This window comes from Entelurus aequoreus, linkage group LG05 (genome assembly GCF_033978785.1).
Source record: "Entelurus aequoreus isolate RoL-2023_Sb linkage group LG05, RoL_Eaeq_v1.1, whole genome shotgun sequence".
NCBI lineage: Eukaryota > Metazoa > Chordata > Actinopteri > Syngnathiformes > Syngnathidae > Entelurus > Entelurus aequoreus.
Genome location: NC_084735.1, coordinates 85,121,373 through 85,243,048, shown reverse-complemented (window position 1 = coordinate 85,243,048; position 121,676 = coordinate 85,121,373). Strand labels below are relative to the sequence as shown.

The window sequence follows — 121,676 nt, the reverse complement described above, 5'->3', positions numbered from 1 at the left end:
TGTTTATATCATATACACCAGTGGTCCCCAAAAATTTTTTTTATTTTTTATTATTTTTTTAACATAAATAAATACAATCATGTGTGCTTACAGACTGTATCCCTGCAGGCTGTATTGATCTATATTGATATAGAATGTATATGTTGTGTTTTTTATGTTGATTTCATTTAAAAAAAAAAAAAAAAAAAATTTTTTTTTTTTTTTTTTAATTTTGGTTGGGGACCACTGATATACACAATATATAACATCCCAATTACCATGTACAATATTACTAGAGATGTTTGATAATATCGGACTGCCGATTTTATCGGCCGATAAATGCTTTAAAATGTAATATCGGGAATTATCAGTATCGGTTTCAAAATTATCGGTACCGGTTATGACTTTTTAAAACGCCGCTGTGTACACGGACGTGGGTAGAAGTACAGAGCGCCAATAAACCTTAAAGGCACTGCCTTTGCGTGCCGGCCCAGTCACAAAATATCTACGGCTTATCACACACACAAGTGAATGCAAGGCATACTTGGTCAACAGCCATACAGGTCACACTGAGGGTGGAGGTATAAACTACTTTAACACTGTTACAAATATGCGATACACTGTGAACCCACACCAAACAAGAATGACAAACACATTTTGGGAGAACATCCGCACCGTCACACAACAGAACAAATACCCAGAACCCCTTGCAGCACTAACTCTTCCGGGATGCTACAATATACACCCCCCGCTACCCTACCGAGTCATGTTTTGAGTATTGATAGTTTTATTGAGATGAATAATGACGAGTCATGCTGGGAATATTGATAGTTTTATTAAAATAAATAATGATGAGTCATGTTTTGAGTATTGATAGTTTTATTGAGATGAATAATGACGAGTCATGCTGGGAATATTGATAGTTTTATTAAAATAAATAATGATGAGTCATGTTTTGAGTATTTATAGTTTTATTAAAAGAAATAATGATGAGTCATGCTGGGAATATTGATAGTTTTATTAAAATAAATAATGATGAGTCATGTTTTGAGTATTGATAGTTTTATTAAAAGAAATAATGACGAGTCATGCTGGGAATATTGATAGTTTTATTAAAATAAATAATGACGAGTCATGTTTTGAGTATTGATAGTTTTATTGAGATGAATAATGACGAGTCATGCTAGGAATATTGATAGTTTTATTGAGATAAATAATGATGAGTCATGCTGGGAATATTGATAGTTTTATTGAGATAAATAATGACGAGTCATGTTTTGAGTATATATAGTTTTATTAAAATAAATAATGACGAGTCATGCTGGGAATATTGATAGTTTTATTCAAATAAATAATGGCGAGTCATGCTGGGAATATTGATAGTTTTATTGAGATAAATAATGATGAGTCATGCTGGGAATATTGATAGTTTTATTGAGATAAATAATGACGAGTCATGTTTTGAGTATTGATAGTTTTATTGAGATGAATAATGACGAGTCATGCTGGGAATATTGATAGTTTTATTAAAATAAATAATGATGAGTCATGCTGGGAATATTGATAGTTTTATTGAGATAAATAATGACGAGTCATGTTTTGAGTATTGATAGTTGTATTAAAATAAATAATGACGAGTCATGTTTTGAGTATTGATAGTTTTATTGAGATGAATAATGACGAGTCATGCTGGGAATATTGATAGTTTTATTGAGATAAATAATGACGAGTCATGTTTTGAGTATTGATAGTTTTATTAAAATAAATAATGACGAGTCATGTTTTGAGTATTGATAGTTTTATTGAGATGAATAATGACGAGTCATGCTGGGAATATTGATAGTTTTATCAAAATAAATAATGACGAGTCATGTTTTGAGTATTGATAGTTTTATTGAGATGAATAATGACGAGTCATGCTGGGAATATTGATAGTTTTATTGAGATAAATAATGACTAGTCATGTTTTGAGTATTGATAGTTTTATTAAAATAAATAATGACAAGTCATGCTGGGAATATTGATAGTTTCATGTTTTGAGTATTGATAGTTTTATTAAAATAAATAATGACGAGTCATGTTTTGAGTATTGATAGTTTTATTGAGATGAATAATGACGAGTCATGCTGGGAATATTGATGATTTTATTCAAATAAATAATGCCACACATTGTACAAATAATTTTCCTGTCACTAGTCTCAGAGTTCCATCACTGTGTTACCCTTTGACCTTTGCACTTTGGGTGAGGGTTGGCAGCCGAACCCGCTCCAGTCTGGACTCTCTCTCATAGTACGGACACACCTTCAGATGTTCCGACATGGACGGAACGTCCCGGAAGCACCAAGTGTCCACAGGAGAAAAAGTTGAGCTGAAGATCCACACCTGCAGAGACGGACATGCGTGTGTGGGTGTGTGTGGGTGTGCGGTGCACTCGCCCCCCACTTTGCCACCCGTCTCACCTTCTGTCCCGCCGTCCACCTGACCCGCCCCTGAGGGCCGCACGCCCTGTCCCAGCGCAGCGTGACCATGCCTCGCACCGGCAGCAGGGAGCAGCACACCTGCCTCATGAGGCGGGACACCAGAGCCAGCTGGGACAGGGACAGGCTGTCCAGGAAGCTGGCCAGGTGGCACAGAACCTCGTAGGGCAGCGAGCTCAGGGCGGACGCGTCCGAGGGAGGCGTGGCCTGCGGGACGCCGCTGGGACGGAGCTGAAAGCAGCCCAGATCCTCCCTGAGGAAGGAGAAGACTGAAATGATTCCGCCGTTGCTCAGGTTGGAGGAAGAACATCTCACATGAAGACCACGCGGGCCTCCGGGCCGGATGGTCGGAACCTTCCCTGGCTGAAGGTGCAGCCCAAGTACGCCAGAGGACATCTCTGCTGGAACCAGCCGTTCACGCACATCTGGATGTCACTGTGCACGTTCCTGCGTCAACATCACAACATCAGCGGGCAAATGGAAGTCCGACCATGAAGTGACGAGTAAAAGACCAACTTGTAATGTGCGGCGTAGTCCCTCCTCTGGACGGCGTGTCCGCACAGCGAGGTGAAGGCGGAGCTGGCTTTGTGGTGGCGGTTGCTCACACTCTCCACCTGCAGCTGGAGGTGAAGCTCCGGCGTCTTCTCGGCCGTCAGGTCCGCCAGCGACGCGTTCCTCCCGAAGGGGGCCGACAGGAAGCTGTACGTCTGCGTGCCCTCGTCCTGCAGGAGACCGTCCGTGCACACCTTCTCCGCGATCAGGTGACCTCGCTGCTCCTTCTCCAGCGAGCACAGCAGCGACGCCTGAGGAGAGCACAGCCGATGATGACGATGTCAATGTGAAAGCTACATCACAGCATATCATAGCAAATCCCCAGATACTGTGCAAAGGTGACATAACGGCCACTCGGCAAAGACAATACAGTGTAGTGGATTTTGCTTTTACAATGTTAGCAATGTGGTTTTTAAATGTAAGAAGTTTTGTGATTTCTGATCTTTTTTGAGGGCACCAAAGGGACTTTTTTGTGCATGCGCATGTTGGCGGAGCAGCACGTTGGTCGTTTATGGTACCAAAATTATTTGCAAACGTGTGTCTCAATCTCATACTTGCCAACCCTCCCGATTTTCCCGGGAGACTCCCGAATTTCAGTGCCCCTCCCGAAAATCTCCCGGGGCAACCATTCTCCCGAATTTCTCCCGATTTCCACCGGGCAACAATATTGGGGGCGTGCCTTAAAGGCACTGCCTTCATCGTCCTCTACAACCCGTCGTCACGTCCGCTTTTCCTCCATACAAACAGCGTGCCGGCCCAGTCACGTAATATATGCGGCTTTTACACACACTAAAGCGAATGCAACTCATACTTGATCAACAGCCATACAGGTCACACTGAGGGTGACCGTATAAACAACTTTAACACTGTTACAAATATGCGCCACACTGTGAACCCACACCAAACAAGAATGACAAACACATTTCGGGAGAACATCCAACAGAAGAAATACCCAGAACCCCTTGCAGCACTAACTCTTCCAGGACGCTACAATATACACCCTCCCCCCCCGCTACCACCAAACCCCGCCCACCTCAACCCCGCACCCCATCTCCCGAATTCGTAGGTCTCAAGGTTGGCAAGTATGCTCAATCTGTGTGCGTGTAAGACCTGCTCAGTGGCCTTGTGGTTAGGGTGTCCGCCCTGAGACTGGAAGGTCGTGAGTTCAAACCCCAGCCGAGTCATACCAAAGACTATAAAAATGGGACCCATTGCCTCCCTGCTTGGCACTCAGCGTCAAGAGTTGGAATTGGGGGTTAAATCACCAAAATGATTCCCGAGTGTGGCCACCGCTGCTGCTCACTGCTCCCCTCACCTCCCAGGGGGTGAACATGGGGATGCGTCAAATGCGGAGGATAATTTCACCACACCTAGTGTGTGTGTGTGACTATCGTTGGGGCTTTAACTTTTAACTTTAACCCAATTTGCGTGCATGTGTATTAATTTGTGTGTCTGTATATCAATCCGAGTGTGTGTATTCAGATCGTTTTTTGTGTGTATTTATATATACTTGTGAGAACATTAGCATGCTAACGTTTTACGCTAGCTTTTATTTTTGGCTAATTTTGTATGTATAAACCTAAAAATCATGGTTTGTGGTACTCGGTGCTGTCATGCAAGTATGGTAAAGGTAATAGTTAACGTGCATTAGCATTGTGAGAATGTTAGCATGCTAACGTTTTACGCTAGCTTTTTTTTTTAGCTAATTTTTTTATGTTTAAACCTGAAAATCATGGTTTGTGGTACTCGGTGCTGTCATGCAATTATGGCAATAGTTAATGTGCGTTAGCATTGTGAGAACGTTTGCATGCTAACGTTTTACGCTAGCTTATTTTTTGGCTAATTTTATATGGTTAAACCTGAAAATCATGGTTTGTGGTACTCGGTGCTGTCATGCAAGTATGGTAATAGTTAACGTTCATTAGCATTGTGAGAATGTTAGCATGCTAACATTTTACGCTAGCTTTTTTTTTTAGCTAATTTTGTGTGTTTAAACCTAAAAATCATGGTTTGTGGTATTCGGTGCTGTCATGCAAGTAAGGTAATAGTTAACATGCGTTAGCATTGTGAGAATGTTAGCATGCTAACGTTTTACGCTATCTTTTTTTTGTGCTAATTTTGTATTTTTAAACCTAAAAATCATGGTTTGTGGTAGTCGGTGCTGTCATGCAAGAAAGGTAATAGTTAACGTGCATTTGCATTGCGAGAATGTTAGCATGCTAACAATTTATGCTAGCTTATTTTTTGGCAAATTTTGTATGGTTAAACCTGAAAATCATTGTTTGTGGTTGTCGGTGCTGTCATGCAAGTATGGTAATAGTTAACGTGCTTTAGCATTGTGAGAATGTTAGCATGCTAACATTTTACGCTAGCTTTTTTTTTAGCTAATTTTGTATATTTAAACCTGAAAATCATGGTTTGTGGTACTTGGTGCTGTCATGCAAGTAAGTTAATAGTTAGCATGCGTTAGCATTGTGAAAACGTTTGCATGCTAACATTTTACACTAGCTTTTTTTTAAGCTAATTTTGTATGTTTAAACCTGAAAATCATGGTTTGTGGTACTCGGTGCTGTCATGCAATTATGGTAATAGTTAACGTGCCTTAGCATTGTGAAAACGTTAGCATGCTAACGTTTTATGCTAGCTTATTTTTTGGCAAATTTTGCATGGTTAAACCTGAAAATCATGGTTTGTGGTAGTCGGTGCTGTCATGCAAGTATGGTAATAGTTAACGTGCTTTAGCATTGTGAGAATGTTAGCATGCTAACATTTTACGCTAGCTTTTTTTTTAGCTAATTTTGTATGTTTAAACCTGAAAATCATGGTTTGTGGTACTCTGTGCTGTCATGCAAGTAAGGTAATAGTTAATAGTTAGCATGCGTTAGCATTGTGAAAACGTTTGCATGCTAACATTTTACACTAGCTTTTTTTTAAGCTAATTTTGTATGTTTAAACCTGAAAATCATGGTTTGTGGTACTCGGTGCTGTCATGCAATTATGGTAATAGTTAACGTGCATTAGCATTGTGAGAATATAAGCATGCTAACGTTTTACGCTAACTTATTTTTTGGCTAATTTTGTATGGTTAAACCTGAAAATCATGGTTTGTGGTGCTGTCATGCAAGTATGGTGGTGTCATGCAAGTATGGTAATAGTTAACGTGCTTTAGCATTGTGAGAACGTTAGCATGCTAATGTTTTACGTTAACTGTTATTTTTTGCAAATTTTGTATTTATAAACCTAAAAATCATGGTTTGTGGTACTCGGTGCTGTCATGCAAGTATGGTAATTGTTAACGTGCATTAGCATTGCGGGGAATGTTAACATGCTAACATTTTACGCTAGCTTTTTTTTTTTTTTGCTAATTTTGTTTGTGTTTAAGCCTGATTTAAATTTAAACCAATCAGAAGCAACGTGTCGTGCCACTCTCCCAGGACTGTGTGATGAGTGATGAGCCAAGAAGACGCCAACGAGGAATCGTCGAACAAAAAGCTTTATTTGTTTCAGCGAGCCTCAGACTGGAACTGCAGCTCCAGGAGAAACCTTGTTTCCGATTGCTTTTAAATTTTGTGGCGTCTTCCGTGGTTGGTTGAAAGTAGGCACACCTGAGATACGCACACGCAGATTGTGTTACACGCACAAGTTGTATTACACGCTCACAAACCTGGGTGCGCGCGCTCAAATCGCACACGGCAGAAGCGTCGCAAAAGTCACGTGTAAGTAGACAATCGAGGGTTCTTTTCTGATTAGGGACTTAAAAAACACGTACGCGGATCTAAAACACACTCGGATTGATAGACAGACACACACACGGTTGCAAGTAATTTTGCTACAATATTCCATAGTCGTTGTTTAGGTTTGTTCATGACGGGAAAGTTTCTTATGGAGAAATTTGCTTCACTATACAAAGTTTTCAATTTACGAACCGATTAAGTTCGTATTCGAGGTTCCTCAGTATATTAGTGGGATGAATCTGATGTAGACTGTTGATCTGAAGGCTCACCTGAACCTCCTCCCAGATGGGCGTGTCCTCTGGCGCCACCCCCAGGTCGCAGGTGTCCACGGTTTTGCTCTCCCGCTTGTAGAACCCCGGGTTGCGGATGCGACCCTGCTTGGCGGAAAAGCTGCTGGGGACCTTGAAGGTTCTCGCGGCGGTGATCTTCATTGGCTCCACGCGTCCGTAGTCATAGTCCTTCCTCCCGGCGGGGCGGGATGAGGGAGCGTCAGCGTGGGTGTAGGTGTCAGCTGGCGCCGCCACCGTGGAGGCGCCCGGTCTCTTGGCCCCGCCTCCAGCCTGGCGGTGGCCCCCGCCCGCTGCCCCTGCCTCTTGGGCCTCCCTGCATCCCCCCATGGCCATGCTGAACATGCTCTCCCAGGCACTGTAGCTCTCCAGCAGGGCCTCGCTCAGACCCCCGCTGGCCAGAGCCTCCCTCTCCTCCTGAGTCAGCTCCTCCTCATCCTTGTCTTCCTCCTCCGGTGGAGCACTCCTGTGGAAGGTAGCAAAAGACTCCCAAGTCTTACCTGCCGCTTCCTTCTCCTTGGCGGCCTTCCTCTTTCTCTCCTTCTTCCTCCTCTCCTCCCGCCTCTCCTCTTCCTCCTCGCCGGCGCTGCGTGTCAGTTCGGGGAAAAGCGTTCTCATCTTCAGTGAGTGGAACAAGCGGTCCTGGTCCTTTAGAGCCAAGGCCAGGTCCAGGTGCTGGCCCACCCCCCGCTGGCGCTCGCTCAGCAGGTTGCGGTGCAGTTCCGGGTTGGGGTGCGAGTGTGCGTCGTTGGCGGGCCAGCGGTTCCACTCCACGCTGCAGACCACCACGCTGGCGGGACACGCCTGCAGGTGGGACGCCTGCTGGGAGCGTCGCAGCTGGGCGGGGCAGCCGTAGGCGGCGTTGAGGCAGGGTATGCTGACGTTGGGGCACAGCAGCAGGTGCCCCTCCTCTTTGCACAGGTGGAAGAGCGCCCCGCAGTGCAGGCGGCACGGGACCAAGGCGCAGCACACGCCGGCCTCCACCGGCGCCCCGCAGCGTCTGCTGTAGCAGGAGGTGCAGTGGGTGTGCTGGCGCCCGCCCTGAGAGGAGGAGGAGACGCTGTTAGTAATGAACTGTACAGGAAGTTGGACTTTGGTCTGCACAAAGCGTGACTTACCATCTTCAGAGGCGCTCAAACTGCTTCAATGTCCTCACATAGATCAAGTCCAACTTGATCCGCACGCACCTAGAAGTGTGCAAACAGGAAGTCCGAGGACCTTCTGGCTGCACTGTGAAAAATGTTCCAAGACACGTGTGCCGAGTCTTGTTCATCTTAAAATTAGCTCGGCAGCTCCCTCCTCTTTGTCAGCTGCCAGACGTTCATAAACATGCGGGAGGCCTCACCCTGTCACCAAATGTTAAGCAAATATTGTGACAGGGTTCATGTTATTGTGTTCATGCATTCACATGTTCATTTTTTTTTTACATTTTAATGTGTTCACATGTTGTAAATTCACATGTTGTACATTTATGTCTATGCGTTCATGTTTTCACACGTTCACATGTTCATTCTTTTACATGTTAATGTGTTCATATGTTGTACATTCATGGGGACGGGAGAGAGTGGCCGTGCCAGCAACCTGAGGGTTCCTGGTTCGATCCCCACCTACTACCAACCTCGTCACATCCGTTGTGTCCTTGAGCAAGACACTTCACCCTTGCTCCTGATGGGTCGTGGTTAGGGCCTTTATGCATTCACATGTTCATTTTTTTTTACATTTTAACGTCTTCACATGTTGTAAATTCACATGTACATTTATGTCTATGCGTTCATGTTTTCACACGTTCACATGTAATACATTCATGTTCACTTATTCATACATTCACATGTAATACATTCATATTCATACGTTCATGTGTTCACACAATCACATGTTATACATTCATGTTCATACATTCACAATGTTATACATTTATGTTCATACGCTCATGTTTATGTGGTCACATGCTCATTCGTTCACTTGTTATACATTCATGTTCATCCTTAATGTTAACACGTTCACACGCCGTCCATTTATGTTATGTGGTGACAGGGTTCATGTTCATGTATTCATACATTCACATGTTCATTCTTTTACATGTTAATGTGTTCATATGTTGTACATTCATGGGGACGGCATGGCGCGGTTGGGAGAGTGGCCGTGCCAGCAAACTGAGGGTTCCTGGTTCGATCCCCACCTACTACCAACCTCGTCACATCCGTTGTGTCCTTGAGCAAGACACTTCACCCTTGCTCCTGATGGGTCGTGGTTAGGGCCTTCATGCATTCACATGTTCATTTTTTTTTTACATTTTAATGTGTTCACATGTTGTAAATTGACGTTATACATTTATGTCTATGCGTTCATGTTTTCACACGTTCACATGTAATACATTCATGTTCACTTATTCATACATTCACATGTAATACATTCATACGTTCATGTGTTCACACAATCACATGTTATACATTCATGTTCATACATTCACAATGTTATACATTTATGTTCATACGCTCATGTTTATGGGGTCACATGCTCATTCGTTCACTTGTTATACATTCATGTTCAGATGTTATACATTCATGAACACATGTTTTTACATTCACTTGTTATACATTCATGTTCATCCTTAATGTTAACACGTTCACACGCCGTCCATTCATGTTATGTGGTGACAGGGTTCATGTTCATGTATTCATACATTCACATGTTCATTCTTTTACATGTTAATGTGTTCATATGTTGTACATTCTTGGGGACGGGAGAGAGTGGCCGTGCCAGCAACCTGAGGGTTCCTGGTTCGATCCCCACCTACTACCAACCTCGTCACTTCCGTTGTGTCCTTGAGCAAGACACTTCACCCTTGCTCCTGATGGGTCGTGGTTAGGGCCTTGCATGGCAGCTCCCGCCATCAATGTGTGAATGGGTGAATGTGGAAATAGTGTCAAAGCGCTTTGAGTACCTTGAAGGTAGATAAGTGCTATTCAAGTATAACCCATTTATTCATGTTCATGTTTATACATTCACATCTTATACATTCATGTTCATGTGTTCACACGTTCACATGTTATATACATTCATGTTTACATGTTCATACATTCACATGTTATACATTAATAGTCATACTTTCATGTGATCACACGATCATGTTATACAATAATGTTTATACATCCATGTCTGTGTTCACATGTTCATACGTTCACTTGTTATGCATTTATGTTCACACAATCACATACATTCATACATTCATTTTTATGTGTTAATGTTCATATGTTATACATTCACACATACACATACATTCATGTTCATCCTTCATGTTATTACGTTCACATGCTGTACTTTTGTTATGTGGTGACAGGGTTCAAGTTCATGTGTTCATATGTTTACATGTTAATGTATTTACATGTGGTACATTCATGTTCATCCTTCATGTTATTACGTTCACTTGTTATACATTCATGTTCATACGTTCATGTGTTCACATGGTCACATGTTATACATTCATGGTCACATGTTCATACATTCACATAGTATATACATTCATGTTCATACATTCATGTTTATGTGTTCATATGTTCACATGGTATTCGTTCATGTTCACATGTTCATACATTCGCATGTTATATACATTTAAAGTCACATGTTCATACTTTCACATATTATATGCATTAATGTTCATACGTTCATGTTCATGTGTTCACATGTTCATACGTTCACATGTTATACATTCATGTTCACATGTTCATACATTTGCATGTTATATACATTCATGCTCACATGTTCATACTTTCACATATTATATACATTCATGTTCATACATTCATGTTCATGTGTTCACATGTTATACATTCATGTTCATATGTCCATACATTTGCATGTTATATACATTCAAGGTCACATGTTCATACGTTCACATATATACATTCATGTTCATACATTCATGTTCATGTGTTCACATGTTCATACGTTCACATGTTATGCACTCAAATGTTATATACATTCATGTTCACAAGTTCATACATTCACATGTTATATACATTTATGTGCATGTTCACATGTTCATTCATGTTCAAACATTCACATGTCATACATTCATGTACAAACTTCATGTAAATATGTTCCCATGTTCCACATTTATTTTCACATGTTCATACATTCATGTTCATATGTTTATGTTCATGTGTTCATATGTATACATGTTATAATTCATGTTCAGGTGTTCATATGTTTACATGTTATAATTCATGTTCAGGTGTTCATATGTTTCCATGTTATACATTCATGTTCAGATGTTTATATGGTCACATGTTGACATGTTGTACGTTCATGCTCACATGTTCATACTTTCACATATTATATACATTCATGTTCATACATTCATGTTCATGTGTTCACATGTTATACATTCATGTTCATATGTCCATACATTTGCATGTTATATACATTCAAGGTCACATGTTCATACGTTCACATATATACATTCATGTTCATACATTCATGTTCATGTGTTCACATGTTCATATGTTCACATGTTATGCACTCAAATGTTATATACATTCATGTTCACAAGTTCATACATTCACATGTTATATACATTCATGTGCATGTTCACATGTTGTTCATTCATGTTCAAACATTCACATGTCCTACATTCATGTATAAACTTCATGTAATATGTTCCCATGTTCTACATCTATTTTCACATGTTCATACATTCATGTTCATATGTTTATGTTCATGTGTTCATATGTATACATGTTATAATTCATGTTCAGGTGCTCATATGTTTACATGTTATAATTCATGTTCAGGTGTTCATATGTTTACATGTTATACATTCATGTTCAGGTGTTTATATGGTCACATGTTGACATGTTGTACGTTCATGCTCACATGTTCATACTTTCACATAGTATATACTATATACATTCATGTTCATACATTCATGTTCATGTGTTCACATGTTATACATTCATGTTCATATGTCCATACATTTGCATGTTATATACATTCAAGGTCACATGTTCATACTTTCACATATATACATTCATGTTCATACATTCATGTTCATGGGTTCACATGTTCATACGTTCACATGTTATACACTCAAATGTTATATACATTCATGTTCACAAGTTCATACTTTCACATGTTATATACATTCATGTGCATGTTCACATGTTGTTCATTCATGTTCAAACATTCACATGTCATACATTCATGTACAAACTTCATGTAAATATGTTCCCATGTTCCACATTTATTTTCACATGTTCATACATTCATGTTCATATGTTTATGTTCATGTGTTCATATGTATACATGTTATAATTCATGTTCAGGTGTTCATATGTTTCCATGTTATACATTCATGTTCAGGTGTTCATATGGTCACATGTTGACATGTTGTACGTTCACGCTCACATGTTCATACTTTCACATATTATATACATCCATGTTCATACATTCATGTTCATGTATTCACATGTTATACATTCATGTTCATATGTCCATACATTTGCATGTTATATACATTCAAGGTCACATGTTCATACGTTCACATATATACATTCATGTTCATACATTCATGTTCATATGTTTATGTTCATATGTATACATGTTATAATTCATGTTCAGGTGTTCATATGTTTACATGTTATACATTCATGTTCAGGTGTTCATATGTTTCCATGTTATACATTCATGTTCAGGTGTTTATATGGTCACATGTTGACATGTTGTACGTTCATGCTCACATGTTCATACTTTCACATATTATATACATCCATGTTCATACATTCATGTTCATATGTCCATACATTTGCATGTTATATGCATTCAAGGTCACATGTTCATACTTTCACATATATACATTCATGTTCATGGGTTCACATGTTCATACGTTCACATGTTATACACTCAAATGTTATATACATTCATGTTCACAAGTTCATACTTTCACATGTTATATACATTCATGTGCATGTTCACATGTTGTTCATTCATGTTCAAACATTCACATGTCATACATTCATGTATAAACTTCATGTAATATGTTCACATGTTCTACATCTATTTTGACATGTTCATACATTCATGTTCATATGTTTATGTTCATGTGTTCATATGTATACATGTTATAATTCATGTTCAGGTGTTCATATGTTTACATGTTATAATTCATGTTCAGGTGTTCATATGGTCACATGTTGACATGTTGTACGTTCATGTTCACATGTTTATACATTCACATGTTATTCATGTTAATGTTCACATGTTCATGTGTTCACAAGTACATGTTAGTCCCCAAGTGTAGTCGAGTTCAGCAAGTTAGTGAGGACATGAGCTTTGTTTTGAACGAGGCTGGTAACACAAACCTTCTTCTGCTGCTTTCTGACCTCCGCATTTTATGCACTGCACGCGGCTCTATTTTTAACACACACACACACCACCACACACAAACCCACACACACACACAAACACACACACACACACAAACACACACACACACGGTGTTCAGAGGTCAGAGAATACGGAACCTTTCTCTCAGTCTCTTTGTTCTCAGCACAAGCCAGCAGGATTATGTGATGGTAAGACAGCATGTCGTCTTTTATTGTGTTACTCTTAATGTTGTCTCATTGTGTCATGTGTTGTTTTATTGTGACAGTGTCAATATGTCATACATGATCTCGACCCCGCTCAAATATTCTGTCTTCTCCTCTCAGAGCGGGCGCCATGCAGCCAGCAGAGGGCGCCAGCACGCCCACTGCACCTCCTGCTACAGCCGACGCTGCAGGGCGCCGGTGGAGGCGGGCGTGTGCTGCGCCTTGGTCCCGTGCCGCCTGCAATGCGGGGCGCTCTTCCACCTGTGCAAAGAAGAGGGCCACCTGCTGCTGTGCCCCAACATCAGCGTGCCCTGCCTCAACGCCGCCTACGGCTGCCCCGCCCGGCTCAGGCGCTCCCAGCAGGCGTCCCACCTGCAGGGGTGTCCCGCCAGCGTGGTGGTCTGCAGCGCAGAGTGGAACCGCTGGCCCGCCGACCACACCGACCCGCACTGTTCCCAACCCCTGCAGGAGAACGTCCTGAAGGGGAACGAGAGCCAGGAGGAGGCCCTGGATGTCGCCATGGCGCTGGTGGATCAGGAAGACCTCTTTGCCCGACTGATGATGAAACCTTTGTTCCCTGAACTGGTGGACCCCAAAGAACAGGAGGAGGAGACCCAGGTGGACACACTAGACGCCCTTGTACCAGTGATTGACAGGTCAAACACAGATGAAGGTGAATGTTCTCTAACCTGACTTTCTTCAAATTCATCTCTGACCTAACGTTCTCTAACTTGATGTTCTCACACTTGACATTCTCCAATTTGACATTCTCTTGATGTTCTCTAAAGTGATGTTCTCCTGCTTGATGAACTCTTACTTGGCGTTCTGTAACTTAATATCTAACTTGTTGTTCTCTAAATTGACATACTCTAACTTGACATTCTCTAACTTAATCTCTAACTTGATGTTCCCTAACCTAATCCCTAAATTGATGTTCTCTAACTTGATGTTCCCTAACCTAATCCCTAAATTGATGTTCTCTAACTTGATGTTCTCAAACTTGACATTCTCCAAATTGACATTCTCTTGACGTTCTCTGTGATTTTCTCCAACTTGACGTTCACTAATTTGATGTTTACTAATTTGATGTTCTCTAACTTAATCCAAAACTTGACGTTCTCAAACTTGATGTTCACTAACTTGATGTTCACCAATCTGATGTTCTCTAACTTAATCCCTAATTTGACGTTCTCATGACGTTCTCTACCTTGATGTTCTCGAACTTAATCTCTAACTTGATGTTCTCGAACTTGATGTTCCCTAACTTGATATTGTCGAATTTGATGTTCCCTAACCTAATCTTTAACTGGATGTTCTTTCAATTTGACGTTCTCTAATTTAATCTCTAACTCTACGTACTCTAACTTGACGTTCTCTAATTTACTATCTAACTTGATTTTCTCTAAATTGACATTCTCTAACTAATTCTCTAAATTGACATCCTCTAACTAATTCTTTAACTGGATGTTTTTTCAATTTGACATTCTCTAACTTAATCTCTAACTCGACGTACTCTAACTTGACGTTCTCTAATTTACTATCTAACTTGATTTTCTCTAAATTTACATCCTCTAACTAATTCTATAATTTGAAGTCCTCTAATTTGAAATTCCCTAACTTAATCTCTAACTTGATGTTCTCTAACTTAATGTTCCCTAACCTAATCCCTAAATTGATGTTCTCTAACTTGATGTTCTCAAACTTGACATTCTCCAATTTTACGTTCTCTTGACGTTCTCTAATGTGATGTTCTCCAATTTGACATTCACTAATTTGATGTTTACTAATTTGATGTTTTCTAACTTAATCCATAACTTGACGTTCTCAAACTTGACGTTCTCTAACTTGATGTTCACCAATTTGATGTTCTCTAACTTAATTCCTAATTTGATGTTCTCATGACGTTCCCTAACTTGATGTTCTCTAATTTAATCTCTAACTTGATGTTCCCTAACTTGATATTGTCGAACTTGATGTTCCCTAACCTAATCTTAAACTGGATGTTCTTTCAATTTGACGTTCTCTAACTTGATCTTCTCAAATTTAATGTTCTCGAACTTGATGTTCCCTAACCTCATCTTTAACTTGATGTTTTCCACCTTGACATTACTTAATCTCTATATTGACGTTCTCTAATTTGATGTTCACTAATTTGATGTTCTCTAACTTAATCCCTAATTTGACGTTCTCTTGGCGTTCTCGAACTTCACGTTCTCGAACTTCACGTTCTCGAACTTCATGTTCTCTAACTTGATATTGTCGAGCTTGATGTTCACTAACCTAATCTTTAACTTGATGTTCTCTAACTTGACGTTCTTTAACTAAATCTTAAACTTGATGTTCTCTAACCTAACATTCTTTAACTTCGTCTCTAACTTGACGTACTCTAATTTGATGTTCTCCTACTTGATGAACTCTAACTTGACGTTGTCTAACTTGACATTCTCTAACTTAATCTCTAACTTGATGTTCTCTAATTTGATGTTCCCTAACCTAACTCTAACTTGATGTTCTCTAATTTGGCATTCTCTGGCTTATTGTGTAATTTGACATTCTCTGACTTGATGTTTTTTTTATGTTCTCTAACTTGACGTTCTCTTGATGTTCACTAATTTGACGTTCTCTAACTGGATTTCCCTAATTTGGTGGTCTCTAATTTGACGTTCTATAATTTAATCTCTATTTTGATGTTCACTTACTTGATGTTCTTTAAAGGTAATCCCTAAATTGATGCTTTTAATTTGACGTTCTCTGGATGTTCACTAACTTGATGTTCTCTAATTTGAGGTTCTTTAACTAAATCTCTAACTTGATGTTCTCTAACTTAATCTCTAACTTGATATACTCTAATTTGATGTTCTCCGACTTGATGAACTCTAACTTGACGTTCTCTAATTTAATATCTAACTCGATGTTCTCTAAATTGACTTTCTCTAACTTGACATTCTCTAATTTAATCTCTAACTTGATGCTCGCTAACTTGATGTTCCCTAACCTAACTCTAACTTGATGTTCTCTAATTTAATCTCTAATTTGATGTTCTCTAATTTGGCTTTCTCTGATTTATTCTATAATTTGACATTCTCTAATTTAATCTGTAACTTGATGTTCTCTAACTTGATGTTCCCTAACCTAATCTCTTAATTGATGTTCTCTAATTTAATCTCAAATGTATTATCTAATTTGATGTTCTTTAACTTGACGTTCTCTAATTTAATATCTAATTTGATGTTCTCCTACTTGATGAACTCTAACTTGACGTTGTCTAACTTGACATTCTCTAACTTAATCTCTAATTTGATGTTCTCTAATTTGATGTTCCCTAACCTAACTCTAACTTGATGTTCTCTAACTTGATGTTCTCTAATTTGATGTTCCCTAACCTAACTCTAACTTGATGTTCTCTAATTTGGCATTCTCTGATTTATTGTATAATTTGACATTCTCTGAGTTGATGCTTTTTTGATGTTCTCTATCTTGACGTTCTCTTGATGTTCACTAATTTGACGTTCTCTAACTGGATTTCCCTAATTTGGTAGTCTCTAATTTGACGTTCTATAATTTAATCTCTATTTTGATGTTCACTTACTTGATGTTCTTTAAAGGTAATCCCTAAATTGATGCTTTTAATTTGACATTCTCTTGATGTTCACTAACTTGATGTTCTCTAATTTGAGGTTCTTTAACTAAATCTCTAACTTGACGTTCTCTAATTTGATGTTCTCCGACTTGATGAACTCTAACTTGACGTTCTCTAATATAATATCTAACTCGATGTTCTCTAAATTGACATTCTCTAACTAATTCGCTAACTTGACGTTCTCTAACTAGACATTCTCTAACTTAATCTCTAATTTGATATTCTCTAACTTGATGTTCCCTAACCTAACTCTAACTTGATGTTCTCGAATTTAATCTCTAATTTGATGTTCTTTAATTTGGCGTTCCCTGATTTATTCTCTGAGTTATTCTATAATTTGACATTCTCTAATTTAATCTGTAACTTGATGTTCTCTAACTTGATGTTCCCTAACCTAATATCTAATTTGATGTTCTTTAATTTGACGTTCTCTAATTTAATCTCTAATTAAACATACTGTAATTTGATGTTCTCCTACTTGATGTACTCTAATTTGACGTTCTCTAATTTAATATCTAACTTGATATTCTCTAAATTGACATTCTCTATTTAATTCTCTTACTTGACGTTCTCTAATTTGACGTTCTCTACCTTGACGTTCTCTAACTTTAACTCTAATTTGGTGTTCTCTAATTTGACATTCTCTATCTTAATCTCTAACTTGATGTTCTCTAATTTGATGTTCTTTAATTTGGCGTTGTCTGATTTATTCTGTAACTTGACTTTCTCTAACGTGATGTTCTTTTGATGTTGTCTAATTTGACATCCTCTAATTTGATGTTCACTAACTAGATTTCTCTAATTTGATGTTCTCTATTTTTACGTTCTATAATTTAATTTCTAACTTGATGTTCACTAAATTGATGTTCTTTCAACTTAATCCCTAAATCGATGCTTTTAACTTTACATTCCCTTGATGTTCGTTCTCTAATTTAATCCCTAATTTGACGTTCCCTAACTTGAAGTCCTTGACGTTCTCTCACAGGGTCCCTCACTGAAGAAGACGGTGCTTGCGAGGACGTGGTGACCACGGAGACAGATGGGGGCGGAGCCAGGGGGTCTCTGGTGGTCAACCAGGAGAAACTGAAGCTGAGTGAGATGATGTTCGGGATGGAGAGAGGCGGCTGTGCTCTGGCTGAGGCCAAGCAGAACCAATCAGAACCAAAATCGGACTCGGTTCATAGAGCGGGCGATGGTTCAAAGAGTGGCGGGAAGAAAACGAGTGTGGACGTGAAAGAAGACGGTGCTGGAGTGCTCCCAGACACCAGTAAGATGGGCCATGCGCCGTGGCAGGAGGGGGTTCTAGAGCGTCTGAGCGAGGATCTGAGCCCACAGGAGTACAACATGTACATCGTCCATCATGGCCGCATGCTGATGACGTTCGGACATATACAACCGTGTACGCCCCGAGACAAGGACTTTGTCTACGGGAACCTGGAGCCCATTCCCGTCCAGACCCTGCGCTCCTTCAAGGTGACCGCCGCGACAAGCCGCCATGTTTCCTGCTGGCATGTCACGCTCACGTGCGCTCTCCTGCAGGTTCCAGACAGCTACCACCACAAGCGGCGGCTCCATCTGTACGACCAGGCCCCGGCCCCCACTGAAACCCGCAGCGTGGACACGTCTGAGCTCCAGGTCGGCGAGGAAGACTTCTTCGGCGACGAAGCGGCCGACACCCTGCTGGTGTACGCGGAGAGGGAGGTCCGAGGGCACAAGGTCAGGTGACTTCTGATTTACATCCCTTGGAATGTTTTCCGAACGCCGTGAACTTTTTGATGACGTCTTCAAGATCAGCGAGTCCAAAGCAGCGGACGGGCTCTACGTGGACGTGGGAACGCAGACGCACTCGTTCCGCTCGGCGCCGTTTAAGCGCGACACCACCTTGGCGGATGTAACGTCCGGCAAGCCGCAGAAGCTCCACCTGCGGTTGCAGGACGAGAGCGTGAGCGGCCGACACAACCGAGCCTGCTGCGTCTTCAACTTCCTGTGCGGCCACTGCTTCCTGCGTAACCAGTTCTCCTCACATGTCAGGTACCAGGAACATGGCCGCCTTCCTGGTGGACCGAGACGTCCCCTTTGCGTCATGTGTCATTTTTAATATGACCCAAATAAGTTGATTGATGGTGTCCCTCAGGAACGTCCACGCTGACATTCAGTCATGTCTGAGCGGTTGGTTTGTGCAGAGGTGTCCCCTGGCCTACCTGGGCTGCACCTACACCTGGAGGAGGTTCCGACCCGCCAGCCATGACGCCTCAGTCACCTACAAGTCAGATCTTTTTATATTTCATACACAACGCTTTTAAAAACCGGGACGTTCTCTGACATGATGTTCTCTAATGTGACAGTCCCTAAAGCAGGGTTTAGCAACCCAAATGTTCAAAGAGCCATATTGGACGTTCTCTAACATGACGTTATCTAATGTGACATTCTCTTAACGTAATGTTATCTAAAGTGACGTTATCTAACCTGACGTTCTCTTACGTGACATTCTCTTAAAGTGACGTTCTCTTAAAGTGACGTTCTCTTAACTAATGTTACCGAACGTAATGTTATCTATCGTGATGTTATCTAACGTGATGTTCTCTAATGTGACATTCTCTTAACGTAATGTTATCTAAAGTGACGTTATCTAACCTGACATTGTCTTAAAGTGACGTTCTCTTAAAGTGACGTTCTCTTAACTAATGTTACCGAACGTAATGTTATCTATCGTGATGTTATCTAACGTGATGTTCTCTAATGTGACATTCTCTTAACGTAATGTTATCTAAAGTGACGTTATCTAACCTGACATTGTCTTAAAGTGACGTTCTCTTAAAGTGACGTTCTCTTAACTAATGTTACCGAACGTAATGTTATCTATCGTGATGTTATCTAACGTGATGTTCTCTAATGTGACATTCTCTTACCGAATGTTATCTAAAGTGACGTTATCTAACCTGACGTTCTCTTGCGTGACGTTCTCTTAAAGTGACGTTCTCTTAAAGTGACGTTCTCTTAACTAATGTTACCGAATGTAATGTTATCTATCGTGATGTTATCTAACGTGATGTTCTCTAATGTGACATTCTCTTAACGTAATGTTATCTAAAGTGACGTTATCTAACCTGACATTGTCTTAAAGTGACGTTCTCTTAAAGTGACGTTCTCTTAACTAATGTTACCGAACGTAATGTTATCTATCGTGATGTTATCTAACGTGACGTTCTCTAATGTGACATTCTCTTACCGAATGTTATCCAAAGTGACGTTATCTAACCTGACGTTCTCTAAGTCAGATCTTTTTATATTTCATACACAACGCTTGGACAAACCGGGACGTTCTCTGACATGATGTTCTCTAATGTGACAGTCCCTAAAGCAGGGGTCAGCAACCCAAATGTTCAAAGAGCCATATTGGACGTCCTCTAACGTGACGTTATCTAATGTGACATTCTCTTAACGTAATGTTATCTAAAGTGACGTTATCTAACCTGACGTTCTCTTGCGTGACGTTCTCTTAAAGTGACGTTCTCTTAAAGTGACGTTCTCTTAACTAATGTTACCGAACGTAATGTTATCTATCGTGATGTTATCTAACGTGACGTTCTCTTAAAGTGACGTTCTCTTAACTAATGTTACCGAACGTAATGTTATCTATCGTGATGTTATCTAACGTGACGTTCTCTAATGTGACATTCTCTTAACGTAATGTTATCTAAAGTGACGTTATCTAACCTGACGTTCTCTTACGTGACATTCTCTTAAAGTGACGTTCTCTTAAAGTGACGTTCTCTTAACTAATGTTACCGAACGTAATGTTATCTATCGTGATGTTATCTAACGTGATGTTCTCTAATGTGACATTCTCTTAACGTAATGTTATCTAAAGTGACGTTATCTAACCTGACGTTCTCTTACGTGACATTCTCTTAAAGTGACGTTCTCTTAAAGTGACGTTCTCTTAACTAATTTTACCGAACGTAATGTTATCTATCGTGATGTTATCTAACGTGATGTTCTCTAATGTGACATTCTCTTAACGTAATGTTATCTAAAGTGACGTTATCTAACCTGACGTTCTCTTGCGTGACGTTCTCTTAAAGTGACGTTCTCTTAAAGTGACGTTCTCTTAACTAATGTTACCGAACGTAATGTTATCTATCGTGATGTTATCTAACGTGATGTTCTCTAATGTGACATTCTCTTAACGTAATGTTATCTAAAGTGACGTTATCTAACCTGACGTTCTCTTGCGTGACGTTCTCTTAAAGTGACGTTCTCTTAACTAATGTTACCGAAAGTAATGTTATCTATTGTAATGTTATCTAACGTGATGTTCTCTAATGTGACATTCTCTTAACGTAATGTTATCTAAAGTGACGTTATCTAACCTGACGTTCTCTTGCGTGACGTTCTCTTAAAGTGACGTTCTCTTAACTAATGTTACCGAACGTAATGTTATCTATCGTGATGTTATCTAACGTGACGTTCTCTAATGTGACATTCTCTTAACGTAATGTTATCTAAAGTGACGTTATCTAACCTGGCGTTCTCTTACGTGACATTCTCTTAAAGTGACGTTCTCTTAAAGTGACGTTCTCTTAACTAATGTTACCGAACGTAATGTTATCTATCGTGATGTTATCTAACGTGACGTTCTCTAATGTGACATTCTCTTACCGAATGTTATCCAAAGTGACGTTATCTAACCTGATGTTCTCTAAGTCAGATCTTTTTATATTTCATACACAACGCTTGGACAAACCGGGACGTTCTCTGACATGATGTTCTCTAATGTGACAGTCCCTAAAGCAGGGGTCAGCAACCCAAATGTTCAAAGAGCCATATTGGACGTCCTCTAACGTGACGTTATCTAATGTGACATTCTCTTAACGTAATGTTATCTAACGTCACGTTATCTAAAGTGACGTTATCTAACCTGACATTCTCTTACGTGACATTCTCTTAAAGTGGCGTTCTCTTAACGTGACGTTCTTTTAACGTAATGTTATCTAACGTGTTGTTATCTAACGTGAGGTTATCTAACGTGACCTTCTCTAACGTGACGTTCTCTTAACGTACTGTTATCTAAAATGACGTTCTCTAAAGTGATGTTCTCTTAACGTAATGTTATCTAACGTGAGTTTCTCTAAGGTGACGTTCTCTAAAGTGACGTTCTCTAAGGTGACGTTCTCTTAACAACACGTTCTCTTAACGTAATGTTATCTAATGTGACATTCTCTTAACGTGACGTTCTCTAAACGTAATGTTACCTAACCTGACGTTATGTAAAGTGACATTCTCTAACGTGATGTTATCTAACGTGACGTCCTCTGACGTGACGTTCACTTAACTAATGTTATCTAACGTCACGTTATCTAACGTGACGTTCACTAATGTGACATTCTCTTAATGTGACATTCTCTTAACGTGACGTTCTCTTAACGTAATGTTATCTAACGTGACGTTATCTAATGTGACGTTCTCTAACAAGACTATCTCTTAGTGTGACGTCATCTAACGTAATGTTATCTGACGTAATGTTATCTAACGTGACGTTCTCTTACATGACATTCTCTTAACGTGATGTTCTCTTAACATAATGTTACCTCACGTGTTGTTATCTAACGCAACGTTATCTAACCTGACGTTCTCTAACGTGACGCTATCTTAACGTAATGTTATCTAACGTGACTTTCTCTAAGGTGACGTTCTCTAAGGTGACTTTCTCTAAGGTGACGTTCTCTAATGTGACATTCTCTTAACGTAATGTTATCTAACGTGACGTTATCTAATGTGACGTTCTCTAACGTGACGTTCTCTTAGTGTGATGTCATCTAACGTAATGTTATTTAACGTAATGTTATCTAACGTGACGTTCTCTAACATGACATTCTCTTAACGTGACGTTCTCTTAACGTAATGTTACCTCACGTGTTGTTATCTAACGTAACGTTATCTAACCTGACGTTCGCTAACGATACGTTCTCTTAACGTAATGTTATCTAACGTGACTTTCTCTAAGGTTACGTTCTCTAAAGTGACATTCTCTAAGGTGACTTTCTCTAAGGTGACGTTCTCTTAACATGACGTTCTCTTAATGTGACATTCTCAAACGTGACGTTCTCAAACGTGACGTTCTCTTGGCGTGACGTCATCTAACGTAATGTTATCTAACATGACATTCTCTTAACGTGACGTTCTCTTAACGTAATGTTACCTTACGTGTCATTATCTATCGTAACGTTATGTAAACTGACGTTCTTTAATGTGACATTCTCTAACATGACATTGTCTTAACGCGACGTTCTCTAACGCGACGTTCTCTAACGCGACGTTCTCTAACGCGACGTTCTCTAACGTGACGTTCTCTAACGTGACTTTCTCTAAGGTTACGTTCTCTAAAGTGACGTTCTCTAAAGTGACGTTCTCTAAGGTGACTTTCTCTAAGGTGACTTTCTCTAAGGTGACGTTCTCTTAACATGACATTCTCTTAATGTGACATTATCTAATGTGACGTTCTCAAACGTGACGTTCTCTTGGCGTGACGTCATCTAACGTAATGTTATCTAACATGACATTCTCTTAACGTGACGTTCTCTTAACGTAATGTTACATAACGTGTCATTATCTATCGTAACGTTATGTAAACTGACGTTCTTTAATGTGACATTCTCTAACATGACATTGTCTTAACGCGACGTTCTCTAATGCAACGTTCTCTAACGCGACGTTCTCTAACGTGACGTTATCTAACGTGACTTTGTCTAAGGTTACGTTCTCTAAAGTGACGTTCTCTAAGGTGACGTTCTCTAAGGTGACGTTCTCTTAACATGACGTTCTCTTAATGTGACATTATCTAATGTGACGTTCTCAAACGTGACGTTCTCTTGGCGTGACGTCATCTAACGTAATGTTATCTAACATGACATTCTCTTAACATGACGTTCTCTTAACGTAATGTTACATAACGTGTCATTATCTATCGTAACGTTATGTAAACTGACGTTCTTTAATGTGACATTCTCTAACATGACATTGTCTTAACGCGACGTTCTCTAACGCGACGTTCTCTAACGCGACGTTCTCTAACGTGACGTTCTCTAACGTGACGTTATCTAACGTGACTTTCTCTAAGGTTACGTTCTCTAAAGTGACGTTCTCTAAGGTGACTTTCTCTAAGGTGACTTTCTCTAAGGTGACGTTCTCTTAACATGACGTTCTCTTAATGTGACATTATCTAATGTGACGTTCTCAAACGTGACGTTCTCTTGGCGTGACGTCATCTAACGTAATGTTATCTAACATGACATTCTCTTAACGTGACGTTCTCTTAACGTAATGTTACCTTACGTGTCATTATCTATCGTAACGTTATGTAAACTGACGTTCTTTAATGTGACATTCTCTAACATGACATTGTCTTAACGCGACAGTCTCTAACGCGACGTTCTCTAACGCGACGTTCTCTAACGCGACGTTCTCTAACGCGACGTTCTCTAACGTGACATTATCTAACGTGACTTTCTCTAAGGTTACGTTCTCTAAAGTGACGTTCTCTAAGGTGACTTTCTCTAAGGTGACTTTCTCTAAGGTGACGTTCTCTTAACATGACGTTCTCTTAATGTGACATTATCTAATGTGACATTATCTAATGTGACGTTCTCAAACGTGACGTTCTCTTGGCGTGACGTCATCTAACGTAATGTTATCTAACATGACATTCTCTTAACGTGACGTTCTCTAACGTAATGTTACCTTACGTGTCATTATCTATCGTAACGTTATGTAAACTGACGTTCTTTAATGTGACATTCTCTAACATGACAATTGTCTTAACGCGACGTTCTCTAACGCGACGTTCTCTAACGTGACATTATCTAACGTGATGTTCTCGTAACGTGACGTCCTCTAACATAATGTTATTTAACGTTATGTTATCTAACGTGATGTTCTCTAACATGACAATCTCTTAACGTGACATTCTCTTAACGTAATGTTTCCTCACGTGTCGTTATCGAACGTAACGTTATCTAACCTGGCGTTCTCTAACGTGAAGTTCTTTAATGTGACGCTCTCTAACGTGACATTCTCTTAACGCTACGTTCTCTTAACGTAATGTTCTCTCACGTGACGTTCTCTAATGTGACGTTCTCTAATGTGACGTTATCTAACGTGACGTTATCTAACGTGACGTTATCTAACGTGACGTTCTCGTAACGTGACGTTCTCGTAACGTGACGTTCTCTATCATAATGTTATCTAACATAATGTTATCTAACGTAATGTTATCTAACGTGACGTCGTCTGACGGGACGTTCTCTAACGGGACATTCTCTAAAATGACGTTCTCTAACATGTTCTTTCCATGAAATGTTCTCAATACTCTCACCAACCACTGGAGTTAGAGTACAAAGGTGAAACCTGGACCCTTCTATTCTTCTACAGCCGACACCTGCGTACTTTCAACTTGCGTCCCAGCGGTGACGATCTATCTGCAGTCGCCGGTTCCGCTCTGAGCTCGCTGCCCTTCGAGGTTCTGCGTCACGTGGCCAGCTTCCTGGACAGCCTGTCATTGTCCCAGCTGGCTCTGGTGTCCCGCCTCATGAGGCAGGTGTGCTGCTCCCTGCTGCCGGCCCGAGGCATGGTCACGCTGCGCTGGGAGAGGACGTCCCGCCCTCAAGGGGGGGTCAGGTGGACGGCTCAGCCAGTAAGAACGACCCGTGCTCGTCCTTCGTGATGACCATGACGACTCTCACGTTCCCTTCATGCTCCTCGTCTGTTAGGTGTGGGAGTTCAGTCGTCTCTTCTCCTCGGTGGACTCGTGGCGGATGACGGACGCCCCCCCGATGTCTGCCCACCTTAAAGTCTGTCCTTTCTATGAGACCGCCTTGCCCAGTCAGCCTGTGGCCCTCCTCAGCGTGACCGAGGAACATGGCGGTCTTAAGACGCCTAGTCTGGTCACACATTTCACATCTGGACGTCTCTGAGAGACACGTACTGTCCCTTTAAACGCCCCTCATGCTTCTTAGTGTCTAAAACTATTAAAGAAAGTTCCTTTCCTGTAATTGTCCCTCTTTGGGGTTCATTTTACTTTTTACTTTCATATTCTCCATGTTGTTGACAGAACCTCAGAACCCTGGGAAATGATGATCAGCATGCAAGTCAGGCCTTTGTCATCACTGCTGGATCGTCTTGGGAACATGAAGCACGGCTAAGGTTTTATCCACGATGTTTCATCTTTAACTTATTACCAACTTAAAAGTTTTAACAAATTTAAAAGAACCTTAAGTTCCCCAAAACTTGTAAAAAAAATTGATCGGAAAATGTTTAAAAAATGTTAAAAAAAAGTTGCATCAAAGTAATATTTTTTTACTTATATATATTTTAAGTTGTAATTTTTGTCCGACTTATTTTTTGGAAAATTTTGGGAAAATTTTACTTAATTTTTTTGCATCTTCAGCTTATCACCAACTTAATTATATCACGTTTTACCAACCTATAAAATACATTTAATTAGGTCCAGTGTGATTAATTTGCTGCCTTTTTTCATGTTTATTAAACCTAATTTTTGTTATATCTTGAAGTTATCACCAACTTAATTATACAAAGTTTTAACAAACTGAAAAACAGAAAGTTCCCAAAAAGTGATTGCAAAATGTTGCGACAATTTATTTTAAAGTTGCATCAAAGCAATATTTTTTTAACTTACATATATTTTAATTAGGTGTGGTGTAATTAATTTGCTGTCTTCTTCCATTTTTGTCCGACTTAATTTTTGGAAAATATAACTTAATTTTGTTGCATCTTCAGCTTATCACCAACTTAATCTTATCAAGATTTACCAACCTATAAAATACATTTAATTAGGTCCGCTGTGATTAATTTGCTTCCTTTTTTCATGTTTATTAAACCAAATTTTTGTTATATCTTGGATTTATCACCAACTTTATTATACAAAGTTTTAACAAATTGAAAAACAGAAAGTTCTCAACTTGCAAAAATGTATTAGAAAATATTGCAATATTTTAAAAAAAAAAAATTGCATTAAGGTAACATTTTTTAGTTATATATATTTTAATTAGGTGTGATGTAATTAATTTGCTGTCTTCCTTCATTTTTGTCCGACTTATTTTTTGGACAATTTTTGGAAAGATTTTACTTAATTTTGTTGCATCTTCAGCTTATCACCAACCTAATTTTATCAAGTTTTACCAACCTATAAAATACATTTAATTAGGTTGGGTGTAATTAATTTGCTGCCTTTTTTCATGTTTATTAAACATAATTTTTTGTTGCATTTTGAATTTATCACCAACTTAATTATACAAAAGTTTTAACTAACTAAAAAACAGAAAGTTCCCAAAAATTGATTGCAAAATGTTGCAACAATTTATTTTAAGGTTGCATCAAAGCAATATTTTTTTAACTTACATATATTTTAATTAGGTGTGGTGTAATTAATTTGCTGTCTTCTTTCATTTTTGTCTGACTTAATCTTTGGACAATTTTTTGAAAATGTTACATAATTTTGTTGCATCTTCAGCTTATCACCAACTTAATTTTATCAAGTTTTATCAACCTATAAAATACATTTAATTAGGTCAGGTGTGATTAATTTGCTACTTTTTTTCATGTTTATTAAACCTAATTTTTGTTGCATCTTGAATTTATCACCAACTTAATTATACAAAGTTTTAACAAACTAAAAACCAGAAAGTTCCCAAAACTTGCAAAAATTGATCGGAAAATGTTGCGACAATTTAAGGTAACATTTGGCATTAAGGTAACATTTTTTTTAACCTACATATATTTTAGTTAGGTGTGGTGTAATTAATTTGCTGTCTTCTTTCATTTTTGTCCGACTTAATTTTTGGAAATGTTTACTTAATTTTGTTGCATATTCAGCTTATCACCAACTTAATTTGATCAAGTTTTACCAACCTATAAAATACATTTAATTAGGTCAGGTGTGATTAATTTGCTACTTTTTTTCATGTTTATTAAACCTAATTTTTGTTGCATCTTGAATTTATCACCAACTTAATTATACAAAGTTTTAACAAACTAAAAACCAGAAAGTTCCCAAAACTTGCAAAAATTGATCGGAAAATGTTGCGACAATTTAAGGTAACATTTGGCATTAAGGTAAAAAAAAATTTAACCTACATATATTTTAGTTAGGTGTGGTGTAATTAATTTGCTGTCTTCTTTCATTTTTGTCCGACTTAATTTTTGGAAATGTTTACTTAATTTTGTTGCATCTTCAGCTGATCACCAACTTAATTTAATCAAGCTTTACCAACCTATAAAATACATTTAATTAGGTACGGTGTAATTAATTTGCTGCCTTTTTTCAAGTTTATTAAACCTAATTTTTGTTATATCTTGAATTTATCACCAACTTAATTATACAACGTTTTAACAAATTAAAAAACAGAAAGTTCCCAAAACTTGCAAAAATGTATTGGAAAATTTTGTCACTATTTTTTTTAAAGTTGCATCAGGGTAACATTTTTTTTACTTACATAGATTTTAATTAAGTGTGGTGTGATTAATTTGCTGTTTTCTTTCATTTTTGGGACAATTTTTGGAAAATGTTACTTAATTTTGTTGCATCTTCAACTTATCACCAACTTAATTTCATCAAGTTTTACCTACATATAAAATACATTTAATTAGGTCCGCTGTAATTAATTTGCTGTAATTTTTCATGTTTATTAAACCAATTTTTTGTTATATCTTGAATTTTTAACCAACTTAATTGTACAAAGTTTTAACAACTAAAAAACAGAAAGTTCCCAAAACTTGCAAAAATGTATTGGAAAATGTTGCGACAATTTTTTTTAAAGTTGCATCAAAGTAAAAAAATTTTAACTTACAAATATTTTAATTAGGTGTGGTTTAATCAATTTGTTGTCTTCTTTCATTTTTGTCCGACTTAATTTTTGGAAAATGTAACTTAATTTTGTTGCATCTTCAGCTTATCACCAACTTAATTTGATCAAGTTTTACCAACTTATAAAATACATTTAATTAGGTCTAGTGTGATTAATTTGCTGCCTTTGTTTATGTTTATTACACCTAATGTTTGTTATATCTTGTATTTATCACCAACTTAATTATACAAAGTTTTAACAAATTAAAAAACAAAGTTCTCAAAACTTGCAAAAATTGATTGTAAAATGTTGCAATATTTTAAAAAAAGTTGCATTAAGGTAACATTTTTTAGTTATATATATTTTGATTAGGTGTGGTGTAATTAATTTGCTGTCTTCTTTCATGTTTATTAAACCAAATTTTGGTAATATCTTCAATTTATAACCAACTTAAATATACAAAGTTTTAACAAACTAAAAAACAGACAGTTCCCAAAACTTGCAAAAATGTATTGGAAAATGTTGCGACAATTTTTTTTAAAGTTGCATCAAAGTAACATTTTTGAACTGACAAATGTTTTAATTACAGTAGGTGTGGTGTAATTAATTTGCTGTCTTCTTTCATTTTTGTCCGACTTAATTTTTGGAAAATGTAACTTATTTTTGTTGCATCTTCAGCTTATCACCAACTTAATTTTATCAAGTTTTACCAACCTATAAAATACATTTAATTGCCTGCCTTTTTTCATGTTTATTAAACCAAATTTTTGTTATATCTTGAATTTATCACCAACCTAATTATACAAAGTTTTAACAAATTAAAAAACAGAAAGTTCTCAAAACTTGCCAACATTTATTGGAAAATGTTGCAATATAAAAAAAAAAAAGTTTCATTAAGGTAACATTTTTTAGTTATATGTATTTTAATTAGGTGTGGTGTAATTAATTTGCTGTCTTCTTTCATTTTTGTCCGACTTATTTTTTGGACAATTTTTGGAAAGATTTGAGTTAATTTTGTTGCATCTTCAACTTATCACTAACCTAATTTTATAAAGTTTTACCAATCTATAAACTACATTTAATTAGGTCCAGTGTGATTAATTTGCTGCCTTTTTTCATGTTTATTAAACCTAATGTTTGTTATATCTTGTATTTATCACCAACTTAATTTATACAAAGTTTTAACAAACTAAAAAACAGAAAGTTCCCAAAACTTGCAAAAATTGATTGGAAAATGTTGACTTTTTTTTTTAAGTTGCATCAGGGTAACATTTTTTAACTTACATAAATTTTAATTAAGTGTGGTGTGATTAATTTGCTGTCTTCTTTCATTTTTGTCCGACTTATTTTTTGGACAATTTTTGGAACATTTTACTTAATTTTGCAACAATTTTTTAAAAAGTTGCATCAAAGTAAAAATGTTTAACTTACAAATATTTGAATTAGGTGTGGTGTAATTAATTTGCTGTCTTCTCTCATTTTTGTCCGACTTAATTTTTGGAAAATATAACTTAATTTTGTTGCATCTTCAGCTTATCACCAACGTAATTTTTTATCAAGTTTTACCAACCTATAAAATACATTTAATTAGGTCCGCTGTGATTAATTTGCTGCCTTTTTGCATGTTTAATAAACCTAATTTTTGTTATATCTTGAATTTATCACCAACTTAATTATACAAACTTTTAACAAATTAAAAAATAGAAAGTTGTCAAAGCTTGGAAAATGTTGCAATTTTTTTTTTTTTTAAAGTTCCATTAAGGTAACATTTTTTAGCTATATATATTTTAATTAGGTGTGGTGTAATTAATTTGCTGTCTTCTTTCATTTTTGTCCGACTTAATTTTTGGACAACTTTTGGAAAGATTTGACTTAATTTTGTTGCATCTTCAGCTTATCACCAACCTAATTTTATCACGTTTTACCAACCTATATACTACATTTAATTAGGTCCTCTGTAATTGATTTGCAGCCTTTTTTCCTCGTTTTTGTTGTATCTTTAACTTATCACCAACTTAATTATACCAAATTTTAACAATTTAAAAAACATAAAGTTAACAAAAATTAATAGGATTTTTTTTTTTTTAAGTCGCATCAAAGTAACATTTTTTGAGCGTGCATGTGAGGTTCCTCCTCCTGCCGCAGGGGGGCACTAGTCTCCTGACACACAAAGCTTGCTGCTTTGTCGTGCACGCAGCTGGCCGTGTCACCTAGGCGCGTGCGCGCGGTAGGTGAAGACGAGGTTATTTGTCCTCATCTTCCTCATCTTCCTCAGCAGCTTCACCGCGAAGGCAGCCCGCCGCTGCACGCTCCCGGTTGGCTCGGTAGCGCGCGCGGGCGCGTGCGTGCCGCCACGTCTCGCCTGGACCTTTTGTGTGCCAAGGACACGCGCGCGGAACTGCGCAGCCGACGTCACTTTTGGGTAGGCCTCCGCGCACCGCGTGCACTCAAAACAAAAGAAGTGTGAGCGCGTGTTGATGTTTCTTGGACGCGCGTGCACGCACCTCCCCTTTCTCCCGCACAGCAGCCTCGCGCGTGCACGTCGTTCCGCGGCGGTGGCCATGGACGCGGGCAGGCTGGAGCAGCACGTGGCCAGCGTGCGCAGAGGAATAGTCTTCCTCGAGCAGGAGCACGTGACCCTGCTGGCTGGCTTGCACGTGGAGATCGCACACCTGAAGAGACGTTGCCATGGTACCTGCACGCACACACACACACACACACACACGTGCACGCGCGCACACACACACACACTGCAGTCAGTCATCGCTTGGTGTGTGTGTGTGTGTGTGTGTGCAGAGCTGAGTTGTGAGCTGGACTCCAGGTTCCCTGACAGAACCACCACAGGTGAGACAACGGGGGTCAGAGGTCATGTGATCACATGGTGTCATAATTAGGGATGATGTTCGAAACCGGTTCTCCCGGTTGTTCGATAAGAAAAGAACCGATTCCATGGACTCAAATCCTTTTTTGAGAACCGGTTCCCGTTATCGAGGCCACTATAGTAAAGAAAAATAGTTGGTTCTTTATTCGAATCCCTGGGAACGAATCCCGTACCACAGGAAATGCCCTGTGGGACATCACAAGAAATGACGTAGCTCAGTCATTAGACTGAGCTACGTCATTTCCTGTGATGTCACACAAGCAGCAAAAATAATGGACTGGAAAAAACGCCTCAAGGCATGGCTATTCACCTTTAGCAGGGGTGTCCAAAGTGCGGCCCGGGGGCCATTTGCGGCCCGCAACTAATTGTTTACCGGCCCGCCACACATTCTGGAAATGCTATTGCAAAAATAAAAGAAAACATTAAAAAAAGTGGAATGAGGTGAATTCTGACTAGAAAAAGTTGCAATGTTGACACAAAGTTTTTTTTCTTTTGTCTATATTTTTCTTTTTTTTTGCCATTGCTCAAAACAAAAAAAAAAGTCAATGTTATAATGAATTATTGAACTATTCAAGGCTTTAATTATTTCAAAAATGTCATTTTAAAATGTTTTATGTGGAAAATATTGCATATATTGTGTGGTTGCCATACAGAAACATTGTTTTCTTTGACAAAAGAACAAATCCCTGGGAACAAATCCCGTCCCACAGGAAATGCCCTGTGGGACATCACAGGAAATGACGTAGCTCAGTCTAATGACTGAGCTACGTCATTTCCTGTGATGTCACACAAGCAGCAAAAATAATGGACCGGAAAAAACGCCTCAAGGCATGGCTATTCACCTATAGAAGGGGTGTCCAAAGTGCGGCCCGGGGGCCATTTGCGGCCCGGAGCTAATTGTTTAGCGGCCCGCCACACATTCCGGAAATGCTATTGCAAAAATAAAAGAAAACATTAAAAAAGTGGAATGAGGTGAAATCTGACTAGAAAAAGTTGCAATGTTGACACAAAGCTGCCATGCAGGCTGTTTTTTTTCTTTTGTCTATCTTTATTTTTATTTTTTTTTGCCATTGCTCAAAAAAAAAAAAAAGTCAATGTTATAATGAATTATTGAACTATTCAAGGCTTTAATTATTTGAAAAATGTCATTTTAAAATGTTTTATGTGGAAAATATTGCATATATTGTGTGGTTGCCATACAAAAACATTGTTTTCTTTGACAAAAGAGCAAATCCCTGGGAGCGAATCCCGTCCCACAGGAAATGCCCTGTGGGACATCACAGGAAATGACGTAGCTCAGTCATTAGACTGAGCTACGTCATTTCCTGTGATGTCACACAAGCAGCAAAAATAATGGACCGGAAAAAACGCCTCAAGGCATGGCTATTCACCTATAGCAGGGGTGTCCAAAGTGCGGCCCGGGGGCCATTTGCTGCCCGCAGCTAATTGTTTAGCGGCCCGCCACGCATTCCGGAAATGCTATTGCAAAAATAAAAGAAAAAATTTTAAAAAGTGGAATGAGGTGAATTCTGACTAGAAAAAGTTGCAATGTTGACACAAAGCTGCCATGCAGGCTGTTTTTTTTCTTTTGTCTATCTTTATTTTACTTTTCTTTTTTGCCATTGCTCAAAAACAAAAAAAAAGTCAATGTTATAATGAATTATTGAACTATTCAAGGCTTTAATTATTTGAAAAATGTCATTTTAAAATGTTTTATGTGGAAAATATCGCATATATTGTGTGGTTGCCATACAAAAACATTGTTTTCTTTGACAAAAGAGCATAAAACAAACAAAATAATAGTTCAAACGTAAAATTGGCAGATATATCTGAAGTTGATCTCGTAACTTAAGTGTTGAAAGTAAGAAAAAACAATACAAATGTATCACTTTATGAGCGGGCCACCTTTTGGATCCTAAACATATTTAATGGGATTTTATTTATCTTTTCACTGTGATTACTCAAAAATAACAATGAATTAATATCAATGTTGTCTTGCATTATTGATGTTTTTAAGGCTCTAATTACTTCACATCAAACATTGCTTTCTGAAGGTTTTGGGCAGTGGGGGAAATACTGCATATTTCACTTTTATTATAAAAAACAAAGTTGTCTTGACAGAAAAGGCATAAAATCTTTTTGGGTTTTTTTCAATTTTATATCAACCTGAAGTTGATATACTGTAGAGATTTACTGTAGGCGTTAATAAAAAAAAATGATTTGACTTGTTTTTAACATTTTAATGACTTAGACCCTTTATGGTCCACGGAAGCCCTAAAGGTAAAAAAAAATTTTTAAAAATCCATATATTTTGTTATGATTTGAAAATGAAAACTATCAAAATGGCCCCCGCAGGCTTTAATTTTTCCATGTGCGGCCCTCAGTGGAAAAAGTTTGGACACCCCTGACCTATAGTGATCACAGAGACAGGTTGTTTTTGTGTTACTGTATATATTTGTTTTTCTAAAAAATCACACTTAATATACTTTGGGTAACAACAGTCAATATTTAATTTTTTTTTTTTTTAATTTTAGTGGGGTAACAGTCAATATTTATTTATTTATTTAATTTAATTTTTTTCTTATAAAATAAAAGTGAGCTTTTGTTAAACCAAATATTGTGTTTTTTTTCCATACACAACAACCTATCTGGATTCGATAAGAGAATCGATAAGGAATCTGTTCGATAAGAGGATTCGATAATGGGCTCGAACTCGATAATTCCTTATCAAACATCATCCCTAGTCATAATGTCATAATGGTGATTCAATGTCATCACTTTACACCTCATAGCCACTAGGGGGCATGTTTGCATATGCAGTAATGTATTTTTTGTTTCTATGGTGACATTAATCGATTAATTGTCATCAAGTTGTTATTAACGTGTCTGCATGTGTCTCAGAGAAGGAGGCGGAGCTGGCGGCGCGCTGCCAAGCGGCACAGCGCCTCCTAGAGGAGCGGCAGTGCATGATGGTCGCCGCCCGCGGGGAGGTGCGCCTGGGACGGGCGAGGGCGTCCGAACTGGGGCGGAGCCTGCGCGAGGAGGAGCGCCACTTCCTGGAGGAGCTGAAGCGGCGCAGCCACAAGATCACGCTGCTGAATCGGGAGCTGCAGCGCCAGAACGCCGCCACGTCCGCGCTGTGCCGTCAGCTGCACGCCGCCCGCGCCAAACTCGAGCAGCAGCGAGGGTACGCGGCGGGCGCCGCTCAGGAGGAGGAAGGACGAGAGGAGGAAGGCGAGGCCGCGGAGTGGCTGCTGACCCCACCGCCTCCCGCCTCCCCCGGCCACCCCGCGGCGAGACGCGGCGTGAGGGAGGCGCGGGTCCGAGCCTGCGTCCCCCAGGAGAGAGTGACATCGCCACAGAGGCCACACCCCATGCCTGACCCCGCCCTCTTCCTGGTGCCCTTCAGATTCCGCCTCCTCCGCTGGAGCCGGCCAATCAGACTGCAGGATGCCGAGGACGACTGGGAGGACGTGGACGAGGACGGGCTGCACGGGAGGGTGGACATGGGCACCGCCGAGGGAGAGACGGCGCTGTGATGACGGCGGAGGGGCGGAGTCAGCCTTCAGCCACGCCCAATAGGATAAGAGGAACGTCGTCTACTACTTCATTCAGGAAGTGTCTTTTGGAGCGATTGGCGTGTAGGAGGAGGACACTGATTGGCTGTTGATGTAGCAGAAGCCCCGCCTCCCAGCCTGCTATGAATGTGAGCGCTTTCTAGCAGGAAGTTTATTAAATTGATGCATTGTTGTGACAGCAATTAATCTGTTGTCTTTTGTCACATTTTCATCTTTGAAAAAGTTTAAATTATGAATTTCTATGAGACTCGGAAAAAAATGCATCAAATCATTTGTATGGCTGCTTTTATTTTGAAATCCGACTCGAGAAGCAACAGCTGATGTTGCCATGACAGCGTTCACCCCCCCCTCTCCTCTAGTTCCATTTCCAGAACCTTCCCACACTGAGCGTGCTCAGAATCCTAATGCGTCGCTGCAGCGTTGCCACGGTAACTGTGTCGGCCTTCCAGTGCGTGGAGGGCCGGAAGGGGGGATGTGCCGCGTCCCTCGTGTGACCGGGACGCTGAGCCGCCGGCAGGTGACAGACTTCCTATTTATACACCGGCCGTGCGTGCGCGTGCTCAATGTGCACGCATTTGCCACTCAAGGTTGACGGAGACAAACACAGGAAGTGACATCGTGCCTGGCTGAGAGGTCGCCCCCTCCTGGACGAGCATGAGACAAGGACAAGGACACACTTGTTGGGGAGGAACGTTGAAGATGATTCGGTAAGTTGTAAGTCGCATTTTCTTCACTTTTTCACAAAGTCTACTTATCAAAATAGAATAGTGTGTGCGTACGTGTGTTGCAGGGTTTTGTTCCAACTCTGAGGACTTGATCTTTAGCGATAATCCACAAGCTAGCACAGATCAATCAAACTGACATTAATAAACATGACCTTACTCAGCAGCCAGTAGGCGTGACCCAGTCTTGTAGCCACGCCCACAACCCACCAAACACGCCCCTTTATTAGTCAAGCTAGAGAAGAGCTCAGCTGCTGCAAAGCATCATGGGTAACATGGTCCAATGCTGCCACACGCTGTCGGGGTTCTGCAAGTGCAACGACGAGCCATCGGGGGGCGCCGCCGAGAGGTCTCCCCTTCTGTCCAGCCAGGACAGCGAGTGCAGCTCCACCGCCACGACCACGCCCTCCGACTGGGAGGACGAGGTCCCCACCATTTCCACCGACGTCCCGGACGCCTCCCTGCACTCCCTGTTCCCGGACATCGTCCTGAGCAGCCACTTTGGGGGCGACGCCCAGCCCATGGTGTGTCTGCTGGTGTCCGACGAGGAGGAGAGGCGGATGGAGTTGGAGACGCAAACGGAGCAGGAGACACAGGCCGGTACGGCGGTCCAGACGCAGGCTGTGGTTGAAAAGATGACACCGGTGTTCCCGCAGAACGTAGAGCAGGAGGAAGTGTCCACCTGTCCCACGCAGCGTCCTGTCCAGGATGACCACGGGGTCTTCGTGATGCAAGAAAATCATACGTTTGTTAACAGGAAGTTAGCATGCAGGTCAACAGATGGTAAAGTGTGGTCCAAAGACAAGCCAGGTGGGATTGCAGGGAACATCAACGAAGGAGAAAAAGACGAGCAGAGAAGTTCTCTTCTTCTACAATCAAAGACGAAGACGTCACAAAGAGATGTGGGCGCAGATGACCTGAGGTTGCAAGCAGGTATGTCACTGATCTTTGCTGACGTCCTCATTGTCCTCGCTCTGTCCTTATCTGTCATGTCATGCGTCCTCAGAAGACGTCTCGTGTGAAGATGTGGACGACCGCAAGCACCAACTCTGTGACATTATCAACCTCCTGGAGATGACCTTTGCTGTCAGGATCAAACCTCCTGAAGCGGACATCTTAGAACTGCAGGTGCTGGTGATGATACAAGATGAAAGATCTTCTCCCAGGAAGCTGAGGGTCCTTGTGGACTTTTAGGTGTCAAGTTCCATGTCTGTGGCAGAGCTTCAGCAGATGTTGATGGGTCACGAGCTGACCTGCCATCGCACGTGCTTCTCTCTCCGTCTGGACAACACCGTGATGGATGCTGCCAGAAAGCTAAACTCCATGGAGGGTCTCCATGGAGGCGTAGTCCAGGTGGTAGAAGGTAGCTGCTATTGTCTTCATTGTAGCTTGTGAGTGTAAAGCAAGGAGTCATCTTCATCATCCACTCAGAGTGTTACTCCATACGGGACGCTACCTTCCATCTGAGACACGTCCAGGAGCTTCTAAGAAGTCTTGACCCCACAGAGGCCTTCAATGGAGACAATGGACGCTCTGTGTCTCACCTCGCTTTCTTCACCCAAGGTAACAGGAAGGCTAACAACACTGTCCTCCAGCTCCTCCTCTTCTATCTGCATGTTCTGACCTCCATATTCACTTTACAGTGGGTGAGAGTGAGGGATCCAGGCGAGCTCCTCCAGACTTCCTTCTCCCTGGAAGCCTCAAGCGCCCTCTTCTTCCTCTGCACCCTGTCCACAGTGAGTCTAAGGTGCGTTGTGGTCCACAAATGAAGAGATCATCTTTTATTGTTGGTGCTGAATAAAGTGCTGATGTTCCTGCTCTAAAAGCAGCATCTCCAATGTGTGAGGGAGCTGACCTCCAGCAGCTGGAACCCTCCTCCGGGGAACAGGAGGATGCATGGAGACCTGATGTACCTCCACGCTGTGACCATGGAGGGCCGAGAAGTCAACATCACGTCGTCCACACGTGGCTTTTATCCCAACCAGTGAGTCTTCTATACTTTGAAATCTTGGCTTGAGGAACGATCTCCTTGGATTCATCTCGCAGGTCAACACCTTTCACCTTCAACCCCAAACCTGCTCGTCCCACAATCATTTGCCATTCGCTGGTGGAACTGCTGACTCAGGTCAGTCCTGCCTTCAAGAATAACTTCAACAACCTGCAGAAGAGAAGGTGAGGAATCAGCCGCATGTGACCCTCACACCATAATGAAAGTCCATGAAGTACTTCCTGTTGACCAGGGTCCAGCTGCATCCGTTTGAGCGGATTCCTGCACCTTTCCCAGCGTTCACCTGGATGGCTCCTCAGGAAGGCCACAGTTTGGACCGCATCAGAGTCGAGAATGTCCATGCGTGCCGCGTGGATCAGGACCAGAACACAACTGGGAAGGTTGGAGATACTTTGTAGTCTGGTGCTGGGACTGGTTCTGGTGCTGAGGCTGACCATGGGGTGTGTGTTCTGAGTGCAGTGTCGCGACTGGAACGAGGAGCTGCAGAGAGCAAAAGAACTTTCCAGAAACTCCCCTCGGGACCGCCTGCACAGAGACAGGATCCTATTCAAGGTGAAGTCCATGTGTATGTCTATGAAGAGCAGAATGAGATGTTATCCTTGCTTGTAGACCAACAGAGACTTTGTGGAAGCTTCCAGAAGAGGAGCAGTGGCAGTCATTGACGGTCACGTCATGCCGCTGAACCCGGGGGAGCCTCCTCACATGCAGATGTTCATATGGAACAACATCTTCTTCAGCCTCGCTCGTGACATATCTCAGCACTACAGACCACTAGGGGGCGATGCTGCCGCACACACTGCTGCCAGCTGTGACCTGAGAGGAGTTCAGGTAGTCATGACGATAAAGTCTTCATGTCCTTTGTAGGGATGAGATGACTTGCAGGACTTGTCAACTGCAGGCGTACACCTCTGTGGACACAGAGGGTCTACATACTCTCGGGACTACGGTGGTGGACTATCGTGGCTCCCGTGTGATCGCCCAGTCGATTGTACCTGGTATTCTGGAAAAGAACCAGGAGCAAAGCGTTCTTTACGGTTCTACTGACCATGGCCAAACTATTATGACGCACCCAAGGTAAGGAACTGCACACACTGTTTTCACACAGCTAAGCATTCTCATGCTGATGTGATGTCTGTAGATTTGTGCAGCTTTTGGAAAAAGCCAGCAAACCTCTAAGAGTCCAACCTCACCTGGTGCTGGACCACCACAACACCCAAGTGGAGCTCTACTCTGGCGTTGAGACCAAAGGAATCTTAGGTAATGACGGCAGACCCTACATCTTGGACCTTATGCGTACCTTCCCTGCGGACCTTAATTTCCAGTACTCAGAGAAGACCCAAGTCAACATGGTGGAGGTGCCAAAGGAATGCCAGAGCTTTGGTTACCCTAAGCGACATCGTCACAGCCTGGCCAGTTTGAGGCCAGAACTGATAGATGCCTTTGTCCAGCACAGGTGAGAGGAGACCTGCGGTTAGCTGCTGGGTGATCGTTTCAACCATCACCTTCTGGTTTCAGGTTTGATACATTCATCAAGAAGGCGGGTAATCGGCCTTTTGACAACCAAAAAGACACTGGTAACTGGACCTGAAGAGTGATGTCCTTGGAGGACATCTTCATCTGATGTTGTTTTGGCCTTCCTGTAGGATATCCTGACAGAGGATCAGTGAGAGACTTCAACATCTGCTTCAACCCTGACCTCTGCTCTCCAGGTACTGCCGTGTCCTCAGGAAGAGAACATCAGCGTCTTCTTGCCTTGAAGGATTCTTTTTTGCAGGTGTCCGCTTTGCTTCTTCTGAGGACCTTCACTGTCAGCGTCGCCTGCTGTGGGACGCTGCTGCTTTTCTCCTTTCCAGTCAAATTCCACTTGTGGTCTGACTCACTCACCTTCATCTGTGTCATGTCCATGTTTAATGGGAAGACCTGTATGTGTGTGCGCACAAAGCTGCAGGACTGTCTGGACCACCGAATGGCGCCAATGGACGGAGCCGCTCTGACGTTAGTGCTGCACCAGCGAGGCGTTAACGTTCGTTATTTGGGAACCTTGCTGAGGCAGTTGGACAACGTGGAGGACCGTGGGGCACACTGTCTCGTTCGGGTACTCCTGGTGTCATGGACAAAACTATCGATTTGAACTTTGTGGAAGAACCTTTCCTTCTTGTTCACAGAGAGTTTGTGTCAGTGAGGTGGTCAGCCGAAGTGCAAAGCATGTCTTCAGGATGTATCTTCAGGTGAACGTCTTATAGTAAGTTTGATTTGTAACCATTGTCCTAATACGGTCACTGGCGCTGTCGAACAGGAAGTGGAAGCTGCGACTCTCTCTGCCGCAGTCAGCCACTTTCTCAACTGTCTCCTGACGTCCTCCGCGCTCGACTCTTCAGACCAGATGCTGTCCCGCCGCAGGAGTCGCCGTCGCCGCCGTAGCCACGGCAGCCGAGCTTCAGATGCCACCTGGGCCAGACTGACCCCGGGTGAGCTGTGGGTCAAGATCCGGACCGACGCCGAAGATGTCTACCAGTACACACTTGACAGGTGTGTGTCCGTGCATGTGAGATACAGCGAAAAAGTGTGACACGGTTGTGTCCTCTCGGTCCTCAGTGGTTTTATGGAGGACTACGGCCTGCAGAGGGTCTCATTGCTGAGAGAGTTCACCATCAAGACTGGTGTTCAGGTCTGACCCACAAAGTCGAGTCGACTGGAACACAACAAGTTCTAAAATCTTCATCACGTCCACTCAGGTGCGCATGAGGGAGTACCCTTTGGATTCCCGACTGCGAGCCGTGTTCGGAGAAGAAGACGTGGTCAACATGTTGGCCGTGGTCAAGCATGTCACGTACACAGCCAGCGGCGCCACCTGGCTGCTGGAGCAAGCGCATGCAGCCGTGCAGCAAGGTAAGCGACAAGCCACTCACTCACTTAGTTGATGTGGGTTCTCGCAGCCATCGGAGGGGTGTTGTGGGCTTGTTTGCAGGGCGTGTCAGCGCAGCTTTTGACTTAGTCAGCCAAGCTCTGACACTCTTCACCAGCGTGTGCGGCGCCTTGCACGAGGACACGTGCACGTGCCAGCGAGTGCTGGGACGACTGAGCTACATGCTAGGACAACATGCACTTGTAAGTACTCAACACACTAACTCGCCATTTATTCAATGTCTATGGATGTTGTCCTTCATCCCGGTCATAATATTCTCAGGGCATTCAATTGATCGCAACTGGACTGTTCAGTTTGTCTTAGAAGACGTTTTTGCCTCTCATCCAAGTAGGTTATAATTATTAACTTAGGCTAGCTGCTAACTGTTTATGTAGACACAATCAGCTGCTAAGTGCTTGTCAGGCGGGGGGACTGAAAATAAATTCAGGGTTAGCCAACGTTTGTGATCGGCTTTAAAAGGCATTAACCGGCAATGGCGATCACTTCGTTTTTCACAACAATTAGTCGATACTGACCGGTGGCCAACCATTTGGCACATACCCATCAAAATTCATCCGGGTCAGGGTCACGGGGGACATCGTCTCAGTATGGAAGTTCAGACTTCCTGGTCTCTGGCAACTTCTTCCGAGGCGTTTCTGGGTCTACTCTGGGCTTGTGACCATAAGTGAGGGTAGGAACTCGGTCAATACGTCTCAGCCTATCAGAGGCGTGTCTCCTGATACTAAATGGCTTCTCCGGCCAGTAGGGGGCTCACAAACACTTACATGCAGAGATCATGAATTGAAGTTAGCTTGTGGCTGAGAGCAGTATGATGCTGTGTGTGTCAGGCCGTCAGCCACCAGAGGCGGGCAGTGATGAGCAGTGAGCGCACGCGAGGCGTCGATCACCCACAAACCATTCGTGACTACGTGAGTGCCACTGAACCTCCACTTCGCTGACGCTAACAAGTGCCTGCGTCACATGTTAGCTAATGCTAACGTCGCTCCTGTGCAAAGCAGACCTTGCTAGCGCTGTACTGCGCGGCTGCAGGCCAACCGGTCGCCTCTCTGCATCTGCTGTATCGCGCTCGCTACCTCGCCCTCCTGGTGACCGGGGAGGATCATCCCCACGTGGCGCAGCTGGATGTGAGTTGACATTTCAAACCCCCTCTTAAAAACTTGTATTCAAGACACTTGCGTTGTCCTCAGAGCATGCTGGGTGTGGTCCTTCACGGCCTGATGGAGTTGGACCTCTCCTTGAAGTTCCTGCACAATGCCTCAGTTCTAACCTCCAAGTACCACGGTGACATGTCCACGAAGCACGCACACAGGTGCCTCCTGGTGATGGGTGGGAGGTGTCATGGTGGAGGTTCACCTCACAATCATGTTTTTTTTTTTGTCTTCCACTCAGCCATCATCTTCTGGCCACGTTGCACCACAGCAGAGGAGACTTTGAGTCAGCGTTGCGCCACGAGAACAAGGCGCGTTCGATATACGAGACACAGGTGAGTTGATCGATGCCGATGTCTCACGGCCTGTGTTCCGCTTTGTCACATGACCATGTTGAAGGTGTTGGAGGGCCACGTGAGGAGCAGGGAGAGCTCCGAGTACCTGAAAGACCTGACTCAACAGCAGGACAGCAACTTGACTCCGCCTCCTCAGGTGCGTGCATGCAAATGAGCGCCACCACAGACTTACACTTTGGTGATGTTTGTGTCTTTCCAGTTCTTCCACAAGATGCTTCAACAGCTCAACATGACCTGTGGACACGTACTTATTCCTCCCAGGTGGGGATCTTCTCATAAACGACATGTTGTGAAAAATAACTTGTTTTTTTCTCCTTCACTTAGTGCTGAAGATAACGCACAGCTGAGAGTGCGAGAAGTCAACGTTCAAGACCTGGAGAAGCTGTTGTCGTCCAACATCTAGTGTTGCCTTCATGGAGGAGACCGAAGTATTGGACAGCAGTTTTGTTGTACTCCTGCAGTCCCTTTAGTGTCTACCGGACTTCATGTCTGTTCCATGGAGGTCTTACTGGAACACATGACTTGAATATGACATCAAGTCACATTACTATTAGATTACTTTATTGTCATTGCACGTGTCAAAATTACAGAGCAACAAAATGCAGTTAGCATTTAACCAGAGGTGCTTATAAGCTGTGAATTAAAGGCCTACTGAAAGCCACTACTAGCGACCACGCAGTCTGATAGTTTATATATCAATGATGAAATCTTAACATTGCAACACATGCCAATACGGCCGGGTTAACTTATAAAGTGACATTTTAAAATTCCCGGGAAATATCCGGCTGAAACATCGCGGTATGATGACGTATGCGCGTGACGATGTCCGAGTAACGGAAGTTATGGTACCCCGTAGAATCCTATACAAAAAGCTCTGTTTTCATTTCATAATTCCACAGTATTCTGGACATCTTTTGCAATGTTTTTAATGAACAATGAAGGCTGCAAAGAAGACAGTTGTAGGTGGGATCAGTGTATTAGCAGCGGACTACAGCAACACAACCAGGAGGACTTTGTTGGAGCGCTAGCCGCGCTAGCCGCCGACTTCACCTTGACTTCCTACGTCTCCGGGCCGCCAAACGCATCGGGTGAAGTCCTTCGTCCTTCTGCCGATCGCTGGAACGCAGGTGAGCACGGGTGTTGATGAGCAAATGAGGGCTGGCTGGCGTAGGTGGAGAGCTAATGTTTTTAGCATAGCTCTGTGCAGTCCGGTTGCTAAGTTAGCTTCAATGGCGTCGTTAGCACAGCATTGTTAACCTTCGCCAGCCTGGAAAGCATTAACCGTGTATTTACATGTCCACGGTTTAATAGTATTGTTGATTTTCTATCTATCCTTCCAGTCAGGGGTTTATTTATTTTGTTTCTATATGCAGTTAAAGCAAGATGCTATCACGTTAGCTCGTAGCTAAAGCATTTCGCCGATGTATTGTCGTGGAGATAAAAGGCACTGAATGTCCATTTCGCGTTCTCGACTCTCATTTTCAAGAGGATATAGTATCCCAGGTGGTTTAAAATACAAATCTGTGATCCACAATAGAAAAAGGAGAGAGTGTGGAATCCAATGAGCCAGCTTGTACCTAAGTTACGGTCAGAGCGAAAAAAGATACGTCCATCGCTGCCTCTCAAGTCCTTCACTGTAACGTTCCTCATCTACGAATCTTTCATCCTCGCTCAAATTAATGGGGTAATCATCACTTTCTCGGTCCGAATCTCTCTCGCTCCATTGTAAACAACGGGGAATTGTGAGGAATACTAGCTCCTGTGACGTCACGCTACTTCCGCTACAGGCAAGGCTTTTTTTTATCAGCGAGCAAAAGTTGCGAACTTTATCGTCGATTTTCTCTACTAAATCCTTTCAGCAAAAATATGGTAATATCGCGAAATGATCAAGTATGACACATAGAATGGATCTGCTATTCCCGTTTAAATAAAAAAAAATCATTTCAGTAGGCCTTTAAGTATTTGAAATGAAAGAGAATTAAATGTTTTCTGTTGTTAAGGGTATTTACAGACCAGAACAAGTTAAAAACTATACAGATATATTTATAGGATTTACAGTATGTACAGCAGTGCAAAGAAGTAGTGGGAATTAGTCCAGGTCACCCAAATAAACTTTGATTGATTGACTTTGACCTCCTGGTGTGGTGTAGGGATGAGGGGGTTAGTATGTGTGCAGAAAAGGGGGTGTAGAGTTCAGTAGGGAGACATCTATGGGGAAGGAGCTGTTCCTGATTCTGGTGGTTCTTCTTCGGAGGGTCTTGTAGCGCCTTCTGGATGGGAAGAGGGCAAACAGTTGGTGGCCCTTCTGAGACAACACTTTCTGGAGATGTCATCGATGGTAGGGAGTGAAGCTTTTTTTGATTGATTGAGACTTTTATTAGTAGATTGCACAGTACAGTACATATTCCGTACAATTGACCACTAAATGGTAACGCCCGAACAAGTTTTTCAACTTGTTTGAGTCGGGGTCCATGTTAATCAATTCATGGTACAAATATATGCTATCAGCATAATAAAGTAAATCATCAGAGTATATACATTGAATTATTTACATTTACAATCCGGGGGGTGGGATGCGGAGGGGGGTTGGGACGGGGGGGTTAGGTTGGGTTTCTATCAGCATACTTCAGCTCTGGCAATGCACTGGGTGGTTTTCACCACCCTCTGCATTGCTTTCTATACCAAACTGTGATGCAGTTAGTAAGGTGGAAGTTCACCAGAATGTCTGGTGAGAGGTGTTTTTTCTTCAGATTCTTAAAAGAGGCGCTGGTAAGCCTTCTTGACTGGTAGGTGCAGTTGGTTGTCTCTTGTCCACTGACACACAGTGGATTGGTGGATGAGTGACTGCATTCTTTCTAAAGTCAACTGAGTTATTTTGTTTTCGAGGTGTTGAGCAGCAGGTTATTGTCCTTGTACGCAGACAGGCGATCCACCGCTTTCCCTGTAGCCCGACTCGTCGTCGTCCTTGATGAAGCCAGTCACTGTTGAAGACTTGATGATGGCGTTGGAGCCATGTCCAGCTCTGCAGACGTGAGTGACGAGGGAGTAGAGGAACAGCCTCAACGGTTTGCCAGTGTTCATGCTGGGGTGGAGGAGCAGTGGTCGTCGAAGGGGACACAAAAGTCTAACCAGGTGCAGATGTGAGCTGTGATTCACAGGTCTGTAAGTTTGTTTACTAACTTAAACGGGATGACAGTGTTGAATGATAAACTTAAAGGCCTACTGAAAGCCACTACTACTGACCACGCAGTCTGATAGTTTATATATCAATGATGAAATCTTAACATTGCAACACATGCCAATACGGCCGGGTTAACTTATAAAGTGACATTTTAAATTTCCCGCTAAGCTTCCGGTTGAAAACTCCTTTGGATGATGACGTATGCGCGTGACGTAGCAAGTGAAACAGGAGTATCGGTAGCCCATTGAAGCCAATACAAAATAGCTGTTTTCATTTCATAATTCCACAGTATTCTGGACATCTGTGTTGGTGAATCTGTTGCAATTTGTTCATTGCATTATGGAGAAAGAAGCTGAGCAAGCAAAGAAGAAAGTTGTCGGTGCGAAGCGGAGTATTTTGCGAGGGAAGTCAGCAACACAACACAGCCGGTGTTTCATTGTTTACATTCCCGAAAGATGCAGTCAAGATGGAAGAACTCGGACAACAGAGACTCTTACAAGGAGGACTTTGACTTCGATACACAGGCGCCTGTAGAGAACTGGGACAACACAGACTCTTACCAGGATTACTTTGATTTGGATATGCAGAGGCGGTACCGTAAGTACGCAGCTGCGCTTCCAAACATTTGATCGCTTGCCCGTACGTGCGTGTCACGTACGTAACTTTGGGTAAATATATAAGCTTTATGAATCTTGGGTTAGGTGAACGGTCCTTTGGCGAAGTTGGTAGAGTGGCCGTGCCAGCAATCGGAGGGTTGCTGGTTACTGGGGTTCAATCCCCACCTTCTACCATCCTAGTCACGTCTGTTGTGTCCTTGGGCAAGACACTTCACCCTTGCTCCTGAAGGCTGCTGGTTAGCGCCTTGCATGGCAGCTCCCGCCATCAGTGTGTGAATGTGTGTGTGAATGGGTGAATGTGGAAATACTGTCAAAGCCTTCTTTGAGTACCTTGAAGGTAGAAAAAGCGCTATACAAGTATAACCCATTCATCATTTATCATTATATATATATATATATATATGATATATATATATCCATTGTATTATTTATATATATATATATATATATATATATATATATATATATATATATATATATATATATATATATATATATATATATATATACAATGGATACACCGCTATATATATATATATATATATATATATATATATAAATAAATAATAAAATGGATATATATATATATATAAATATATATATATATATATATATATATATATATATATATATATATATATATATATAACTGATAATTATTACAATTGGATATTATGAGTATGTGGAAGTGTGGAGAGAGTGTTTCATATTTTTCCCCTATCCATTTTAATGGATTTAAATTGGTGCCATTTTGATTTTTTATAATATCCACAACATTTAAAGAGCAGGTGTGACTATAATGTGTGACCAAATTTGTTGAATTTTTGTACTGGTTATTTTTTTGCTTTCTGTACCGTGACTAGGGAAGGTTGTTTGGGTTATAAAAATAAATGCGGTTCTTCTATGACCTGATGGTTCAATTAATGGCTGAGTTACTTTTGTTGTCCACCATAAGGTGACAAAATGGCAGCAATTAGACCGCTGGATATGTATATATATATATATATATATATATATATATATATATATATATATATATATATATATATATATATATATATATATATATATATATATATCAATGTATCATATAAGTGCACTAATAGCTTGTTTTAAAATGTCTCTGACAATCTTGCACTTTCTGTTTTGGAAATGACATGAATGTTTGTGCCACTGCTTAATAACTGTTTAATAAATACACTTTTGCTAAATTGACTTAGTTGTGATTTCCCTCTCTGCATGAAAGTTTAAAATGAGCATATATTAATGCAGTATGAAGAATGTTTTAATGTAGACACATAGAATCATCATACTGCTGGGATTATATGCATCAAGTGTAGAGATGATTTCGGCAGGCCGATAATATCGGCCTGCCGATATCGGCCGATAAATGCTTTAAAATGTAATATCGGAAATGATCGGTATCGTTTTTTTAAATTATTGGTATTGTTTTTGTTGTTGTTGTTTTTTTTTTTCATTAATCAACATAAAAAAACACCAGATACACTTACAATTAGTGCACCAACCCAAAAAACTTCCCTCCCCCATTCACACTCATTCACACAAAAGGGTTGTTTCTTTCTGTTATTAATATTCTGGTTCCTACATTATATATCAATATAGATCAATACAGTCTGCAAGGGATACAGTCCGTAAGCACACATGATTGTGCGTGCTGCTGGTCCACTAATAGTACTAACCTTTAACAGTTAATTTTACTCATTTTCATGAATTACTAGTTTCTATGTAACTGTTTTAAATATTGTTTTACTTTCTTTTTTATTCAAGAAAATGTTTTTAATTTATCTTATTTTATTTTATTAATTTAAAAAAAAGAGGACCTTATCTTCACCATACCTGGTGGTCCAAATTAGGCATACTTATGTGTTAATTCCAAAACGGTATATATCGGTATTGGTTGATATTAGTATCGGTAATTAAGAGTTGGACAATATCGGAACATCGGATATTGGCAAAAAAGCCATTATCGGACATCCCTAGTTTCAATCAATCAATCAAAAGAACATTTATTATTGTTATAAATCATACGCCACACTCACTATGACACAATGTCGTAAAACAAAATAAATGTCAATATTAGCTTCTTTAAGAGCGTTTGTCTTTTCTTTTCTTTTTTTGCGGCGCTCCCTGTGCACCTCAGCGTGCGCGCCCCCGCCGCCGTTCAGCGCCCGTTAGCCCGGAGCGTGCGCGTGCACAGGCGGCGGCAGCATCAGAGAAGATCCCCCGATGTGAGTCGCCGGCTGATGAGACTTTTGAGCTGACTCTACTGCCGCGCCCCGCAGACCTTTCCAGAGGACATGACAGTCGCAATTCGCCCCGGGGTGAGTGTCTCCCACTGCCGGCGCGCCTCTATAAAAGGAGACCTTCGTCAGACTGGCTGTTTTTAACGACGTTTCTGCCCCGCAGTGTGTGCGCTTTCTCGGCCCCCTTTTCTCAAAATGGCGGAGAGGCCGCAAGCTAGGCTAGGCTAAGTGCTAATAGTAGTCGTTCGCTCAACCTCCTTTCAACGAACGGGGATATGGACTATTTTCACAACTTATTAACACACGTCATGTATGTCGCGGCGGCGTGTCGTCACACACTTGTTTGTTTTTTACCAGGCTAGCGTCAATAAAGTTGTGTTGGGATGCTAGCGGCGAGTTAGCATGGCTAATATTTCGACGTCATACTAATATGTTGACGTTCCCGCCTCCAACCCCTCGTCAAATAATAGGAACGATGACGTCATGTGTGTATTTTAGAGACTCCGGCGATCCTTAAATCAGTGACGTCCTGCTTGGTGCACAGCTAACACGGCTCAACTTGTCATCCATAATAAATGTGCTAAGTCCCTGAGCATGATGATGATGATGGACCACCAGTCGTAAACCCCCCAGACTAACGCCCTTTGCATGTTTTGCAGGTAGGTCGGTGTGTGTTTTTCTTTAAAAAAAAATGTTCCGTTGCAAGTAAATCAGTGTGGTCTGACAGGTGTGGCTAGCGGCTAAGCTAACGTCAGACAAAAAAAAAAAAAAGGGCGTTGCTGAGCCATGACTGCAACTTTGCAACTTTGCCCTTGTGGCGGTCCCAAGCTGATTAGGACGTCAGCAAATGAATCTTACAGGCTGGTTGTCGTCTTCCGTCGAAGTCCTTTTTTTGGGGGGGGGGGGGGGGGGGGGGGGGTGGTGGTGGGGATTTTAGCAGGCTGGCAGAGGCAGGGTGGAGCCATGAAATGCATGATGATGATGATGCAGCAGCCAGTAAACAACAGTCTCACTGGGGGCAACAAGAAGCTTCCACGAGAGATCTTGTGCTGGAGAATGAAAGTTGTTCAATACAATGAAGGTGAAAACCTTGCGGTATATATATATAAATATATGTAATAAAAAAAGAGCAATAATATAAGGCAAAATGTGTATGTACAAAAATAGACGTTCATTCTAGAGATGTCCGAAAATGTCTTTTTTGCCGATTCCGGCAAAATGTCTAATTACCGATTCCGATATCAACCGAAGCCGATATATACAGTCGTAGAATTAACACATTGTTACCGTATTTTTCGGACTATAAGTCGCAGTTTTTTTTCATAGTTTGGCCGGGGGTGCGACTTATACTCAGGAGCCACTTATGTGTGAAGTTATTAACACATTACCGTAGAACAGTGGTTCTCAAGTGGGGGTACGCGTACCCCTAGGGGTACTTGAAGGTATGCCAAGGGGTACGTGAGATTTTTTTAAAAGTCTGTCAAAAAGAACGGTGAAAAGAAATGCAACAATTCAATATTCAGTGTTGACAGCTACATTTTTTGTGGACATGTTCCCTAAATATTGATGTTAAAGATGTATTTTTTTGTGAAGAAATGTTTAGAATTAAGTTCATGAATCCAGATGGATCTCTCGCACTTTAAGTTGATGATTACTTCTTTGTGTAGAAATCTTTATTTATAATTGAATCACTTGTTTATTTTTCAACAAGTTTTTAGTTATTTTTATATCTTTTTTTTCCAAATAGTTCAAGAAAGACCACAACAAATGAGCAATATTTTGCACTGTTATGCAATTTAATAAATCAGAAACTGATGACATAGTGCTGTATTTTACTTCTTTATCTCTTTTTTTCAACCAAAAATGCTTTGCTCTTATTAGGGGGTACTTGAATTAAAAACATGTTCACAGGGGGGTACATCACTGAAAAAAGGTTGAGAACCACTGCTGTAGAATATCAAATAATATTATTTAGCTCATTCACGTAAGAGACTAGACCAGTGGTTCTTAACCTTTTTGGAGGTACTGAACCCCAACAGTTTCATATGCGCATTCACCGAACCCTTCTTTAGTGAAAAATAAAAACATTTTTGTTGTCAAATTCAAGACCAAGTTATATGTTTTTGGTAACACTTTAGTATGGGGAACATATTCTAAGTAACAAAGACTTAATTTAGAGTTTTTTGGACACTAGGGGAACATATTCTAAGTAACAAAGACTTAATTTAGAGTTTTTTGGACACTAGGGAAACATATTCTAAGTAACAAAGACTTAATTTAGAGTTTTTTGGTTAGGGTTATAATATGGCCATGCCGAATAAGGCATTAATAAGTACGTAATAATGACTAGTTAAGAGCCAATATGTTGCTAATTTGCATGTTAATAAGCAACTAATTAATGGTGAATATGTTCCCCATACTAAAGTGTTACCATGTTTTTTTACTGGTGCACAAAATGAATCTTGCATGAACATCACCTTGTTCAAACAACAAAACCAACACAGTGCATAAACTCACAACAAATTACACACCTGCAAATCAGTGTGACTTCTGCTTTTGCCGTATCCGTAATACGCCGATAGGGAGAAGTTAGTATTTACACGATGAGTCTGGTGTGTCTTGACCTCCGCCGAACCCCTGAGCCCGACTCACCGAACCCCTAGGGTTCGATCGAACCCAGGTTAAGAACCACTGGACTAGACGTATAAGATTTCATGGGATTTAGCGATTAGGAGTGACAGATTGTTTGGTAAACGTATAGCATGTTCTATATGTTATAGTTATTTGAATGACTCTTACCATAATATGTTACGTTAACATACCAGGCACGTTCTCAGTTGGTTATTTATGCCTCATATAACGTACACTTATTCAGACTGTCCACTATTCTTTATTTATTTTAAATTGCCTTTCAAATGTGTAGTCTTGGTGTTTGGGTTTTTATCAAATAAATTTCCCCAAAAAGTGCGACTTATACTCCAGTGCGATTTATATATGTTTTTTTCCTTCTTTATTATGCATTTTCGGCCGGTGCAACTTATACTCCGGAGCGACTTATACTCCAAAAAATACGGTATGCCTAATTTTGTTGTGATGCCCCGCTGGATGCATTAAACAATGTAATAAGGTTTTCCAAAATAAATCAACTCAAGTTATGGGAAAAAAAATGCCAACATGGCACTGCCATATTTATTATTGAAGTCACAAAGTGCATTGGTTTTTTTTAACATGCCTCAAAACAGCAGCTTGGAATTTGGGACATGCTCTCCCTGAGAGAGCATGAGGAATATGGGGGGTAGTGGGAAGCGGGGGGTGTATATTGTGGCGTCCCGGAAGAGTTAGTGCTGCAAGGGGTTCTGGGTAGGGCTGTAACTAACAACTAATTTGATAATCGATTAATCTGTCGATTATTACTTCGATTAATCGGATAAGAGACAAACAACATTTCTATCCTTTCCAGTATTTTATTGGGGAAAAAAACCAGCATACTGGCACCATACTTATTTTGATTATAGTTTCTCAGCTGTTTGTAAATGTTGCAGTTTATAAATAAAGGTTTATAAAAAAAAAAAAAATGCGCATGGCGTAGATCCAACGAATCGATGACTAAATTAATGAACTATTTTTATAATCGATTTTAAGCGATTTTAATCGATTTAATCAATTAGTTGTTGCAGCCCTAAAATCAACTCAAGATATGGGAAAGAATGCCAACATGGCACTGCCATATTTATTATTGAAGTCACAAAGTGCATTATTTTTTTTAACATGCCTCAAAACAGCAGCTTGGAATTTGGGACATGCTCTACCTGAGAGAGCATGAGGAGGTTAAGGTGGGCGGGGTTGGGGTAGTGGGTAGCGGGGGGTGTATATTGTAGCGTCCCGGAAGAGTTAGTGCTGCAAGGGGTTCTGGGTATTTGTTCTGTTGTGTTTATGTTGTGTTACGGTGCGGATGTTCTCCCGAAATGTGTTTGTCATTCTTGTTTGGTGTGGGTTCACAGTGTGGCGCATATTTGCAAGAGTGTTAAAGTCGTTTATATGGCCACCCTCAGTGTGACCTGTATGGCTGTTGACCAAGTATGCATTGCATTCACTTGTGTGTGTGAAAATACGTAGATATTATGTGATTGGGCCGGCATGCAAAGGCAGTGCCTTTAAGGTTTATTGGCGCTCTGTACTTCTCCCTACGTCCGTGTACCACTCCGTACAGCAGTGTTTTAAAAAGTCATAATTTTTACTTTTTGAAACCGATACCGATAATTTCCGACATTACATTTTAAAGCATTTATCGGTCGATATTATCGGACATCTCTAGTTCAATCCTATTGAATGATGTGGAATAGTACTGCTAATGTTGTCGGTATGTGTGTGTAAAATAAAAATAAAAACATTTATTTACATGACCAAAGACATGCACCTGGGGATAGGTTGATTGGCAACACTAAATTGGCCCTAGTGTGTGAATGTTTTCTCTGTGTTGGCCCTGCGATGAGTTGGCGACTTGTCCAGGGTGTACCCCGCCTTCCGCCCGAATGCAGCTGAGATAGGCTCCAGCACCCCCGCGACCCCGAACCGGACAAGCAGTAAAAAATGGATGGATGGACCCAAAACCAGTGAAGTTGGCACGTTGTGTAAAAAAAAACGAAATAGCATGATTTGCAAATCATTCTCAACCTATATTCAATGGAGTAGACTGCAAAGACAAGATACTTAATGTTTGAACTGGAAAACTTTATTTTTTTTGCAAATTTTAGCTCATTTTGAATTTGATGCCTGCAACATGTTTCAAAAAAGCTGGCACAAGTGGCAAAAAAGACTGAGAAAGTTGAGAATGCTCATCAAACACTTGTTAGGAACGTCCCACAGGTGAACAGGATAATTGGAACAGGAAATAGGTTTCACAGTTAAGGTGTATTTTTAATTGATCAATTTCATGAAATTCGGCGTAGGAAGTGACGGAAAGTCTGAGTAAACATGATTGGCCCGACTCGACTTGTGATTTGACTCCACATCACAGCGACCAGAAAAAGGAGGTTGGCAAGTCTAAAAAAAAAATCAGTGTGCGAATCCATCAATTTAAAATATATTTAGTAGACTCACAAATGCACGTATAACTTTAAAAGGAATTCCAATAATTTTTTGCAGGGGAGTTTTGTCGGGTAAAGTGACAATTTTTGACGGAGCTTTGTGGCGCAGGTACTTGTCTAATGCAAACATTTCGATGTTCTGGATAAACTACGATAAGTGTTGTACGTCATGAGTATAGGTGTATACCGTAGTGGTGACGAAAACAATGCGAACGCAGTTGAACTCTGAAAACAGCGATCCAATCGCTACTCACGATAGCGTGATCGAGCGTGAAACGCTTTGAGTGACCACTGAGGTTAGCCAGCAGCAAATACACACGTACATTTTATGATGATACACGTGAATAGGTGCAAACATGACAACTGCTTGTTCTGGCTCTCAAAGTCCTCTATCTTGTCTTTTATTAGCCTGCTGGTTGTTGTGTTATTTTACGAGGGCTGGACGATATGGCTGAAAACTGTATCGCAATATAAGTGTTTTATTTCAGTCGATATCCATAATTGATTTTTTTTTTTATGACTAATCGAAAATAAGGACCAGGAGAAACATATTAAATGTAAACATTTTTATTTCTAATGTAACTTTCCTCTTATTATAATCCCCTCAGCTGTCAAGGCAGAAAGGAAATGTCAACACCGCCATGGAAAACAATAAATGTAAACAACATTCTAAAATCACATTGAACAGTAAACAATAACCTCTTAAAATGAAGGTGCAAAAATAGGGAATATGTAAGAAATGTTTAATAAAGTGCAACAAAATAGTGCAAAGTATGAAGATGTAAACCAAGAAGTATTTTCTGCAGTTTAATGCCAGAAATATACAGCTGTGTAACTTTATTTTGCTCTGGTATTATTTAAGCATGAAAGGAATTTGTTGTGCAGTATCAATCAATCAATCAATCAATGTTTATTTATATAGCCCTAAATCACAAGTGTCTCAAAGGCTGCACAAGCCACGACGACATCCTCGGTACAGAGCCCACATACGGGCAAGGAAAAACTCACCCCAGTGGGACGTCGATGTGAATGACTAATCATTATTTAAATATTATTGGACCATATTACTTCCGGTAATATTTTTTAAGTAGCACATTTGTTATTTTGTAATGAATTTTATTCATACACGTATAGAGAGTGGACAAGTGTTGAAAAGAAAAGCGGTGAGTACAGATAAGGACTATGGTCTGTTTTTAAAGAAATCCAAAAAACTGTTTTATCGATAACTTCTTCGCTCTCTGCAGCCCTCCTTTTTAGTTTCTCTTACTCCATGCAAAGAATCAACAACAAGACAGTACAGTTCAACCAAACTTGATAGTCGATACTGTTAGCTGATTGGCTGTTAGCATGTCCCTCTCACTGATCAGTGATCACTTCCTGCTTTGTTGGGTTACTGTTACCATAGAGGGAGTACGTTATTCATGCAACAAACTTTGCTTCGTAACCAAAAAAAAAATCTATATCGAACATTTTATCCAACGCTTTTTTAATTGATATTGATAGTCTGTCATGATATATATTGATATCATTTTATCGGCCCACCCCTAATGTTTGCTAATGCAATCCCTCACAAGACAGGCCTGTGTGCTAACAGTTAAATGTCAAGTTATGTGACATTACAGCGTCCAAACATTTGATTTTACATCCAACCAAAGAGCAATCAGTCTTAACTTTTTAATTGTATTCTATTTGCACATTTATATTCCAGTGTTTCCTATAAACTGCCAAGATACCTGTGGCGGTGGGGGCGTGGATATGGGCGTGGCTATAGGCGTGGTCACCATGACATCATCGAGTAATTTGCATAATTTACTACAATGATATGATTTTCTCTAAAAAGGCTCAAAAAATGTATACTTACTAATTAATAAGTTTTGTTTTAAACGTCCATCCATCCATCCATTTTACAATATAATTACAACTCTTTATGTACATATTTATATACAGATTTGAACAATAAGTTATTCACTGAAATATATTTATTAATTGTGGTTCTTACAAAAAATATATCTTATAAAATATAAAAGCTAAAATGTCTCTTAAAGCTCTCCCCCTTTAATTAGTGCATACTAAATAATTTAACTTTAGCCTACTACTACAACCATATTATTTACCAGCAACATAAAGTGAAACAGAGGCAGAGGTGTCCTGCCACAGTCAGTAACAAATAAACAGAAAACAGTAGTGGTCAAATACAAATAAGGCAACAAGAGAAGTATCCTACACTTCTCTTTTGTAAAGTAAATCTGAACAGCCTATATGGGCATCTACATCAACTATATGATTTACCTGAGAAGCTGGACAGGACAAAAAATAAATAAAATAAATTATTTATTTATTTATTTTTATTTGTGGCGGACGTAATTCTTTCGTGGCGGGCCACCACAAATAAATGAATGTGTGGGAAACACTGTATTCTGTACATGTTTGCTAAACTGTGCTCATTTAAGAAAAATTATAATTTTTACTAGAGATGTCAGAGAATATCAGACTGCCGATATTATCGGCCGATAAATGCTTTAAAATGTAATATCGGAAATTTCGGTTTCAAAATTATCTGTATCTGTTTCAAAAAGTAAAATGTATGAGTTTTTAAAGCGCCGCTGTGTACACGGACGTAGGGAAAAGTACAGAGCGCCAATAAACCTTAAAGGCACTGCCTTTGCGTGCCGGCCCAATCACATAATATCTACGGATTTTCACACACACAAGTGAATGCATGCATACTTGGTCAACAGCCATACAGGTCACACTGAGGGTGACCGTATAAACAACTTTAAAGGCATACTGAAATGAATTTTTATTTATTTAAACGGGGATAGCAGATCCATTCTATGTGTCATACTTGATCATTTCGCGTTATTGCCATATTTTTGCTGAAAGGATTTAGTAGAGAACATCGACGATAAAGTTCGCAACTTTTGGTCGCTGATAAAAAAAGCCTTGCCTGTACCGGAAGTAGCGTGACGTCGTAGGATGAAGGGCTCCTCACATTTCTCCATTGTTTACACCAGCAGCGAGAGCGATTCGGACCGAGAAAGCGGCGATTACCCCATTAATTTGAGCGAGGATGAAAGATTTGTGGATGAGGAACGTGAAGAGTGAAGGACTAGAGTGCAGTGCAGGACGTATCTTTTTTCGCTCTGACCGTAACTTAGGTAAAAGGGCTCATTGGATTCCACACTTTGTCCTTTTTCTATTGTGGATCACGGATTTGTATTTTAAACCACATCGGATACTATATCCTCTTGAAAATGAGAGTCGAGAACGCTAAATGGACATTCACAGTGACTTTTATCTCCACGACAATACATCGGTGAAGCACTTTGGCCATGGAGCTAACGTGATAGCATCGTGCTTAAATGCAGATAGAAACAAAAGAAATAAGCCCCTGACTGGAAGGATAGACAGAAGATCAACAATACTACTATCAGGAGACACCGAACCAAACACTGGACCTGTAACTACACGGTTAATGCTGTGCCGCCTGTCGAAGCCTAGCAATGCTGTTGCTAACGACGGCATTGAAGCTAACTTAGCTACAGGACCTCGTCAGAGCTATGATAAAAACATTAGCGCTCCACCTACGCCAGCCCTCATCTGCTCATCAACACCCGTGCTCACCTGCGTTCCAGCGATCGACGACGCGACGAAGGACTTCACCCGATCATCGATGCGGTCGGCGGCTAGCGTCGGATAGCGCGTCTGCTATCCAACTCAAAGTCCTCCTGGTTGTGTTGCTGCAGCCAGCCGCTAATACACAGATCCCACCTACAGCTTTCTTCTTTGCTGTCTCCATTGTTCATTGAACAAATTGCAAAAGATTCACCAACACAGATGTCCAGAATACTGTGGAATTTTGTGATGAAAAGAGCTGTTTGTATTGTGATACAATGGTGTCCCAATACTTCCGCCTCAACCATCGACGTCACGCGCAAACGTCATCATACATAGACGTTTTCAACCAGAAGTTCCCCGGGAAATTTAAAATGTCACTTTATAAGTTAACCCGGCCGTATTGGCATGTGTTGCAATGTTAAGATTTCATCATTGATATATAAACTATCAGACTGTGTGGTCGGTAGTAGTGGCTTTCAGTAGGCCTTAAACACTGTTACAAATATGCGCCACACTGTGAACCCACACCAAACAAGAATGACAAACACATTTCGGGAGAACATCCGCACCGTAACACAACATAAACACAACAGAACAAATACCCAGAACCCCTTGCAGCACTAACTCTTCCGGGACGCTACAATATATACCCCCCGCTACCCACCACCCCCCCAAACTCCGCCCACCCCAACCTCCTCATGCTCTCTCAGGGAGAGCATGTCCCAAATTCCAAGCTGCTGTTTTGAGGCATGTTAAAAAACATAATGCACTTTGTGACTTCAATAATAAATATAGCAGTGCCATGTTGGCATTTTTTTTCCATAACTTGAGTTGATTTATTTTGGAAAACCTTGTTACATTGTTTAATGCATCACAACAAAATTAGGCATAATAATGTGTTAATTCCACGACTGTATATATTGGTATCGGTTGATACCGGAATCAGTAATCAAGCCATTATCGGACATCTCTAATTTTTACATAAATATTGTCTTTTTGCTTTCAAGGACTTGTCGGAGCAGAGTTCAATAATGTTGCGTAACGAGGAAATAATAATTGTGTGCGCTGTCCCAAAGGTTGTGGCGTAGTCATCACTTTCTCTGCATGTCACTGCTTTCACTTTGCAGTGTTCAACTCTGTAAATGAGACCAAACATCTTGTTTACGTCCAAAACAGGCAAACCAGACTCAGGGCATCATGACTTTAAACCAGGCTGAAAGAAACGTCTCAGTGAATTGTTTGTCACGCACTTCCTCTTTGCCCTAATGTTCTATTAAAATGTTTGTGGAAGGGAAACAATATTATCAATAATTGACAATGATTCAGCAGCATGCAGCCTACAAGAGCTGTGCAGTCACTAGTAGGGTTGTATGCTACACAGGTACGAATGAATTAAAAACTACTATCCTGCCTCTGAAAAATATCAGTACTTTTTATCGCGGCGTGTTGACATTGCAGGTAACATGAGCCGAGGCACATGTGAGTCAACACACAGCACTTGCAAGTGGAAACAGTGTGGAGACAAGAAGAGGGAGAATGGCCGTATTTTGTCCTCCAAACTAATAAAGGTGAAGATATAAACACTGAGCCGCTGGGCAATATAGACGATATAAGTGATATCAACCCGTCTGACGATAGTTTTTAATGATAACTCAATGACGACAACCTTCTTTTTATACGTATACTTTACTGAGGGAACACAATAACAAACCGGCCACTGCCGTTCACGTAACCGACAAAAACACCGGAGCCCGCGCATAGAGCAATGCATGCTGGGAATTACCGTAAATACACTAAAAGAGTGTACCATAATAATGCGCAATGCAAAAACAGAACATTTACATTTAATACTATCATTACCGTAATTTCCGGACTATAAGCCGCTACTTTTCCCCCTTGTTCTGGTCCCTGCGGCTTATACAAGGGTGCGGCTTATTTACGGCCTGTTCTTCTCCGACACCGACGAAGAGGATTTCGGTGGTTTTAGTACACAAGAGGAAGACGATGACACAATGATTAAAGACTGACTTTTCATATACCGGTAGGCTGGTTATTTTGATAACGTATAGGCGAGCACTTTGTATTACTTTGCACCGTTGTATTATTTGTACTCTGCACGAATGCTGTTCGCCATGTCAAAGATGTGAAAGTTTGATTGAATGATTGAAAGATTTATTGTTAATAAATGGGACGCTTTGCGTTCCCAAACAGTCATCTCTGTCCCGACAATCCCCTCCGTGGTAGCAGGAACCCCTATATACTACGCTAATTACACATCAAAACCCTGCGGCTTATAGTCGGGTGCGGCTTATATATGGAGCAATCTGTATTTTCCCCTAAATTTAGCTGGTGCGGCTTATAGTCAGGTGCGGATTATAGTCCGGAAATTATGGTATATCATGATAATGCATGTTGATACCCGGCAAATTTGACTGTGACAAGAGAATGAAAGCCTGGTCGCCCAGGGGGTGGTGGGTCCCCACATCTGCGGTCCCCTCCAAGGTTCTCATTGTCCCATTGGGTTGAGTTTTTCCTTGCCCTGATGTGGGATCTGAGCCGAGGATGTTGTGGCTTGTGCAGCCCTTTGAGACACTTGTGATTTAGGGCTATATACACTACCGTTCAAAAGTTTGGGGTCACATTGAAATGTCCTTATTTTTGAAGGAAAAGCACTGTACTTTTCAATGAAGATAACTTTAAACTAGTCTTAACTTGAAAGAAATACACTCTATACATTGCTAATGTGGTAAATGACTATTCTAGCTGCAAATGTCTGGTTTTTGGTGCAATATCTACATAGGTGTATAGAGGCCCATTTCCAGCAACTATCACTCCAGTGTTCTAATGGTACAATGTGTTTGCTCATTGGCTCAGAAGGCTAATTGATGATTAGAAAACCCTTGTGCAATCATGTTCACACATCTGAAAACAGTTTAGCTCGTTACAGAAGCTACAAAACTGACCTTCCTTTGAGCAGATTGAGTTTCTGGAGCATCACATTTAAACGCTCAAAATGGCCAGAAAAAGAGAACTTTCATCTGAAACTCGACAGTCTATTCTTGTTCTTAGAAATGAAGGCTACTCCACAAAATTGTTTGGGTGACCCCAAACTTTTGAACGGTAGTGTAAGTAAACTTGATTGATTAATTGAAATCTTCCTCAAGTCCTCACAAGCTAGCGAGTGACCAACGTCCCTACAGTGTTTTAGCTATTTCTAAATCACCAATCCTCACTAATGTAAACTACATTTATCAAAAGTATCATCCCTGCAGGGTGATAAATCTCACTACACATCATAGGAGGATACAATAGCTAACTGCCAGCTAGTGCTCCTGAATGTAAACTAATGTGTGGATCTATACAAATAACTGCAACAATATCAAGTACAAGAGCCGTATCGAGTCGATACAATGATTACATCTATATTTTTATTATCACAAAATCTCTTGTCATTTTTTTGGATTGTTTATGAACTCAGAAAATACAGTGTGTCCCTGGACACAGGAGAAGCTTTAATTATGACCCTGTAACTTCTTGGTATTTGATCCAACCCAAATTTGTAGTGTGACCCAAAACTTATGTGAAGTAACCAAACCGAAAAATAAGTGTTTTATTACATTTTAACAGAAGTTTAAATAGTACATGTTAAAACAGAATGTAACCAGATGTTAACAGTAAATGAACAAGTAGGTTAATAAATTTTCTACAGTTTGTCCCTCATTATTTTGACCAAATAATACAATGGGAAATGACACAATATGTTTGTGCATACGCCAAACTAGGAGCTTTTGTAACCAGTTTGCTTTCTTACTACTATAAGTGAAATTTTCTAGTATGTTCAATTGTGAAGGGAATTATATTTCTATAGGGCTTTTGTCTCGAGACTCAAGGTACTTTACATCGTGAAACCCATTACCTACATCTTTAAGTTACATTAAACCAGCGTGAGGGGCACTGGGAGCAGGTGGGTAAAGTTCCTTGCCCAAGGACACAACGGCAGAGGCTAAGATGGCAGAAGTGGGGATTGAACCTGGAACCCTCAAGTTGCTGGCACGGCCGCTCTTCCAACTGAGCCACGCCGCCCCAACTATGTAATTTTAATGCCAAAATTGTTCTTTGAGTGCAATTAAAAAAGTATGTTTAATGTATCAAGGTTTTCTTTTAAAATAAAGCCAATAATGACATTTTTTGTGGTTCACTTTATTTTTAATGTATCAAAATACCTTTTGGTACCGATACCAAAATATAGGTATCGGGTCAAAACTAGTCACTAGTTGTTGTGAATAATCCTGTTAGCTAACATCCACTATTTCAGATAACTCAACTACTTGGAACACGTATTGTGGTTGTCTGGACTGGTCCTAAGCAGCTTAGCGCTGAGGTGCTCAAAGGCGGCTTTTAGCGACATTTTCTTCACCTCGGGTCAGCTCTTCCAACACAGAAATAAAAAAACTTCAACGCGCGGATCCCGGTAAAGCTCAGTCATTCTAGAACATGTATTTGGCCATGTTCACACCAAGACTGTGGTCTAAAATGCACAGTTCCATCCTAGGTGCTAAAAACAATATACATCCGCAGAAGTGGAGTATTAAAAAAAATCTCTGTCCACATAAAAATACATTGAATGACTATCTTGCATGTTTTGTCCTACGACAACTCTGGAAAAAAAAGTATATTGCATATAATATAGTGATAAATGAGATACAATAAACTTAGTTTTTAAGGAAAGAATGTTTGCGTGCGTATAAAAGTCCAAAAGAAAGAAAAATAACCTTAAAAAATATCTTTTAGTAGTAAAATGGTTGTGCCCAAACTTGCTGACTTTCATCACTCGTCTTCCTCAGGTGATGGCCACCGCTTCGTCGTGAGAGAAAGTCTTCAGAGAAAATTTCTTGTCCTGCACTTGACACAACATCTGAGTCCACACACCTTCCAACTGCCAGCTTGACCCCGCCCACCTCCCTGCCACCTGACCCGCCTCGGCTCCCCCGAGAGGGAGAGCGCCGCCATGGTGCTGTCACAGAGACAACGAGATGAACTGTGAGTACGACCGGCAGGATGCTTGAGCCATCTTTACATGCAAACAATATTCCAGTAGCACATTTCACATGGAGATATCTTTCACATTGCCTATTCCGAATGGAGGCCATTTTCCTGTTGCTAAAAAGCCACATAAGTCCCCTGGCATATGGTCCAATTCTGGCGCTAAAAAGTTTGTGTGGTTTGAAGGAAACAACTACAATGATGGAAAACTTTAAATACTTCAATAGTATGGAGTGTTTGATGGCGTAAATATCATTAGTCAGTACGTGTCCATGCACCAAATGAGTCCGATTTCTCGAATAGTTCGTCTCTGAATAAGCATCCTGCTTCTCATGGAAACACCTTAATCCGATCGTGTTTGTTTTTGTAAAAGTCGGACTAACACACTTATGCGATTGGAAACCAGGGGCCGTACTTATCAAGCATCTTAGAATTACTCCTAAGAAGTCTGCTAAGAGTTGACTTAAGAGTAAATAAATTCTTCGCTGAAAGCTGCACTTAAAAGTTAGTTATCAAGCGTCTTACTCACACTTTCAGCGAAGTGTAGGACTGAATCTTAAGTGTCACACTCAGAGCTGAATTACGACATTACTATGTGCCGTAAACGCAATTTTAGGTGACGTCATTTCTGTGTCCATAGAAATGACCAATCACGGAAGGGAATCCGTTGTCTAAGAATAAAGAAATATCTTGGAAATATTTAAGTGGACAATGGGAGTGTATATTTTGACAATAAACTACAAAATAATACAAAACAAACTAGTCCCCGCCGGCACTCACGCTACCGCTCCCTCTCTTCTCTCGCCCACACACTCACTGACGTCACTCACCTCACGGCCACACACATACGCTACTGTCATAACATTTTCTTTCCAATTCATTAATTAGGCAACTAATTTGAAACTGGTGTGGGTGGCTCTATATATACTAGCCCACTGCAGCCACATGCAGAAATCAACAAGGAAGCGAAAAGTATTAAATCTGTGACAAAAATAATATCCGGTCTGTCTAAACCAGGGGTCGGCAACCCAAAATGTTGAAAGAGCCATATTGGACCAAAAATACAAAAACAAATATATCTGGAGCCGCAAAAAATTAAAAGCCATATTACATGTGTCATGAGATATAAATGTAATTAAGAGGACTTAAAGGAACTAAATGACCTCAAATATAGCTACAAATGAGGCATAATGATGCAATATGTACATATAGCTAGCCTAAATAGCATGTTAGCATCGATTAGCTTGCAGTCATGCAGTGACCAAATATGTCTGATTAGCACTCCACACAAGTCAATAACATCAACAAAACTCACCTTTGTGCACTCACGCACAACGTTAAAAGTGTGGTGGACAAAATGAGACAGAAAAAGAAGTGGCATAAAACACGTCCTAGAAAGTCGGAGAAAGTTATACAAGTAAACAAACTATACGGTGAGTTCAAGGACCGCCAAAATAAGTAGGACAAAAACGGCGCTCGCCAAATACTCGAATCAGTGAAGCATGTTTAATATAAACAGTGTGCTTTATAACAATTAGGGAGGTTTGTGTCATGTTTGTCCTCCTACAGAAACCATACTAAAACAAAAAAATAGATTTTTTTTCCCCTCATCTTTTTCCATTCTTCATACATTTTTGAAAAATCTCCAGAGAGCCACTAGGGCGGCGCTAAAGAGCCGCATGCGGCTCTAGAGCCGCGGGTTGCCGACCCCCGGTCTAAACGATACCGTTTGATCAGCTGCTCGTCATCAAAAAAAAAACAACATTGTTCCGCTCCCTGAACGTTGGCGCACGTCTCTCTCGCCTCAGTGCCATCCCCTGCTGGCGACTCCTAACCACTTAAGACACCTCTGAAGGTCTCTTAAATATCGTGGAGAGTAGGAGTGATTCTTAGACTTAAGAACGTTGATAAAAAGCTTTTATTCTTAAGTTTGAGAGTAGGACTAAATTTTGCAAATTCTCAGGACTTAAGTGTAAAATGGCACTCTAAGAAGCTTGATAAGTACGGCCCCAGATCTCTGGAGTGGGTGTGTGCGGCTGGAGAGGACCCAGGAAGCAGATGCCAGTGTCTACTGCAGCAAATAGATGCAAGCTTTTGACCACAAACTTAGTTGCCGCTCTGTGACATCCGTCTAGTGGCTTCCCGCCTCGGAGGCAGTCAGAATCTGTTTCTCGTCATGCTCATCTAAATGAGAAGGCATTCATTTCAATTGAACAAATAGCGCTAAGATGATAGGATGTGTGAGTAGGGATGATGTTTAAGAAATTATCGATTTCGATGCCTTAATCGAATCCTCTTATCGAATCCAGATAGGTTGTTGTATATGGAAAAAAACACACAATACTTGGTTTGACAAAAGCTCACTTTTATTTTTTAAGAAAAAAATAAAATAAATAAATAAATATTGACTGTTGTTACCCCAAAAACATTTTTAATAAAATAAATAAATATTGACTGTTAGTGCCCCTTTTAAGTGGGCCACCTACGAAAAATACATGCAGGGAAAATCCTGCATTCATTTGTATTGTACAGCACTTTACATTTGAAACAAATCTCAGAGTAATGGTGTTGTTTACTTTTTGCTCCATTACATGTCAGCAAAATACAATTATTAACCTACTTGTATTCGTCTGTGTTTACCAAGTTGAAGGGGAGGATATTTTTCACCATCATTCTCGTTAGCTTGCGAGTAATGTTGTTACTGTCCTCCTCACTCATCTTGCTGCGCTCTGCGTTATACCTCGCCATGGTAAATGGGTTAACGCTCTGTGCTACAGAGCAAACACTGCCCTGGTCACTCTGTCCGTCATGAATGTCATCATCTGAAATAGGATAACGTTAACATTATCTTAATTCACATCTTGCAAGCACTAGTTTATTAGACAGACCTGCAAATTCTGTAGTGGTGTAGGCTACAAGATAACGTTAACGTTATCAGACACATACAAAAAAGCTAGCATAACATCTAGCTAACATTACTGCAGTCCTGGTTGACATAAGAGGTAATGTTTTTTTAGCCTAAAGGCTATAAGTGAGCAGATATGGAAATTAACCGGCAACAGTTAACGTTAGTTACTTACCGGCACTATCACTGGGACTGCAGGTTGAAGCAGAGGAAGAGGGGCGTGCTTCGTCATCTCTGTCGCTGCTTCTCCACGTGTCGAAGACACGACATGCTTCTCTAACCTTCAGGTTATGTACGGCCTGAACATGTTTCAACATATTTGTTGTACTGCTCGCCTTAAAGGAAAGCAAAGCCTGGCAATAATTGCAGATAGCCGTTTCCTCGTCGTATTTCTTAGTAAAGTGAAGCCATGCTTTGGACCTTTTTTTTTCCGGTCCATTGTTGTTGCTGCTTCTGTATCTTCCGCCGAATGACTGAGCTATGTCATTTCCTGTGACGTGCCACAGGACATTTCCTGTGACACGGGATTCGTTCCCAGGGATTCGAATAAAGAACCAAATCTTTTTCTTTACTATAGTGGCTACGATAACGGGAACCGTTTCTCAAAATGGAATCGGTTCCTTTTTTTATCGAACAATCGGTAGAAAGAACCGGTTTTTCGGACATCATCCCTAGGTGTGAGTTACTAACTGTTGTGATGGCTTCACTGCTGCTGGGATGAGAGGAGCGGTTAAAAACGCGACTTTAATTAATAATTATTGCATGCTGCGTTCAAATGTTTCAGTATATTGCTCCTATGTTCTCCTCTTGATGAAATGGCGACCTTTTAATTATTACAAGTAGCGCCGTTGCAATTTTTTCTTGTAGAACGTTAGTGTTTGTTCAGCCCTGGCACCGCCTTTTTGCGATCTGACGTCACTATGCACGTTGCGACATGACGTCATCCCCACTCGAAAGAATCGTTTAAGGAACCGTGCGAAAAAATGGCCAGCGATTCCAAGGAATTGATACACTGGAAACCGGTCCTGAAGAAGAACCGGTTTTCGATTCCCATCACTAATGAATAGCGTCCATCGTTATGTTGATCTCTGGCTATATAATGGCTCATAAGGTTTTGGTTGGTGGTTCACTGGTACTCAAGACGCCAACTAGTGGTGGGAAGGCTCGTAACCCAAATTTTGCGTGCAACCTGAAGTAGGATTATTAGCAAAATGGATATTTTCATAATGAGAGCATAACAACTGTTCTAAATGTATTTTTTAACATAGTTGGAGCACTCTGAACATGAAATAACATCCATACGGTCACCTTTTCACGTATTTTACCCAATACAGTAGCCTTGCGGTTGTCTACTGTAGATTAAGGTACTTTCCGGTAGCCCGGGGAATCCTCAAAGCGTCATTGCTATGGTTGTCACCCGGCTACTACAACACGACCACTACGTGGAAATACTTCATCACATCCAATAATTACTCCAAGTTAGAACTGGCCTTCTATCAATCAATCAATCAATCAATCAATGTTTATTTATATAGCCCTAAATCACAAGTGTCTCAAAGGGCTTTACAAGCCACAACGACATCCTCGGTACAGAGCCCACATACGGGCAAGGAAAAACTCACCCCAGTGGGACGTCGGTGAATGACTATGAGAAACCTTGGAGAGGACCGCATATGTGGGTAACCCCCCCCCTCTAGGGGAGACCGAAAGCAACGGATGTCGAGTGGGTCTGACATAACATTGTGAAAGTCCAGTCCACAGTGGATCCAACACATCAGCGGGAGTCCAGTCCACAGCGGGGCCAACAGGAAACCATCCCGAGCGGAGACGGGTCAGCAGCGCAGAGATGTCCCCAACCGATGCACAGGCTAATGGTCCACCCGGGGTCCCGACTCTGGACAGCCAGCACTTCATCCATGGCCACCGGACCTATGCAACTCCCCCTCGCAAGGGACAGGGGAGAAGAGGAGAGAAGAAAAGAAACGGCAGATCAACTGGTCTAAAAAGGGGGGTCTATTTAAAGGCTAGATTATACAAATGAGTTTTAAGATGGGACTTCTATGTGCAGAAATCACAGGCGTAAATGTTTCTACACAAAGTTGGTCAACTTGACAGTCCCGGCTACAACCATCACCTGTGTTGTTAGCATTCTGCGTTGGCTTTGCTTGTCTGCGTTGTCGTTTCACACCGATCACGTCAAATCTGTGTTATTAATGTCATACAAAGGTAGAGACCATCCAAAATAGTTAATCTCCACTTTGACTGGACAGTTTGTGGATAGTTAATGGTTGGCAGCAGTCTCAGGTAGTCCTCTCAATGTCCAGATGTTCCCCAACACTCGCCCGCATTAAAGGCTACAAATGTGCAGATGTGTTATCGATGAGGCAGGAGTAAGAGGAAGTCCATCAAAAAGTTGTTCTGCCAAGAGTTTACTTGAGATTGTCGCGGTAAAGAAAGAAGATAGGCGGCTAATCTTGGTTGTACTCTAACGGACCCCAGCTTGGTGAATATTTTTTTCAATTAGTAGAAATAAGTCAAATGCTGTACTGTAATACTTATAATAAACAAATAAAACCCAATTAAACACTTAGTTTATGCCAAAAACATGTAGAATATGGTTTAAAAGAAAAAGCCAACAATGTAGCAAGGGACGACTGTATAGCCCTACGAACACTGCAAGCCGTGCAAGGCATGCTGGGTAACAACATTTATTTTTCTAGCTTATTGCACACTTTTATACTGACAGGGACGCACATATCATTCCTTTTAACCAGCAGCAGATCCTGCTGTGGCCCCTGTCCCATCTAAAACACCTCAAATCTTCGCTATTTTCTATCTTTAAACCTGTTCATGTTTTTTCATTCACTCATTTAGTGTCACGACGTCCATCTTAACGACGCAATCGACTAGAACAAGAACTTTAGTTAGCGTGATGCATGATGGAGTCGATGTATCAACTTTCTTCTTATCATACTAAGTTTTCTCCTAAACTAATGAAATATTTATCGAGGATGTGTTGCACTGTTTCATACAGCCAAGGTCTTCACTGTATGTGTGCACGTGTCTGCGGTCGCCATGGCGACGGCAAAGTCATGTGGTCTTCACGTTGTGTTTATTTAGAAACCGTGCCATCGCTGACTATCTGCGCTCCAATGGCTACGATGGAGCCTACTCCACCTTCAAGAAAGAAGCCGAGCTAGACAATGTAAGCGCCACATGTCTTTTCAAAATAAAATGAAACCCCATGCTGACGTGTGTCTGCTTCAATGAACAGAATGAAGAAGTGGACAAAAAGTATGCAGGCCTTCTGGAGAAGAAATGGACATCAGTCATCAGATTACAGAAGAAGGTGAAGATGACAATGTTTTTGTTGTTACATGTTAGCCCAGATGTTATGTTGTTAGCATGTTAGTTCAAGTGCTAATGTTGTCAGCATGTTAGTTCAAGTGCTAATGTTGTCAGCATGTTAGTTCAAGTGCTAATGTTGTCAGCATGTTAGTTCAAGTGCTAATGTTGTCAGCATGTTAGTTCAAGTGCTAATGTTGTCAGCATGTTAGTTCAAGTGCTAATGTTGTCAGCATGTTAGTTCAAGTGCTAATGTTGTCAGCATGTTAGTTCAAGTGCTAATGTTGTCAGCATGTTAGTTCAAGTGCTAATGTTGTCAGCATGTTAGTTCAAGTGCTAATGTTGTCAGCATGTTAGTTCAAGTGCTAATGTTGTCAGCATGTTAGTTCAGGTGCTAATGTTGTTAGCATGTTAGTTCAAGTGCTAATGTTGTCAGCATGTTAGTTCAACTGCTAATGTTGTCAGCATGTTAGTTCAAGTGCTAATGTTGTCAGCATGTTAGTTCAAGTGCTAATGTTGTCAGCATGTTAGTTCAAGTGCTAATGTTGTCAGCATGTTAGTTCAAGTGCTAATGTTGTCAGCATGTTAGTTCAAGTGCTAATGTTGTCAGCATGTTAGTTCAAGTGCTAATGTTGTCAGCATGTTAGTTCAAGTGCTAATGTTGTCAGCATGTTAGTTCAAGTGCTAATGTTGTCAGCATGTTAGTTCAACTGCTAATGTTGTCAGCATGTTAGTTCAACTGCTAATGTTGTCAGCATGTTAGTTCAAGTGCTAATGTTGTCAGCATGTTAGTTCAAGTGCTAATGTTGTCAGCATGTTAGTTCAAGTGCTAATGTTGTCAGCATGTTAGTTCAAGTGCTAATGTTGTCAGCGTGTTAGTTCAAGTGCTAATGTTGTCAGCGTGTTAGTTCAAGTGCTAATGTTGTCAGCGTGTTAGTTCAAGTGCTAATGTTGTCAGCATGTTAGTTCAAGTGCTAATGTTGTCAGCATGTTAGTTCAAGTGCTAATGTTGTCAGCATGTTAGTTCAAGTGCTAATGTTGTCAGCATGTTAGTTCAAGTGCTAATGTTGTCAGCATGTTAGTTCAAGTGCTAATGTTGTCAGCATGTTAGTTCAAGTGCTAATGTTGTCAGCATGTTAGTTCAAGTGCTAATGTTGTCAGCATGTTAGTTCAGGTGCTAATGTTGTCAGCATGTTAGTTCAAGTGCTAATGTTGTCAGCATGTTAGTTCAAGTGCTAATGTTGTCAGCATGTTAGTTCAAGTGCTAATGTTGTCGGCGTGTTAGTTCAGGTGCTAATGTTGTCGGCGTGTTGGCTCTGGTGCTAATTATGTTAGCATGTTAGTTCAAGTGTTAACTTAACATGTTAGTTCAGGTGCTAATACTGTTTAACATTTTAGCTCAAGTGTTAATGTTGTTAACATCTTAGCTCATGTGCGAATGTTGTCAGCATGTTAGCTCGGGCACTAACTTTGTTAGCATATTACCTCAGGTCCTAATGTTGTTAGCTCAGGTGCTAATGTTGTAAGCATGTTAGCTGTGGTGCTAATGTTGTTAACGTGCAAACTCGGGTGCTAAGATTTGCGTGTTTTCTTCGGTCTTGATGTTGTTGGCATGTTAGCTAGGGTGTTAATGTTGTTAGCATGTTAGCTCAGGTGCTAATGTTGTTAGCTCAGGTGTTAATGTTGCTGGCATGTTTCAGGTGATGGAGTTGGAGTCTAAACTGAATGAAGCAAAGGAGGAGATGACACACTGCGGACCAGTGGGTCACAAGAGGGACCCCAAGGAGTGGATCCCCCGCCCCCCAGAGAGATACGCTCTCAGTGGGCACCGTGCGCCCGTCACGAGGGTCATCTTCCATCCCGTCTTCTCCGTCATGGTCACAGCCTCCGAGGATGCTACCATTAAGGTACTTGGTGTCAGCACTTCTGCTTCAATGCCTCCTCCTCCACTTCCTCTTCTTTTTTTCTGCTTTGTCACGGCTCGTCTTTGTCAGACATGCTGACACTCTTGTTGTCAGGGGCAACTATCCGACAGCTGAATGAGCTTCAAATTGAATAAATGGCGTGTGTGTGTATGTCAGGTGTGGGACTACGAGGCGGGGGACTTTGAGCGGACCCTAAAAGGCCACACGGACTCCGTGCAGGACATCTCTTTTGACCAGACCGGGAAGCTGCTGGCTTCGTGTTCTGCCGACATGAGCATCAAACTTTGGGACTTCCAGGGTTTCGAGTGCATCAGGACTATGCACGGTAGGAAACGTTTACGTCACCGGCAGCCCTGTTGAGGTTTATGACCCGTGTGTGTCGCCATGTAGGCCACGACCACAACGTGTCGTCTGTAGCCATCATGCCCAACGCCGACCACATCGTGTCCGCGTCCAGAGACAAGACCATCAAGATGTGGGAGGTGGCCACTGGGTAGCAAACTCTTCCCGTCAGCATCTTCTCTTTATGCCAGTTGCCGTGTGCTAATGCATCGCACGGGTGCACACGCAGGTACTGTGTCAAGACCTACACGGGCCACAGGGAGTGGGTGAGGATGGTGCGCCCCAACCAGGACGGCTCCTTGCTCGCCAGCTGCTCCAACGACCAGACGGTGCGCGTCTGGGTGGTCTCCTCCAAAGAGTGCAAGGCTGAGCTGCGTGAGCACGAACACGTGGTGGAATGTATCTCATGGGCCCCCGACAGTGCACACCCCACCATCCTGGAGGCCACGGGCTCTGAGGTGATTCAACCTTTGACCTTTTTTCTTTACAGCTAAAGATTGGCGTTCCTCACACTTTGTCTGATTGTAGAACAAGAAGAGTGGAAAGCCTGGACCTTTCCTCTTATCTGGATCCAGAGACAAAACTATTAAGATGTGGGACGTCGGCATCGGAATCTGCCTCATGACTCTGGTGAGCTTAGATCGTCTTCAGAGACACCTTAGAAACATTTACTACAAACCCCGTTTCCATATGAGTTGGGAAATTGTGTTAGATGTAAATATAAACGGAATACAATGATTTGCAAATCATTTTCAAGCCATATTCAGTTGAATATGCTACAAAGACAACATATTTGATGATTTTTTTTTGGCAAATAATCATTAACTTTAGAATTTGATGCCAGCAACATGTGACAAAGAAGTTGGGAAAGGTGGCAATAAATACTGATAAAGTTGAGGAATGCTCATCAAACACTTATTTGGAACATCCCACGGGTGTGCAGGCTAATTGGGAACAGGTGGGTGCCATGATTGGGTATAAAAACAGCTTCCCCAAAAATGCTCAGTCTTTCACAAGAAAGGATGGGGCGAGGTACACCACTTTGTCCACAACTGCGTGAGCAAATAGTCAAACAGTTTAAGAACAACCTTTCTCAAAGTGCAATTGCAAGAAATTTAGGGATTTCAACATCTACGCTCCATAATATCATCAAAAGGTTCAGAGAATCTGGAGAAATCACTCCACGTAAGCGGCATGGCCGGAAACCAACATTGAATGACCGTGACCTTCGATCCCTCAGACGGCACTGTATCAAAAACCAACATCAATCTCTAAAGGATATCACCACATGGGCTCAGGAACACTTCAGAAAACCACTGTCACTAAATACAGTTGGTCGCTACATCTGTAAGTGCAATTTAAAGCTCTACTATGCAAAGTGAAAGCCATTTATCAACAACATCCAGAAACGCCGCCGGCTTCTCTGGGCCCGAGATCATCTAAGATGGACTCATGCAAAGTGGAAAAGTGTTCTGTGGTCTGACGAGTCCACATTTCAAATTGTTTTTGGAAATATTCGACATTGTGTCATCCGGACCAAAGGGGAAGCGAACCATCCAGACTGTTATCGACGCAAAGTGTAAAAGGCAGCATGTGTGATGGTATGGGGGTGTATTAGTGGCCAAGACATGGGTAACTTACACATCTGTGAAGGCACCGTTAATGCTGAAAGGTACATACAGCTTTTGGAACAACATATGCTGCCATCTAAGCGCCGTCTTTTTCATGGATGCCCCGACATATTTCAGCAAGATAATGCCAAGCCACATTCAGCACGTGTTACAACAGCGTGGCTTCGTAAAAAAAAAGAGTGCGGGTACTTTCCAGACCCTCTGCCATCCACTTCTGATTGTTTAGACTTTTTTTTCCAATATGATTTTTATTTTTGTGTCTTTTATTTAAGCATACATTATCATTGATCAAATAGATAGATAGATAGTACTTTGTTGATTCCTTCAGGAGAGTTCCCTCAGGAAAATTAAAATGCATTAGTGAACAGATAAATGGGCAGTTAACAAGACAGAGGCTCCAGAATGATCATATTTTTCAGACTATAGAGCTCACCGGTACCGCACACACTAAATTTTAGAATTTTTTTTTTTTTTTACATATATTAGCCGCACCGGACTATAAGCCGCAGATATATACGTTGTGAAATTAGTTATTTACACAGAAAGATTCTGTAAATGTTTATTTACATACCTGAATTTTTTCCAAACGGTGTCTGTAACACGGCAGTAAAACGGGTGATCAAACAAAACAGAAGTCATCGTCATGGACCCACTAGCTGCAGAAGCTAGCTCTCCTATCAGCTAAACAGACTCAATAACTCCACAGTGACGTTTTGGGGAATTTATTGAGGAATTAGTGAAACGAAAACGATACAAAAAGAATGCCAACGTAAGTTAATAATAAGAAAACGTGTTAGCAGACTAGCTAATGCTACTGACGCTAGCTTCATTTACAAATACGCATTAAAACCCTCCTACAGACATCACACATGGGACTGTTTGTTATATTTTAAAACACACACACGTTGCTTGGAGTAATGAATAAAAAATACAAGTAAAAACGCTGTGCACGACTAGAGGACGGAACGGAACTTGCTAGGGTACACAGAAATATCGGTCCGGTACGTACCTCGGTTTAGAGGTCACGGTTCGGTTCATTTTCGGTACAGTAAGAAAACAACAAATTATACATTTTTGGGTATTTATTTACCAAATTTGCAAAATCATCCACCAAAAATATTTTTCTTCGCGAAATATTTGATGTGAAGTAATGGGAACCTTGGATAGGTCAATAATTCATAATAACATTGATTTTGATTCAATATTATGTTTTGAGCAATGACAGTTTGAAAGGGAAAAAAAACAGCTTTGTTTTATTAGTCAACATTGCAACTTTTTCTAAATTACATTTAACCTTTAAGCTTTTTTATTTCACTTTTGTTATGTTTTTGTTTATTTTAATAGTATTTTTAAAATGTGCCGTGGGCCTTTTAAAACATTAGCTGTGGGCCTCAAATGGCCTCCGGGGCACACTTTTGACACCCCTGCTATAGATAATAATAAATTAAATCTGATAAATCTATGGATAAAAAGCAGAGCCTGGCAACGCATGCGCGTTTATCATAACTCTCTCTGTCTCTGCCCCTCCCTCACCAATGCTGCTGCGCGCACATTTTGTTTTGTTTTTAACCCCTTCTTAACCCTGAACGTACATTGTTAATACACGCAACCCTAACTCAAAATGCCGGACATTTGAGGCATTTAAGAAACTCCGTCCTGACAGCTCTGCAAAAGAGGACATGTCCGGTGAAAAGAGGACATGTGGTCAGTCTATCGTAGCCCGTTAGCTGCTAGCATGCTAGCAGCGATCGGATTCACCGGACATGTCCTCTTTTGCTAGCATGCTAGCACCGACCGGCTAGGATAGACTGACCACATGTCCTCTTTTGCGGGGCTGTCCGGGCGGAGTTTCTTAAATGCCTCAATAGTCCGGCATTTTGAGTATTGTTTACACAACGTGCGTTACGCTACTTAATATGTCCGTGTGTAAACTCGTTCGATACACCTCCGCACCGAACCGAAACCCCCGTACCGAAACGGTTCAATACAAATACACGTACCGTTACACCCCTAGCACTTGCACTTCCAGTTGAAAGCGCAAAACAGAAGAGCACTGCAGTTCCTGCAGTGAGCGAACTCGTCCAAAAGATGGAGCCGTAGCACAAGAAATAACACACCTTTTCACTGTCTTTGCTTGTTTGCATTATGGCTGTCAGCGAAGAAAAATCCATAAATTAGCTGCACCGTTTTAAAAACAGGGTTCAAAGAGTAGGAACAAAGTAGTAGCTTATAGTCTGGAATTTACGGTGGAAGTGTGTGACTTGATGCAGCCAGCTACAGTCAAAAAATAGTTCAAATTAAGCATTTTTCTGCGTCATTTCTTAATTCACTTTACAGACTTCCTCACAAGTGCATGACAAGCACTGCTTGGATTGACAGGATTTTTTAAACGGGTCAAGAAATTGGGGTCTACGTAACATGTAATGGTATTTTTTTGGTCCAGATGTTGTATAAATTATGTTTTACAGACAATTTTATGACCATTACGTGCCTTCACTTCGACAGCGTCATCTTGCCCGCCATGTTCTGTTGTAGTTTTTAGCGCGTCCATAGCGAGGCTACTGGCAGATATAAGCTAGAACTATATGCTACTTTGTATTAAAAATGACAATAGTGGAGGATGCATGTGCCAGTCTGCCCTACAATAAGAAAAAGGAGCTTATTGACTACAATGGCGGACTTGCTCAAAGCACTTTGGGTAAGTTTCTACCATACATGGATAAATCGGCTGACGTCACAAATGGGGTCAATTCCAAACCGCTCGTTTCCCGATAGTATGAATATATAAATATCTCCGTAATGTCTCTACAGTTTGATTTCAAATATTCGGGACTAATGCAGATCCCAAATACACAACATCAGGTGCCAATAGGTATGAAAAGTTGGTTTTGCATAATAGGTCTGTTGTAAATACGTTTGCTCATACGCACTTCTTAGTCTACAGGTAGTCCAGGAATGAAGTTTAAAAAAAAAATGGGGGAAAAAAAAGGTGAAATGGATTATACTTGTATAGCGCTTTTCTACCTTCAAAGTACTCAAAGCGCTTTGACACTATTTCCACATTCACCCATTCACACACACATTCACACACTGATGGCGGGAGCTGCCATGCAAGGCCGTAACCACCACCCAAGGGTGAAGTGCCTTGCTCAAGGACACAGCGGACGTGACTAGGTTGGTAGAAGGTGGGGATCGAACCAGGAACCCTCAGGTTGCTGGCACGGCCACTCTCCCAACCGCGCCACGCCGTCCCCTAATAAAAATACAACACTTCCAGTAAACTATCAAATCTATTGTGATTGTTTCAATAATAATGCTCATAATGCCACTCTGTATTAACTGTCAAAAGTTCAAATTCACATCATTTACCTGCTGTGTTTCTGCATTAGTGGTGGAGAAGATTGTGAATATTGAATAGAAAATGCATATATAACAGATGTAACTGTATCAAACTCACAGTAGGAATATGTTGTTTCTAACAAGAGTTAACTAACAATTGAACTTTTAATCATGTAAATACCTCACAAACTAAAGTTTATATATATATATATACCGGTACACATATATATATATATATATATATATGATATATATGTGTACATATATTATATATATGTGTATATCTGCCCGATTGTAGCTGAGATAGGCTCCAACACCCCCCTCAACCCCGAAAGGGATAAGCGGTAGAAAATGGATGGATGGATTGATATGTGTATATATATATATATATATATATATATATGTGTATATATATATTGTGTGTATATATGTTTTATGTGTATATATATTGTGTGTATATGTATTTTATATGTGTATATTTATTGTGTGTATATATATTATGTATGTGTATGTATATTATATATGTGTATATACAGTATATATGTGTATATATATTGTGTGTATATACATGTGTATATATATATATTATATATGTATATATATTGTATGTATATGTGTGTGTGTGAAGATGTATAAATGTGTGTATGTATGTATGTGTATATATATAAATTATATATGTATATATATTGTAGGGCTGCAACAACTAATCGATTATAAAAATAGTTGCCGATTAATTTAGTCATCGATTCGTTGGACTATGCTATGCGCATGCGCAGAGGCTTTAAAAAAAAACAAAAACTTTTTTTTTTATTTTTTTAAAAATAAACCTTTATTTATAAACTGCAACATTTACAAACAGCTGAGAAACAATAATCAAAATAAGTATGGTGCCAGTATGCCAGGGGTCGGCAACCTTTACCACTCAAAGAGCCATTTTGGCAGGTTTCACAAATTAAAGAAAATAATGGGAGCCACAAAAAAAAAATTTAAATTTAAAATGAAAAACACCGCATACAAAGCTTAAATGCTTTGTGCTATGTTAACCAGGGGTCTCAGACACACGCACTGGCATGTGGAAATTTGATGTTAGTGCGGCCCGCGAGTTTTGAATGAATGGCGCTTGATAGCGTCATACTTGCCAACCCTCTCAATTTTCCCGGGAGACTACCGGATATCAGGGCGTGATGGCACTGCTTTTGGCGCCCTCTTCAGTCTGCCCAAACTGTGTACCTGCTCGACCACATGTAGAATGCAGCTTCAGCTTGCTCACGTAAGTGACAGCAAGGCGTACTAGCTCAGCAGCCACACAGCTTACACTGACGGTACCAATACCCAGAATCCCATGCAACCCTAACTCTTCCGCTCAACCAACGCATGGAGAGGGGGGGGGGGGGGGGGGTTGATGTGTGGGGGGATTTGGTGGTAGCGGGGGTGTATAATGTAGACCGGAAGAGTTAGGGCTGCATGGGATTCTGGGTAATGGTTGTGTTGTGTTTATGTTGTGTTACGGTGGGATGTTCTCCAGAAATGTGTTTTTCATTCTTTTTTGGTGTGGGTTCACAGTGTGGCGCATATTTGTAACGTAACAATGCTAAAGTTGTTTGATACGGCTACCGTCAGTGTAAGCTGTGTGGCTGATGAGTAAGTATGCTTTGCTGTCTCCTATGTGTGCAAGTAAAAGCTACATACAACATGTATATAGTAATATAACAATTTATATAGTAATTAGAGTGTAAATATGATTATATTTTCCCTGGGAGTTATCTATGAGAGGCACTGAGATCCATAAATCTCCTGGGAAAATCGGGGGGGTCGGCAAGTATGTAGCTGAGCCGCATCAGAGTGGTCAAAGAGCCGCATGCGGCTCCGGAGCCGCGGGTTGCCGACCCCTGCAGTATGCTGTTTTTTTTCAATAAAAAACTGGAAAGGATAGAAATGTAGTTTGTCTCTTTTATCCGATTATTAATCGATTAATCAAAGTAATAATCGACAGGTTAATCGATTATCAAATTAATCGTTAGTTGCAGCCCTAATATATTGTGTGTGTGTGTGTGTGTGTGTGTGTGTGTGTGTGTGTGTGTGTGTGTGTGTATATAAATACAGTGGTGGTCAAAAGTGTACATACACTTGTAAAGAATGTCATGGCTGTCTTGAGTTTCCACAACTTTCTACAGCTTTTATTTTGTTGTGATGTAGTGATTGGAGCACATACTTGTTGGTCACAAAAAACATTCACGAAGTTTGCTTCTTTTATGAATTTATTATGTGTCTACTGGAAATGTGAGCAAATGTGCTGGGTCAAAAGTATACATACAGCAATGTTAATATTTGCTTACATGTCCCTTGGCAAGTTTACCTGCAATATGTAAACTTTTGACCATGCCTGCATATATATTTGTATGTATGTATGTATGTATGTTTCATCTACACATTATTATACACATCGAGCCGCAAAGAAAAGCCGCTGTTGCACGTCAGTACATGCACTCAAATCACCATGACCACACACATACATACATGACCACACACATACATGACCACACACATACATGACCACACACATACATGACAACACACATACATGACCACACACATACATGACAACACACATACATGACCACACACATACATGACAACACACAGACATGACCACACACAGACATGACCACACACAGACATGACCACACACATACATGACAACACACATACATGACCACACACAGACATGACCACACACATACATGACAGCACACATACATGACCACACACATACATGACAACACACATACATGACCACACACATACATGACCACACACATACATGACCACACACATACATGACCACACACAGACATGACCACACACAGACATGACCACACACAGACATGACCACACACATACATGACCACACACATACATGACAACACACATACATGACCACACACATACATGACCACACACATACATGACCACACACAGACATGACCACACACATACATGACCACACACATACATGACAACACACATACATGACCACACACATACATGACCACACACATACATGACAACACACATACATGACCACACACAGACATGACCACACACATACATGACCACACACATACATGACAACACACATACATGACCACACACATACATGACAACACACATACATGACCACACACATACATGACAACACACATACATGACCACACACAGACATGACCACACACATACATGACCACACACATACATGACAACACACATACATGACCACACACATACATGACAACACACATACATGACCACACACATACATGACAACACACATACATGACCACACACATACATGACCACACACAGACATGACCACACACATACATGACCACACACAGACATGACCACACACAGACATGACCACACACATACATGACCACACACAGACATGACCACACACAGACATGACCACACACAGACATGACCACACACATACATGACCACACACATACATGACCACACACATACATGACCACACACAGACATGACCACACACAGACATGACCACACACAGACATGACCACACACAGACATGACCACACACAGACATGACCACACACATACATGACCACACACATACATGACCACACACAGACATGACCACACACATACATGACCACACACATACATGACCACACACATACATGACCACACACATACATGACCACACACAGACATGACCACACACATACATGACCACACACACACATGACCACACACACACATGACCACACACATACATGACCACACACATACATGACCACACACATACATGACCACACACATACATGACCAGCACTGCCTGGATTGACAGGATATTTTCACATATAAAGTTGTATCTTTTTCATGGATCACTGTTATAAAAATGTGATGTTTCTTGATTTTCAAAGTGCCAAAATGAAAAGATGTTCCGCCTCTCTAGTGAAATGAATGCGTGGTGTGGGCGTGTCCGCAGTCTGGATGGGAGAATATGAATAAGAGTGTGACTTGACATGAATGGAGAACAGGAGAGTGTGTGTGTGTGTTTTCTTGACTGGGCTCCTAAAGTATGTAGAAAGCACTGAGAAGCATCCCATGAAACAGGAGTGGTGTGTGCAGGTGGGCCATGACAACTGGGTGCGTGGTGTGCTGGTGCATCCTGGGGGAAGGTTCATCGTGAGCTGTGCCGACGACAAGACCATCCGGATTTGGGACTACAAGAACAAACGCTGCATGAAGACTCTGTGTGCTCACGAACACTTTGTCACCTCTCTGGGTGAGACCTTGCCTCCTCCCTCCTCCCTCCTCCCTCCTCCCTCTTCCTTCATGACGCACACTCACTCAAGTCTGCTCGTGTCTTGTAGATTTCCACAAGAGCGCCCCCTACGTGGTGACAGGCAGCGTGGACCAGACAGTCAAAGTCTGGGAGTGCCGCTGAGTCGAGCACCCCCCCCCCTCCCCCCCCAACGCGCCCCCTCAGCTACCCTCATCTCCTAGGTGACCACGACGCGTCACCCTCCACCCCCCCAACCAACATTGGCCCCGCACCCTGAAGATGACGATGATCCTTTTGTGTAAATTATTCTGGATGTAGGGTACGCTTACTAAATGTCACACCAACACCAGACGATCCCTGCATGGCCGCCACACCACCACCTCCTCCAAGGCTACATCCACACTGTGTGTCGCTTGTTAGCGTTTCCTTTGCTGCCGTCGTTTGTGTGCACCAGGACAGGAAGTGTGAGTCGACTGGCGGGTTGACGAGCGAATGGCGCTAGCTGGCGTGGGTGCGTCACAGAAGGGTTGCGGGGTAACACACGCCTCCCTCCCGCCCCCCGGTTGTTGCGTCATCTTTTAATTTACTCGCTCCCTCGTCGACACCCACAGGACCTTAACGACCTGAGCTGCCCACAGCACAAGCACACGCCCCCAGCAGAGGAGAAAAAGCCTGCTCGTCTATTTAGAGAGAGAGAGAGAGAGAGAGTGTGTAAGTGCGACTGTCGTCCAGTGCTCTCGCTATCTGCCTTGTTAACCCTTCGAGGGCCGCCTCACACAGGACTTTAATTCATTCATTACTGTGGTCTCACCTTTACACACACACACACACACACGCACTGTACAAGTTGTGTATCAGTATATCTGGATGTCATTGTTTGCAAAATAATTAAAATAAAGTAATGTAAATAATCACTGCTGGTCTTCTCTGCTAGCAGCAGACATGCTGGATGTCACGGAGCACTTGAAGCGGACAAAGTCACGTGACCAATAAGAGGCAAAACCATGTGGGATCGTGCGTTGGATGTGAAGAGACGAGGCGGCTGAGGCGCCTCATCAATAATGGACGCTGCCACACACACACCCCCTCCCTCCCCCAGCCTACTTCCTGCTCAGCCACACTGCAGCTCCCCGGGCCCGCCGTATCCTGGCAACTGTCGCCAGGGCGACCGCTGCGCAAACGCCGCACCTGCTACGTGCCTCTTTAAGGACACAGACATAAGTGGACTTCCATGTCGCAGCGTGACAACTCGCGCGAGCGCAAATCTTCATGTTCTATGTCAACATTTCATCTTAACGACAAAAAAATAATAATTGTACTGCTGCATAATGTTGCCACTAAGTTGGAAGCACACCATTTTGTTTGCTAAGATGAAGAATTCAGATTGAGGGAGAGCTGTCGACCTGTTCTCAGTCAAATAGGCCCTGGCCATAGAAGCACAGCGCCTGAGCATCGCTAGATGCTAAATGATGAGCAAATAAAACAATCAAGTATCCGCTGGAGTGCCGGCAAGTATCTTCAGAGGTGCAAGTAGCTCCACCATTCCAGAACCACCGCTCAAGTCCAACTACTATAGTCTGGGGGTGGGGGGTGTGGCGCCCTCTGGTGTTCATGCGAAGGAACCAACAACTCGTCAATGCAACTGCAAGAAGTTGGTCTTCAAACGTCACCATGGATGGACCCAAAGTGTCATAAGTCGCTAATGTCCTCAAGCTAGAAGTCGGCAAGGATGTGAGACAAGCTGAAATGTTGATACATGTCTTTTGAATAATGCTGCGTTTCTTCCTCTGCAGATCCACGGTGATGCAGCACTTCTATCTGGGTCAGCTGCCCCCCTCCCCCCGCCCCCCTTCCTCGGAGCACCCGTCTTTTACCCCCCCCCCCCTTCCCTCCCTCCTCCCTCCTATGTATACAGCCCGTTTTTTTTCATGCAGCTCATGTGCAACCTCCTCCCTTTTCATAAACTACACGCATCGACACTCTTAGCTGCCAAATAGTTATTTGATCAAGATGGCGAGAAATACTTGACTTACAAGTAGAGATCATATGCAGGCCGATAAATGCTTTTAAAATGTAATATCGGGAATTATTGGTATCGTTTTTTTTGTTATCAGTATCGTTTTTAAAAATCAACATAAAAAACACGATACACTTACAATTAGTGCACCAACCTACAAAACCTCCCTCCCTCATTTTCACTCTTTTACACAAAAGGGTTGTTTCTTTCTGTTATTAATATTCTGGTTCCTACATTATATATCAATATATATCAATACAGTCTGCAAGGGATACAGTCCGTAAGCGTGCTGCTGGTCCACTAATAGTACTAACCTTTAACAGTTAATTTGACTCATTTTCATTAATTACTAGTTTCTATGTAACTTTTTTTTATTGTTTTACTTTTTTTTTATTCAAGAAAATGTTTTTAATTTATTTAGCTTATTTTATTAATTTTTTTTAAAAAGGACCTTATCTTCACCATACCTGGTTGTCCAAATTAGGCATAATCATGTGTTAATTCCACGACTGTATATATCGGTATCGGTAATTAAAGAGTTGGACAATATCGGAATATCGACAAAAAGCCATTATCGGACATCCAAGTCGAATTGTGTTGCTTTAAAGGCCTACTGAAAGCCACTACTACCGACCACGCAGTCTGATAGTTTATATATCAATGATGAAATCTTAACATTATAACACATGCCAATACGGCCGGGTTAACTTATAAAGTGACATTTTAAATTTGCCGCTAAACTTCCGGTTCGAAACGCCTCTGAGGATGACGTATGCGTGTGACGTTGCCCGGCGAACACGGGTATGCCTTCCACATTGAAGCCGATACGAAAAAGCTCTCTTTTCATTTCATAATTCCACAGTATTCTGGACATCTGTGTTCGTGAATCTGTTTCAATCATGTTCATTGCATTATGGAGAAGGAAGCCAAGCAAGCAAAGAAGAAAGTTGTCGGTGCGAAATGGACGTATTTTTCGAACGTAGTCAGCCACAACAGTACACAGCCGGCGCTTCTTTGTTTACATTCCCGAAAGATGCAGTCAAGATGGAAGAACTCGGATAACAGAGACTCTAACCAGGAGGACTTTTGATTTGGATACACAGACGCCTGTAGAGAACTGGGACAACACAGACTCTTACCAGGATTACTTTGATTTGGATGACAAAGACGCAGACGTGCTACTGTGAGTATGCAGCTTTGGCTTTTTTTTGCGTATGTACGTAACTTTTTTAAAATATATAAGCTTTATGAACCTTGGGTTAGGTGAACGGTCTTTTGGGCTGAGTGATTGTGTGTGTTGATCATGTGTTTGAATTGTATTGGCGTGTTCTATGGAGCTAGGAGCTAGCAGAGGAGCTAGGAGCTAGCATAACAAACACGCAGGTGTTTTTATGCAGGATTAATTTGTGGCATAGTAAATATAAGCCTGGTTGTGTTGTGGCTAATAGAGTATATATATGTCTTGTGTTTATTTACTGTTGTAGTCATTCCCAGCTGAATATCAGGTACCGTGAGTATGCAGCCTTGGCTGCTAAACATTCGATAACTTGACCGTATGTGCGCGTCACGTACGTAACTTTTTAAAAATATATAAGCTTTATGAACCTTGGGTTAGGTAAACGGTCTTTTGGGCTGAGTGATTGTGTGTGTTGATCAGGTGTTTGAATTGTATTGGCGTGTTCTATGGAGCTAGGAGCTAGCAGAGGAGCTAGGAGCTAGCATAACAAACACGCAGGTGTTTTTATGCAGGATTAATTTGTGGCATATTAAATATAAGCCTGGTTGTGTTGTGGCTAATAGAGTATATATATGTCTTGTGTTTATTTACTGTTGTAGTCATTCCCAGCTGAATATCAGGTCACCCCCGGCTCTCACAGCATCTTCCCTATCTGAATAGCTTCAACTCCCCACTAGTCCTTCACTTGCACTTTACTCATCCACAAATCTTTCATCCTCGCTCAAATTAATGGGGAAATTGTCGCTTTCTCGGTCCGAATCTCTCTCACTTCATGCGGCCATCATTGTAAACAATAGGGAACTTTGCGTATATGTTCAACTGACTACGTCACGCTACTTCCGGTAGGTGCAAGCCTTTTTTTTATCAGATACCAAAAGTTGCAATCTTTATCGTCGTTGTTCTATACTAAATCCTTTCAGCAAAAATATGGCAATATCGCAAAATGATCAAGTATGACACATAGAATAGATCTGTTATCCCCGTTTAAATAAAAAAAATTCATTTCAGTAGGCCTTTAAAGTCCCTCGCTGGCCTTCTTCAGCAGCGGCAACGTCATTGCGGCTAGCCCCGCCCACTGGCTGCTTTGACTGACAGCGGCGCTGCTCCAGGGGGCGGGGCGTCCGGTCACGCGCTCGCCATGCAAATGAGGCAACTCCGTGCCCATGTGGCCCAGCACCATGCTTGTTGTTCTGCTCGCTGATTGGCTGCCCGCCGCCATGGCAGCGTTCACGCGCTGCGGCCTCGCGGCGCCGCGCAAGACCCGGAAGTAGGCCCGCCCGGACGGGAGTGTTTCGTCGCGCTCGTTACCGAACAAAGTGAGCCGCCATGTTGTCCACGGGGGTTTTAAACACGTCAGCGTGTCAGGATTGGGCTCGTGGGTGTTGGGTGGAATGACTTTTAGGCGCTAACTGGACCGAAAGGCGACGCGGCGCACGTGCGCGTTACGCTCCGTGTTTTGTGGGAGCCGTAGTAAGAGGGCGTGGCTGGAATGCACAAGGGGCGTGGCCTGACGAGAACACCACTATCCTTGTTGTGTGTACTCCTGCTCACATCGCCATCTTGTTGCTATCCCCCTTTTTTTTTTTTTTTTTTCAAACTTACGCGAGGATCCTCGACCTGCCGGGCGCGGATTTACGAGCAAGATCCGAGGGATCCACCGGGACCGTTAAAATCTTGCACGCCGGCACAGTAGCAGCGACCCCCCCGCACCCCACACCCCCCCCCGTCCCTCCTTCGCTCGGCTTTTTTTCCGCCCTCCGTCCCGGGGGCCACCGGCTCGGGCGGCAACATGAGCATCGACACGCTGCTGGAGGCGGCCAGATATCTGGAACTGCAAGCCCAGCAGCAGCAGCTCACACACGGTAAGAGGAGCGCGCCCGTTAGAGCCGCGTTTAACCGGGCAGCATGTAACAATGTTCCACTTCTTGCTTCGAAACATCTTTTATTTGCTCCTTCCAACCAGGAAGTAACTCTTTTAACGAGACTACTTTTCGCGCCCGCGGCGCGTGACCACTTCAACACTGACCGTACGCGCGCGCGCATCACAGGAGGAGTTTTTATTTTTTTCTCATTTGTATTTTTTTCAATGTTCATTTAAGTTGAAGGATTTAAACATGTGTGACGTCACAGGCGCCATGTGTGTTTTGAAGTGTGTCACGATCGACTTGTCCTACTTTTCGTGGGGTCGTGCACGGCAGGGCGGTGGCGAGCACGCACACACTTTACATAATGGACTGACACACGCACACACTCAGGGGGCGGGGCCTCCCCTCCCTGGGCCTGCGCGCGCACTTGCGATTATTGTTTGTTGTTCACGAGTCACGACGACGAGCACGCACCATGAACTCATGTTCTCCCCCTTCGATGACGTGTCACCGACTAGTCGCGCACGCGCACACTGCGTGCTGGGGTCCGCCCATCCCCACCACCACGTGCACTCTCGTAGCCACGCGCACGGACGAAGACTTCTTCGACCCCGCCTCGTGATTCGGAGAGGGAGAGGGAGGGAGGGAGGGGCTGACTCCACGACACGGTTACGTCATTGGCGTGTACTTTGATATCGATCTATTTGTATATGTATCGACCAATGGGGACAGCGACACATTCCATTGTAAAAGGAAGTGGGCGGGGCCTCTGCAGGCTTAAAGGAATGGGAGGGGCTTAGATGGTGACAGTAATGTAAATATTTCTTAAGTCACTTTGTTTCGACATTATTGCCTCTTTTTTTAAACGCATGACAAAATGAAGCACTTCCTGTTTCCACTAAATGTTCACGTGACTGTTCTCACTTTAAAGTGAAAGTAAGACGCTCGCAGAAAAATAAAGTGAGATTTTGAAGCCTTAACGTTGAAGCTGTTTGTGTGTTGGCGTGCACAATCGAGGAATCCCTGGGATCTTCCCTTTATCATGCTGCTGTTTCCATGGCAACTGGGGGCTTTCCACACCGCTGTATGCGTCACATGACATCATCTTTGTCACCTTTCAGCTTCAGATACAAATCATTAGGGGTGCGAATTCGATCCGATTCCTGAGGGTGACGATTCGATGGTGGGTCGATTCAACACGATTTTCAATTCAAACTAATTCTTGCAATGTACTTACTATTTGGTGTAATAAATATAATGAAACTTTTACAAAACATGTTAAATGTAAAACAGACAAAATAAGCTCCCTCCGGTTGCTGGGATATGGCCTAAAATAAATAAATATATAAAATGTATAATACAAAAATAATATATATATATATTTTAAGTGTATATATTATATATCCATCCATCCATTTTCTACTGCTTGTCTCTTTTGGGGGTCGCGGAGGGTGCTGGAGCCTATCTCAGCTGCATTCAGGCGGAAGGTGGGGTACACCCTGGACAAGTCGCCACCTCATCGCATATCATATATGTTTATTATGTATACATATATAAATATTCATATGTTAAAAAACATTTTTTTTTAAAAGTATATATATTGCACCACTAAATTGGCCCTAGTGTGAATGTTGTCTGTGTTGGCCCTGCGATGAGGTGGCAACTTGTCCAGGGTGTACCCCGCCTTCCGCCCGAATGCAGCTGAGATAGGCTCCAGCACCCTCCGTGACCCCCAAAAGAGACAATCAGTAGAGGATGGATGGATATATATTAGGGATGTCCGATATTATCGGCCGATAAATGCGTTAAAATGTAATATCGGAAAATGTCGGTATCGGTTTTTTTATTATCTGTATCGTTTTTTTGTTTTTATTAAATCAACATAAAAAACACAAGATACACTTACAATTAGTGCACCAACCCAAAAAACCTCCCTCCCCCCATTTCTTTCTGTTATTAATATTGTGGTTCCTACATTATATAAATATATATCAATACAGTCTGCAAGGGATACAGTCCGTAAGCACACATGATTGTGCGTGCTGCTGCTCCACTAATAGTACTAACCTTTAACACTTAATTTTACTCATTTTCATTCATTACTAGTTTCTATGTAACTGTTTTTATATTGTTTTGCTTTCTTTTTTATTCAAGAAAATGTTTTTAATTTAGTTATCTTATTTTATTATTATTTTTTTAAAAAGTACCTTATCTTCACCATACCTGGTTGTCCAAATTAGGCATAATAATGTGTTAATTCCACGACTGTATATATCGGTTGATATCAGTATCGGTAATTAAAGAGTTGGACAATATCGGGATATCGGCAAAAAGCCATCGGACATCCCTAATATATATATATATATATATTAATAATTTAGTCTTTAATTTTTTAATTTTGGAAAATTAGGATTCGATTTAGAATTGGGAAGAATAAGAATCACGATTCAGATGTTAATCAAAAAATTTTTGTGCACCAATATAAATCATATTTAATGTCTAAACCAGTGGTTCTTCAGCACCACCTCAGAAAACACTTTGCTCTCCAAGTAGCACCACAATGACCAACATTAAAACACAGTAGCGCAGCAGGTCTAAGTATTCATCAAAAACACGGCGTAAATGTTATTTAACAAGTATATGTAATATTTTTGGCTACTGTAACAATATCCACAGTTTGAACAGTAACACTGATAACGGATATATTTAATGGCGTACCACTAGATGGAGCCAGTGTGCCACTTGTGGTAGCGTACCGTAGCTTGACAATACACACTTTGTTGTCCCGCAGAAGAGGAGCAGCACAAAGACAAGGAGCTGATCAACAAGGAGGAGTTAAGACACATAGAGCTTGTGACTTCCTTGTCGCAGCCAATCACAGCCAACCATGTTAACTGGGGTGAGGATCGCCAGCAGCCGCCGCCACCACCCCGACCGCCTCCCCCAGTGCCCATTGCCGTCATACCGATGGTCCCCGTCGTCACTGCCGCGCCCCTTCCGCTCGCCACGCACGTCGCCGCCGCCTCGACGCTCGCCGGCCCCGCGTCGGCCAAGACCACCACCTCGCCACAGCCGCCGCCTCAGCCCCCGCCAGCTCCGGCATCCCACCAGCTGCTGTGCCCCCCCCACATGAAGGCGGACACGACCAACCAGCTCGTCAAATGCGTCCAATCGCAGCCTCACGTTCACATTCAGTACCCGCTCGCCATCAGCACCAACGGGCCCGCCCTGGCCTCTCATCAAGCCCCGCCCACATCCCAGCTGAGGCCCAACGGAGTGACGCTGGAGGACATGAGAGGCTTGGAGGGGAAAAAGAGACCTGGAGGGTCAGTGTGTGTGATTGTGTTGACGTGTGTGTGTGTGCATGCATGTGTTTGTGTTGACGTGTGTGTGTGTGCATGCATGTGTTATGTTGACGTGTGTGTGTGTGCATGCATGTGTTTGTGTTGACGTGTGTGTGTGTGCATGCATGTGATTGTGTTGACGTGTGTGTGTGTGCATGCATGTGTTATGTTGACGTGTGTGTGTGTGCATGCATGTGTTTGTGTTGACGTGTGTGTGTGCATGCATGTGTTTGTGTTGACGTGTGTGTGTGTGCATGCATGTGTTTGTGTTGACGTGTGTGTGTGTGCATGCATGTGTTATGTTGACGTGTGTGTGTGTGCATGCATGTGTTTGTGTTGACGTGTGTGTGTGTGTGCATGCATGTGTTTGTGTTGACGTGTGTGTGTGCATGTGTTATGTTGACGTGTGTGTGCATGCATGTGTTTGTGTTGACGTGTGTGTGTGTGCATGTGTTTGTGTTGACGTGTGTGTGTGCATGCATGTGTTTGTGTTGACGTGTGTGTGTGTGTATGTGTTATGTTGACGTGTGTGTGCATGCATGTGTTTGTGTTGACGTGTGTGTGTATGCATGTGTTTGTGTTGACTTGTGTGTGTGCGTGCATGTGTTATGTTGACGTGTGTGTGCGCATGCATGTGTTATGTTGACGTGTGTGTGTGTGTGTGCATGTGTTTGTGTTGATGTGTGTGTGTGTGTGTGCATACATGTGTTTGTGTTGACTTGTGTGTGTGCGTGCATGTGTTATGTTGACGTGTGTGTGTGCATGTGTTATGTTGACGTGTGTGTGTGCATGTGTTTGTGTTGATGTGTGTGTGCATACATGTGTTTGTGTTGACTTGTGTGTGTGCGTGCATGTGTTTGTGTTGATGTGTGTGTGTGTGTGTGTGTGTGTGTGTGTGCATACATGTTTGTGTTGACTTGTGTGTGTGCGTGCATGTGTTATGTTGACGTGTGTGTGCGCGTGCATGTTTGTGTTGACGTGTGTGCGTGTGCATGCATGTGTTATGTTGACGTGTGCGTGCATGTGTTTGTGTTGACGTGTGTGCGTGTGCACGCATGTGTTATGTTGACATGTGTGTGCATGTGTTTGTGTTGACGTGTGTGCGTGTGCATGCATGTGTTATGTTGACGTGTGTGTGCATGTGTTTGTGTTGACGTGTGTGCGTGTGCATGCATGTGTTATGTTGACGTGTGCGTGCATGTGTTTGTGTTGACGTGTGTGTGTGTGTGCATGAATGTGTTTGTGTGTGCACGCATGTGTTGACGTGTGTGTGTACATGTGTTTGTGTTGACGTGTGTGTGCATGCATGTGTTATGTTGACGTGTGTGTGTGCATGCATGTGTTATGTTGACGTGTGCATGCATGTGTTTGTGTTGACGTGTGTGTGGCATGTGTTTGTGTTGACGTGTGTGTGTGTGTGCATGCATGTGTTATGTTGACGTGTGCATGCATGTGTTTGTGTTGACGTGTGTGTGTGTGCATGCATGTGTTATGTTGACGTGTGCATGCGTTTGTGTTGACATGTGTGTGTGTGCATGCATGTTTGTGTTGTGTGTGTGCATGTGTTGACGTATTTGTGTGTGCATGTGTTTGTGTTGACGTGTATGTGTGTGCATGTGTTTGTGTTGACGTGTGTGTGTGTGTGCATGTGAAGTGAAGTGAATTACATTTATATAGCGCTTTTTCTCAAGTGACTCAAAGCGCTTTACATAGTGAAACCCAATATCTAAGTTACATTCAAACATGTGTTTGTGTTGACGTGTATGTGTGTGCATGTGTTTGTGTTGACGTGTGTGAATGTGTGTGTGTTGACGTGTGTGTGTGTGTGTGCATGTATGTGTTTCTGTTTACGTACTTGTGTGTGCATGTGTTTGTGTTGTGTGTGCATGTGTTTATGTTGACGTGTGTGTGTGTGTGCATGTGTGTGTGTTGACGTGTGTGTGTGCATGCATGTTATGTTGACGTGTGTGTGTGTGCATGTATGTGTTTCTGTTTACGTACTTGTGTGTGCATGTGTTTGTGTTGTGTGTGAATGTGTTTATGTTGACGTGTGTGTGTGTGTGCATGTGTGTGTGTTGACGTGTGTGTCTGCATGCATGTGTTATGTTGACGTGTGTGTGTGTGCATGTATGTGTTTCTGTTTACGTACTTGTGTGTGCATGTGTTTGTGTTGTGTGTGCATGTGTTTATGTTGACGTGAGTGTGTGTGTGTGCATGTGTGTGTGCATGCATGTGTTATGTTGACGTGTGTGTGTGTGCATGTATGTGTTTCTGTTTACGTACTTGTGTGTGCATGTGTTTGTGTTGTGTGTGCATGTGTTTATGTTGACGTGTGTGTGTGTATGTGTTTGTGTTGACGTGTGTGTGCATGCATGTTTGTGTTGACGCGTTTGTGTGTGCGTGTGTTATGTTGACGTGTGTGTGTGCATGCATGTGTTTGTGTTGACGCGTTTGTGTGTATGTGTTTTGTTGACGTGTGTGTGTGCATGCATTTGTTTGTGTTGACACGTTTGTGTGTACATGTGTTATGTTGACGTGTGTGTGTGCTTGCATGTGTTTGTGTTTAGTGTGTGTGTGGGCAGGTGTTGTGTTGATGTGTGAGTGTGCACGTGTTTGTGTTGACGTGTGTGTTGTGTGTTCAGGACAGGAACCAGGGAGGTGCACAACAAGCTGGAGAAGAACCGGTGGGTTCCTAATCGTCATACAGAACATGGTTGGTTCTCGCCGGTTCCAAGTGCTTCTGGTCTCCTAGAACCTTGTGTGTCCTCCTCAGGCGGGCGCACCTCAAGGAGTGTTTCGAGACGCTGAAGAAGAACGTCCCAAACGTAGACGAGAAGAAGACCTCCAACCTGAGTGTGCTGCGCAGTGCACTGCGCTACATCCAGGTAGGAGCTGCTGGCCTCCACCTGATTGGCTGAGCCTCTTTGGTGGACACAACGCTCTCATAACTGTCAGACTCCGCCCTTTTCCTCATGCAAACCCGTGAAGCTCCGCCTACTCTCTGAAGTCATGCGAGTAAGGTGCGGCCCCAGGTGAGGTTGCCATAGGGACAGGCGCACTTCCTGTCTTTGGTGCTGAGTTTGGCGATGTCACCTGCAATAAAGAGGGCGGAGCTCAAAGTGTGTGAATATAGTCACATGACTTCCAATAAGGAGGCTCCTTACAGATGAGGTTGCTGCGGAGATGCGCATGGAAGGCAGCCGTTGCCACGGTGATTTGCTGCGGTGGCGCGTTGCTCGGGGGGGGAATTGTGAAAGGTCAGACGTCGTGGGGGCGGAGTCACACAGCCGCCACGTGCAGCAGGCGGAACGTAAACAACATAGCTCGTCGGCATTTCCTGTCCTTTTCCCCCCGCCCAAGTATGATGTCACATGTAAATTTTAAAGCCCTTGTAGCCCCGCCTCCTGGAAGTCAAACAACCACCTGCTGACCTCCCACTGCTAATCTGTGCTAATGTTCTTAGTCCTCGTGTGTCACATGACCCAAACAGAAAATGGGGTCACGCAAACAAAGAGCTTTTCTGTGCATAGAGCACGCCCGACCACCTGATCTCATATTGGCAGCGAGCTGATCAGCGATGGAACCATATTTCATACCCGGGTTATCCTGACATAAACAGCTGAAATACATACACATACTGTTAGATGGTCGTACTCTGTTCAGAGGTCCTTGAACGCACCGTAAAAAACCCATCTGAGTATCGGTTGTATTCCGTCACGTGACTTTTCAACGGAAGTAAAAGGAAGTGGTCGACCACCAAACCAAACATGGCTACTGGTGTGCAGCAAAGGGAGTGCGAACTACCCGAGTACGCAAGGGGCCTTGATCTTCCTGCAAAAAGCAGATACGAGCAAAAAAATCAAACTAAGCAATGAAATAGATCCCTATACTTTATCAAAAAAAGATTTGTCGAGTCAAGGATTATACGTCGGTCGCCTTACCAGACATGTAGAACTATTGTGTGCCGGACATCATTCTACACCACAAAACAGATGAAAACTTGGAAAAGCACGGAGGGCTACAACTTCTTTGTGTGTGGCTGGGTGAAGAATATTGGTATCAAGACTTTGTTCGGATAAATGTGCATCGTTTTTGCTCGAGTAAAGTTGCATTTCATGACTTAACTTCGCATCTACCGCCATGTTTGTTGTTGTTGTTGCGCACGCCGTTTACAAGTAGCGTGTTTGTCCCCGTCTTTATCATAATATAACTATAGATGTCAACATTGTGTATGTGCTGAAATATTCATTTATTGTTTATCATAATATAACTATAGATGTCAACATTGTGTATGTGCTGAAATATTCATTTATTGTTTATCATAATATAACTATAGATGTCAACATTGTGTATGTGCTGAAATATTCATTTATTGTTTATCATAATATAACTATAGATGTGCTTAAAGATGCATTTATTATTGTTTATCAAAATATTACTATACTTGTCAACATTGTGTATGTGCTAAAATATTAATTTGATTGTTTATCATAATATAACTATAGATGTCAACATTGTGTATGTGCTGAAATATTCATTTATTGTTTATCATAATATAACTGTAGATGTCAACATTGTGTATGGGCTTAAAGATGCATTTATTATTGTTTATCAAAATATTACTATACTTGACAACATTGTGTATGTGCTGAAAGATTCATTTATGATTGTTTATCATAATATAACTATAGATGTCAACATTGTGTACGTGCTAAAATATTAATTTGATTATCATAATTTAACTATAGATGTCAACATTGTGTACGTGCTAAAATATTAATTTGATTATAATATAACTATAGATGCCAACATTGTGTATGTGCTGAAATATTCATTTATTGTTTATCATAATATAACTATAGATGTGCTTAAAGATGCATTTATTATTGTTTATCAAAATAGTACTATACTTGTCAACATTGTGTGTGTGCTGAAAGATTAATTTATGATTGCTTATCATAATATAACTATAGATGTCAACATTGTGTACGTGCTAAAATATTAATTTGATTATCATAATATAACTATAGATGCCAACATTGTGTACGTGCTGAAATATTCATTTATTGTTTATCATAATATAACTGTAGATGTCAACATTGTGAATGTGCTTAAAGATGCATTTATTATTGTTTATCAAAATATTACTATACTTGTCAACATTGTGTATGCGCTGAAAGATTCATTTATGATTGTTTATCATAATATAACTATAGATGTCAACATTGTGTACGTGCTAAAATATTAATTTGATTATCATAATATAACTATAGATGCCAACATTGTGTACGTGCTAAAATATTAATTTGATTATCATAATATAACTATAGATGTCAACATTGTGTACGTGCTAAAATATTAATTTGATTATCATAATATAACTACAGATGTCAACATTGTGTACGTGCTAAAATATTAATTTGATTATCATAATATAACTATAGATGCCAACATTGTGTACGCGCTAAAATATTAATTTGATTATCATAATATAACTATAGGTGTCAACATTGTGTACGTGCTAAAATATTAATTTGATTATCATAATATAACTATAGATGCCAACATTGTGTACGCGCTAAAATATTAATTTGATTATCATAATATAACTATAGATGTCAACATTGTGTACGTGCTAAAATATTAATTTGATTATCATAATATAACTATAGATGCCAACATTGTGTACGTGCTAAAATATTAATTTGATTATCATAATATAACTATAGATGTCAACATTGTGTACGTGCTAAAATATTAATTTGATTATCATAATATAACTATAGATGTCAACATTGTGTACGTGCTGAAAGATTAATTTGATTATCATAATATAACTATAGATGTCAACATTGTGTACGTGCTAAAATATTAATTTGATTATCATAATATAACTATAGATGTCAACATTGTGTATGTGCTGAAAGATTAATTTGATTATCATAATATAACTATAGATGTCAACATTGTGCATGTGCTGAAAGATTTAAATTATTATTGTTTATCATAATATAACTAGAGATGTCCGATAATGTCAGCCGATAAATGCTTTAAAATGTAATATCGGAAATGATCGGTATCGGTTTCAAATAGTAAAATGTATGACTTTTTAAAACGCCGCTGTGTACAAGGACGTAGGGAGAAGTACAGAGCGCCAATAAACCTTAAAGGCACTGCCTTTGCGTGCCGGCCCAGTCACATAATATCTACGGCTTTATACACACACATAAGTGATTCCAAGCATACTTGGTCAACAGCCATACAGGTCACACTGAGGGTGCTTCAATGGCGTCGTTAGCAACAGCATTGTTAACCTTCGCCAGGCTGGAAAGCATTAACCGTGTATTTACATGTCCACGGTTTAATAGTATTGTTGATCTTCTGTCTATCCTTCCAGTCAGGGGTTTATTTATTTTGTTTCTATATGCAGTTAAGCACGATGCTATCACGTTAGCTCCATAGCTAAAGTGTTTCGTCGATGTATTGTCGTGGAGATAAAAGTCACTGTGAATGTCCATTTCGCGTTCTCAACTCTCATTTTCAAGAGGATATAGTATCCCAGGTGGTTTAAAATACAAATCCGTGATCCACAATAGAAAAAGGAGAGAGTGTGGAATCCAATGAGCCAGCTTGTACCTAAGTTACGGTCAGAGCGGAAAAAGATATGTCTTGCACTGCATTCTAGTCCTTCACTCTAACGTTCCTCATCCACGAATCTTTCATCCTCGCTCAAATTTATGGGGTAATCGTCGCTTTCTCGGTCCGAATCGCTCTAGCTGCATTGAAAACAATAGGAAAATGTGAGGAGCCTGTCAACTGACTACGTCACGCTACTTCCGGTACGGGCAAGGCTTTTTTTTTTATCAGATACCAAAAGTTGCGATGTTTATCGTCGTCGTTCTCTACTAAATCCTTTCAGCAAAAATATGGCAATATCGCGAAATTATCAAGTATGACACATAGACTGATCTGCTATCCCCGTTTAAATAAAAAAATGTCATTTCAGTAGGCCTTTAAATGGGACATACTAAATGTTAAAAGTATATCAAACAAACCTTTGACTAAGTGATCACTCGCAAACTCGTGCGTTCTTTGACTCTGCGCCCTTGATTTTTGTAGTTTTTCATTAAATCTTGCACTCTTCCGCCCTTCCTGATTAACTCGCAAAGAATACTAAAAAAATGTTTATCCTTTTCGCGTTTTGAACAGTTCCAACAGCCTAAAACAACGAGTGTCGCGTATTTAATGAGCCGGACGTGACGTCAGCTGACTACAACCTACAGAACCATTGCTGTGTTCTAAGAGAGCACAGCTTGTAGCTTCAATGTGCACATTTGCACAGTTTTTCTGACAGTGATGTTCATATAAGATTACCAAAGTTTCTGGACTACAGAGTGCACACCCACTAAATTTGAGAAAAAAAAATATTTCCCATATATTAGCCGCACCGCAACTAAGTCGCAGATATATACATTGTAAATTGGGTTATTTAAACAAATATTTTGTCAATATTTATTTAAATATCTTAATTGTTTCCAAATGGTGTCTGTAACACGGCAGTAAAACGGATGATCAAACAACACAGAAGTCATGGTCATGGACCCACTAGCTGCAGAAGCTAGCTCTCCAATCAGCTAAACAGACTCAATAATTCCACAGTGACTTTTTGGTGAATTTACTGAGGAATCGGTGAAACTGAAACAATACAAAAAGAATGGCATTGTGAGTTAATAATACTAACACAGACACTCGTAAACCTGCTGGTATATTAGCTGATGCTAACGATGCTAGCTTGATTACGTTACCATAGCATGTACAAATATGCATGAAAACACTCCTACAGACGGCGCACATGGGACGGTTGATGTATGAAGAATCCGTACGAGTAGAAACGCTATCGACGGCTAGAAGACCGAACGGCTACTGTACTTCCGGTAGGTTTAATAGCGCAGTCTAAACAGAAGGGCATGGCAGCACCTGCAGTGAGCAAACCCGTCAAAAAGATAGCGGCAGACCACAAATTGAGTGTGTTTTTGTTGTTTCAACTATTCACATTATGGTCAGCTGTCAATAAGGAAAAATCCATACATTTGCCGCACCGTTTTATAAGCCACAGGGTTCAAAGTTGAGGAAGAAGTAGCGGCCTATAGTCCGGAATTTACAATAAATTGGGGTAAGGCCTAAAATCTCTTAAAAAAAATTCACAAAAACCTCAATAATAATTAGTTCCTCTACTTTTTTAAAGAAAATAAATGACAGTGATAATTGAAAAGAAGTTTTGTTTTTATTTTATTCAATAACCGAAGAACCGCATCTTTGGCGACGTGCAGAGTAATTGCTTTAGTGATCGCTTTCTTGTGTCAATGATTCCACCTCACTAAGCTGCAAGAGTTTCTGTTTTTACGTTTTTGTTTGCCTTGTAACTAGGGATGTCCGATAATGGCTTTTTTGCCGATATCCCGATATTGTCCAACTCTTAATTACCCATACCGATATCAACCGATACTGATATATACAGTCGTGGAATTAACACATTATTATGCCTAATTTGGACAACCAGGTATGGTAAAGATAAGGTCCTTTTTAAAAAATAATAATAAAATAAAACAAGATAAATTAAAAACATTTTCTTGAATAAAAAAGAAAGTAAAACAATATAAAAACAGTTACATAGGAACTAGTAATTAATGAAAATGAGTAAAATGAAGTGTTAAAGGTTAGTACTATTAGTGGAGCAGCAGCACGCACAATCATGTGTGCTTACGGACTGTATCCCTTGCAGACTGTATTGATATATATTGATATATAATGTAGGAACCAAAATATTAATAACAGAAAGAAACGACCCTTTTGTGTGAATGAGTGTAAATGAGGAGGGAGGTTTTTTTGGGTTGGTGCACTAATTGTAAGTGTATCTTGTGTTTTTTATGTTGATTTAATAAAAATAAAAAAAATAAAAAAACCCTGATACCGATGATAAAAAAAACGATACAGATCATTTCCGATATTACATTTTAGAGCATTTATCTGCAGGCTGATATTATCGGACATCTCTACTTGTAACGAGTAGCCCTTCCCCCACTCGGCCTTCAAGTTTGCAGACACTTTTGTTGCAAAGCCAAACCACACTTTTCCTTTCTTTGGAACGAACGTCCCTCTCTCGTTAGCGTTAGCCATGTTGAGCTATGTGTGTGTGAGTCCCCCTAAGGAAATAACGGGGGAGGGCGGAAGCTGCTGGGGGCAAAAATATGAATAACAGATTTTTTTCTTTAAATTGTCTGCAAGAAAAAACTCGCCCATGTTGTTTGCTAATGGGGAAAGATGTTAATGACTCTTGTTTTCATGTGAGCATTTGAGCTAGCGCCAGTCAGTTTGTGGGTTTATCATTAACTCCGTTTATCGTGACTTTAGTGAGAAAGTGGGCGGAGCTTTGTGCGACGCCTCGCCATCATCCTCTCCCTCCTGTGGTTCAGCCGGCCGTCGTCCACAGGAAGTGGCGTGGAAGGCCTGGGCGGAGGTCTAGACGCGTTCTCATGAGTGTGGTTTTGTGGCGCAGACGCTGAAGCGCAAGGAGAAGGAGTTTGAGCACGAGATGGAGCGGCTGGCGAGGGAAAAGATCGCCACTCAGCAGCGTCTGGCCGAGCTGAAGAACGAGCTGAGTCAGTGCATGGACGTGATGGAGATCGACCGCGTCCTGAGACAGACCATCCAGCCCGAGGACGACCAGGCGTCCACGTCCACCGCCTCAGGTACTGCGTCACAATGTGCCCGTGTACTTTCTGCCACCGTGCTGACCCCAGCGCCCTTTTTGCCCACAGAAGGGGAGGACAACCTCGAGCTGGACGTGGACGAGGACGGCCTCGCCCCACTTGTCCCCACACCGCTCGCCAGAGTGCTGACGGCGGCCCCCATCCTGCAAACGCAGCCGCTGCTGGCCCCCCACCTGTCCATACAGCACGTGCCCCTACCGCTCTCCGCCGTGCTAGCCACGCCCCCTTCCTCCGTTCCTCCTCCCCCTCAAGCCCTGGCCCCCACCCTCACCCCGGTCTTGCCCCCCTCTCAGCCGCCAGCCGTGCAGGTGCAGCCCACCGTCATCGCCCACGCGGCCGTGTCCCACCCCTCCGTCATCCAGGCCGTCAGTCACGCCATGCCGGCCAATCACAAGCACCTGACGCACATCGCCCCCTCCCCCATCGCTGCCGCCCCGCAGCCAATCGCGGTGGCCTCGCCGGCCCACCAGCCCATCGGACACATCACCGTCCACCCGGTGGCTCACCTCCAGTCCCGCCTCCCCACGCTGTACCCGCAGGCCATGTCGGTGTCCCAGCCGACGATGGTGAGCCACATCACGCACACCTTTGCCCACCACGCGCTGCCGCATGTGCAGGCCAACCCCCAAGCCAACGCCATCGGGGCGCAAGTGAATAATGCCACCGTGGTCGGCCAGGGCAAGCCCACGGCGATGCTGGCGCCCCACCCGCAGCTGGTCGGCCAGGCGGCCGTACTCAACCCCGTCACCATGGTTACGGTTCCCACTTTCCCCGTCAGCACAATCAAGCTCGCCTGAGCGAGGACGAGGACGCTTCCGGGAGGTGGAGTCCAGATGGCAGCCCCGCCCCCCCCCAAGCCGAAGCACTAACAAGCTCCGCCCGACACTACGCCTCCTCAGCGAGCCAATCAGGTCTTCTCTGACGCGAGGGCGCCCTCTGTTGCACGCAACACAAACTACCTGCACAGGTAAGCAGCTGCTGCGAAGGAAGAACATTCTAGAGAGCTTTTGGAGGATAAACACGGGAAGGAAAAAAACGCTGTGAACGTCAAAAAAAAAAAGATTTTTCTTCGAATGGAGGCCACACCCACTTTTCTGTGTGTGTTATTGCGCATCCACACTCTTTTCAACACTGTGACGACTATGAGCGTATGAAAAAGAAATATTTTCATTTCCCAATTTTTTTTCCCCCCCAGACTGAAAGCAGGTGTGGAAAAAGCAAGATGTTAACCCAATTTTGTCTAATATTCAGTTTTGTAACGTGCGTACGAATGTTTTTGTCACACCATGCACGCCGGGGCGTTTTGAGTCTGTTGCTTTTTATTATTCATGCTTGTTTCTCTTCAGTTGTTCTGCATGTAGCTTGATTTCCTCCGTGTGCGGGACCATGTAGAATACTGTAGAACCTGGGCAGGATCTTGGACCTCATGCTATATTGATATTATATATTAATATAAACGGTGTTTTCCCTATGGAGAAAGTTAAGTTATATAAGGCCTGTGCACTGTGGGCTGCCTTTCAGGTCCAACTGTCCACTCTAAGACATGACATCATGATATACAAATATAAATGATTTATGCTGATGAAATAGTAAAGATTCCTAATAAATCTTATTACATTTACAACAATTCTGCTTTATCGAGCGAAGCGTTGTTTATTTGGACCACTTTGCTACTATAGCCACTAGATGGCAGTACAAACCATTACAAAAAAAGACCCAGGGCCTCCTGAGGACAGCAAAAGAAGGAAGACCTGCTCCGAGTGCTCTGGTCAGTAAGCTCATTGTCACTTCATCATCCATAAAGTTTCATCATCACCTTCTTTCTCTTTCCTCATGTCTGACCGCCGTGCATCTGCTCCTGAATCCTCTCCAGGACCTCCTGCATCCGTCTCAGCTGCACACAAATCAACTCCCATGAGACTTGCTGTGCTGCAAATGGTTGAGTGCTCTGAGTACACTTCAGTCAGTATACGGGGTGTACAAAGTGCGGCCCCTTTAACGGCCCATTAAAAAACACTATTCAAAATGTGGAATAAAAGAGAAAACACAAAAAGTTGACACTAATAACACAACGCTACCATGCAGGCTGGTTTTTCCTTAAAACTGTCATTGCTCAAAAAATAATAATGAACCAAAATCAGTTGTTATGAATTATTGACCTATTTAAAACGCAAATTATTTCACATCGAATATTCCACTTTGAACATTTTTTTCGTAGAAAATATTGCATATTTTATTTTGTTGGGCATAAAATAACATGAAAAAAATAAAAACTCATAATCGACAAATACATCTGAAATTGATCTAAAGATTTAAGAGTTAAAATTTAAAAAAAAATGTATGATCTATTTTTAATAATGTTTCTTGGACCTTTGAGATTTTTAGTGGATTTATAAAAATAAAAAAAATTAATTCAAACAAATGTTATGAATTACTGACCTATTTAAGACTCCAATGACTTCACATCCAATATTCAACTTTGAACATTTTTTTTATAGAAAATATTGCATATTTTATTTTGTTGGGCATAAAATAACATGAACAAATAAAAACGTATAATCGACAAATACATCTGAAATTGATCTAAAGATTTAAGAGTTAAAAAAAAATAAAAATGTATGATCTATTTTTAATAATGTTTCTTGGACCTTTGAGATTTTTAGTGGATTTAAAAAAAATAAAATAATGAATTCAAACAAATGTTATAAATTACTGACCTATTTAAGACTCCAATGACTTCACATCCAATATTCAACTTTGAACATTTTTTTATAGAAAATATTGCATATTTTATTTTGTTGGGCATAAAATAACATTAAAAAAACAAACTTATAATCGACAAATACATCTGAAATTGATCTAAAGATTTGAGAGTTAAAATTTAAAAAAAAGTATGATCTATTTTTAATAATGTTTCTTGGACCTATGAGATTTTTAGTGGATTTAAAAAAAAAAAAAAATTAATTCAAACAAATGTTATGAATTACTGACCTATTTAAGACTCCAATGACTTCACATCCAATATTCAACTTTGAACATTTTTTTTATAGAAAATATTGCATATTTTATTTTGTTGGGCATAAAATAACATGAAAAAATAAAAACTTATAATCGACAAATACATCTGAAATTGATCTAAAGATTTAAGAGTTAAAATAAAATAAAAATGTATGATCTATTTTTAATAATGTTTCTTGGACCTTTGAGATTTTTAGTGGATTTAAAAAAAATAAAATAATGAATTCAAACAAATGTTATGAATTACTGACCTATTTAAGACTCCAATGACTTCACATCCAATATTCAACTTTGAACATTTTTTTATAGAAAATATTGCATATTTTATTTTGTTGGGCATAAAATAACATTAAAAAAACAAACTTATAATCGACAAATACATCTGAAATTGATCTAAAGATTTGAGAGTTAAAATTTAAAAAAAAGTATGATCTATTTTTAATAATGTTTCTTGGACCTATGAGATTTTTAGTGGATTTAAAAAAATTAAAAAAAATTATTTCAAACAAATGTTATGAATTACTGACCTATTTAAGACTCCAATGACTTCACATCCAATATTCAACTTTGAACATTTTTTTATAGAAAATATTGCATATTTTATTTTGTTGGGCATAAAATAACATTAAAAAAACAAACTTATAATCGACAAATACATCTGAAATTGATCTAAAGATTTGAGAGTTAAAATTTAAAAAAAAGTATGATCTATTTTTAATAATGTTTCTTGGACCTTTGAGATTTTTAGTGGATTTAAAAAAATAATAATAATGAATTCAAACAAATGTTATGAATTACTGACCTATTTAAGACTCCAATGACTTCACATCCAATATTCAACTTTGACAATTTTTTTTATAGAAAATATTGCATATTTTATTTTGTTGGGCATAAAATAACATGAACAAATAAAAACGTATAATCGACAAATACATCTGAAATTGATCTAAAGATTTAAGAGTTAAAATAAAATAAAAATGTATGATCTATTTTTAATAATGTTTCTTGGACCTTTGAGATTTTCAGTGGATTTAAAAAAAAAAAAAAATGAATTCAAACAAATGTTATGAATTACTGACCTATTTAAGACTCCAATGACTTCACATCCAATATTCAACTTTGACAATTTTTTTATAGAAAATATTGCATTATTTTATTTTGTTGGGCATAAAACAAAACAAAAATAACACAAAACAATAAAAACGTATAATCGACAAATCTGAAATTGATCTAAAGATTTAAGAGCTAAAATAAATAAAAAATGTATGACCTATTATATACTGTTATACTTTTTCTTGGATCCTTGAGAATTTTAGTGGGATTTATTTTCTTTCAACTGTCATTGATGAAAAATTAATGAATTCAAACACGTTATGAATTATTGACCTACTTAAGGCGCAAATTATTTCACATCAAATATTCCACTTTGAACATTATTTTGTAGAAACGAGCTGAGTCGGTGCATGGACGTGATGGAGATCGACCGCGTCCTGAGACAGACCATCCAGCCCGAAGACGACCAGGCGTCCACGTCCACCGCCTCAGGTACTGCGTCACAATGTGCCCATGTACTTTCTGCCACCGTCCTTACCCCAGCGCCCTTTTTGACCTATTTTTAATACTTTTTCTTGGATCCTTGCGAATTTTAATGGGATTTATTTTCTTTCAACTGTCATTGATGAAAAAATAATGAATTCAAACACGTTATGAATTATTGACCTACTTAAGGCGCACATTATTTCACATCAAATATTCCACTTTGAACATTATTTTGTAGAAAATATTGCATATTTTATTTTGTTGGGCATAAAACAAAAAAATAACATGAAAAAATAAAAACTTATGATCGACAAATTAGATCTGAAATTGATGTAAAGATTTAAGAGTTAAAAAAAAAATGTATTACCTATTTTTAATATTTTTTCTTGGATCCTTGAGAATTTTTGTGGGATTTTTTTTTCTTTAAACTGTCATTGATGAAAACATAATGAATTCAAACAAATGTTATAAATTACTGACCTAAGGCTCCAATGACCACATCAAATGTTGCACTTTAACATGTTCTCTGTGGAAAATATTGCATTTTTTACATAAAAACCGGGTTGTTTTCTTTTAGTTTTGTTTTAACAAAATGTGCATAAAATATTTTTTTAAAAAACGATAAAAATTTAGTCATTGATAAGTGAGTTATTGATGATTTGAGGACTGAGTACTCATTGATAAAGTGATACATTTAAGAGTGACTGAGTCATTGATATGTGAGTCACTTATAAGTGAGTCGTTTATGAGTGAGTGATGACTGAGTGAGTCATTGATAAGTGGTTCATTGATAATTGAGTGGGTCATTGACGACTGAGTACCTATTGATAAGTGACAAGAGTCATTGATGACTGAAAGAGTCATTGATATGTGCGTCATTTGAGTAAATAATGACCGAGTGAGTCATTGGTAAGTAATTCATTCATGACTAAGTGAGTCATTGATCATTGATGACTAAGTGAGTCATTGATCATTGAGTCATTGATGACTAAGTGAGTCATTGATTACTGAGTACTCATTGATAAGTAAGTCATTTAAGAGTTACTATGTCATTGAATGACTGAAAGAGTCATTGATAAGTGAGTCATTTATAAGTGAGTGATAAGTGAGTCATTGATGACTGCGTGAGTCATTGATTACGGAGTACTTATTGATAAGTAAGAGTTACGGTGTCATTGATGACTGAAAGAGTCATCGTTGACTAAGTCATCAATACGTTTTAGAGTCATTTATGGCTGAGTGAGTCATTGATATGTGAATCATTGACGAGTGAGTGAATTAGACAATGATGAAAAAGCGAGTCATAGTCATAGAAGTTAGTGATTCATTGTTGAGTGAGTCATTGGTGACTGACTAGACAATAAGTGAGTCATTGATGACAAGTGAGTCATTGATGGATAAGTCATTAATAAGTCATTCATTTATGATAGTGTGAATCATTGATAAGTTAATGAGTCATTGATGACTGAGTGAGTCACTGATGACTGGGTGATAACAAGTGAGTCATTTGATAAGTGAGTCATTGATGGCTAAGTCATTGATAAGTGATTCATTTATGCTAGTGTGAGTCACTGATGACTGGGTGATAACAAGTGACTCATTTGATAAGTGAGTCATTGATGGCTAAGTCATTGATAAGTGATTCATTTATGCTAGTGTGAGTCATTGATGACTGGGTGATAACAAGTGAGTCATTTGATAAGTGAGTCATTGATGGCTAAGTCATTGATAAGTGATTCATTTATGCTAGTGTGAGTCATTGATGAGTGACTCATTGATGACTGAGTGAGTCATTGATCCGTTAGTGAGTCATTGATGGATGAGTGAATTAGTCATTAGGGAATAAGTGAGTCACTGATGACTGCGTGAGTCAATGATAACCGTACCTCCTCATTTTTTTCAAAAATGAGTCTTTCTTTCTCCGAGTCAAAGGCGGCGAGGGGTAGCGGGACGTCGACGTCGCCTCCTTCTCGACACTTCTCCCGCAAGCTAAGGCACAGACAAACAGGAAGTGAGGTCAATCCCACAATGCATTGCTCACGAACCTCCCTGACTCGCCTGCGCTCCCTCTCCTGGACCACCATGCGCGTCATGTTCTGGATGCACTGAGCCCGGTAGTTCTCGTAGTGGCTCTCCCGGGTCACGTCCTTCAGGTCCTGCATGTGCGTCCTCACCAGCATGTCCCTCAGCAGCAGGAAGTCCGAGTGAGCCGGACTCTCCACTGAACGAGCAACGAGACGCTCGGTGAGCAACGGTACGGGTGCCGAGCGAGCGTTTAAACACGGGAGCGGGAACGAGATACCTTCTACCACACCCCAGGGGTACGCGCGACCCTTCACCCTGCGACCTTTACTCTCCACCAGGACGTTGCTCCCGATCACGGCGAAGGGGACGCTGTCCTGCGGGGGAGGCAGACCGCAGAGAAGTCAGCAAGTGAGGACAGCATGAGGCCGAGAGCTGACTGAGGAACCTTGAGGAGCTGGTCCTGCCTCTTGAAGTCCTCGTCCTCGTCCGAGTCGCACTCTGCAAACTGGTAGATGTCGATGCCGAAGCGACGCATCTCCTCACGGACCTGGACCACGTGGGGACAAAGACAGTGTCAACCCTCAGACTGGAGGTGAGGGACTACTTAGGACTGGAGTCCAAGGTCTGTTTCCCACCTTCATCTTCTTCCTGCAGACCTCAGCTGGGGTCAAACTGTCCGCTTTGGCCAACACAGGAATGATGTTGACTTTGTCATGCAAGGCTCTCATGCACTCCACGTCCAGAGGACGCAGCCTGGGGCGACACAAACGTGGAATCATGTGATGACTCACACTGTTAAGTACACTTCATTAAGTACACTGTGTACTTTTTGTGTGTACTTTCTTTAGCTTGTGCACATTTCAACAGTGAATGATAGGGGTGCACAAAAAATGGATTCACATCCGAACCGTGATTCTCATTCAGACCGATTCATAATTTAAAAAAAAAAAAAATCGATAAAAATACACACATACATACATACATATATATATATATATATATATATATATATATATATATATATATATATATATATATATATATATATATATATATATATATATATATATATATATAATAAATTAAATTAAAAAAAATTAAATTAAAAAACCGATACCGATAAAAAAAAAAAACCGATAAAAATACACACATACATATATATATATATATATATATATATATATATATATATATATATATATTTAATAAATTTAATTTAAAAAAATTAAATTAAAAAACTGATACCGATAAAAAAAAAAAAACGATAAAAAAAAGATAGATACAAAAAAACGATACCGATAATTTCCGATATTACACTTTAAAGCATTATCTCTAATATATATATATATATATATATATATATATATATTAGAGATGTCCGATAATATCGGCCTGCCGATAATATCGGCTGATATATGCATTAAAATGTAATATCGGAAATTATCAGTATCGGTTTTTTTATTATCGGTATCGGTTGGGTTTTTTTTTTTTTTTTTTAAATTAAATCAACATAAAAAACACAAGATACACTTACAATTAGTGCACCAACCCAAAAAACCTCCCTCCCCCATTTACACTCATTCACACAAAAGGGTTGTTTCTTTCTGTTATTAATATTCTGGTTCCTACATTATATATCAATATATATCAATACAGTCTGCAAGGGATACAGTCCGTAAGCACACATGATTGTGCGTGCTGCTGGTCCACTAATAGTACTAACCTTTAACAGTTAATTTTACTCATTTTCATTCATTACTAGTTTCTATGTAACTGTTTTTATATTGTTGTACTTTCTTTTTTATTCAAGAAAATGTTTTTGATTTATTTATCTTATTTTACTAATTTTAAAAAGTACCTTATCTTCACCATACCTGGTTGTCCAAATTAGACGTAATAATGTGTTAATTCCACGACTGCATATATCGGTTGATATCGGTATCGGTTGATATCGGTATCGGTAATTAAAGATTTGGACAATATCAGAATATCGGATATCGGCAAAAAGCCATTATCGGACATCCCTAATACATACATATACATACATATATATATATATATATATATATATATATATATATATATATATATATATATATTTCATTTTTTAATTATTTTTTTTAATTCTATTGTTTTATTTTATTTTAAGTATCAGTAAAAAAAAATCAAAGTGCAACCAGAAGGAGCTCTTAGTATACAAAATAATACATTGCGAAAATCAGTTTGAATCTAGAATCGTGTTAAATCGCAAACCGAATCATGAGGAATGATGAGGAGATCATGTCATTTATTGAACACCAATGCTCTGCTGTTATTGTATCATTCATTTATGATGTCGTATTGAAACTATTGTGTTGAAGTATGGGGAAATTCTTATAAATCTCATCTACAGCCTTTAGTCACTCTGCAGAAAAAGGCCATTAGGATTGTGTCCAATGTTCACTACAGACATCATTCAAATCCACTATTCATGGAGTTAAAGCAACTTAAACTGCACGATGTGATCAACTTTAAAACTGCTCAAATTATGTTTAGGGCATCCCAAAACTCTCTACCATCCAATATACAGAACCTATTCCAGGATAGAGATGCTCACCATAGTTACAGTCTAAGAGGAAACAACAAATTATATTTGCCTAAATTTAGAACAACTTTAAAATCAATGTGCATTTCAGTGCGTGGAGTCAGTCTGTGGAACAACTTAGGGGACGAGTTAAAAACGTGTTCTAACGTGATTCAATTTAAAACACTGTTAAAAAAGAAGTACTGGAGAAGTACAAGGATCAGGACACCTGATCAGGACACCACCATTCTCTGGTATTCCAGTGCTTCAAATTAGACAGAGATTAATGTTTGGTAGCCCCTCCCCTTCCGCTACGTAGGTGGTTAGTGCGCAGTAAAGTGCACTCACCATTTTCAGTGTTCTAAGTTTACATCCGGGTCGTGACAGTGCACTGCGTTTTGCCGTACTGCACTCAAAAGTATGAAAGTACTCCAATAGAGCCACAGATATAGGATTAGTGTGTTTTAGTAAACATGGCACGGGGCTTACTAACCCGTGTCCGTAAGGAGAGATGAAGTAGAGACAGCAGTGGACTCGATTGTCTTGGATGTTCCTCCTGTTGAGGCCGCTCTCGTCCCTGAAGAACTGCTCAAACTGCTGCTCGATGTAGTCTTCTATGTGCTTCCAGCTGGCGGGAACACACACGGGAACAGCTTTAAAATAAAAGCCCGTGGCGTGACCTTGCCCACGAGCACACAATGCTGACCTTTGCATGTTGTTGACGGCGTCTCCAAAGCCTGGCGTGTCGACGATGGTGAGCCTCAGCTTGATGCCCTTCTCCTCGATGCTAATGCTGTGCTTGACGATGCCGACAGTCTGACTGATGCGTTCTGCATTAAATTAAATTAATTAAAATTATAATTTAAAAAATTCCATTTATTAAAAAATTTTTACACACACATTAATACATTTTTTTAATTCTTTAAAACATTTTTTTCAATTAATGACCGTAATATTTTTATTTTTTATTACACACACATACACATTAAACAGATGAAAGACATCAAACACATTCTAAAAAATTACAACTTGTATAGAATGATGTAGAGCTATAACACACATCATTGCTTATCATTCATTCTAGTGTGAATGAATGATGGGTTCTCACTTCTCTGTGAAGCGCTTTGAGTGTCTAGAAAAGCGCTATACAGTATAAATCGAATCCATTATTATTATCATCAGTTTTTTAATAGACCATGTCAATGGACTCAACCGTAAACAATGGCGGGTGTCTATGTACGCATCCCTGTGGTACTCCTGTGTTCACTGTCATGCCGTTGCGACACACTCGCAACATCATAACCAAATTCTGCTGCAGTTTCTCTACTTTTGAATTCCTAATTCCAACACGTTCATTTCCATTGCTCTTAAGAGTATTTAACAACACAAAATATTAAAGGCGTTACATGTTTTTTTTAGGCAAAATTTGAAAAAAACAAAAACCAAGACGGATGGATGGATAAATGTACAATAGACAAGATCATTTTCAAGTTTTTAAAACTATGACTGGACAATTCATTGGCTTTAATGACATGTTTATTAAATACTATGCTTTTTTTAAACTGCTCAACATAAAATGGACATAAATACAATTTTAATGACAATAATAAAAAAAATACCTGCAGTGCGTTGGTGTATCTCCGACAGAATTTCAATTCTAACTGTAAGAGCACTTGCATTCAGAGGAGAGGAGCTACAATAAGTTTAGATACCAGTTTCACGCATTAATAACACAAAATGTGGATTATTACCATAATACATGTTTCTGGTATTCTGTACATTACACGTTACAAAAGTTAATGGTCTTTATATCGCCGCATGACAAATGTCTTAACCTTCTCTATTACTAAAATGTAACATTCAACCTGCTAAACATTCTATAATTGAGGTGTGTCAACCGGAACATGTTGTAAAAAAATATATACATCACCCCTCCCAGGTGAGATGCATCATTTATGATCTACAATAAACTTCCAGGGGAAACGCCTCGTCAGTCGATCAAGTCGAAATTGTACATAGGGTTGTGATCACGGCGCCGCTATAAATAGTTTGTCTGCATTAGCGCTTATAATAACAATATTAGTAATACTTGGTTAATATTCAAATAACAAAATGTAAATGGAGTATTGTTGGCACTTTTTGGATAGTTATTTATTGGATTTTATGGGCGGAATAGAGGACCTCCCATTGGCTCCGTTGTAGCCGTACTTTTATTTATAATGCATGAAAAACAAAAAATCCATGTGTCGTCGTGTCTTTCGTGATTGTGAAAGAAAGGCAAAATTCCCCCAAAAATGCAGTTCCCCTTTAAAAGTACCGTATTTTCCGCACTATAAGGCGCACCTTCAATGAATGCCATATTTTAAAACTTTGTTCATATATAAGGCGCACCGCATTGTAAGGCGCATAGAATAGACGCTACAGTAGAGGCTGGGGTTACGTTATGCATCCATTAGATGGAGCTGCGCTAAAGGGAATGTCAACAAAACAGTAAGATAGGTCAGTCAAAATTTATTAATAGATTACAAACCAGCGTTCTGACAACTCTGTTCACTCCCAAAATGAATAAACAGCTGTTTTATTATTTTCCCCGAGGTAAAGTCGGTGACGTGGTGTTTTGTGTATCCTTCAACAACAGCAAGGTATAACATGTAGTGCAACATTTATATCACATAGTAAAGGGGAACTTTTCCCTGATTCGATAAACACGTAAAAAACAGTGATACTGTTACGGTAAATCAAACGTTAGTGCAATCACAATATAGTAACACTCGAAATAGTGCAGAGCAATAACAATATATCAATAACTCAACGTTGCTCAAACGTTAATGTCACACAACACAACACACAAAATAAACATGTAAAGCTCACTTTATGAAGTTATTCCTCATCCAAGAATCCCCCGAATTCTTCTTCTTCAGTGTCCGAATTAAACAGTTGGGCGACGACATCCAACATGTCTCCATCTTGTCGAAGTCGTCATTAATCGAGTCAGTGTCGCTGCTGCTCTATTCCCGTGTTCTACTGCGTGACTGATCATCTTAAGTTTAAACTCTGCATCGTAAGCATGTCTCTTAATAGGAGCCATTTTGGGGTCTTTACATAAACAAATAAATGGAAATGATACGGCACGCCTCGCGCAGTCATATATCCCAGCATGCACCGCGCGCTTCTTCTTCTTCTCCGGGGGCGGCTGCTTACCGTAGAAGAAGAAGTTCTTCTTCTACGGGGGAAAATGAAGTCGGCGGCTGCTTACCGTAGTTGCGTTTGATTGATTGATTGAAACTTTTACCTGTTGTAGGCTCAATATTGGTCCATATATAAGGCGCACCGGATTATAAGGCGCACTGTCAGCTTTTGACAAAATTGGAGGTTTTTAGGTGCGCCTTATAGTGCGGAAAATACGGTACATGTTTGTAGCAATAAATATGATTACAACATTTTAACATTATGTATGTGTTCAATTACAGTAAGTGTGTTTATCCTAAACATTCCTGACACTTCATCTTACACACTATAACATTTTTAAGTCTTTTTATTTTTTGGACATATACCACAATAATATTGTACTGTGGCCTTAATACCGTGATAATATCGTATCGTGAGATTTTGATACCGTTACATCGCTAGTGACAATCTACTTTTTATGTGACCAATGCACGAAACTGTAATCTAAACACGTAAGCTCCACTTCTCTGCATGTATTTCCCGCAGTGATGACGTCTCATGGCGATTATGGATGAAAGCGGTCTTGTTTTGTCGGAAGAAGCGACTTTGGACCTGGCCTTTCCTAACGTGCCCTTTTCTTTGCCTGTTCGCTGTTTTTCCCCGCTTGTGGCTCCACTCAACAGCAACTGAACTCAAGATGAATTTTCCCAAGCTACGGAACGGACCGAGGGTCAGACGGGACACGCGTGGAAAAAATGTGCGCCTTTAAAGGGAGTTTTGTAAACGCGTCATTATGGCGTTAACTTTAAAGCCCGAGTCTGTTTACTTGATTCTGCCCAATTTGAGCTCTGCTCACCTTCTGCATTGGGAAGCTTGCGGTCCTTGTAGAGGTCGGTGAGGAACAAGCTGTTGATCAGCGTGGACTTGCCGAGGCCGCTCTCACCTGCGGGGACACAGAGACAATTCGTCGCACCTGTGTGTAATTCATAAGCGTCATATCGTCCGAAGACGTACCTGCTACCATCAGAGTGAAGGTGAAACCTTTTTTCAGCGTCTTCCTGTGAACCTGACTCGGCAACGTAGCGAAACCAACATATTCTTTGTCCTGGTCCTGCACAAACACACATTTTGTTCATCTTCAAGCACACGACGGTCGGGATGAAGAAGCGAACCTCTGGCGAGTCGTAGGAGTCCAAGCGCCCCCAGGGGCTGAGTGGGCGGGAGGCGGGGCTAAGCGGCGAGTCCAGAGAGCCCTGAGACGCGAACGGTCTCCTCGCAGGCTGGAACGATGAATCGGAGCCGACGCGGCTCGGCTTGAGGGGGGCGATCGCAGGGTGGCAGGGTGTGGTGCGTGACACAGGAGGCGGAGTCCCAGGGAGGCTGGGGCGCCGCCCGTTGGCGGTGGCTGCCGCCGCACCCTCGCGGTTGACTGGCATGCTGTGGCCCGAGGGCAGGTCCCTCATGGCGTACGGGAACAGGACGCTGTCTTGGTCCTTCACGGACAGACTGGCCAGCTGGGGGAAAAAAGAGGGAGGGTTACAAGCTTGACCCAAATATAATCAGATCTGTACTGGTTAGGGTTGTCCTGATCCGATATTTGGATCGGATCGGCCGCCGATATTTGCCCAAAAATGCATATCGGCAAGGCATGGGAAAATGCCGATCCAGATCCAGTTTTTTTTTAAATTCCACTTTTCTGCTGCTCCCTAATTTCCGTTCCGCATTTTCCAGCACACCTTCAACACATCCACAGGTCTGTGTCCTAACCGTTAAGACGGCCATGTGAATTAAAAGTTACCGGTAAAAATGTCAGCCGTCTCTGTGCGATATAGAAAATGACTATATCGTGATATTCGAGTATACGTTCTCACGCAGTTGCTTTTAGCTGCTGGAATTACACGACAGGCTCTTCTCACTCTTTCCTGTGTCTCCTTCTCACAGACAGCAAGCGCACCTTCTTACACACGTCACATACTGTCACGACATACGTCAAATACGTATACGCCCTCTCCCAGCAGAGATGTAGCAGCATGGCTAACGTTAGCTGTGATGCTAGCGCAGCCGTGCGAGTGGTAATACGAATGAAGGAAGAATTATTTAATTCCCCCAAAAAACAGCAGGGGGTCCATCGTCTGGCGGTGGTTTGGCTTCAAGTGGGAATATGTCGAACAGACAACCGTAATTTGTCAAGTGTGGAGCAAAAGCGTTGCTATAAAAAGTAGCATTACTGCTAATATGTAGCATCATTTGAAAAGTCACCTGCTAGAGAGTGAAGAGTGCTTACTCCGCATGTCAACATCTCCGTTCGGTGCCACACGCCCACATCATCAAAATGCTGAGGCAAACATTTCCAGATTAACACCGTATGAAAAAATTTTTGATTTTTTTAGTTGTGATTTCTTTCTCTAAATGAATGTTTAAAAGTAGCATATATTAACGCAGAATGAAGAAGAATGTTTTAATGTAGACACATAGAATCATCATACTGCTGTGATTATATGCACCAAGTGTTCATTCAAGGCTAAGGCAAAATATCGAGATATATATCATGTATCGCGATATGGCCTTAAAATATTGTGATATTAAAAAAAGGCCATATCGCCCAGCCCTAGTTCAACGATGCCATTCTATTTTGTGTTTATCCTTCAATAGAAAAGTCAGTTTCTTGTTACCAACCATTGTGTATTATTCAAACTCACCTAATTCAGCTGGCTAGTTGTTATCAAGAGTACTAAAACCCTTTTCAACATGAATCTGACAACAAAGTAGGCTAAATAACTTTAAACTTTAATACATGCTCGGATAGGCCAGTATCGGCCAGTATCGGAAGTGCAAAAACAACATCGGTATCGGATCGGAGGTGCAAAAACTTGGATCGGGACATCCCTAGTACTGGCTGCTGGCGGCCATGTTGTCTCTCTTGGTTGATTAGCGGAACATTTATCCCATGATTCCATTACATCCTAATCCTTCTATCAGACGGACAATCTGGACCACAAAGGCCTCTCCTAATTCGCTCGACCTTTGACACCTCCTCTGCGACATCGCGGCTCGGTTCTGGGACCGATCAGAACCACTCAGCTCACGCCGCCGTGGGCTTAACGACGACTCTCGTCTGGCCTCCTTACCTGTCGTCCGTCATTACCCACAAAGCTTTGCAGGAGCAGCAGCAGCTTAATCCCGCCTCTAATGCCCTAGCAGGGATGGGGGGGTGGGTTGTAGATTTCACAAACAATGGAGCTACAAAGAACACAAACGTCTCTTACCTCCTTTTCTGACAAAGTTGCAGCTGTTACAATGGGGAAAAACACACGTTACTGTACCGATTCAAATGTATACGACTATAAAACCTTGTATCGGCTAGTGTGTATGAAGTTATAAACAAGGTAGTATATGAAGAGGTATAAACAAGCTCCTATTTAAACAGGTGTAAGCAAGCTAGTATATAAACAAGTGTAAACCAACTACAAAGAAGCCACTTTATAAAGAGGTGTCAACATACAGTAGCATAAAGAGGTGTACACAAGCTAGTATTTAACAGGTGTAAACAAGCTAGCATATAAAGAGGTGTACACAAGCTAGTATATAAGGAGATGTAAAAAAAAAAAAGGGGGGGGAAAGCTAGTATTTGAAGAGGTGTAAACAAGCTAGAATATAAAGAGGCGTACACAAGCTAGTATTTGAAGAGGTGTAAACAAGCTAGCATATAAAGAGGCGTACACAAGCTAGAATTTGAACAGGTGTAAACAAGCTGGTAGTACTCGTAGTCAAACTAAACAGATATAAACAAACCTTTGGCGTTGCTGCGGAAGCGAACAGGTGAAGACATGTGCTCCATGGCGCTCACAACAAACACACTAACACGCTAGTACGCGCGCACGCACACACACACACAACAGGGACACACACGCACGACAGGGACACGCACACGATAAGGACACAAAGGCGGGAACACGCGGGTACGCGCACCTCCGAAGCGACTCGAATGAGGCGTGTGCGCGCCGCTGTGACGTAATTAATATTTTTGAGAATGGTTTATCATTTAAGCTTAAAAGTGGACTATTGTGTGAAACTACGAGAGCCAACGTCATACTATCAAGTTAAACTAAGTCGTGACCAACATTGACTATGAATGATCAATATTAAGACAGTTAAGCGTATAGTTGACATGACATATTTACCCCGAATTAGCATGTCGCTAAGTCAGCAGCCAGTTTTACGTTTGTTAGTTCGGTCAAACAAGACTATTATACCGTCATGTTTTGATTTATATTATTATAATGTTGGCTATTCGACGTGTCTTTGGGTGTTAATTATACTATTACACGTTATTAAAATTAGTTAGTATGCATAGATATTATGGGTGTGGGAAAAAATCGATTCGAATTCGAATCGCGATTCTCACGTTGTGCGATTCAGAATCGATTCTCTTTTTTTTTTAAATTAAAAAAAATAGTATATTTTTTTAATTAAAAAACTATATCTATATATATATATATATATATATATATATATATATATATATATATATATATATATATATATATATATATATATATATATATAGATATAGTTTTTTAAATTAATCAATCCAACAAAACAATACACAGCAATACCATAACAATGCAATCCAATTCCAAAACCAAACCCGACCCAGCAACACTCAGAACCAGGCCTATCCCTAATCAATCTGGCGCCCTAGGCAAGATTTTAGGTGGCGCCCCCCCCACATCGGCAGTGTAGTGTATATACTCACAAGAAATCGAATAGCTTTGTCTTCGACCTTTTTTTTACTTAAAGAAAGCAAATTAACATATTATATGAGAATGTTATGTTATGATTATCTTTAACCGAATCACAGCAGTGCTCAAATTTAAAAAACAGCATTCCCTCTCATGTGATATTGCTTTATTAACATTAATGATGTGCACTTTAACAACTAGGCTTACAACTATACCTAATATATAAAGGGGTGGAAAAGTGACTATTACCTGCAGGGCAAACATTAGCTAACCAGAAGGCAATAACAATGTAAACAAAAAACACCTGCTTAAAAGATCTAATACAAATGTCCCTGAGGAATGTAAGGTGGGAGTACTGTAATTACCTAACGTTACATTATTATTTTCCATAACAATTTAGCCCCCTCCACAATATTAACCCGACGTTAAAACAGAACTAGCTATTTATTGATTAGCAATTGCCGAATATTGTAACATTAGCTTAATGCTAAAAAGCCAGAGGTTACTATCACATTCTGTAACAGACAAATAATTTCATTTAGGCTAACGTTACATACCTGCTACCTCTGTCTTTTTCTCGTTTCTCCTCCTCTTCTTTTCTCTTCCCTGGGCACCTGACAGTTTTGGCCGTTTTGACATCTTGTGTTGATTTTTTGATGTGGTGACGTCCAAAAAAAGTCATGATACGGGAAGGGAGGGGGCGCACCGTGCGGGGGGAGGGGGGGGGGGCGTAATGTTGTAACAAATAATATTTCTATTAAATAGGCTTTACTTTGCATTTTAATTAACGTGGGATTATTTTTTGTATTTAGAAATAATAGTACCAACTTTTTTTGTTTTGTTTTGTTTTTCTCCAACATTTGTGGCACTGGCGTGGCCCTTAGCATTTGCCTATACGGCCTATGCCACGGGCCGGCCCTGCTCAGAACTGCAATAAACAGAGCAATTGAGAGGAGACACAAACACGACACAGAACAAACCAAAAGTAGTGAAACAAAATAGCAGTGATTAAAAATCCCTCATTGACATTATCATTAGACATTTATAAAAAAAAATAAAGAAAAAAAAGAACAATAGTGTCACAGTGGCTTACACTTGCATCGCATCTCATAAGCTTGACAACACACTGTGTCCAATATTTTCACAAAGATAAAATAAGTCATATTTTTGGTTCATTTAATAGTTAAAACAAATTTACATTATTGCAATCAGTTGATAAAACATTGTCCTTTACAATTAGAAAAGCTTTTTTACAAAAATCTACTACTCTGCTTGCATGTCAGCAGACTGGGGTAGATCCTGCTGAAATCTATGTATTGAATGAATAGAGAATCCTTTCGAATCGGGAAAAAAATCGTTTTTGAATCGAGAATCGTGTTGAATTGAAAAAAAAAAAAGATATTGAACCGAATGGTGGGACACCCAAAGATTCACAGCCCTAATAGATATATATAATCTCTAATATATAGATATTATGCATACATAAATAAGTTAGTAATGAAGGGTAGACCTAAAAAACGACATCCCGGGGACCTTTAATATGTCCTGTTTTTGCCTCTAATTAAGTGTGTAAAATATATATTTTTAATCAATTATTTTATTAGACATACATTTTTTAGAATCATGGATGGGAGGGACAACAGCAAATACAGGCTCTCAAACAAAGGTGAGTTTTTTAACTTGACTTAACAAAGGTCTAAACCAGGGGTCGACAACCCGCGGCTCTAGAGCCGCATGCGGCTCTTTAGCGCCGCCCTAGTGGCTCTCAGGAGCATTTTTAAAAATGTATGAAAAATGGAAAAAGATAAGGAAAAAAAAAAAAGTTTTTGTTTTAATATGGTTTCCGTAGTAGGACAAACATGACGCAAACCTCCCTAATTGTTATAAAGCACACTGTTTATATTAAACATGCTTCACTGATTCGAGTATTTGGCGAGCGCCGTTTTGTCCTACTAATTTTGGCGGTCCTTGAACTCACCGTAGTTTGTTTAAAAGTATAACTTTCTCCGACTTTCTAGGACGTGTTTTATGCCACTTCTTTTTCTGTCTCATTCTGTCCACCAAACTTTTAACGTTGTGCGTGAATACACAAAGGTGAGTTTGTTGATGTTATTGACTTGTGTGGAGTGCTAGTCAGACATATTTGGTCACTGCATGACTGCAAGCTAATCGATGCTAACATGCTATTTAGGCTAGCTATATGTACATATTGCAGCATTATGCCTCATTTGTAGCTATATTTGAGCTCATTTAGTTTCCTTTAAGTCATCTTAATTCAATTTATATCTCATGACACACTATCTGTATGTAATATGGCTTTTAATTTTTTGCGGCTCCAGGCAGATTTGTTTTTGTATTTTTGGTCCAATATGGCTCTTTCAACATTTTGGGTTGCCGACCCCTGGTCTAAACTCATTCACCTTCTATGCCACATCAATATGGAATGCACTCCCAACAGGTGTAAAAGTAAGTGCATCTCTATCCTCCTTCAAAACCGCACTAAAACAACACCTCCAGGCAACTTCAACCCTTGACTAACACCCTCCCCCTTCCACATCCCACCTCCCCGGGTTGTAAATAACCAAATGTAAATAATCAAATGTATTTATATTGTATATACTTGTTCTTAAGCTTTCTGAACTCACTATGTTCTCTGCTCGCTGTACATATCCTACCAAGTCAGTCCTACACTGTTTCAATGCCCATTTTTCTGATGATGCAATTGTTGATGACTGAAGTATGCTGATATCAACCAAACCCTCCTCATCCCACCCCCCGGATTGTAAATAATGTAAATAATTCAATGTAAATACTCTGATGATTAACTTGTGTGATGACTGTATTATGCTGATAGTATATATTTGTACCATGAATTGATTAACGTGGACCCCGACTTAAACAAGTTGAAAAACTTATTTAGGTGTTACCATTTAGTGGTCAATTGTACGGAATATGTACTGTACTGTGCAATCTACTAATACAAGTTTCAATCAATCAATCAAAAAAACTTTTTGACTTGTTTTACATGACAACAATAAGCTGGCTTAGCTTAGCATTGAAGGTTCGTCTTTGAACAATAAGCGAACGTTTGATTCACCTACATTCATCTGGTTTTTCTTTTAAAGTATCCATTATTGTAAGGCAAACGTAATTAAAACGTTTGTGTGTAAAATTTCAAGGATTAATGGGTTTACGTGAAAGGTTGCCCTTTGTCACCGATTCTGTTCATCATTTTTATGGACAGAATTTCTAGGCGCAGTCAGGGCATTGAAGGGATCCAGTTTGGTGGCTGCGGGATTAGGTCTCTGCTTTTTTGAAGATGATGTGGTCCTGATGGCTTCATCTGGCCAGGATCTTCAGCTCTCACTGGATCGGTTTGCAGCCGAGTGTGAAGCGACTGGAATGAGAATCAGCACCTCCAAGTCCGAGTCCATGGTTCTCGCCTGGAAAAGGGTGGAATGCCATCTCTGGGTTGGGGAAGAGATCTTGCCCCATGTGGAGGAGTTCAACTACCTCGGAGTCTTGTTCACGAGTGAGGGAAGAGCGGATCGTGAAATCGACAGGTGGATCGGTGCAGCATCGTCAGTAATGCGGACGCCGTATCGATCCGTTGTGGTGAAGAAGGAGCTGAGCCGGAAGGCAAAGCTCTCAATTTACCGGTCGATCTACGTTCCCATCCTCAGCTATGGTCATGAGCTTTGGGTTATGACTGAAAGGACAAGATCACGGGTACAAGCGGCCGAAATTAGTTTCCTCCGCCGGGTGGCGGGGCTCTCCCTTAGAGATAGGGTGAGAAGCTCTGTCATCTGGGAGGAGCTCAAAGTAAAGCTGCTGCTCCTCCACATCGAGAGGAGCCAGATGAGGTGGTTCGGGCATCTGGTCAGGAGGTTTAGGGCACGTCCGACCGGTAGGAGGCCACAGGGAAGACCCAGGACACGTTGAGAAGACTGTCTTCCGGCTGGCCTGGGAACGCCTCGGGATCCCCCGGGAGGAGCTGGACGAAGTGGCTGGGGAGAGGGAAGTGTGGGCTTCTCTGCTTAAGCTGCTGCCCCCGCCACCCGACCTCGGATAAACGGAGGAAATTGGCTGAATGGATGGATGGATGGATAATATAATTAGACCTGTCTTGAAATTATTCCAATGATATAAATATCATTTTCCTATGATGAATAATAATAAAGTTATCATTATTAATTTCTGGCCATCCTCTTAATACAAAGTCAATGGTGCTCAATATTTTAGGTGTGACCTTTTTGTTAAATCTGACTTTCAAAATGTCATAACTTTCTTAATTTTTATCCCGTTTTAAAAAGATTGATATCACTGAAAAGCTCGGTAAGCAAAGAAACATAAAAAAAGGTTCAACAATTACGGTGTATTTTTAATTGATTATATTCATAAGGTTAGTGTTGGAAGTGACGGAAAATTTGAGTAAACATGGCTGGTTGGATTCGACTTGTGAGTCTCATCACAACCGACCAAAAAATGTGTGTTTAATCGATCAATTTAAAAGATATTTGGCAGACTCACAGATAAATATATAGCTTATATTATAATAGGGATTCCAATGAACAGTTTTACTCAACTGTGATGTTTTTGCGTGGGAGTTTTGTGGAGTGTAAACTTGGAAAATTTCAGAGACTTGTGGCGCGTGTACTAAGTCAATAGGCCCTTTTCCACCAGAAGTTCCTGGAACTTCTAGTTCCTTGAACTATAGGTTCCTGTAGAAGTGCGTGGTTTGTGTTTCCACCGCATTTCACAGTTCAGGGTAGTTCATACAAATGGGGCTGATGACGTATGAAGGAGTGATTCTGTATATTTCTACACGGATGCCATGTAAATAAACAGTGAATATTAGGTCAAAGTTATTTTGCGAAATAGTAAGTATACAAAGCAATAATATACGAAACAATATCATTTAAAAAATAAAGTGTACCGAATTGTTCATAAAAAGTCGGGCTTTTGTCCGCAATGGCTAACAGTCATAAAGTCGTCCTCTTGGTAAATGATGAATTCATGACGGTCAGGCAATTCCCTTTGGTCCATTTCAGCTGTAAATAACAATATATAAATGATAAATGTCAGTGTTTATCTCACGCCGACAACACAAACACATTGGCTTTAGCGTTAGCTTGTTAGCATTAGCGTTCTGTTCACTGGAGTTGAGGCCAATAAATACACAAATGGCGTGTCACGGACTATTTTTACGGCATTAAATGAAGTAAATAGTTAATATTTGATGTTATTTACCTTCGCTCCACTCGTGTATTTCTTTATTTCACATTTATCCAACAAAGTCAGAGTAATACGCAAATGAGGTCGTTGCCTCGAGTCCGGCTTCCTACTCCACTGTAAATACGTTTAAAAGAGTTTGTCCACTTCTCTTTGCTTTGCGTAATGAAATGAAGTTTGTAAAAATGTATAAACAACAATAAAATGCATATAGTTTGAAGACTACGGCTGAGTAAATCACTCCAAGATAGTTCCACCGATCAGCGTTCTTCAGCACAATGATGCCCCACAAAAGTTGCTGCATTTCGAAAACTTGTTTCGTTCTTCTTTCTCTCTGTTAAGTTGGTTGTAATAGAAATACACAAGAAATAAGGAATTAAAAAAGTTGCCGCACATATTCTGATGGTGGTCGTGTGTTTGAAAAATAAGTTTTAACCAACATTGTTCAACCAATCAGCGTTCGACAGCACAGCCCGCCCCCAAAAAGTTTCCGGGTACCTTCCAGAAGTCCCACCTAGCAGGCAGGAACTCCGAAAAATTCATGAAGAACTAAATCTACCTGGTTAGTTTTTGGTGGAAACACGGGGGTAACTTTATTTTCCCGGCTAAATAGGAAAGTTCCTGTCAAAGTTCCTGCGGTAGAAAAGGACCTATTCCGAAAATATTGATGTTCAGGTTAAACTCGAATATGTGTTCCACGTCATCAGTATTAGTGTATAGCAGGGGTCACCAACGCGGTGCCCGCGGGCACCAGGTAGCCCGTAAGGACCAGATGAGTAGCCCGCTGGCCTGTTCTAAAAATAGCTCAAAT

The 121,676-nt window shown here is 40.9% G+C and overlaps 7 protein-coding genes across 17 annotated transcripts; 5 read left to right on the top strand and 2 right to left on the bottom strand.

Moving 5' to 3' along the window:
* Positions 1-2,196: 2,196 nt before the first annotated feature.
* LOC133649980 (F-box only protein 40-like) lies at positions 2,197-8,302 on the bottom strand. The gene is made up of 6 exons (XM_062046695.1): positions 8,186-8,302; positions 7,012-8,127; positions 2,973-3,259; positions 2,772-2,903; positions 2,439-2,709; positions 2,197-2,361 (listed from the first exon to the last, which is right to left on the bottom strand). Exons 1-6 carry the CDS (start codon positions 8,300-8,302, stop codon positions 2,197-2,199), a joined length of 2,088 nt encoding a protein of 695 aa, XP_061902679.1.
* A 4,894-nt stretch (positions 8,303-13,196) lies between these two features.
* LOC133651170 (F-box only protein 40-like) lies at positions 13,197-31,451 on the top strand. 3 transcript variants are annotated; one of them, XM_062049159.1, is made up of 10 exons: positions 13,197-13,601; positions 13,737-14,289; positions 18,242-18,729; positions 18,796-18,972; positions 19,046-19,287; positions 19,391-19,522; positions 25,687-25,948; positions 26,025-26,235; positions 26,366-26,457; positions 31,396-31,410. In XM_062049159.1, exons 1-8 carry the CDS (start codon positions 13,218-13,220, stop codon positions 26,226-26,228), a joined length of 2,442 nt encoding a protein of 813 aa, XP_061905143.1. In that variant the 5' UTR covers positions 13,197-13,217; the 3' UTR covers positions 26,229-26,235; positions 26,366-26,457; positions 31,396-31,410. The 3 variants fall into 3 exon arrangements, with proteins under 3 accessions (XP_061905143.1, XP_061905141.1, XP_061905142.1); XM_062049157.1 differs by having other exon boundaries at positions 26,025-26,457; positions 31,396-31,451; XM_062049158.1 differs by having other exon boundaries at positions 26,025-26,457; positions 31,393-31,411.
* Positions 31,278-35,758, top strand: ccdc92bb (coiled-coil domain containing 92Bb). The gene is made up of 4 exons (XM_062049167.1): positions 31,278-31,539; positions 31,642-31,808; positions 31,914-31,961; positions 34,900-35,758. Exons 2-4 carry the CDS (start codon positions 31,679-31,681, stop codon positions 35,535-35,537), a joined length of 816 nt encoding a protein of 271 aa, XP_061905151.1. The 5' UTR covers positions 31,278-31,539; positions 31,642-31,678; the 3' UTR covers positions 35,538-35,758.
* On the top strand, positions 35,569-43,810 carry LOC133651169 (clustered mitochondria protein homolog). 6 transcript variants are annotated; one of them, XM_062049152.1, is made up of 31 exons: positions 35,569-35,704; positions 35,936-36,093; positions 36,164-36,283; positions 36,345-37,231; positions 37,305-37,426; positions 37,493-37,661; positions 37,730-37,861; positions 37,942-38,045; positions 38,125-38,282; positions 38,345-38,470; positions 38,539-38,686; positions 38,766-38,858; positions 38,916-39,134; positions 39,205-39,380; positions 39,445-39,759; positions 39,822-39,880; positions 39,950-40,015; positions 40,081-40,175; positions 40,249-40,401; positions 40,472-40,534; positions 40,603-40,835; positions 40,902-40,974; positions 41,042-41,195; positions 41,275-41,414; positions 42,060-42,140; positions 42,231-42,356; positions 42,420-42,541; positions 42,622-42,715; positions 42,780-42,872; positions 42,936-42,997; positions 43,061-43,809. In XM_062049152.1, exons 4-31 carry the CDS (start codon positions 36,565-36,567, stop codon positions 43,137-43,139), a joined length of 4,122 nt encoding a protein of 1,373 aa, XP_061905136.1. In that variant the 5' UTR covers positions 35,569-35,704; positions 35,936-36,093; positions 36,164-36,283; positions 36,345-36,564; the 3' UTR covers positions 43,140-43,809. The 6 variants fall into 6 exon arrangements, with proteins under 6 accessions (XP_061905136.1, XP_061905140.1, XP_061905139.1 ...); XM_062049156.1 differs by lacking the exon at positions 35,569-35,704 and having other exon boundaries at positions 35,889-36,093; positions 39,445-39,563; positions 39,636-39,759; XM_062049155.1 differs by lacking the exon at positions 35,569-35,704 and having other exon boundaries at positions 35,889-36,093; positions 37,308-37,426; positions 43,061-43,810.
* Positions 43,811-48,730: 4,920 nt separating this feature from the next.
* Positions 48,731-81,259, top strand: pafah1b1b (platelet-activating factor acetylhydrolase 1b, regulatory subunit 1b). The gene is made up of 11 exons (XM_062049166.1): positions 48,731-48,876; positions 62,348-62,543; positions 68,572-68,656; positions 68,726-68,800; positions 70,497-70,703; positions 70,878-71,046; positions 71,112-71,214; positions 71,293-71,521; positions 71,592-71,693; positions 80,189-80,345; positions 80,434-81,259. Exons 2-11 carry the CDS (start codon positions 62,512-62,514, stop codon positions 80,505-80,507), a joined length of 1,233 nt encoding a protein of 410 aa, XP_061905150.1. The 5' UTR covers positions 48,731-48,876; positions 62,348-62,511; the 3' UTR covers positions 80,508-81,259.
* Positions 81,260-84,814: 3,555 nt separating this feature from the next.
* On the top strand, positions 84,815-100,197 carry mntb (MAX network transcriptional repressor b). Of its 2 annotated transcripts, XM_062049160.1 has the most exons (6): positions 84,818-85,461; positions 88,256-88,790; positions 91,451-91,492; positions 91,582-91,693; positions 98,365-98,557; positions 98,627-100,197. In XM_062049160.1, the coding sequence occupies exons 1-6, from the start codon at positions 85,389-85,391 to the stop codon at positions 99,373-99,375; spliced, it is 1,704 nt and encodes a 567-aa protein (XP_061905144.1). In that variant the 5' UTR covers positions 84,818-85,388; the 3' UTR covers positions 99,376-100,197. The 2 variants fall into 2 exon arrangements, with proteins under 2 accessions (XP_061905145.1, XP_061905144.1); XM_062049161.1 differs by lacking the exon at positions 91,451-91,492 and having other exon boundaries at positions 84,815-85,461.
* Positions 99,895-114,853, bottom strand: septin4a (septin 4a). 3 transcript variants are annotated; one of them, XM_062049162.1, is made up of 13 exons: positions 114,684-114,853; positions 114,158-114,180; positions 112,064-112,405; positions 111,906-112,002; positions 111,748-111,834; positions 108,430-108,553; positions 108,217-108,351; positions 105,796-105,913; positions 105,606-105,707; positions 105,438-105,534; positions 105,194-105,356; positions 105,022-105,124; positions 99,895-100,472 (listed from the first exon to the last, which is right to left on the bottom strand). In XM_062049162.1, the coding sequence occupies exons 1-13, from the start codon at positions 114,727-114,729 to the stop codon at positions 100,410-100,412; spliced, it is 1,500 nt and encodes a 499-aa protein (XP_061905146.1). In that variant the 5' UTR covers positions 114,730-114,853; the 3' UTR covers positions 99,895-100,409. The 3 variants fall into 3 exon arrangements, with proteins under 3 accessions (XP_061905146.1, XP_061905149.1, XP_061905148.1); XM_062049165.1 differs by lacking the exons at positions 114,158-114,180; positions 114,684-114,853 and adding an exon at positions 114,020-114,084; XM_062049164.1 differs by lacking the exon at positions 114,158-114,180 and having other exon boundaries at positions 99,897-100,472; positions 114,684-114,841.
* Positions 114,854-121,676: the final 6,823 nt, after the last annotated feature.

What these genes read in the sequence shown, in the direction of transcription:
- LOC133649980 (XM_062046695.1), bottom strand. Translation starts at nt 8,302, where the DNA reads ATGAACAAGACTCGGCACACGTGTCTTGGAACATTTTTCACAGTGCAG. An exon ending in CCATCTGGGAGGAGGTTCAG is followed by an intron (nt 3,260 to 7,011) that starts GTGAGCCTTCAG and finishes TGCTCTCCTCAG; the next exon opens with GCGTCGCTGCTGTGCTCGCT. An exon ending in GACTACGCCGCACATTACAA is followed by an intron (nt 2,904 to 2,972) that starts GTTGGTCTTTTA and finishes ATGTTGACGCAG; the next exon opens with GAACGTGCACAGTGACATCC.
- LOC133651170 (XM_062049157.1), top strand. Translation starts at nt 13,218, where the DNA reads ATGTTGACATGTTGTACGTTCATGTTCACATGTTTATACATTCACATG. An exon ending in GACGCCTCAGTCACCTACAA is followed by an intron (nt 19,523 to 25,686) that starts GTCAGATCTTTT and finishes ATTCTTCTACAG; the next exon opens with CCGACACCTGCGTACTTTCA. An exon ending in TCAGGTGGACGGCTCAGCCA is followed by an intron (nt 25,949 to 26,024) that starts GTAAGAACGACC and finishes CTCGTCTGTTAG; the next exon opens with GTGTGGGAGTTCAGTCGTCT.
- ccdc92bb (XM_062049167.1), top strand. Translation starts at nt 31,679, where the DNA reads ATGGACGCGGGCAGGCTGGAGCAGCACGTGGCCAGCGTGCGCAGAGGA. An exon ending in CCTGAAGAGACGTTGCCATG is followed by an intron (nt 31,809 to 31,913) that starts GTACCTGCACGC and finishes GTGTGTGTGCAG; the next exon opens with AGCTGAGTTGTGAGCTGGAC. An exon ending in CCCTGACAGAACCACCACAG is followed by an intron (nt 31,962 to 34,899) that starts GTGAGACAACGG and finishes CATGTGTCTCAG; the next exon opens with AGAAGGAGGCGGAGCTGGCG.
- LOC133651169 (XM_062049152.1), top strand. Translation starts at nt 36,565, where the DNA reads ATGGGTAACATGGTCCAATGCTGCCACACGCTGTCGGGGTTCTGCAAG. An exon ending in GTGACCTGAGAGGAGTTCAG is followed by an intron (nt 39,135 to 39,204) that starts GTAGTCATGACG and finishes TGTCAACTGCAG; the next exon opens with GCGTACACCTCTGTGGACAC. An exon ending in CCCTGACCTCTGCTCTCCAG is followed by an intron (nt 40,016 to 40,080) that starts GTACTGCCGTGT and finishes TCTTTTTTGCAG; the next exon opens with GTGTCCGCTTTGCTTCTTCT.
- pafah1b1b (XM_062049166.1), top strand. Translation starts at nt 62,512, where the DNA reads ATGGTGCTGTCACAGAGACAACGAGATGAACT. An exon ending in GTGCATCAGGACTATGCACG is followed by an intron (nt 71,047 to 71,111) that starts GTAGGAAACGTT and finishes GTCGCCATGTAG; the next exon opens with GCCACGACCACAACGTGTCG. An exon ending in ACACTTTGTCACCTCTCTGG is followed by an intron (nt 80,346 to 80,433) that starts GTGAGACCTTGC and finishes CGTGTCTTGTAG; the next exon opens with ATTTCCACAAGAGCGCCCCC.
- mntb (XM_062049160.1), top strand. Translation starts at nt 85,389, where the DNA reads ATGAGCATCGACACGCTGCTGGAGGCGGCCAGATATCTGGAACTGCAA. An exon ending in GCAGCAGCAGCTCACACACG is followed by an intron (nt 85,462 to 88,255) that starts GTAAGAGGAGCG and finishes GTTGTCCCGCAG; the next exon opens with AAGAGGAGCAGCACAAAGAC. An exon ending in AACAAGCTGGAGAAGAACCG is followed by an intron (nt 91,493 to 91,581) that starts GTGGGTTCCTAA and finishes TGTCCTCCTCAG; the next exon opens with GCGGGCGCACCTCAAGGAGT.
- septin4a (XM_062049162.1), bottom strand. Translation starts at nt 114,729, where the DNA reads ATGGAGCACATGTCTTCACCTGTTCGCTTCCGCAGCAACGCCAAAG. An exon ending in CTTCACTCTGATGGTAGCAG is followed by an intron (nt 111,835 to 111,905) that starts GTACGTCTTCGG and finishes GTGTCCCCGCAG; the next exon opens with GTGAGAGCGGCCTCGGCAAG. An exon ending in TTTTTGAAAAAAATGAGGAG is followed by an intron (nt 100,473 to 105,021) that starts GTACGGTTATCA and finishes ATTTGTGTGCAG; the next exon opens with CTGAGACGGATGCAGGAGGT.